The 108,482-nt window shown below is 48.8% G+C and overlaps 3 protein-coding genes and 1 long non-coding RNA gene across 9 annotated transcripts; 3 read left to right on the top strand and 1 right to left on the bottom strand.

Moving 5' to 3' along the window:
• Positions 1 to 2,859: 2,859 nt before the first annotated feature.
• Positions 2,860 to 11,439, top strand: LOC144162260 (uncharacterized). 6 transcript variants are annotated; one of them, XR_013320634.1, is made up of 4 exons: positions 2,860 to 3,265; positions 5,099 to 5,219; positions 5,292 to 5,711; positions 11,247 to 11,439. XR_013320634.1 is itself a non-coding variant. In XM_077692737.1 (4 exons), the coding sequence occupies exons 1-4, from the start codon at positions 3,208 to 3,210 to the stop codon at positions 11,257 to 11,259; spliced, it is 366 nt and encodes a 121-aa protein (XP_077548863.1). In that variant the 5' UTR covers positions 2,860 to 3,207; the 3' UTR covers positions 11,260 to 11,439. The 6 variants fall into 6 exon arrangements, 5 of the variants coding, with proteins under 5 accessions (XP_077548863.1, XP_077548862.1, XP_077548864.1 ...); XM_077692737.1 differs by having other exon boundaries at positions 5,292 to 5,465; XM_077692736.1 differs by having other exon boundaries at positions 5,137 to 5,219.
• Positions 11,440 to 18,906: 7,467 nt separating this feature from the next.
• LOC144161837 (uncharacterized) lies at positions 18,907 to 19,623 on the bottom strand. The gene is made up of 3 exons (XR_013320501.1): positions 19,569 to 19,623; positions 19,423 to 19,481; positions 18,907 to 19,324 (listed from the first exon to the last, which is right to left on the bottom strand). It is a non-coding gene; the product is annotated as an uncharacterized LOC144161837 (long non-coding RNA).
• A 3,154-nt stretch (positions 19,624 to 22,777) lies between these two features.
• On the top strand, positions 22,778 to 68,760 carry LOC144162216 (phospholipid-transporting ATPase ABCA3-like). Its single transcript, XM_077692681.1, has 10 exons — positions 22,778 to 23,038; positions 30,635 to 30,865; positions 37,293 to 37,577; positions 46,449 to 46,680; positions 51,050 to 51,238; positions 59,967 to 60,148; positions 61,535 to 61,657; positions 63,272 to 63,386; positions 65,549 to 65,703; positions 68,305 to 68,760. Exons 1-10 carry the CDS (start codon positions 22,778 to 22,780, stop codon positions 68,488 to 68,490), a joined length of 1,959 nt encoding a protein of 652 aa, XP_077548807.1. The 3' UTR covers positions 68,491 to 68,760.
• Positions 68,761 to 73,370: 4,610 nt separating this feature from the next.
• On the top strand, positions 73,371 to 107,974 carry LOC144162217 (phospholipid-transporting ATPase ABCA3-like). Its single transcript, XM_077692682.1, has 13 exons — positions 73,371 to 73,424; positions 78,318 to 78,788; positions 83,144 to 83,486; positions 89,226 to 89,756; positions 91,468 to 91,593; positions 92,684 to 92,941; positions 96,534 to 96,733; positions 98,344 to 98,562; positions 100,738 to 100,932; positions 101,247 to 101,368; positions 103,231 to 103,404; positions 104,465 to 104,687; positions 107,789 to 107,974. Exons 1-13 carry the CDS (start codon positions 73,371 to 73,373, stop codon positions 107,972 to 107,974), a joined length of 3,102 nt encoding a protein of 1,033 aa, XP_077548808.1.
• Positions 107,975 to 108,482: the final 508 nt, after the last annotated feature.

Consider the following 108,482-nt stretch of genomic DNA (forward strand, 5'->3'; position numbering starts at 1 on the left):
CCTGGTCGTCAGTGTCAGGCCTGGTAAAGAGAAGGGATACTTAGGAAGTAATAAAGAAGGATGTAGAAGGAAGGCAGGAAAGTTAACGCCGCTAGAGTCTAGTGAGTTAGGTTTTCTATAACAGCATGAAGGCGCGGAGACCGCTTTTATGATGGAGGCGAAAAGCAGAATCGCCCGTGTGTACGAGATTTCGGCGCACGTTAAAGGTCCCCAGGTGGTCAAAATTAATCCGGAGCCCTCCACTACGGCGCGCCTCAGCATATGCGTTGCGTCGGCGTGTTAAACACTACAGTCGAGCATGGAACCTACACGTTAATGACCCGCACTAAATTCGGGCTCATTGCTAGGCCCTGAGGCACATGTGGCCGCATGGCAGGCCCGTTTCGATGGCAGGCCCGTTTCGATGGCAGGCCCGTTTTGATGTTCGCGCAAGCGCTCATTGAGGCATCGCCCCGTTCGCCCGATGTACTTTCTTTCGCACTTCAAAGAAACGCAATACACGACCGCGAACATCGAAACTCCCTCAAGGGCACGCCCACGTCACATTTATCATCGCATTGTAAGAATTGCGGATTCTATCCCTTGTTTAATGGTACTACTGCTTTAATGACTCACAAAGATAGGAGAACAAGGGAGATAGTTGAAGCCTTTTATATAAAAAATAATTCAGATGATTGTATTAATTGTTGCCCTCTTCCTTTTGTCCTTGTTTCTTGCGCGCAGTTTCACCACTATGAATATGTATAGAAAAAGTTTCTCCCATCCTTTTATGTTAATAAAATTTGCAATAAGGTTTCTTTTTTTCACCCTGCAATAGCATGTTTCTGTAAAGAGAATGTTTGTCTGCCCAGCGAGTTTGTTTATTTCACAAAATGTTTGGCGGCAATTTATTTTTCCTCCACGCGTTTCATGGTTCTCTGATGAGCAAAACTTGCTTAGACAACTTCTTTTAACATACTTCAATCCTCTTGTTTGCATCCCCTCTCCCAACCGTACAGCACACGGCCTCCTTGCTCGAATAAAAACTTCAATCAGTCAATAATGCTCATGGCGCCGGTAACACTTTTAGAGCGAGTGCTTTTCCGTTCAAGTCATTCCTGTGACTGCCCCATATTACTGCTTCGCAAATTGTCCTATTGATTGATTGATTGATTGATTGATTGATTGTAGGGTTTAACGCGCCGACGCAACGCAGGTGATGCGGCGCGCCGTACCGGGCTCCGGATTAATTTTGACCACCTGGGGATCTTTAACGTGCGCCGAAATCTCGTACACACGGGCGTTTTGCTTTTCGCCTCCATCAAAAAAGCGCCCGCCGCGGCCGGGAATCGAACCCGTGACCTCGTGCTCAGCAGCGCAACGCCTTAGACACTGAGCCACCGCGCTGGGGTTCACAAATTATCCGCATACGGTCTATCCAGTGAGTTCTGTCATTGGTTCGGCAGTTATGCGTGGTCCAGCGGTAGCGCGTCGGGTTCCGCGTGTCTGTCACTCGACCAGGAGCGGCCGAAGGGCCTCTGGGAACGCGCACACGTGTTCGTGAATGCGCTACGAAATTAATACAGCAAGGAGGGAAAAAAATGCTCGGAAACACAAAAGAGGAAGGGTCCAACGTCCTGAAGTTTCGCGAAGTTTTGGGGGAGCAATCCAAGGAACAAAAGGAGACAAACCTGCCCGGGCGACCCGTTCCGGGAACCGAGGGGTCTCGTGCGGGGAACTGGTTGCCTCCCTCGAAGTCCCCCTCCCCACCCGCCTTCCTTCTCCTTCCTTCCTTTGCTGGTTCTTGGTTCTGGGTGGCGGTAAAAACAGAAACTGATTGTAACTTAGCGGCTACTTTCATACAGTTTGTCTTACATTGACAAATCATTTGTAGTCCCTGAACATGATGCACTTTCGCTACTGCCACTTCCACCGAAGATTACATGGGTCGCTTTTAACACTTTTGGTCACTTCGAAACAGACGGCATAAACTCTTTCATGGCTTTAGTTGACAGAATGGCTACATGCGACCGACAAAAATCGCGAAGGCTGCTCGGATTCTCGCCGTATGGCCCGGCCATGCGCATTAGTCGGATGCATGTATGCCACAAACTGGGTTCCTTCCCCGTACGGCGGCTGCTGTGAACATGCGCAGCTGTGAGCGGCTGCTGCGAACAGAAAACAAAAGAAAGCTGCGTCCCTGGATACACTTCGCAAATTTCTCAAGCGCGTGAACATGGAAGGCGGACTTTCTGTGAACAGGCTGTGCTAAAAACGTTCCTGGCTGTTATGTGTTTAATGCAAGTGTTAGTCCTCAATAAGTTCAGAACGGAATAACTCGATCTACAGGGAAACTCGTAGCAACAGTCCCCCGTCCACTCAGCAGGGCCGGAGCTAAAAATTAGGCGCAAAAAGGAAAGCACTAATATCCATTTTTTTACGTCTTCTTGCTGTCGTTGACTTGTGAGTACATTCCCTTGCACGGCGTAGTTACGGCAGGAAATCTTGCTCGCAGGTAGAGGTAAGCTTAACAACCACGTGCGGATTTTGTAAAGGGCATTAGCACTCTTCAATTGCAAGGAAAACATACATCCATTAATTGTAGTGCAACACCGTACGCACAAATAGCCGGTATATCGTGCTTACCTTGGCTAGACGGCCAACGCCGCTGCAACGCGCCGTCCAAGCAGAGACTGCGTCCACCCGACGACCGCGCGTTGAGGAGTCCGAAAACACCACAAGACAGGCAAAAGAAACGCAGGGAAGGCAGACAAAACGTGGAGGGGTGAGCCGCTCAACTAGCGCCGCAGGTGCCGGGCACAGAGGAGGAGGTAGTGAGCGGCAGTGAGAGGCGCCGAGCCGAGCTGCTCGCCCACATCCGTATAGGGGGAGAAATGGCTGGAAACGCTGATTGGTCAATGTGTGTGACGTCATTAAAATATGCATGACGTCATTATTTTTTTGGCGCTAGATTTGTTTGTTTAGTTGTTGTTTCTCCCCAGAAATTTTTCCCTAGTCTTTGGTAAAGCGCTAGAATGCCTCCCTAGTCTGCCTAGTCCCCGCGCTTGGCCAAAATGGCGGAAAGCTCTTGCTTTTCAAGCGGGCTTCTTTGTGTTGAGATTGCAGAAGTTAGCTACTGAAGGGAAAATGTGTTAAAGACATGCATATACCTTAAAATTCGACCGATGCAATCGTCGCTTTCACGCAAGAAGAATCTGGTTATTCATCATGGTGTGGTGTGTTGAGTTTCAGCACACTGTAGATGCCACTGCCCGCAGTAAAAAAGGTGAGGCATCCATGTGCTCTGTTATTAGTGCTCGGTTATTTTTATTTTGTTTTACTTGTTGTTTACTTCTTCTTGTTTACTTTAAACATTCCTTTTACGTGAACTTTTGGGTCCGGTTGTTTTTCTTTTGCAGAAGGTGCACGCTCCACGTGCGTCATTCCATGAACTCAGTGTGTTCAGGGGAAAAAAAAAGGGAGATAAAACAAGTTTTGACGACAGATTTGTTCGTGGAGCGATCGCATTGTATTCCATATTTTTCCTGCGTGGCGTGTGCAGGTATTGTTGCGCCTGTGCACTGAAATGACGACCGTCCCTGTGGAAATGACGATCACCCCCTTTGTCCACCCTGTTCAGAGCCTCAACCTTAGCAGCAAGGCGTACTTTCTAATAACATTTCGAGACCGCTTCCAACATTCCACAAATAATAAGCTTAAGCGCTTGCCTATCGTGAAATTCCTGATAGCAGATTGAAATGTTGTGTTGACATGGACAGTGCATGCTTTAACGGTGGCGTGAATCACGAAAAATGGGTTTAGATTGCGATGTGGTGTGGCTCGCAGCGCAAGTGTGAAGGCCCGTTCGCACTTGCGACTGGAGCGATAGAAGCGACGCGATTGCTGTCCGCGGCGACAAAAATTGGTCGAGACCAAACGAACAAGGAAAGCGGCAGAAATCTCGTCGCTTCTACCGCTCCAGTCGCAAGTGCACTTGCGACTGGAAAGAAACATATGTAGGTCATGTAATTGTCCTGTATTTCCCATGAAATACTCTGTGTTTGATGCCTAATAAAATAAGCTGTATCCAAAAGCTGAACCTAATCTTCGGGGGCTTACAGCGAATGTATGACACGCTTCTATTTTTGTGCGCCTTCGGAAAACCCTGTTGCAGTAGATGATTACTTGTGGCTTCGCCGGAATGTTTTTTGTTGTTTTATACTCACAGAGCCTGCCTGACAGTACATCTGCCAGGTGGTAAGTGCGAGGCTCCTACAAAATAAGGCAAGAGCAACTCGCAAGCCTTGCCTAATTACCTGGCATAGCACAAAACTTGATATGGCTGTGGCTATTCTCATTGCATCCGTGATAATCCCTTGTATAAATTTTTCGCGGCAGTTGTTTCTCGTTAGCCGACTGGGACCGCATGACAACCTGCCAGTAAATTTCTTTTGAACCCACTGTTCCGGCATCCATGAAAATTCCTTTTTAAAATTTCAGTCGGCTCCCGTTTGCTGTCTACAGAGATGTTTTTTCCACCAGCAAGACAGATAGATCTGCGCTGCTTTATGCACAAGCGATAAAACTATATGTTTCAATGGAGCCAGGCATACATCGCATTTTGTGATAATGTGCTCAGGCAAGCCGAACAACAATGTGCATAGTGAAACTAGTAAGGCTTGAGCCTGGAGATTAGCTATGTTATGGCTAGCAAGAAATGAGCAACCGCGGGTAAATGTAACAAAAACGTTTTCAAGGAGGGACTTGCAATAATTTATGTGCACTCCGCCATTATTGCTGCTCACGAACTTCATGCCCCCATGGGTGCAGCACTAACGTATCTGGTAATACTTCAGGGTCTTGGGCATCTTGCTGTCAATCTTTACATCACGCTTTTTCACTCCTGTGATAGTTCTAGTGTCTCTCTTCCAAAGCTGCACGTGGTTTGCAGCGCGGTATGCAGACATTTTTGCCATGAGCTCATCAAATGTGGCAACCAATGGAAAGTACCTCGTGGCCAGTTTCCTTCATTCCTTGCGATGGAGCACGTTGGTTGTGGCATCAGTCCTTAATTGAGGTGGTGTGGTGGAGCAATGAACGAGTGCTGGTGGATGTGCAGCTACTGCAGAGGAGGCCTCCCCCTTTGGCGCGCTGCAGCCAGTCAATGTGGCCCAGGGCCTGCTGCTCTACCGCCATCCCGATTGTCCACACCCCTGCCTTGGCCAGCGACTTCTGGCACTGTGAGCTCCAAAGCAAGCACAGGCGCCTTTGCGGTAGTCACCCTCCAACTGCCACCAATTTGGTTTCGGCAGGGTGACCAGCGGCAGCGCACACATCAGCAGCCCTACAGCCAAAGGCTGTCTGTTGGGAGCAGCCACAGTCTTGGGCGGCCACCTTACTCACAGCCGAGGTGGCCATCCGGTCCTGGCACGGAGCTGCTTGGCGGCCTGGCAGAAGCCATCTCGGTGGTCCAGCATGAGCCCCAGGTAGCGCACCCTGGTCTTCCACCCGAGCTGCTCGCTGTCGATTTGCAGGCATGTGACCCTGCAGCAGGCCTGGGTGTCCCAGTGAACAAGCATCGCCTCCATCTCGGTGCCCGACAGCTGCAGGCTGACATTGGCGAGCTTGGCCCGCACTGCATCCGGGGGTGCCTGCAGCTGCAGAACGACGCCTCGGCAGCCCGCCATGGGGCCTAGTGCCTACAGGGCCGCGGCGGCGGCGTACACAGACAGGTACACCCTGTGCGCCCTTCTACTGATAGTGCCACTGATAGTGCCACTGTGACCATGTTGAAGAGTGAGGGGCTGACGACTGTGCCCTACAGGGTGCCCACATCCACTGGTTGAGGCACCGACAGGGCGTTGCCTACCTGCCTTTGTGCCATGAGGCCCGTCACGAACGCCTCGACGGAGCCCCGCAGCTTGTCCACAATGCCGGCCTCCTTTATGGCCAGGGAGATGAGACAGGGTGCTGGAGGTTGTTGAAGGCACCCTTTATTCCCCCCCCCCCCCCCCCCCCCCTTCCTGATAGAAAAAAAAAGTGCGGAAGTTTGCAAGCGCCCTTAACCCTTTGAGGGTCGAATTTTTTTGAAAAGAACTTTCCCTGGTGGTCAAATTAGTTTACTGCGGATTTGGAATGGACAAAATGTCTAAAGTCATGATTAAATGGTAAAAAATTATCAGGAACAGTATTTTGGGGTCAGCATCACTTAGAACTGAAAAATGTTCAATAGTATTTCAGAGTGTGGTATTCCTTGAAACACGGGTCTATGCACAGTGCCTTATCGAAGTCTGCACACATACAGCGCATGTCCGAAAATGAGCTGTCTTCTTCCGAAGAAAGGCTGTCTTCCAATTCAGACTCGGTGAAAGGAGTAAACTCAGAGTCAGAAGAGTCATCGCGGTCGGTGTCATCAGAGCGGGCAGTTCGTTGGGCCATATCGCCGCTTTGCCGTGCGTCTGAAGAACTCGAAGGCAACCCAGTAAACGAGGAGAGCGAGAATAACTCATGCGCGCCGGTGATAAACAAGCTAATAGCTGCGCCAATATAGATAGAAATCAACTTCCGCCGCCCCCACAATGGAGTCTCCGATTAGGTTACTTCAGTTTCAAGCAAGGAGGGCAATAATACCTAGTGAGCATGGGTAATAAACAAGATAAGAGCAGCGCCAATATAGATCGAAATCAACTTCCGCCGCCCCTGATAGCGAGCGTCGATCAAGTTTCGCGCGCCTCCGATGCGATCACGTGGCGAAACTGAAACCACAAAACGCGTTAACACGTAGAGACGCCGTAACGCGCCGAAGCCAGAGAGTTCTGTTTTTCACTGCAAGAAGGTAGCACAATCAAATTTCAAACACTTCTTGTAAGTCCCAGGTGGTGGCAGCACCTCCCAGGGAGCATGCATCGTTAATATGGTGCGAAATTTCAAACGGATGCTCGAAATCGTACCCGTACGGCAAAGACCTTGCGGGACGGAAAACCGCCGCAGTACACGTACGGCAAAAACCCTCAAAGGGTTAAAGGCTATGAAGATAAAATACATGTTTGGTTCATTAAAAAGACTGCCTTGTCTCGATAACAATGATATCAGTCTTACAGTAAACTTCAAAGGAATTATCGATATATTAAATTAAACATTTGAAGCAATGGTGAATCCCCGCCCGCTTTCCGGCGGCGATTTCACTATGACAGCACAGGATCTTGTTGGATGATTAGTGCCCAATGACCTAAGTCATCGCCAAGGAACATGATTGCGCGATTTTAGAGGGGCCTTCATTGATCTTATCATTTGATCTTATCACGCGCAAGAACAGCGCTGTTAAGGGCGAAAATTACATGAACCTGGCAATATTAGTCCACACGCAAAGCGGAATAATTCAGCCATCGGCATTTGTTAAGTCATGCCAGTTTAAATTTGCGCTCCTGTTTTGAGTCTCATCGGGGCGGAGAACATTTCTGCACAACCCAAATGTAGAGTCTGCTGTAATGAGCTTGGTGTTCTCAAATAGTTGCATTCCTAGCGGTCACGTTTTCAATGCTTCGTGCATAAATGCCCTATAATTTGCCTGAAGGCGTGTACTATCAAGTTATACCTTTTCTGGAGCAGCCACCCCCTTTAGTTACCACTCCCAGATGAGGTAGAGCAAGTCACTGCAAAGTTCGCCATTCGAACTTTATATTTAGCAAGAAAAAATAATAACGCAAATACGGCGATGTCTGACCATACTCTTGCGGGTAGGCATGTTCTGTGCAAGCTGAGCAAAATATTGTTACGTTTTGAATTTTGTCGTGAGATCTGATGAAAGAGTTATAATGCGGTCCTACCATTTTGGTTTCAAACTTTAATGAAAGGACATACTTTTTTAGCTGACGCGTGCGCTGCCATTTTTCAGCCGAGTACACACTGCCGGTTTTAAAGCTAAACGATAAAAAAAGTATTTGCAGTTCATGAGCATGGGCGGCTCTGGAATGTATAGGGCGCACAGAAGTTTTGTAGTTTTCGTTGCAGACGCGGGAAATGAAAATTATGTTTAAAATCTTCTTGGTCCACCAGAAAACGAAAGATTGGGCAGCTGTGCAGAGCCAGCATGACCTTCGGGCATGGTGCGATGCCCGAAACAAGTCAGCATTTTGTTTCCCGGAGTGCACCAAGAAAACATGCGTATTGGCATGGCCCCGTATACAGAAAGACCAAAGACTACCATGCTTTAGCATGAAGCGGACAGTAATGACGCAGTTAAACTATTTCCTTGGTTGACAGCGACCGTGCTGTTCAAACTAAAGCATGGTTTCAGGTTACGACAGGATAGATTGGCTAAAAATTGCAAAGTTGTTTACCGTGATAATTCCTTGGTTATTTCGGTTACTTAAGAAATGCCAGCAAGAGCTCGCGTCCAGGGGCCAGGAGCTATTGAACTCATATGGGACTTGTGAATAGGGTTCCACCCCGTCTGACGCCTGCGAGCGTCACCTGAAATGGGCTCAGCGAAAGTTGTGTCTCTCTCTCTCTCTCTCTCTTCTTTGCCACCAGTACGAAAGTCCTTCACTTGCGCTGCGCACACTGCTATGGTTTTAAAATTGGGTGTAGCAGTGGATTGCAGCCAGAACAAATATATATTTCATTCTTCATGTACTGATGCTACGCTGTCCCGATACACTCTGAGTAATCCTCTCCAACTTCGTGCATAATAAAATATTTGGGCCTTTACAGGAGTTGAATTTACATTTTCTCTCATTAAAAGTCACCTATCCGCTCCACCGTGGGTGCTTTCAATTACCAATTCAAACGCAAATACTGCATTCGGAATAAAACAAGATAGATATTTTTTAGCTCGGAGACACAAGGTACTGTGGCATCGTGTAAATATTACGAAGTGAATATTTAAATATCAAAGAATGCATAATTGATCTGCACCGCACAACTTAACGTACAATGCAACCTCCATCGTCAAAAGACATCAGTGATCATGTAAGCATTAGTCACTGGAAGAAACTTACTATTCGATATCGCCGTTGTGACTCCGGCCCCTGAATATACACTGCTCTGGGTAGCCGCCGTCCAGGGAAAAAGCGGTCGTGGACGCAACGGAGGTGCTTTAGTTGTGATAGAGGTCGAATATGGCCATCTGATCGTTGTTACTGTCGCGACGCCGTCTGCCTGTGGCAGGGCTGGTGACCGTCGTGCCTTCACATTTAGGATAAAGTCTGGAACTGGCTCGGGGAGCCGCAGCACGCCCTTTTTGTCGACCCGCTGTTTTGCAGTTTCCTAGGTTAGGGGAGAATACCGCCGAACAAATCTGCCTAATCGCGGGGGTGAAATTGACTGTCGCAACATCGCCGTCGGAAGGGGACAACACTCAGCGCGCGCAATCTGAGCCCACTCCAACAAAACTCTCCAGGCCTCGACAGAAATGTGAAAAAGGAAGAATGAAGGGCTGACGCGAGAAAGAGGGGCGTACCTTGCGGTGTGTCTCAATCGCAAAGGCCCTCTGCCCGCGCACGGCATTCATTCAGCTAAACTGCACGTTTCACCCATTACTTAGCCCATCGCATTCTTCAGTTACCTTGCACGAGTCTTGAATGTGTGCCCACGGCCGTTTGATCTCCCCCTTTCTAGGAGAGGGAGCGGCCGTGATCAGCCACTGCCGCTTGCACATTGTTCTGCTTAACATACAAAGATCGTCTGTTCCCTTTCGGGCCTGCATTGTACCAGTCTTCAACCATCAATGGCCGGCGGTCCCTCTTTTTTTCCGCCGCGAGTTAGTGCGGACCGTGGTGCAGACCACTCCATGCTTCCCCGGACGAGTCAATCTCCTCTGCTGAGAACAACTCAGCCGGCCAATTATTCTCGGTCTTGCCGCATGTCTCGCACAAAGGGATACAACGCATGCCTTTGGCGTCCCGTGCGCTGAGCTTACCCGAAGGCGCCGTCGCTTTTGGGGCTGCACCCCTCCGAAATCATCCCTCAGCGGTTCGCACCCCTCAGGCGCTTCGTTTTGTCACGGCCGGACTCGGCTCCCTTCCATGCGAGTGGCATTTTCGTAGCATTTCGTGGAAAGTGCCATTAGTGGCACTTTCGAAAAATATGCCGCTTTGTTCACACGCGACGTACCAGGCATACAGGCAGCATGGCGATGGCCGGAAAAATTTCGGGGGGGGGGCTGAAGCCCGGTCAGCCCTCCCCCCCTGGCTACGCCACTGCATCAAGTAGCACGAGGGCTGCCACCTGCCTGGTAGTCTGGGTGTGCTCTAGCTCTCATTACGTTGGCAATGGAGTTCATCGCAGCCTGGTGCTGCCGGAAGCCTGTGAGCTGCTCTGAGATGTACATGTACTCCTTGGTTCTCCAATTTCGTGTGCCTGCTGCCAAAAACTTTTGCCCTTGCAACAGCACTACGATTGGACTCGGCTTATCCACATCAAGTTGGTTTTTATCATTCTGAGTGCTTACCGGAGTAACTTCTTGCACAAGAAGTTATTACAGTAAATCCCACCTTGAAAGCTTTTTTATTGTATGGCTTTACGTGTGGTTGCTCATATTTTACTAGCTGTAGCATAGCCAACCGTAACATATCCAGAGGGGTGAGCTGGGCAAGTTGGTATGTGTCATCTTAACAACAGCACGAAAAAGACTGGGACGAACGAAGCAGACAAGTCGAGTGATGATTCACAACTAGTTTTTTGTGGAATGTGCACTAAACATAAACGTTGGCATCAACAGAAGAAAAGAGATGGAACACATTCCACTCGAACGTACTTCCTTGCCCTTTTCCCCCCGCCCCCCTCACATGACAAACACTGGTAAATCCTTTTACTTGACACACATGATACTTCAGCTATGGACCACTGCCGAGCTGATAACAGAGTTGAGGAACATCAAGTTCAATGCCGCACTTGTGTTTGGCGGCATGTACTGGTTAAGAAGGCGAACTCTGTCACAAAGTACTGGCGATGTAACACAATCGCCTCCCAGTTTTCAAATGTTACACGCTTCGATTATCTCTCGGCCTGTCTGCCTGGCACGTCTGGAAAGAAGTACACAAATGGGTTCCACCGTTGGTGTGCATCGTATACACGACTACCGAGCTCTTCTTACAGAAGGTGCTCTATGGGTCCACAATAGTACTGCATGAAACCTGCCCTGTTTCAGTGCCTTTTGTAGCAAAATGCCTTAGCAACCCATGCTGTTTCCTTGTCAATGAATGATAAGCTTGTCATTACAGAACACTTGTGGGTACCCTGTATTTTGTTTCCTTTCAACATTACAGGTTTGCAGCATGACGGGAAGGAGTGCAGAGACGCCTATGCTGCGATTGCTGGCGTTGTGCAAACAAGGGTACAATGAACTATTGACTGCAAGAGGATGGCACTGCCTAAAGTTATTCTTTGTTAGAGTATAAATAAATTTCAAGGTCTGAACCCAATACCCATGTACCCTCAATAATAAAGTGTACCTCAATAATAAAGTGTGTCCACATCTTTTGACAGCTGTGTCTGTTTACTTTTCATGCAAACCTGCGACCACTGAATATGTAGCCATGCATGCAAGCAAAAAAGAAAAATACACTGAAAATGACTGGCTAAAAGACGCATCCCGTTCCCATCAGGTGCAATTTTCAGTGCACTACCACTTCTAAACGTGCCGACTTCTGTTAATCATTTCAGTTTGCACCATGCTATAAATGGCTGATGATACATGTGTTTAAGCGAAGTCCTGGGAACAAATAGAATTCTTTTATTCAATTTACAATTTCCTGTCGGCCTGAGTGGGAAAAAAATGCAAACCAACTGATTGGTTAGCAAAAAACCTGCGGTGTCCTTGGACGTATCCAACTGAAGAATGGTGTGCCACAAATGGGAAACTTCAAACAGAATTTTTTGCTTTTGAACACTGAAAAGCATTATTGACAAATGGATTAAGTGAAAGTAACTTAAAACCTCGGCAGCAAAAATACGAACCTATTTTAGGAAAGATCGTCAACACATGGTCAGAAGTAGAGTTCATCGAAGAGTACAATTTCCCAGCATCCACTATGGCATTCCCTGTAGCCATTTCTAGTTTCAGCGTGTAAAACTACCTTGGCTTTTTTATCCGAAGACGGCAATCACATTTTTGCACACAATGGAAGATCAGGGCAGTGCATACTTGCATATGAAATGAGTGAGTATATATACTGTTCTCTTCATGCCTGACCAGAAGAAAAGTGCAATTTGCTTGACTTCAAAGTAGGGGCTTTAGTCTGAAATATCCTGATGAGTGGAAGCTGAATTGTCACACAATTATAGTTCAGTGCAGCGTCGCAGAAGAGTTTAGGTTGTCGAGAAAAATTGGAAGCTCATCACTGCTGATTGAGGGCCATCTTTCAGGGAAACTTGCACAAATATTATGCGCTTCGTATCGTCTAAAGTCGCACTAGTGTTTTCCTAGTTTCGCTATGCTGCTGCATTCTTCAGAAATAACACTTCCCTGCAGAAACGTCTTGCTGTCATTGAGAATACCCCCATGATGGTGGTTATGGCCATCCTAAGAGATTGTAAGAATTTTTAATGGAAACTCTGCGGCGTACCATTTTCTTAGGGACTTTACAAGGCAAATTATAAATTATGCCTTCTATATCAAGCAAATGCGTACTCGGAATATGTACAGATGCTGTGAGTAGCCGTACTGGGAAATGTATGAAAATAAAATATATAAGGCATATTTTATGACTGCAGTTTTATAGCACATTCACCATGACTGGCTTCATAGGTCATGATCTCAATGTATATTTTACATCTGTGCAAAAGGAACGTAGTGCACTGATCAAAAATACTGTGTGAAGTAACACACTTAAAATCAATTGTAACTCAGTTAAAAGGTCTCTTCGATTTGGCTTGCACTGGCTGCACTAGTTCCGAAAAGTGCCGCAGCGGTGCCGGCCGGTGTCGCGCGCGTGCAGCGCCGGTTCAAGTAACTCACTTAAAATCAACTCTACAGTTTACTTATATGTTCAAGGCAGTAAACCCCTGAGTTTATGTTCGGTTGATTGATCAGTTAATGGACTAACTGAAAGAAACTGAAAGTAACTCAGCAAAAAAGTGCGAACCTATTTTAGCAAAAGCATAATGCATCATGGTCAACAGTACAGTTGTCATCCAATACTGCGATATCTCTAGCACTTTACTGTGGCATGCCTCATAGCCTGTACCTGGCTTCATCGCATAAAACTCCCTTAGTTTGATCCCAAGACTGCGGTCACATTTTCATACGCGTTACCTGATAGTGCATGTCATCATACGTGAACATGTATTCATGTATTACGTACCTCAAATAAATGGTGTCTAAATAAGTAAACCTCTAAATAAAAGCAAAATATTGCAATAACTGTAGCATTGTTTAAATGTAATCTGGTAGCTTTCGCGGCACAGAGCACCTGTATCAGTTCCCTGTGAAGAGGGAAGCAATTTATGTTATTACATGTCTTATTTTTGGTAACACAGGGGGTTTGGTGCCTCTCGGTTTGCCTCCCCCCTCCAAACTTTTTTTACTCACATCCATAGGTGACAGTGATCGATTTGCTGTGGTGAGAGACCCAGGTGGTTCCCTCCATAGAGCAGCAGCATTTGCACATAGCTGCCCTTGTCTGTAAATTAGCAAATTGAATCGTGGTGCTTTTAATCAAACTTATCTTACAAGGATTATAATATAGTCCTCCTTGCTATAAATTGTTTGCATAGTTTTTCGTATGTATTGCTGACATCAGTGGGATAAACAGGATGAGGTATACCAATCAATTACACATCCACAAAGCACACAGATTGTGCCTTAAACTGAATTAGCTTATAAAATATCTAGCGAGAAGCATATATAGCACACTTTTTAAGTTGAAACTTCCTAATTAATCCACTCATGTTCAAACATAACGCCGAATGCAGGCTATGCATCTTTAAGCTAGCTCTTACCGTTTAGCATTTACACTTTATTTTTATCTGAGTAGAACATTTTGGAGCTTTCTTTTTGCTGCAGTTGTATTGTGCACTTGAGCCCCACGATGTGCATCATGGGACGAACTCTCGTATCATGATTTTAAGGGATATATATCCATGCATGTACGTTGGTAACTGAGGTATGTTTTGAAATGCTGATGTTTTGCCATCTGGCCCTTTTATCACGTTTTAATAGCGGTCGGTAGTACGGCTCATCTTTCGCCCCAAAAAAAGAAGAATTATGCATAACTGGGGCTTATTTTGCTGAGGCAATCGAATAAAATACAAAGCAAACACGTGCGCGCTCCGTGCTTGTTAACGAAAAGTCGGAAATGCTGATGAAAAGTGTCGTGTCAGCTCATAGGAACCTCAAAACTTGGAAAGCGATGTGCAGAGCACGCTTGACGCTCCTTTGGGGTGGGATGTATGCAGAAACGGAAATGTTATTATTCATTTTTTTGCGTTAGGCTTAAAACACGTGTGTTTACTCAGCGCCCCCAGTACCAGAGGCGATAGTTTATTTCTTCATCTAATAGCTAGGAATGAAGGCGGTATTCTGTACACTGGTTATACCTATCGAAATTACGATGCACGGCGACCAATGAAGGTCATCAGCTTCAAAATGAGTCAAGAAAGTAAACTGAACAAAGCAAACTCGATCATCCTGTCCAGACGCTTTTTGAATTTGTAAAAAGCTTGCATTGCACACCGCTAAGACGAGGAAGGACGGGGGGAGGCTAGGTTGGTGAGTTACAGTGTCATTATTAATACATTATAAGCGTCGCGAGCGATGAGCGAGCGATAGCTTCCGATCGATGCATTCGTGCACGAAGCGAAGCCGACTTTCTGGAAATCGGTGGGAGCGGTGGTTGTTGTATGCTACCAACTGTCCCTGTTCTCGGTTCATTCATGTCCAAACTATTTAGGAGTCACCGGCTCTCCTTTCATCTAAAAATGGCTCCGTCTGGGAGTCCACGCACCAGGTCAAACAAGCATCTGAACGATGTGGGTCCAAATTGGAACGAGTTTTGTTTTAAATGGTCCCAGCAGATAGATTTTGCTGGGGGATAACAGGCCTGACCACTTAATTTTACAAATATTTGCTTTGGGAATTGTCATGCTCAGACAAAGCAGCCTAACTTTTTTACCAGCATTGTTAGCATATTTACATTTTCCCATTTTCATTAGAAGTAATTCCAAACACTGTTATTACATTTAAAGTTCCAGCCAGTTTGAGTTCAAACAGAAGGCACCGTTGCAGCACTTACACAATAGGCAATTAAACAGCATTTGCGCACCTTGATTGTACTGTTAAACTTGCTCCACTTTCGTCAGAGTTTTTTTTTTTTTATTGTGAATGATGCGGTTCCACAGCTGCAACCACTTGTGAAGGACCATGTCTTGGGCCATAACAATTGTATGATGAACTAGGTAGTAAAGATAAGAAATTGTAATGTACAAAGGATAAAAAAAGGCAGGAAGTTAAGAAACATCTATAGTTGGTCTGAGGTATATACTACTACTCATTAACTTGGGGATCATAATTGAAGAGCAGGATCATGATGCTACTCTCATTTAATGAACAGTGGTGTTTAACAATGATTTATCGTGTGATGAGTGGGATTCCCTTCTCAGCATCAAATAGGAAGAATCTGAGCCAGTTGTTGCATGTTGAATCTACGACAGTCAGCTTGAAGACTCAGACAAAAGGAGAAAAAACAGCCGTGCACGGTGTTGCATGGTGCATATCATCCCTTCATTTCCTTGCCTTGTGTTTGTTATTCGAGGCTGACCATTGCAGAGTTGTACTGCTCCTCATGATGGACTTAGCATGTTACCCAACTCCTTGCTAGTATGATCAAGGAAGGAATTGAGGAGCAGGATCTTGCTTTTTGTGGTAGACAATGGTGCTTCGTCTTGTTCCTCACTTATGTGAAGAGTGGAATTCTCTTGATATTGCTCATCGGTAGTGTGAAGAACAGAATGAGCAGAGAGATCATGACCCTTCTCTTATGAGGCACAGAGATCATTCGGTGTGGAGTGCAATACTCATGTAAAGAATGGGATGATCCCCCTTCTGATTTGGTACCAAGAGATACATGCAGATGCAGAGGCATAAATTTAACCTTTTGATAAGTACGATACCCAGAAATGCTTCAGCATCACAAGAGAAAAGAAAAAAACAGCCTAAAGTTGTGCATGCTGCATTGAGACTAGGCATTTCAGCCTCTTCGACTGTTTCAGCTCTCGATAGCTGTGTGAGAAGGCGTTGTTTTTTTAACCGGCAAACGATTCCACGGGGGAAGTTCCAGAATCAGCTGTATTGACTTGAAAGGATGTGAAAAACAGATGGGAAGATTCCTGTCTACGTGGCCAAAACTGGATTTCCTTTCACTTCTGTACTTGTTCATCCCTATACGGTGAAAGGGAGCCAAGCAAGAAAGCCATTCATTGATGTATTAAGGGGTGCGTGACCCTTCTCGTAGACAGCAGTCATGGACAAAGTCTCCTCACAGTTCAAGATTCAGAAAGAAAAGAAATGCACATAAAATGCATGTTCAATAACTTGAGGAAGAAAGCATCACATACTTGTGACATGAACAAAAATTAGAAGTCAATGTGCCTTCTCGTAATTCCTGTTCCCTCACTTTCACTCCTATAAAATAAAGTTTTGATTTGATAATTGAACTCAAGAAGCTCTAGTCAAAGAGCGTATATAGGTGTTTTACAGCGCATATGTTGTATGTTTTATTGTCTGAGCACACCTAGAAGCAAACATCCAGCTTCAGTACTGCTTTCACGCTTGAAGGCACAGTTGACTCCCAATAATACAAAGTCCACAGGGACCACAATTCAATTGAACAAAATGCACCTGAACAGCATTGTCATTAGTCCGCAACTCGTTCACTTTTTCATTTCGTTCAGAATCTTGACTTTTGTTGTGAAGTCGAGCTTATATGTCATGGGTTGTCGTGATAGTGCAGACTTATCGCTAAAATCAAAGCCTCAAATGTTCACCTAACTGCTCACACAGTGCTGTGAGAAACAAATAAGGTTGAGGGCCTCACAAGAGATGTGAACATTGGCGCGAGTCTGAACTAGCCTGCTGCTTTATCAACAGTGCACTACCTTAGTTGTGATGGCACTGACATCAGTAGAGAACAATTAGGGCGCTGTTTCAACACTTGAAAATGGTTTTTTATCGAGAAATAACAGTCACCTTGATGTTTCTATTCAATATAACTTCCAATTAACTAATATAATGGGTTCTAGCTTCAAATTATCAAGCAATTTCTTCCGTTGAATTGCATGTAAAATTGCCGGAACCAGCACATTACTTCCAATTAAGTGACTTCAAGTTATTGAGAGCCTACTGTACTGTCAGTGACAAGATATGTCAGCCTGGGCGTTCTGTATCTCCCAAAACTCCTTTTACTTGTTCAATAATTACAGCAGAACTGGAGCATTGTGTTTCAGTATGCATCAACATTATCTTTGTTAAAAGTACCATCCAACAGCAGGCAGTGCTCAACCGTGAATGTTCAAGAAAGCCAATTTGCGATACCGCAAAAATTTCCATTGATTTGATTGATTGAAGGGTTTAATGCGCCGACGCAACACAGGCGATGAGGCATGCCGTAGTGAAGGGCTCCGGATTAATTTTGACCACCTGGGGATTTTGAACGTGCGCCGAAATCTCGTGCACACGGGCATTTTTGCTTTTTGCCTCCATCAGAAAAGCGGCGGCGGCGGCCGGGAATCGAACCCATGACCTCGTGCTCAGCTGCGCAACGCCTTAGCCACTGCGGCGGGTAAATTTCCATTGATGCTTAGCATTCACTTCTTATCGCATTTGGACAGTGGAGCCAGTGAATGTGCCAGGTTGGCCTTTTCGGAGTGTGCAAGATAACATTAATCTGCCCTTGTTGGGGCACGGTGCCTGGCAATGTGCCAGCAGGAATGAAAACACAACACATGAAGGAGGGTGTCTACTACTCAGTGTTAAAAACTAATGACAACAAAAAAGAGGTGTGAGGTTATAGGGCCAGATGCAAGCATTTTGGCTAGAAATGCTCCTCTGCAGTTATTAGCATACTCAGTCATGCATCGTTGTATCTGATGGCAGGTCATTTAATGGCAAGCTTCCCAAAAAGACTCGTTATAACACGAAGCTTGCAAATTATATGTCAAACAGTGCTATGAAACATTGCCAATTCTGCATTCATCACAGATGGCTAAATTAACTTCAAGGATTTGTGTTTAAGTCGTCAATGCAACAACCACATGCTATGAGCTTGTGTGGCATGCGCTTTGCACGATCAGGTACGTGTTGCGACTGAAGTACCGCTAGGTTGTGCACCAAGATAATGTTTTAGGTTCGACATGTTCAATGAAAACCTCTTATTAAACAAGAAAAGAATTTAATTAAAAGGGGGGGGGGGACACCACAGGGACTAGGTGAAGTTGCAAGCCACCAACAAGTGATTGCATTATTGCAGTGGGGCATCTGGTTTCATTTGATAGCTCTGCCATAATGCTAGCATGAAGTTCACACGATAACAGCATGCCTGCCTCCATCCTTCTGTGTCAGAATAAAGTGCAGCTGGTATTATTTTTCCTTGACATGTTTATCCCATATAGAGCTGGCCGGGGGCCATGGGATAGAAACGGAAGCGCAATAGCTAGTTTGTTGACAAGATTAAATTAGGCAAAAAAAAAAACCATTGCAGCAGCTCATAAGTTTTTGCGGGAGTGAACTGCCTCTTTTGACGGTCATAATGATATGTGGAACATATAAACGCCCAGTGGGGCTCATCATACCACGAAGGAAAGACCACAGATAAGCACTTGACAGATTTATTGTTCTCAAGTACACCAAACAAGCAAACACAAAAATTCATTCCGACTCTTATTATGGTAATTCTCGTGATACGCAATTATTTTTACTCGACGGACAAAAGGCAGATTTTTGTTCTGTGAACGCGTCAAAAGGAGGTGCCACTTTACGTATATCACCGGCTTTTAGCTGCCTGCTACCTAGCTTGAAATTGTTGCAGATTTTCTTCAGGTCCAAATTTTGCCACGCTGGACGACAACACAGCAGAATTTTCTGTGGTCACGCCAAACAAAAGTGCCACTTTGCCTAAATCGCCAGTTTTCAGCCTGCTTTCCAGAATTTTGTTGCGCGTAATACCAGTTGCTGGGGTGATAGCCGTACTCCAGGTGGCACCTTGAAAGAGAAGGAAAGCAATAAAACAAAAACAATATTGTGTACACACAGGACAGTTTCCAGCAGCGCGGGCTGCTGTGTGGCTTAACTTGGTTTTCGGACTTTTGCGGTCCTTTGCTGGGGCTGCTCAGGGAACGCCACGTGCTATACCTTGAAAAGAAAATTATCACCGCCACCAGCTCCACGCAAAAAAAAAAAACTTCGTTCACAATGCCATGGTCAGTTTGCAGCAGCATAGCGTGCCTTACCTTGGTTTTTAGATTTTTGCGGTCCCCTGAGGCCGCCGATGGAACGCCACGTGCTACACCTAGAAAAGAACAAAAGATCACCGCCACCAGGTCCACGCACAACGTCCATTTTTAAGCAGATCGTTGCTGCGCAGGCTTTACTTTACCTCCGTCCTTGCGGCTCAGGCTCAGCGCGCGAAAACCATCACGGCGTGCCATGGGGACGTGGCACGTTTTGCTGCAGCTGAAAAAAAAAAAAAAAAAAGGCAAAACACATGAAAGCAAAACCCTTTCGACGGGAATATGTACTGCTTACCTTGAGATTGTAGTGCGTTTTCGGCAGAACCATAATTTCGTTCCGATGGGCTTTCGCGCCAAAAAGGGGGGACTGGCGAGCGGCGCGTCGTGCACCTGCTGCAGCTGAAAAAAAAAAATAATAAGAAAGGGGGCAAAACCCTTTTGCCGAGAATATATACTGCTTACCTTGAGATTGTTGTGCGTTTCCTGCAGAACCACGATTTCGTTCCGACGGGCGATGACAAAGCAATTTTCGCGCCAAAAAGTGGGCACCGGCGAGCAGCACGTCGTGCACCCGCCCGCCGCAAGCACCGGAGCCGAATGAACAGGCAGGTTCGGCCGGTCGGACGCGGCCGCAGCGCGGTGGCGCCGCCGTACGGCCAGGGACCTTTCTGGGGACCTTTTTTGGTTCCCTAGGCACCCTGGGTCGCCTAGGGAGACGGATCGCCTTCTTGAGCGTTGATTTCTGTTAACCAATCAGCGTTTCCAGCCGTTCCTCCCCTTATACGCTACCGCTCGCCCTCGCAAGCATAGCCAGTGTTGTCCATCTAAGGCGAATATTTTTCAGAAAAAGAAAATTTTCCAAGCCTCCACAGCGATACCGTCGTAACAACGCTGGCAAAGTGCAAATGTTTTCGTACATATATATACTCGTTGAATTCGATGTTTTTGCCTTGCCGATTGCGTTGGAACACCGCCGCTTACATATTTGTCCGCCGAGTTTCTCTCTAATACGCAGAGTGATGCCTGCTTTAGGCAGCGCAGTAAGTGAAAGTATCTCCCTCAGTTTCTTTTATTATAAGTAAACATCGACGAGAAATTCTCAGTACGTTTATTCATTTGAGATGTATTTTATCTGGCACTTCAGATATGCTTTACGTGAATCTTACAATTCAGCAACTGAAGCAGCGCCTGTAGTGTACTCGAAATGTATTTCGGCAAAGCTTTATGAATACATTTAAAATGTATTTTCAATAGGTATTTTTCATGCATTGAGAGTGTATCTCTACATGTTCGTTCCAGAAACGTAAAAGGCATTTGAAATGTATTTCGAATATATTCGGAGTATATTTCCATGTTTCAGCACACTTTTAAAGTATACTCAGAGTGCTGCTCTAAATGTAGTTAGGTAAGTGTATTTTTATAATATTTACAGTGCATTTACACCATCATCGTTTGGCGGGAAGAAATACATTTTCAATATATTCTGAATGCCTTAAGCGCACATTCGTGAGGTTCAGTGCATTTTTAATCTATTTGGAGGGTACTTAAAAGCACTGTATTTTTCCCGCATTTTTAATAATGTATTTGGAATATTTACTAAAAATTGAGAAAATGCAATTTTTAATGCACTTAAAATACATCTACAAATACAAAGCATATTTGAAGTGCACTTCAAGCGTACTCGTACGTATTTCAAACGTATTACTTTTCGCTAAGGGATGGGAGCTCTCTACCACATCACTGTAGAAAGGTCCTACACCCCTACGTAACCAGCACTCCCCTACATTACCACACAGCAGTGCGTGGTTACTACTTACAACTACTACTTACTTACTTACTTACTTACTTACTGTATACTTAAAAAGATGCGTCTGCCGAATGATCAGCTGCTCGTTAAGTCTAAAACAAAATAAAGGTGAACGCGCAGAATGTGTGTGTGATTACTAAAACGTCCATTCCTTGATTTCGCTCCGCACGTATACACGACAGTTAAGCGTCCCCTCCCCACTCCCCCATGTCTTGCGAACTATCAGAGCATTTGGCGTCCAGTTGGTCTGGTGCGTACTACCTTGCGTAAGTTTAGAGAACCGTCTTTGGCATCTCCGAAGCTGCACTGGGTTTTTGTATTCCCGTACGAGCTGTTGTTTCTTCCAGACTTGGCTGACCATTTATTTTTCCCTGGTTCCATTAACTTTCCTTAGTCGTTGCTATTGTTATATACTGATGGTTGCTGATTGAATGAGGGACACCGGACAACTCACAAGTTGGGTTTTAACAGGCCGCCATCGTGTGTGTCTCTGCCGACGCTAGGCCTGTCTTTATTGACAAAAGAACCGGCACCCAGAGGGCGCTAGTGATGATACATATATAACAGCTATAAGGCGTGAGTGGGCACATATTTAACGAACCACAGCCTTGGAATATAGTTTACATTTCCGCGTGGCTTATATTCCCATAAAAGGCCCAAGTTGTTGTCAGGTATTAGGTAATCACTTCCCCGAAACACATTTTTCTACGACGTATATATTCGAAACGAGGCCGCATTCGTTGTCTGCGCTGCAAAACGAAAACAACCTCTCTCTGTGCCAGTATCAGGTCTAATCGAGGCGTCAATAGAATTACCTTGTGCCTGACGTATTCGGAGGTGGAAGTGGTGATATGCTGCTGCCGTCGCCGACGCCCATATAAGGGCGGCCTAGAAGCGCGCAGAACCGCGTCCCCGGATGGCTCTTGTTGGCGTTCGAGCACTCCACCAAGACGCAGCAGCTCTTTTTTGATGTGCCGTAAACGTACAATTTGACTGCAGGCATCACTATAACAATAGTTGCTTAAGGAGCGGAAAGGCAAAAGGAAGCGAGTGAACCAAAACACTGCATGAGCCCCTATCAGCCACGCAGCGCTCCTCCCGTAAGAGCCGCGGAGAAGCGGCGGCAGGCGGCGCAGCGATCGCCAAGCTCGATGCGTTTAGATTGGTTCTATTAATAGGGCTGGTATTAGAAGCCCCCATCGACATCTCAGAGCCACAGATGCGGTAGAGCTGGTGTTGGTAGCAAGAGCCGTCAAAATAGCCGTGGGCATAAAGCAGCAAGCAAGCACCCTCGCGGACGTTTGTGCACCGGCTGCCGTAAAAATGTCGGGGGCAGCAAAACTAAGCATGCCCGCGGGATACGCCAGCGGCTAACATCATGCCGCTTAAAAAAACATTGAGTAGCTCCACTGTGTTCTACAGGGTTCGCGCTGCAGTGTTCCGCATCGGCCAAAACTTTAACTCGAGCTAATTCCTCTACTGGGATACCGCGCACTGCGTACGGCAGGGGATTGCTGTTGCCCTCCGCCGTACATCCCCGTTGCCAAGATGGGCGGTTCGCTGAGGCAGCTGTACATCATCCTGTGGAAGGACGTGTACGTCAACCAGATCCGGCGCAACTTCGTGTGGACCCTGCTGGAGCTGGCCCTGGCCGTCATCGCCATGTACGGCATCGGCAGGGACGGACTCGAGGAGCACTTCGGGGACCCCGTGCCGGCGCAGGTCTTCCCCCGGGTGCAGCCGCTCCAGCTGTGGGAGCACAGGGCCTCCAAGATACTCTACGCCCCCGACGTGCCCCTGCTCAGGGAGGTGAGCTGTTACGCGGAGAGGCCGCCTCATTGCCACCGCGTGATCCGTGTAACTCGCTGTAAGGCTTAGCAGGGTTAAAGGAACCGTGGAGACAAAATACAGGTATGGTTCGTTAAAGACGGCTTTGTACGATTACAATGATACGAATTTTAAGGCGAAAACCTTGTGCCACGTTCCCCATATGAAAAGTGCCGTGGCTGTTGTTGTAATTGTCAGGTCAGGAAAACTGGGGCCGTAGTAAAGAATAAATAAAGAACAATCGTGTGACACAATGGGGCTTGAACCCGAGCCTGCACAGTAGTAGCCAGTGCTGTACCAACTGTGCTATCTCCGAACGTTGGCACCGTATAACTCAAGTTGCTTCTTGCTTCGTGGGACGTACACATTGGGGGAAGGGGGGTGGGGTTGGCGAGGAATTTGGAGCTTTGAGGGGCAACGTGCCCGCTCGACAAAATTCAGAGAACTATGAATTGGAAACGTTAACGTTGAACAGTGCGGGCCGAGTGACACCTGGCAGTGACGGCACGTGAGTAGAATAGGCGCCCACCAGCCGTGCGGAAGCCTGAGTCCGGGCATACTAAACGCGGCATGTGCCGGTCTGCTTGTTGACATAATTAACGCCGTAAACGCCAACACGAAAGCGAAGAATGATGCACATACACGGCGCTTCAGGGAAGAAGCCGGTCGAGTAATTCGCCCCAAAAGACAAGGAAACGAAGGCGAAAAAAGAGACGCAAGTGCGATGTAGTAGCAAGAAGTAGTTAATGAGTATCGCCAGGCCTTCGCCTTCGAAGCACGGAAGCCGACTTGCAGGGCCCCGAGGAATCTTTATGGTATCCGCCGTGCCCATTTGAGTGAACAAGAGCAGCGAAGCAGGCCAGGCCAATTTTTCTGCTCAACATGCTTCCTAATCCTGTTCACAGAACAGCCTCCTGATGATGCTGATGTGTCCCCGAGTGGCGTCCAGTTGCATAACTCTACGTGTTGAAACATAATAGCTATGCAGCCGCTTACTACCACGTGATCTGTTTAACTTGCCACAAGGCTTAGAGGGTTAACTAGGGTTAACAGCCAGGGCTAAGAAATGCTGGGGTTAACACTTTTGCATAAGAAAACTGCGCTATTAATCAGGCAAGAAACTCGGATTGTAGAAATTTTACTCCAAATTAAGCGTATAAAGTGGAATTTGGCAGGTCGTGTGATGCGAATGGCAGGCGACCAGCAGGCCAATTTAATGGAATGGATACTGAGAGAGGGTAAATGAATCATGGAAGACAAAACACCCGATGGATCGAGTGAAAAAACGAGAAAATAATGTGGGGGCACAGAATGAACTCGGAAATCGTGCGACAGGAGTTGTTGGATACCTCTGGAACACGTATTCGTCCTGCGGTGCACACGAATTCTGGGTCGTGACTGATGATGATGATGATGATGATACTGAAGGCTCAGCACAACACGCAATGCTGCAGCACACGAGCTATCTGGGCGTATACTGCAGTGTACGCAGAGTGCTTTATACTATGCGATCTACCCATGGCCAGTCCAGCAAAGGCAACCAGCTAGTTGGTCTCAAACGAAAGTCTGACCTTCCCACAGCCATTTTAGCGTTAATTTGGTGCTGAAAGGTGCTTTAATTGCTCAGAAACCGCTAATCAAACGCTGATAAAACCTCATAAGAGTTGAAGCTTTACTTTGAGAGTATAGAGGGCAGCGCGATGAACGGGACGAAGCGAAGACGAGACAAACTTTACGAGCGCTTTACAACACAAGACAAAGCGCTTGTGTTTGTCTCGTCTGCTTGTGTTTGTCTTGTGCTGCCCTCTACTCTCAAGGCTGATAAAACGTGACGCAAACAGCGGCTGCGTCACGACAAATTAGAAGCAAGAGAGGCAGCGATGATGTATAGCGGTATAGACACAACCGAATACAAAGCCAGCGCGTTCCGGGCGGTTTGGTCAGTTTCGGAAGTCGTGCTTTCCCAAACTCCCACGTCCTTTGCTGTTCTGGACGACTAAGCAAAATGTTTCTTCATGGTATCCGTGATCAGTATTGACGCTTTGTTGAAGAAAAAAATTCACGCATCTCCCCGAAGTGAATCATGACGAGTGGGCGAAGCACTGTGGATCGTTTAAATCACCCGTGGCATTACCCACTCGCGCATATAAATGAGTGACAACGCGTGTGCATGGTATATACAATTCCAATCCAATCCAATCCAATCTAAGGCTCCTCGCGCATGCGCAACACTGTGTACACGGACGCCAAGCCCCGGACAAAGCGAGGTCCTAAGGTGCTTCGCCCCTAAAACATCTCGTCCTTCTGAGGCCTCGCGAAGGCTGAATCAAACCAAACGCTCGTGCGCAGCTCGCACGCTTCGTCGAAAAGCGGTACCGCCGCCGCAAGTACTAGAGTTCCTGTATATAGCTCCCCTAGGGGAGCAGAGTTGCGCGTCCATCCGCCATCTTGAGTTCCAAGTCGTGCGGGAAAGCTACCCTTCTCGCATGTAGGCCGCCGCGTCAGCGGCGAGGAGGAGTGGCGAGGAGCGGCCGAACAAAAAAAAAATTACACCATCTTCCACGTGGGAACCCTGAGGGGATGCAAAGCCGTGGAGTAGTAGCGTGTTAATTGGTTGTTAGAGTAAAGACACGTGTAGTAGCGTATTAAATGCCTTCTTTATTTATCGAGTAGTGGGGAACGTTTTGCGGCTTCTCGTTCTCGAAGCGAGGAATCCGCTGTTCGACGCTGGCATTTCGAAGCGTTGTCACGTTGCCGAACGCCATCTGGATCAGTTACTCGCCGCTGGCGTTGCAAAGCGGCTTCTCGTTCTCGAAGCGAGGAATCCGCTGCTCGACGCTGCCGTTTACGTTCGGCGTCGCAAGCTCTCCTCTGTGCAGCCTTGTCTTCGGAGGTGCTCGCGGTTCTGACAGTGTGCTGGCTGGCGCTAGTTGAAGGAGTGCCAGCCAGTTCGCTGACGGAATCGTTGGCGTCCATTTCCAGTCATCGAACGGCGCAGTACCGAAGAAGCAACTGAGTTGAGCGCGGACGGGTTTATTTGCAGAGCAGAGGGAGTGGAGAGTAGGAGCAGCGCGCATGCGCGTGACTGGACAGCTGGTGTGCAGAGGGGAGAGGAGGAGCAGCGCGCACAGGTGGTGTGGAGAGGAGAGGTGCGGACGCCGGACGACGGAGGGTCGACTAAGAGATGCTTTGCATCTAAAACTGGCACACGATGCTCGGCTGCTTATCAGTTGAGCCGCCGCCGCTGCCGCCGCTTCCACAACCGCCAATGCTCAGTTGAGCAGAACTGATTGAATACGGGGTCTTGTGCGCAGCATTGTAAGCGGGCATTCCTGTCGAACCGGAACCGGCGGCATGTGGCAATCAGACGCGCAACTCTTGCGCTATGCGATATACAGGAACTCTACCCAGTACGGACGAGTAGCGCCATCCAGCGGCAGCCAAGAAAGACGTTGCGCACGCTACACGTCTTAACCACTTCCGGTTCAAGTTGCGCGGTATTGGCGGTGAGATCTTTGAGTGGCGCCCCCTGGCTCTGACGTCGGCTTAGGGATTCGCGCGGCTGTCGTCTGCTACACTCCGCTTGTGAGGGGCAACAGTGCCTGGGCTAGAAATCGCCCGCTTCGTTGCTGTAGTGCGTTAAAAAGCGTATTTCTAGCGACTCAGTCATTTTGCCAGCTTCTGACGCATCTGAATAATTTGAAGCTGTATCCCCCACAAGTTCGCAACACACGAAGAGATAGAGAACAACTTTCTTCAGAGTATCGGTCCAAGCAGAGTGCGTACCAAGCAGCGGCCTCTACACGCTCATCGCACAGCAGGAAATAAAGCGGCTTTCTTCTCTTTCTTTCGTTGTTGTCTTGTATCGGATTATTGTTTCTTGCTTTTTTTTTTCTGCCCAACGCATTAATTTTTCTGCGCCGTCACCAACTTCTTATTAGGCGGTTTCGGGATGTTTGGGAGCCTCACAAAGGTCGTGTGGATATTTCCTTCATTTTGTATGGCATACATTCCCTTCTTCACAAATTGGCTTTCATTACGGCTGCGTGCAAGAAGGTGCATATCCGCAGCGTGCTTTGTTTATTCACATGCAAATACAATGAGAAGGTTTGTGCTACGCCACCGCGATCGCGCCCTAAACAACGTGGTCCACAGTACTCGAAGGCGGCTTTTGTGCTCCGAATTTCTATCGTAATTATATCGTTATCATAACGAACTGACTCTCAACTCGAACAATGATGACATGATTACGGTGTTCAAGGCATGATATACTCACTAACTAACGTAATAAATAAATACCTGCATATATTACAAGACTCGAAACCGAAGAAGAATTCCAAGTAGCTCTTTATTGCTTTTCAATCCTTCCAGGCGCGAAGAACAAATCCTATTCTACTCGGGATGGCGTTCTATGATTTGAAGAAAATTACTTTTACTCTCTTGTCCTGGACTGAGGACCCGGCCCACTAACCAGATCGATTTAATTGTTAAACAAAGTTTTCCCCTCCTCCCCTTACTCCTCCTCCTCCTCTTGAGTGCAGTTTTCCTATAACGCATATCCGAATATCGGGAAGATATGGCTGTGCAAAATGTTCCGAAATATCCCTCCAGGTCTTAACAAACATATATGTGTTACTGTAAATTTAACGAAGACGTGACTCGTTTTGCTCAATAAACCTCCATACTGGTTAGATGCCTGGTATAGAATCAGCACGCGCGTATATACACACTGGGTTATTTGGAACTCAACATACAGTTTTTGCAGTCTATAGTGCATGTCGGCAAACTTTCATGCCTTGACAACGTAAAGTGATGTGACAAAACGCGTTCTAGCATTCGGCAAGGTTGCAAAAACTATTTTACCTTACATATGATTACCGGGAATCGTGATGCCTTCTGCCAAAGCAGACAGCCCTGAAGGCCTAGAATTTGTTTTGGGCTTCCATTTTCGCTGTTGTCGGTTATGGAATGGGGTGGCGCCGGCAATGTTTCTCCCGTAGCGGTATCCAAAATTATACTTTAATTGACACCATGAGCTAGTGTATGCGATTTTAAGCCTATTATTATGATAAAAAGTTACCCACACGCCAATTCTGGTGCGGACAAGCATCAGACGTTGACCGAGCGCAAACAAACAGCAGGGAGAGCGAACCTGAGTGAAGCAGACGACAAATGCGAGAATCCCTAAGCTGACGTCACGGAGGCGCGCTTCGCAGCGCCGCCTGTGTTCGCGCTCACCGCCAATAGCCGGGGGCGGCGACACCTGTCTTCACGTTTTCGCTATTTTCTGCCTTACTTTAAAGAAAGCTACGCGTAAGAGTGGTATATTCGTGTTCTCAGCTAATCTATAATCTAGAGGAACTTCTATTTTGACTTCAGTGTCTTTTTAAGTCCGCCGAGAAGGGAATCCTGAACTCGTTTTATGCACAAAACAGTGCATCAGTAAACAAAACACACCTCGGCAGTGGCTGCGTACCTTTTTGAACCAAGGCGCTTTAGAACGATAACGTAATTACGATAGCCACAGCAACGTTTGGACATCAGGCGATCCAAATTCAACCACAACCAAGTTTCCATGGAGCAACGTACCTTGACCTTGGCAGCGGAAGTGCCGCATTGGTGTCCACATTGACAGCAGCGCCAAAATCCGCTGCAGGTATTGTGTGAGGCTCTTCGGTTCGCTCAGACCATATCTGCGTTCAGTACGGGCAACGAATCGCGACATAACTGCAGTCACCACAGCACACAAAATACGCTCAAGGATTGCAAGTAGATACTCGTGTTCACCACTGAGGCTGGCAGTGGCCTATGTGTACGCCATCTCGGGTGGGTTGTTTAGCAAGTGTGTCTATCCCTAGCCAGGCTTCGAATTCCTGCTAAACTGGAGGCTCGAAAAAAATTGGCGCAGCTTAGAGTAGTGGTGCAAGGCTCTTCTGGAGAAACAACAGCTGGCGCGCCCCTCTCCCTTCGTCGGAGACCCGGCTGTTGTACCTGACCTGTATTTCCGAATTTGCCGCTGAAAGTTCTCCGTGACTGGTAGGCCCGGATCGTTTTGTCCGCCGGTTTTCACATCTCTCCCAAAGAGGACAGTGTTGGCACGCGCTAGAACCGCCGGCAACCGGCTTCGTGAACTCGGCGTCTGTAGCGCGAACTCGGCGTCTGTGCTCCCTACTTCAGTCGTGAACGCTCGTGAACTGGCGAGAAAAGCACGCGAGAGATCACGCCACGAACGCTGGGCAGAGTGAAGGTCGAACTGGCCGACGCGGGGTGCTCCGTGCGACCCGCACGCTCACGTGCGCTGGGTATTTTAAAGGCGATAGTCTTCCTTGGGCTACTTAAACGCCGAGATTTTGGTCTGTCTGTATGTCTGTCTGTGACTCGATTCAGCCACCCGGCCAAAGTGAAACGGAGACCGCGCAATAGTCTTATATACCCACAGCCAAATCTAAACGTCTAAGACCGGTGTCAATGTTCATACTTGTCAACATTGCTGAACAAGAACAAGTCATTACGCAAACATAAGGCAGAAAATCAATACATGAGTAATATTTGCAGTGTTCCTTTATTTAAAAAAAAAATCACGGATGCTTGGATTTTGTGATAGCTAGCAAATTAAATAGTACATCAACTGCAGAAGACCGTCGCCTGCTGTTGCCCGCGCTACCTGGCGGCATTTAAAAAATCAAACGGCGACAGCAACGAAAGCTTCCACTAGATATGTTTCACGTTCCGCTTGTAACGCTAGTGGAGCAGGGCATCGGTGTTCTATAATTGTTATAGTAGGGTGCCTCGATTCACGCGCGTCACCGCCGTACGGCAGCGCTGGCATCGCGGCACCCGACTTGTAGCAGTGGAACGCGGTAAATTTAAATTGACTTGAGCAAACCTCGAGCGTGTCATCTTGGGATCGGAATGAGACGGGGAAGGAACAACATGAGAGGTGACCGGGAAAGAGAAGAGATTGCTTTACTTGGCAGGGGTTCCAGTTGACTATCGTCTTTCGGCGACATTTGCAACGAAAGGAGCAGAAATGACGCGGCCATTTCTTTTAGTATTTTTAACACGAAAGTGTTTTATTCCGGAATTCACGAAGATTTCACATGCGTCACATTCGTCACGGAAGTGACGCCAGTACAACGGAGCGAGCGGCCTGTACAGGGTGCACCCCTGCACAGAGGGTCTTCTAGAGGGAAAGCAACCTTTAGTACTAAAGAGTACGTTATACTTCGGGTTATTCGTTTTCGGGTTTTATATTTTAACACGAAAGTGTTTTATGTCGGGATACACCAAGATTTCGCTGACGTCATATCCGTCACGGAAATGACGCCAGTACACCTTTGCCGAAGCGACCCCGCCAGCAGGACGTCGCTCGCTAAGCATGCCCACATGACAGCCGCTGACCCGGAAATCATGCTCAGCTGCAGATTTCGCTGCACATGTCACTTTCGTGTTTTACCGATCCCTATGACAGAGGAATCAACCAGTTTTTTTTTTTTTTTTTTTGTGGTGACCTTCGACGGCAGAAGTAAAAACTTAAACAGCTCTGCCGTTAAAACCGCGGGGTCGGCGGTTGCGCAGGTGATGCGCGGGGTGAGAGAAGACCTGACGATCCACAGCGCCGAGCCCGTGTCCAGCGCGGCTGTCCTGAACGAGCTGCTGGAGAGCGGCGTCGAGGCGCCCTTCGCAGTCGGCGTCGCCTTCGACCACGACAACCTCAGCGCACAGGGCCTGCCCAACGTGCTGCGCTATCGCATCCGCTTCCAGAGCGGGAAGTTCGACATTCACCTGCGGTACCGCCACAAACTGGAGGTACGGCTGTAGACTTCGGCCGTGCAGTGGGGTACAAGTCAATCATGACACTTTGCCAGGAAAACAGACGAATCGCGTGTGCCGAATGTTAGGTGCACGGGCTGATTATTTGTAAAAAATAGAATAGAGAAGATAGAATAGATCATAGCAATTGTCACGGCTGGCCTCGTCCTTATTGCACAGCGCAATATGCCTTTCGATCTAGTACCTCCTAACTATGTAAAAAGATGCTGTAACACCACTAACCACAGCGTACCTTTCACACGAAAGTGTTTTATGCCAGGGTACACAAACCTTACCGACGTCATATCCATCCCGGAACTGACATCCCCAGAGAAAGTTCTACTGGAGTGGCGGCGCCCACTGAGCCGTGAAGTCATGCCCGGAGACCTGTACGAACGCGCCGAATGTCCTTCCCTCTAACATCTTCATTCAGATGGTGCTGCCGTCTAGGAGAGGTTAACCGAAGTAGTGCGTCATGACGCGAATGAGCGCCCATAGTTGGCGCCTCGATAGGACAGCGTATAGCAGCGGAAGCTGCTGTGTTTATCCGCCCGCCGGCTATGTGGAACGCCGCTCAGCTTGTGGAACGCCGCCGCCGCGTTCCAGGAGGACGTCGCTCGCCAAGCGCACCCACAAGACTGCTGCCGACCCGCAAATCATGCTGCTTTCGCTGTAGCGGACCGTGACTTCACCAAACGATTCGCTGACAACCCGTTCGGTTTCGTTCGCACGGCTTGGGAGCGCCTCGGGTTTCAATCGGATTTACGCAATGCTCCGGCGCGTGGAATCCAGTGTCTAAGGTTGATGCATCTGACGGTGTCATACCGACGAAATATAAATAGCGCTGTGCAATTTGATATCGAAGTACAATGAACATTCAAATGCTCCTGTCAAAGGCACATTTCGGTTTTGTGTTAGACCGATTCCTATGCAAAAAGGACCAACCACATTTTTTTCACCTAAATGCACAATCTTGTTATGCTAAGAACGATGACTTGCATGCTCTTTTCGCCTCTCTTTGTTTTTGTTTTGACATAATCATGTTAACCGAAACATGGTATCAAAGTGATCATGATGTATTTAAATGTTCCGGATACAGCACTAATTTTTTAACAGCCGCTCAAAAGAGGTGAAGGGGTACTATTAATTGCGAAAAAATCCCTAAAATGTGATATGGCAGCCGATTTTTACTCAGATGACTAATGACTTTGAAGCCTTGACTGGCACATGTGACCGCAACGTTTTCGCCGTTGCGATCACCCCCCAAGAGAAAACATGTCTGCTTTTTTTTTTCATTCCTTGATTTTTTACTGAGTTGGGTAATGGATAGTGGCTGCAACGTGTCTATTGGTGGCGATATAAATATACACATGCTAAGTTCATCGCCTGCACATCATGAACTCTAACCATTCTTGAAACAAATGCTTGCACTAACACAAATATTTCGCCAATTCGGATTCAACCCAGTTCTTCAACTTTGCTCGATGTGTTCATCACAAACATTTTATTTATTTACTGATAATGCAATCCCCATTAAAGGGATTTTAGCAATGTGGTTACAGACATAATTTTTTTATAATGTTGGCACTGTAGAATACATACAAGAAAAAAAAAAGCAAATACAACAGCAAGATATAAATAATCAGGTAAAATTTGCTGCGAACAGCAATAAGGACGGCTCCATGACTTGGTTATTAGTTAGTTCATTCCACTGAGTTATGGTACGAAGGAAAAAGTAACATTTGAAGCATGTATTTCGTGACCGAAAAGGGGTTATTGTCAGTTGGTGCCTTTGGCGGGTGGCGTATCCAGATGAAAACGAAATAATATCGCAAACATCAAGCTTGTAACGCCCTTTAATTAATTGGTAAAGAAATTTTAGTCTATTAAACGATTTCTTTCAGTAAGTGAAGGCTCATTGGCACGATGTAAGAGTTCTGTTATAGAGGTGCGTCCAAAGCTGTTAAAGATAAAGCGAACTGCCTTTTTCTACACGTTTTCCAATTTAGTGTGTTAGTTTTAGTGAAGGGGTCCCAAACAATCACCCCACATTCTAACATTGGGTGAATGATAGTTTTGTACACTAGAGTCCACACCGCGGAATGAGAATGTTTTAAAGCTCTTCGAGGAAAAAATAGTTTGCGGTTAGGGTTACTAATTACGGAGTCAATATGTCTAGTCCAGTTAAGGTCATTGGTAATCCAAAGGCCATGATACTTGATTTAGTTACCTCAGAAAGGGTGAAGCTTGCGGTGGAATAATTAAATAGTAAGGGTTTTTTCTTGTGGGTTATTCGCATAAATACTGTTTTATCAAAGTTAATTGACATCTGCCATAAATCACACAACTCAACAATTTTATTAAAGGCACTATTTCAAACGTTTTGATCAGTCACATTAGATATCTCAGAATATATGACACAGTCATCAGCGTACAACTTGATTTTAACAGGAACTTCATTCCCAATATCATTGATAAAAATGGGAAACAAAAGGGGTCCCAGGACAGTACCCTGTGGAACACCAGAGTCAACGGTTGCCTCTTCTGAACAGTATTAGTTAAAAACAACAAATTGGTTACGGTTTATCAGGGAACGACAGAGGGGCGAAAGCTGCGTTTCGAGATGCAGGCAATGTTGCCAGGGGTGCAAATCGAAGCGCGTCACGGCAGCATGCCCCTGCGTTGAGGGTCCCGTGGCTCGCACGCCACCGCTTGAACGCGTTACTGTAGAATCGAGCCTGTAGCCAGTGCGGGCTTGTAAAAGGGGAAGCAATTGGAATGACAAGGAGGAAATTCCGATGCTGGTGGACAAAACGAGCGACAGGCAGCCGATGTCGTTGTCGAAACGAGCAAACGTGACACACTGAGACGGTAACAGGCAGCACGGTGAGCACGGCGTGCGAGGAACGTGCGAGAGACGCCGCGTTGCGGACTTCTGAAGCCGGAGCAGGAGGTGAGCGTGGGGCCGGGACTCAAGTTCGCGAGGAAGAGGAACCGGCTGCTCACGCATGATGATGATAGTGGTTTTGGTGGTGGTGGGATTGTTTTATTTGTAATCAAAACAAGAAAAAAAGGCTGCCTACCAAAGCCACAGGGCTTGAGGGGCAGAGCCTGGCAATCACTGAAACCAAACACACTGGCAAAGTAGTACATGGCAAAACAAGAGCAGATTAGAGAACAAATTTACGCAATCAAAGTGTACATGGCAAATACAAACAATGGGGGAAGCTGGCAGTGCATTTAGTATCGATTTTAGAGCAAAGATTCTTCTCCGCTAAACTTTTTCAGGTCATTTGATCGCGTCGCGAGTGCCCTTAAAGGGGCCATGCAAAGAAAACACAAGTTTGGTTCATTCGAAAAATTGCCTCATTAGAATCATACCGACACCACTTTTAACGTAAACTTCGCTCAAATAAGCTACATAGTTAGGAAAAAAAGGACTGGCCATGCCGCACACTAGCTCATTTCCCGCAACAGAACCCATGATGTCATATGTGGTAGATCTGCGATTGGCTGAGGCCTGCAAAAGCAAACGCAAATTATGCAGGGCTTATAAGCTTACCGAACGACCTATTCGCGCTTGAATGTAGGGCACATTCTTTTAATAGCAGTAAGAATTGTGGGGCGAACATTAAAGTTACGAACAAACACGTAAGCACCAAAGCAGTAAGTGTGACACTTTGCCGGCTGACATTAACACAGCCGTTAGATGCTCTGGACTTCTTAAACACTGACCAACTGACACAAGCGGTTCGGTAGCTTACGTGACCATGTTTGTCGAGTCATGGCGTAAGTTTTAGAAAGCGTTTAGTATGAACCGTAATAAAAATACGCAGGTGTAGAATCCCGGCCAGAACCAAAATGCGAACACGGCACTTCAGCAGTATTGCAGTGCCTTCAATGGAAGTGGGTGATAAACAAGATAATCAAATGGGTGCCTGTGAGGCACCCTATTGGTCTCAGGCTATATATAGTTTTAAGGCCCTGCTCATAAGACGTCACTGTCTACGTCACGAAATGCACGATTTAGAGGGATGATGATGAACAAACATTTAGCGGGAGAATTGAAATCTTGACTTAAAATATTTAATTTCTCAGCGAATAAAGCATCGTTTGCTGCCGAACAAGCGCTTATGGCCCTATAAAACACTAAATCTTTGGAGTAAAACAAACTTGTATTTTGTCTGCATGGCCCTTTAAAGGGACAGACAACTGATTTTTGTTGAGTATATGTTCTCTCGCACAAATGAAAGGGCATCCCTTAAAGCACCATAACGAGAAACGGTTGAGCTGATACCGCCCTAACACTTTTTAAATTGAAATTTTTAGATACTCGAGCCGTACCTGTTCTCCCAAAAATAATGCTGGCAACCATGACATACAGTAGCCCGCCAACATACTTTTGTCTGTATGCGAGATGAAAAGCGATATTTCAAAACTTGTCCGCAGCTAAAAAGTGTGAATCGCAGGCTTTCTTATTCCTTTGTGTGTGTGTTTTTTTAATTTTAGTTTGCACGAACGCGTCATCTGTTGGGATTGACAATAGGTAGAATTTGGCTTCACTTTGTGGAAATCGGCAGTTCCATTCTCCCCGGGCGCGTCCTTTTTTTTAAGCTGACGTTGGCGTACTTGGAAGCTGAAATCGAATATTTCGGCACAAGAAACGCCCCTGACTCAGGCAGCATCGTCAAACTTTCTTCACTGGGTCTGTTTACTGAACGCTGCCGTTGACTCTGGGCCTGGAGGCTCAATTAGCCGCACTGAGAGAGCACCCAAAGGCGACGGGCAGCGTGTCTTAAAAATTTTCAAAATAATGTCCAAAAATACATGAGCAGTCTTAGTAGCTGCTAAGTGTTCAGGTCACGTGACTGGTACATATATTGTATTGTCAAGTTTCTACACTACGAACCGCCACCCTTCCGATTTCAGAAAGTTTGGTGGCACGTAAAAATTATTTTCGCCAATTTATTTTTAAAATCCTTGTGGTTACCGGGCTATTACAAACGCTGGCTTTAATATGAGCTAGAGAACATATACGGGACAAAATATTAGCAGTAGCTTAGCTCGGCTCTGCCAGGATATACGTATCGTGAGCTAAGGTTCAGCTGGTTAATCTTAGCTTTCCTGGTTGTCTAGTATTAGCTTGATTATCATGCTTACTGCTGCTTCAATGACACACACAGGGTATACGCATTATGGGACACATGTATAATTATCAAGCGGCTCCGGCGGAGCGTCACCAATCGCTTCAGAGTTAAGCATGGTTCCACAGACGCATGCAGGTGTTGCTGCGACGCACGAGCCATAGGTTCCACACCCGGCCACCCCTCGCATGATCAAGTGGACCGGGCCGCCCCGTGCGGAACGGAGGCCGGCGAAGACGCTGGGCGCGTGGGGTGTGTGATAGACGCCGGGCAGCGAGCGACGTTCTGTGCGCCGTGTGACGTCTCTGCTCCCCGCGCACGCGCAGCACGGCTCTCCAGGAGCAACGCGAAACGGCTCAACCTCGGCCAGTGTAGCTCACGCTGCAAAAATTTCCCCGCATTTCCCCGAGGGGAAGAATGTGAAAGTGCGAATGCAGGAGTTGAATTTGCGCGGTTCGGTAATGTTCGCGAAAGAGAGATCACACACACACACACACACACAACTACAAAGAAAGAAAGATGCATTTATTCACAGACACCTATTTGTGTTGTCGTTGTACTTGATTGCTAGAGCGGATCTCAGCTTTGAAATTTCGTGTCAGTACTCCTTTAAGCGGGTGCATTAGCCCTTCTCACGCCCGATTCCTGGCCAATCCCCCACGTGGGTATGTGCCATGCACAGACACCTATTTGTGTTGTCGTTGTACTTGATTGCTAGAGCGGGTCTCAGCTTTGAAATTTCGTGTCAGTACTCCTTTAAGCGGGTGCATTAGCCCTTCTCACGCCCGATTCTTGGCCAATCGCCCTAAGTGGGTATGTGGTGCGGACGGACGGACGGCGGTGGACGCGTGATTCAGGGTCGCTTAAGAAGTGCATTCGCACTTAAAATAGGTGGTCCGTCCCTTTAAGCCGCCGGCGCGCAGCTCCGCCTTTCTGTCGGGTCGCTTCGGTTGCTCGGAGCGTCTCGGCTGAGGCGCCACGTGACTAGGAGAGGGTGAAACGGCTGCTTAGCCGGCGCTTGGTTTCGCAGTCTCGCCATGCGTGGCGCCGGCTGGGCTGTCTGAGCGCATCCTTCAGCGCAAGCGAACGGCTGCATCCAATTAGCCAGGCGGGGAAATCTCAAAGGCAAACTTTCCCGAAACGCTGTGTGCATAGTTTTCGCTTTCGCCCGCGATAATTAGGTGTGGAAAAGTTAAACCCGAGCCATTTTTTTGTCCCGGTTCCCTTTCAAGTTCGTCCTCTGTCTTGATTCGTCGGTTACACCGTCCATGTCTGCGCAGCTGCCGGGTCCCAAGAACGTGTACAGCTCGGACGAGATGAGCGCCCTGCTGCCGCTGCAGTACTCGGTGGAGCGCCACCTGCTGCACCGGCTGTCGGTGGCCAAGTTCGGCCCGTCCGAAGAGCCGGCGCAGCTGCAGCTGCAGCGCTTCCCTTACCCGGCTTTCTACCCCGAGGGCTTCAACACCACGTTTAGCCACTTCGTGTTCCACTTCGGCGTTGGCTTCCTCCTGCCCTTCGCCTCCGTCGTCGTCAAGATCACCGGCGAGAAGTGCTCCGGCATGCGCGTACGTCCTCTTCTACACTCTGCATTAACAGCTAGCCTAATCTTAACTCAACATACCTTACTTAACCTTACCCCGTCTTGAGTTACCTAACTTTGCTTTCCTTATCGCACCTTACACAACTCACCTAACTTAACCTAACCTTACATCACGTCACCTTACCTTGCCATACGTTACCTTACCCTACCTCACCCTGCCTTACCTTACCGGAACCTTGCCTTGCGTTACCTTACTTTGCCTTCATTAGCCTACCTTACCTATCCCAATTTAACTTAACCTGACCTTGCATCACGTTACCTTACTCTACCTCACCCTGCCTTACCTTACCCTAACCTTGAATTACCTTACATTACCTTGCCTTACGTGACCCTACCCCACCTCACCCTGCCTTACCTTACCCCATTTTACCTAATCACGCGCACCATTCAATGCTCGCACCTTGGAAACGTGGCTTCCTTTTAGGGGCGAAGCCCCTTAGGTGCTGGGACTGTTGGCGTCTCATGTCGTCGTCGTCGTCGTAATCGCCGTTCGTCTCATGTAGTCATGGTACTAAAACACTAGGAAATTCGTTTACGCCTCGCGCTAAAATGTAACGCGCACTAAAAAAAAAACACCGGGACACTCGTTTACGCCTCGCGCTAGAAAGCTTCGTGCTTCAAAGGCAAGATACTTTTACAGCAAAGCTGTATACCTTTACCCCCCCAACAATTTCATCTCCATTGGCAAAAACGCCAAGGCGCAAAGAATACTTATACACTGCATGCTTCGCCCCTCAGCAGGTTCCACGTTAGTAGAGATTGGCCGGTATTTTTTGAATGCCTGGCCCCCGGGGTACCAGTTTTGAACAAACATCGTCCGAGGATCAACGGAGCAACAGAAGGGCTTGTTCGCAATAAGACAAGTTGAATGCAATGAGTTGACCACGGGAATGCGATAGGAAACACGGAGGCAAACCCGGCTATATCGCGTGAGAAAGGACTGCACCGGATTGGCCACAGGTCAGTCTACATCATTCTAGCTTGATCTCGGAGTAACGATCTCATAAGTTTGTGTTTCGTGTTAAGTTCCAGCCACCGCATAATAAACTCAACATGTTCGCGACGAACGCGGTTTTCTCTTATAAGAGGGGTGCGCACTAGTGACAAAGCATAATCTAACACGGGCAATCTGCAGAGAGAAATGTTGCGCTTCTAGCTAAAACAAAGTATGTATAAGAAGGAGACTCCTTTTGAAGAGTTGAAACGAGGGCTTCCCAAAATTGGATTGCGTACTAGTGTGCAGGCATGGTGGCCGAGACTATCATTGTTAAATGTGTGACAGATTTCGGGTGCCGAGGATAAGTTAACGGATTCGTCGACAGTGTTGCCCTCCTCGACTCCATTGTTCGCAGGTGACTAACACGAGGGAAGACAGAACGTGCTTGCGTTTCACTTGTATGACCGGCGTATTTGAGAAATACGAATTTCAACACAGGGGGCTTCTCACGCAAGGCGGAAAACAAAGCGAAAATTTCCATGCCTTTTTTTGCTGGTATTTCTTCTGGTGACAGGTCAGTGGCATGCGTTTAAGTTCCAGTCGCTTGTAAATCCCCTACGCCCATTCCTACGTCAAGGTAAGCGGCAAAAGAAAACGTACCGCCAATACAAGCTGCAAGGACGTATTGAGAAGTTGTTTCAAGATGGTCGAGAAAGAATAGTTTTTGTTTAGACAACGTACTGTTGCATACTGGGAGGCATGCCCGAGCCGAGCTCCGTCGCCTCCGACATGCGTGTGGTAGCGTGGTGAAGCGAGCGGCCAGCCAATGTTGCTGCTTCGAAGAAGACCCGAAGCCCAAGGCAAACGTAACTTGTTTACTTCATGGCCAGATATGGGCCGAAGCCAGCCAAGAGAAATGCCCGACGGGCGAGGTTACTGTACATGGCTCCATGGCTCGATCAGAGTGACAGCATTAATTTACTGCTCAAACAGGAATGAACTACAGCGCTTGGGGTGGTCTTATTTTTACACAAAGCACTAACGGTCAAACAAGCGTTCACTCTAGATTGTGCACACGACACGAACGGCACACACGCACACAACACTATTTCCAGAGTTTGTGAGCGGTCGGTAGTAGCGGCGCACGCTGAGTCCGAGAGAGGGGAGAGAGGAGGTCTCTGCAACAGCTTCCACGTCCTTCGGACAAGTCTCTGCGTGTTGCGTCGGTCGCCACTGAAGTTTGAGTCACGCTAATAGCGAGGCGCCAGCGATCCATACATGTAGCGACGCGTTTGAATCAGTCGGCTGCAAGCGTGAGTCACCGACCGGGGGAAGGGGGAGGGGGGTCCTGCTTGAACGGCGCACGTAGTGCAGGCTTCGCCACACAGCCCAGGAGTGTTGCACGAAGCCCAAAGCACTGCGGCACGCTGATTCGTAACAGTACTGAACGTGAGTGGCGTTTTGTAGCGTGAGCTACACTGGCCGAGGTTGAGCCGTTTCACGTGGCTCCTGGAGAGCCGTTCTGCGCGTGCGCGAGGAGCAGAGACGTCAAACGGCGCGCAGAACGTCGCTCGCTGCCCGGCGTCTCTCACACACCCCACACGCCCAGCGTCTTCGCCTACCTCCGTTCCGCACGTGGCGGCCCGGTCTACTTGATGATCATGCGAGGGGTGGCCGGGTGTGGAACCTATGCCTCGTGCGTCGCAGAAACACCGGCGTGCGCCTGTGGAACCAGCTTACCTCTGGGGCGATTGGTGACGCTGCGCCGGAGCCGCTTGATATACATGTCACGTAATGCGTATACTCTGTGTGTGTCATTGAAGCAGCAGTAAGCATGATAATCAAGCTAATCCTACACGACCAGCAAAGCTAAGAATAACCAGCTGAAGCTTAGCTCACGCCACGTATATCCTGGCATAGCCGAGCTAAGCTACTGCTAATTTTTTGCTGTTGGTTTAAACGGCTCGATGGGCATTATATGCAAGAATTTATGTATGCACCACGAAATAGATGAACTGAAAATCTTTGACTATTTTTTTTATTTTTGTGCAAGTGAATAATTCTACAAATTGTGAAAATACTTAATTCTGGCTCGCGCTGCAGTCGCGCTTACGGAGAAGCACCGCAGACGTGCTCATTGCAGCGCAACTTGACAAGCCTAAGTTGAGCCAACTCTATCCGAAGTAGACAGAGCCAGACATTACACACCTCGCGCATTGCCGGTTTCAGACCAACGATTTAACGCCAACTGTGCGACCCGTTTGAGTCTCGAGACACCGATGCGACAGTGGAAGCATTTTACTATACGGAATAGAGCAAATCTACAAGACTACTGTAAGACGTGGGGAGTGATGCACGGGCAGGATAATTATTCACGAAATACAGCGAAAAGTTCCCATACAGGAAGGGCTTGAGTCAAGGAGGCACTAGAGCTCTCCAAAAAATGTTTACAGCCTATTTAGCTTGAAGGAACCTGGAATGAAAGAAGTTTGAACTAAGGAACCTTGAATGAGGGGAAGTCCAGAATACGCGTGAAAAGAGAATACTTGACCGACATGACATTTGTGGACACCTTGTTACAGAATAGGGAAAACTTAATGTGGCTGCAATTAGAACGCTTCGTAATAAGATTAAAAATTAACAAAAAAAAGAAAGTAATGTTTAAAAAAACACGTAGAAATTAAGCCTCACATTTAGCGTACGAAATTTTCAAGACTCGGATTACTATAACTACATTAATGAGAAATTCGGCGTATAATTACAACGGCCTAAGGGGACGCACATTCGACAAGCACATTCAAACAGTATACCTCCATCACTCAAAAGGTATGTCTACAACGAATGTGTACTGCCAGTGGTGACTTATGAGCAAGAAACTTGGCGCCTTACTATAGGTGTCTTGAAGGAAGTCTTAAGCACGGTGTAGGAATATTCCTACACCGTAGTCTTAAGTCAGCCCAAAGAGCAGTAGAAGAAAGGAAGGTGGCAAGAAGGCTAAGAACGAGCATCCGGCTAAAGGCTTTGGAAGTATAAGTGACCGGTAAAAAGCGGGAAGGCTCTTGGGTACGTCGCCTGCTCCCTCCACTTCCCTCCTGTACGCCGGCGGCTTTCACGCGCGTGTGGGCGTGTTATTTGTTTCCACCGAAATAAAAAACGCTCTTTCATCGCGCATTTAGTGAATAACAACGATTAATCCTACTAGGGGCTGCTCTGAAAGGCAAGCACTCTGTGACAAATAAACAACACACACACATGCGCGTGAAAGCCGCCGACTTACAGGAGGCCATGAGAGATCTCTAACCGGAAGTGGAGGGAGCAGAGGGATCAGACGACGTACCCATGATGCGCCTTTACCGGTCACTTATCGGAAGTTCGGGGGGGGGGGGGAGGGGGGGCAAGACGATCGAATATTATTATTATTATTATTATTAGATGCCCCGCATCTCATTCGCCCGCCTTGTCCCTCCATCCGGCGTCGGCGTCGTTGTTGTCGGCGTCCGCCCCTCCCCCATTCTCCTCGCCGCGCCAGCTTCGCTCTCCGCCGCTCACCCTCTCTCCTCTCCGATAGCGAACACTCTCTCGCGAGGGGCATTGGATTGGATTGGATTCGATTGGCTTGGCTTGGCTTGGATTGGATTGGATTAAAGTGGATTGTGTTGGATTGTGTTTCGTCATAGCCGCGGCAGACGCACTGGCGCCGGCGCATTACCTCACCGTTATGCGCGCTATAAAACGCGGTACCTGCGCCGCTCCGCTCCATCGTTCCATCGCCGTTCCGCCGCTGTCCAACGCTGCAACGTGAACCCCTATGCGTCGCATCTACACAGGGGTTCCCGCGATGGGAGGTGGTAGTTTTTATTATTCTCATTATTATTATTATTATTATTATTATTATTATTATTATTATTATTATTATTATTATTATTATTATTAACGTGTACCTAGAAACCAGGGTGCGTTTTTCCTCGGCGTTTGACATGGACAGGTTCTTTGCAGAGGTCGACCCTGCCGTTTGCAAATGAACCTTGAACCAAACGCAATTTATTTTAAGCAACAGCCCTTTATCGGCTTTATACATCCTACGTTATGTAATACATGGCGTTATTATTTGTAATGCTAGGGGAGAGCAATCCTATAGTATACCTGGAACTCTAACTGCATTGCAAGCGCCTTTACACGTGATACAATCGGCACTGCGAATAAAATTATGGAAAGGAAATGAAAAAAAAAAGCAGTCCTCTTTTTATTTTAAAGCCGCGATTTCTCTAATCGTGCCTAGACCGGCAAGGGGGGGGGGGGGGTACGGAGGCTGAGCCCCTTTTTTTTTGGTGGAAGGGGAAGCTCAAGATCCCCGGACCCCCCCTCCCCCCTGCCTCCTCTGGATTCCCTGAGCATCATTCCATATGGAAAACATCACTGCTTAAATTAAGAGGGACTGGACTTGGTCTGGGCATGCAATGAGGAGCAGTGACAACCGTTGGACCATTATGGTAACAGATTGGATGCCAAGAAACGGGACTAGAAGTAGGAAGGGACCGATTATTCGGAGGAGAAATGAAATCAGAAAATTTGGAGAGAAACAACGGACTTGGGCATCGCGAGAGATAAATTGCCGGAAAAAAAATCCCGGGTCACCTTCACTAACGTGAAACCTGGGGAGGGGCGAAGCATGCAGTGTATAAGTGTACTCTTGGATTCTTGGCGTTTTTGCCAGCGGAGATCAAACCGTTGGAAGGTAGAGGTATACAGCTTTGCATGCTGTAAAATTGTATTGTCTTTGAAGCACAAAGGTTTCTAGCGCGAAGCGTAAATGAGTGTCCCAGTGTTTTCTTTCTTAGTACGCGTTACGAAGCGCTCCTGCGTGAGGCGTAAACGAGTGCCCAGGTGTTTTTAATCTTGGACTACTTAAACGCAGAAATTTTGGTCTGACTGTCTGTCTCTCTGTCTGTGAGACTCCATTCAGCTACTCGGCTAAAGAGAAATAAAATCTGCGCAATAGTCTTATACACTCACAGCCAAATCTAAACATCTAAATCCAGTGTCAGTGTTCATACTTCACAATATTGTTGAACGAGAACAAGACATTACGCAAATATGAGGCAGAAAATCATTATATGAGTGATATCCGCAGTGTTCCTTTATTAAAAAATTCATGGATCCTTGGTTTTTGCGATAGAAAATGAAATACTACATCAACGCCAGAAAACCGTCACCTGCTGTTGCCAGCGCTACCTCCTGGCAGCATTTAAGAAACCAAACAGTTATAGCAACGAAAGGTTCCACTAGGTGGGATCCACCATAGTTTCTTACAATATACACTAGAGAGGAATTTGGCGCTAGCGTCTATGCGGCTCACATCAAGGCTGTCTGGGTCGTCGTGGACCGCCATTAGATCATGCGCTCACCTAAGTTTTATCATTGGCTTGGATTGAAACGTTTTATTAACCGCAAATTTAAACAAAGTACCACAGAAACGCGAAGAATAGTGCGCAATTATGTAAGTGGAAAATAAAACAGGCTGTTTTAAACGTTTGTGCCTGCTATTTTGCAGGCCAAGGTGGTGGTCACGAACAATGTTAACATTTGGGGGGAAAACTCATTAGAGACTCTTATTTAATTTTACCATTATTTCAAATAGCAAGTTGTTTGAAGAGTTTGGAATTTTTTTTGAGCGTGCCTAATGAAAACGTCGCCTTTGTGGTGAACCGGTGCGCCGACCGTCAGCAACAATTCGACAAGAAAAAAGAAAACGTCGCGTTAAACAGTCGTGGACGAAGACAAGATAGGACCGATACAGGCACCCCTATCTGTCGCATGTTGTCTTCATGGAGGAAAGTTGTCTTCGTCGAAGTACGTTTTGTTTCTTTTTTTCGTCAGCTACAACTTTCGCGATATTACCCGCTCAGTCATACGTCCTTCGGATACGGCATGACCAACGTCAGGTGCGATCACGCACTGCCCGCCTTTTCACCGAACACGGCTACCACAGAACAGGGAGGATTACGGCTTTCTCGTAGCTCGTAGACGTGTTTATGCATAGTGGAAAAAGCAAATCCCCCAAACCGCTTCAGAATCCAATTGCCATGCCAAGCCCAAGCCAACAAGGGGGGTCTTCCCATAAACCCCCCCGACGACATGGACTACCAGGCGCAGTTTTCTCTCTAGTATACTTACTAAGAAACTCTATGGGATCCATGTTCCGAGTGGGACGCTCGTGAGTCGTGGTGTTGGGCAACGTGGTTCTATAAAAGTTGTCGTAGGGTGCCTCACATCACGCGCGTCTCTGCCGTATACGGCAGCACTGGCATCGACACACCCGACTTGGAGCAGCGGAACGCGGTAAATTTAAATTGACTTGAGCAAACCTCTAGCGTGTTATCTTGGTAGGAACAAGACTGGAGAGGAACAGCATGAGAGGTGAGCGGGAAAGAGAAGGGATTCCTTTACTTGGCAGGGGCACCAGTCGACTATCGTCTTTCGGCTACATTTGCAACGAAAGGAGGAGATAAGCGGGCAATTTTTTAAAGACGCGTTACATAATAGCGCGAGGCGTAAACGAGTTTCCCGTTGTTTTAGTATCGTGCCTGCATGAGACGAACCACAATTACGACCACAGGGGACGCCAACAGCCTCAGCCCCTAAAGGGCTTCTCCCCTAAAGGGCTTCACCCCTAAAACGTGGGAGAGGCCTTCTTCCTGCGGTGGTTACAAACAGGATGACCATGATGGTGGTGGTGGAACGGCTGCAGCCTGCAAGATGAAAACACGGAGCTCCTAGTCGCACGCGTTTGAACCCTCCAAGAATTGATCGCCCTCCAAGACCGCGAGCACGTGAAAAACACTTCTCTCATTGAGAAAGTTGGCCCGCACTCGAGCAGCGTTAATGGCAGGCTGCGAACTTTCTCCCCTTCCACAGCCACCTCCCATTTTGAGGCCATGGTGCCATACTTCTACCAATAAAGTCTCCTAATGGAACTTGTATTTATGATTTAAAGGACACTCACAAGCTCTGATGGCTCTCCTGCTACGCCTAAAAACGTTTCAAGGTTTCTACGAACCTTTTTACCACAACGTACTGGTTGGACAATTCCGCTGGCTTTATGTACGTCTGGTTCGTTATGTGTCGTACCCTGTTTTTGCAATTGTACGGACTTGCGAGCTGAAATCGGCTTCCAAAAGCGCCGGAAAAAAAAATTCTCCCAGGTTTCACTAAGATGTGCTCCGCATATAAAGATTTTCGAGAAAAATTCTGGCCGAACATCAGGAGACTGTGTCCTCCCGCAAGGAACTGTGGGACTGTTTGTTTCCCTACACCGTCCTTGAGTTTGCTGCGAAATAAACCGTTTTGGCGAATTGCACCCACGGTCCGTCTCACTCGAAGATCTCGCGACACCACCGAAGGCCCACAGATCCTGCCGCTAACCTCACATATACATGTGTTTTATGTTCACATAGCGAAAAACGGATACAACCAACTCATTTACGTTCCCCTCCTTTTGAAGCGCGACATTTCTGAGGCTTTCTATATTCAAAAGGAGGCAGTTAACTGTATCAGTAAGCCTTCCATCGCTCTGACGGCAAAAGAGCTGGATTTTTTGCAAGGCCGCATGCGCGGGATGTAATTTGGTTGTGTGGGTCGTACGCTTTTAAGATTGTGGACGGTTTTATCTCTTTTGTTTGTTTTTATCACTTGCAAGGTCTATCATCCTTGTCTGTTGGCATTTTCATATATTACGTGTTTCTTGTGTAAACTTTTCAGTTGAAGTCCAGCGAGTGTCCCGTCTGCTTCTTTCCTCGTCCCTGTCTGTTTTTTCGCTGGTAATATGCATCTAAGTCTACACCAACTAGCCCAACTTTCAGCCTTAGCTCGATCTATATGCCGTGCGAATAAATCGCGCAGGAGCTGCTGAGCATCGCGGGCACGAGCGAGCTGGTGTACTGGGGCAGCAACTTCCTGAGCTCGTCCTTCCGGACGGCGCTGCTGAGCTGCGTGTGCATGCTCTTCCTGTTCGTGTTCGGCGCCAACCCGGCGCTCGGCTACTCCGACCCGCTGCTCGTGTTCGTCGTGCTGCTCAACTTCTGCAGCCTCACCACCCTGCACGCCATGTTCGTCTCCGTGCTGCTCACCAGCAGTGAGTCTCCGGCGCTCAGCCTCGCTCCCTCGCTTTTAGCACGAAAGTGTTTTATTCCAGGATACACAGATTTCGCTGACGTCATATCCGTCACGGAAATGACATCAGTACAACGAAGCAAGCGGCCTGTAAAGGGTGCACCCCTGCACACAGGGTCTCCTTGCGGGGAAGTAACCTTTAGTACTAAAGAGTACGTTATACATAGGGTTGTTCGTTTTTTGGGAGTTATATTTTAACACGAAAGGGTTTTATGCCGGGATATACCAAGATTTCACTGACGTCATATCCGTCACGGAAATTACGTCAGTACACCTTTGCCGAAGTGACCCGCCAGCAGGACGTCACTTGTCAAGCACACCCACAAGACAGCCGCCGACCCGCAAATCATGCTCATCTGCAGATTTCGCTGCACATTTCACTTTCGTGTGTTACCGATTCCTATGACAGAGAAATCAACCACATTTTTTTCAAATTACGCGCGCCCACGCTTCCGAGAGAACGAATCCTCTTTTCTCCTCTCGCCCTGCTGTAAAAACGGGTCTCGACGGAAGGGGTTCCGTTCTCCCCAAAACCGCTGCCCTCTGAATTCAGCGGAAGGAGTTCCGTAAAAAAAAAGTGCTTGTGTAGCGAATACGGGAGGAACCGGTTTTTGGAGAACGGAACCCCTTCCGACGAGACCCGTTTTTGCAGCATGGCGAGAGGAGAAAACCGGTTCCAGGCGACAACAGCGGCGTGTTCGCATGCCCTGCCGAAAGCAGCGTCTAAGGGAGTTGTTGTTTCACGTCTTCAATCACTTGATTTGCCCATAAGGGCTTCTGCGAAATCTAAAAAAAAGACGACAAAAAATAAGGGCAGGAAACCGAGGTACTGCAGCCAGCGGAAAGGCTCACCCACGGCGCCAATTCCCATTGCGGAAGTTGACGGGCAGCGTAGCAAATTCGGAACACACTTAGTCTCAACAACCATAGGTGCGAGCCTGTGTCGAAAACCCCTACCTTCATGCTTGTGCGCTGCAGCGTTGTCTGCAATGAAGGGGGGACATATGAAAATGGAGTCGATGCTGACGTGGTGTGCGCCCGGATAGTGGCGAGAATTAAGAGGCTGCCTGTTGTAGCATCGGGTAGGTTGCCAGGGGCTGACGGACAGTTGTCGCTTTCGTGGTGCAACAGGTGGCCCGAATTATTTGTGTATACTTAAACTCACAAGTTTACGGATACACTGTTGGAGGTGCGCTTGTCGGACTCTTTCCGAGTTTAGTCGCTGCCATTCACGAAGCCCGAAAGAACTACGGGGTGCAGATCTTTTTCCTGCGATGTGAGGATGAGTGAGCAAACTTTCTCTTCGAGTTGGGCGGGCGAGTTACGACGAGTGTAATATTGCCGAGTGTACGATGTCGTCAAACGTCCATATCTCGACCTTTTCGTCGTCGCCCTTTTTCCTTCGCCCTTGTACCTTAGTCTTTTCTTCTCTTGGTTACTATGACCCTTCACCAATCGTACTTATTTGGCCTAGATTGAGGACTAACGTTTGGCGACCTTAACGTTAAGCCTAACGGTGATCCGAGCAAGGTCAGACTCATCATCATCATCACCAGCCCATCTACGCCCACTGCAGGGAACAGGCCTCTTCCATAAATCTCCAATTATCCCGGTCCTGTGATAGCTACGACCAATTTATCCCCGCAAACTTCTGGATCTCATCTACCCATCTAACTTTCTGCCGCCCCCTGCAACGGTTTACTTCTCAAGGGATCCACTGTGTTAACCTTAATGACCAAAGGGTATCTTGCCGTCGCACTACATGCCCTGCCCACATCCATTTCTTCTTCTTAATTTCTACTAATATGTCTTTAACACCAGGTTGCTCCCTGACCCACTCCGCTCTCTTCTTGTCCCTTAATGTTACACCTATCATTTTCCGCTCCATTGCCCGCTGAGTCGTTCTCAATTTATGTAGAACCCTCTTAGCGAGCCTCCAAGTTTCTGCCCCGTAGGTGAGTTCCGTTAAGATGGAACTGTCATACACTTTCTTCTTCAGGGACAAGGGTAGGCTGCTATTCATTATCTGAGAATGCCTGCCGAATGCACTCCACCCCATACTTACCCGCCTTCTAATTATCTCTGCCTCATGGTTGAGGTTCGGGGTCACAACTTGGCCCAAGTAGATATATTCGTTTACCGCTTCCACTGCGTCTCCACCTAACCAACACTGCTGCACCCTCCCGAGGTTATTCAGCATTACTATAGTTTTCTGCATATTAATTTTCAGGCCCACGGTTCTACTCCGTTCGCCCAGTGCGGTAAGCATGATTTGCAATTCGTCCTTCGATTTACTTAGCAAGGCAACGTCATCAGCAAATCTGAGGTTACTCAGGTATTCTCCATTAACCCTTACTCCCACCTGTTCCCAATCCAACGTTCCGAATACTACTTGTAAACAAGCTGTGAATAGCATTGGAGAGATTGCCTCTCCTTGTCTGACGCCCTTCCTTAAAGGTATTTTACTGCTCTCCTTAAGGAGGATGACGGTAGCCATGGACCCACTGTAACTATCCTCCAGTATTCTTACACACTGCTCAGACTCATTGTACGTCAAGCTGCCAGTAGCGGTTGACGGCGTTGGGCTTGCTGAAGCATTTTTTATGTATATAAAAAAAGAATTCTCAAAGCTGTATTAGTTGCCCGTCCATATTTGTACTGTATTGCGATGTGGCTTGTCGGGACAATTCTTAAATCTGTGATTATGGGCCCATGTGATGTATACTTCATGACGATAAGTGCGCACCCGCTCTTATATATGTTTTCACTGTAATAAAAAAAATATTGTTGTTTGTCAGCACTGGTGTTACTTCCTTTCTGTGTCCAGTTTTCTTCGCGCTGTTAACCCATGGACGTGGAATTAAACCTGGATGTAAGAAAGTTGACAAAAGCTCGCAATTTTTTGTTACGTGCAGGTTTCGAGTTAAGGCTCGCGTAAGTGAAGCAGAAACAAAGCCAAAATGCTAGACATCAGTTTAAATGAACTCATCCTTCGTGGAATTATTTCAGAGTGAGAAACTGCGTGATTTGGGCCTGCTGCTTTCGCACGAGCTTAAGCACTACACTTTCGCACGAGCTTAAGCACTCCCAAGAAGCAAGGTTACTTGGCCCCGTAATAACATACGTAGCTTGAGTATAACTTTTGCCCTTTTGCACTTTTCGGTGGCTTAACGCGTTTCAAGAACCATATGTGTGTGTGTGTGTGTGGGAGGGGGAGGGGGGCGCCTTTTGCCAACTTGATGCTCTTTAGCGCACTCAAAATTGTTGAGAGGGTGTTGACCGGGATAGTTTACTCTACTCCGCATTCTTTTCTCGCCGGCGGAGACGACTTTTAAAATTGCGAGCTTGTCTTTACTCGTCACCGACGAACCGATACCGCAGATAGCGGTGGAGGCGCGTGACACCGACAGGACGGCCTAGCACCGCAAAATATGTCTCCAACCGAAACCGCACTGTCACGTCCAAACGCGCGGTAGTTTGCGGTACAGGAGAAAAATAAAAGCGAACTGTAGTTACTTTTCCTGCCTAGTTTGGTGCCATGCTACACATGCAAAACCAGAAGTGCATGATAACGTTAGCCACGGGATGGCGCTAGCCGCTCCGTTCATCACCGTCAGGACGAATTTCGTTTTTAGGCGATGTACACGTTTTCGTTGCTGCTCGCTTCTTACAGTAGTGGTAGTATTCGCTCAATTGGTCGATTTCGCTGGCCTGTTTTTTCACTAACAGTACAGCAAACAATGGCTGGTCAGCTTGCAGACTTCGTTATATATCAAGGTCACCCGCCGCAACGTTTCGTTACATAGTGGTTGCGAACGCCTGACCTCCAACTGGGAATAGAAAAAACTTCGTTAAATCCAGAAATTCATTACACAGAGGTTCGTTAGATGCAGCATCAATTGTATAACGTCAGGCTGCCGCATAATACACCCCTTCTCCGCCTCACCCACCTCCCTCCGGCCCACTGCCGCACAGCAGTTCCGCTGGTTGTATTTCGATCTTTTCCATCCTAACCTGACACCGTCCAGCAGAGACCTTCAGCTCATTACTTCAACTCATTCACAGAAGTGTGCATTGACTGATGTTTCGTTCATCCAACCCTAACGTCATACCCCTTTTTCGGGACATTTGAGATGCACCGTAAACGTGTGTTCCGCTTGAAATAACGCGCGTAATCAGGCTACTCCAGCGTTCCAAATGACCTTGATAAGCGCACCGTTCTTCTACCGTGAGCAGAAATCTGCCCGGAGCATTGAACAGATGACCGTTCAGATGCATTCCAGCGGTTATTTGGGGCCTTCAGTTTGCGCACTTTTCCGTCACCATCGCAGGCCGGCTGTCGATCGTGTTCTCGATGATCTACTGGATCTGCAGCATCGCCTTCCCGTACCTGATGCTGCAAAACCCGCTCGGCCGAGGCTACTACCTCCGCAGCCGGACATCGAAGATCGTCACGTCGCTCTCGCCAGGCATGGGCCTTCACTGGGCCTTCATGGTCATCGAACGCTTCGAGAGATTCCGTAAGCACAGCCTATCTGCATCCGGGATTGTTCTGTCGCAAGGATGATATACGACTGGCGCTTCTAATAGGTTAGCCCGCAAGAGCCATCGCGGACCGATGGCTCGTGGGCAGCAGTTTGAGATATATAATGGGCAGTTTGAGATATAAAATGTCCGCTGCTCTTAGACGCCCGCACGAGCCATCGCGGACCGATGGCTCGTGGGCAGCAGTTTGAGATATATTTGTGGGCAGCAGTTTGAGATATATAATGACCGCTGCTTTTAGACGAAGTGGCCTACATGCGCTTAAAAAGATGCTCTGTAACTGTTTCACTTCGGAACACAGCCCGAGGGATGCGGCCCCACAAGACCGTAGATAAGACAACTTCGCATGCTTATGTTCACGTGTTACACCCGTTCTCTATTGCATCCAGTGGCTCTTGGCAATGTATGCGTCGTAGGGGCGTAGCCGGGGAGAGGGGGCACAAAGAGCCCACCCACCCCCCTTCTTCCCCCCTAAATATTTCATGCCAGGTTGGCGCCCGGTTCAAGCCGCTGAAGAAGCTGAAGCAGAGTGTCGAACCTGAAGTTTTTCGGGTTCGGTTCGGGGTAGGGTTCAAGCCTTTCGGTTTCGGTTCCGCGTTCGGTTCCGGAACAGCATTCCGTTCCGGTTCGAACCGGTTCAAACGGGTTCGGAGGAAAAAAAAAAGCAGGCGTGTTTTTTTTTCTGTTAATATTTTGTGCTTGCTTTTTGTTACCCTATCAAGTCGGTATAAAAACAGTCATAATGTAGGTTTCTTTGTGCGAATGGTTTGTCTTGGCCAAACTAAAGCGACCCTGCGACACTTTTTTCAACTTATCCCTAAATCTTGAATGCTTGCAGAAAGTAGCTGACCAACACATCCAGTCCTTATTAGATAAGGGGTTCGCAAAGTGTCTCAGCCAAACATTACTACTCTGTCCCCAGCAGATAACGTAGAAACTTGAATAAAATATTTCTTCTCTTTTTCCCGGTCTTGGCGTTGTTCTAGCGCTGGAATGACGTCATTACAGCGGTGTAGCGGCTATGTGCCGGCCTGCCTTAAGTTGCAGCAAAGAACGAATTTGATAGACAGTTCAAAAAGAAAGCCACACAAGCGAAGCAGAAACGGGAGGTGTATTGACAACGGAACAAATCACGCAACTCTGCTCTGTGCTGGCAATAGCTATAGCTTTCGCAGTGCTTCCTGATGCGCAAAGAGTGAAAGCGTTTATCGAAAGTGTTGGAGTTAATTGCACAATCTACTGCAAATTTTTTTATTGCTAGGTCAACTTTTACAACATTAACTGAAGCGAAATGAAAGGTTCGCTGGGACACTTCAGGCTGCTTATTTGTATACGAATGTGAAATCATTAACTCTGTATGGAAGCAAGTTTATTTTATTAATTCTGTTTCGTTAATTTCTCACAATTTTATTTTATTTTCTTCTTGGCTCATAACACTACAGTTTTATACACCGCAGTTGTTTTCTTGAGGAAAAAAAAATGGCGGACGATTACAATATCCGCTAATGCGAAATTTGAGTGCAGCGCGTCTTCTCGGCGACGGCGCATTGCTGCTGTGTCTCAGGAAGTGATCGCGTAATCAGCAAATGCACGACGGCGTGCGGTATACCCTGTCGTTATCTCGTAAGGCGCCTTCGCCGTGGAGAACGTCTCGCGCGGTCTCATATTCCGTCCTCCCCCCCCCCCCCCCCCCCCCCCCTCATTTTCGTCATACTTTCATCCGTCGCTGTTCTGCTCGCTCTATCTTCGGTGGCGTCTTTGTTTTCTCGATTACAACGAGGCCGACGCTGAGGGAGCGGGCTACAGAATGGAACCACAGGAACCACAGGAGCGGGCGCTTAAGGGCTGCGCTCTACGTAGCCGCCGCTTTGCCGCCCTGTGATCCACTTCCTTCGCCGACCAGTGACGGGCCTCACATCCTCTCCAAATAATGCATCTTTGCCACAGTCTTCTGAGAGGCAAACGTGTAGCCTTGTAGCCAGTGGGCAGCGCCCCGGTCCCTCCAGCGCCTCCCCCCCTGGGTGCATCCTCGCCAGAATCTTCTGGCAATGGCCAACCTCTCTGCAGGCTGCCTATTGCCCCGTACAACTATGCAGACGACCCGTCGGTCCACAATCATTTTTTGGTACCCTCGAGTGTCGCCGTGGTGCGGCATTCTCCGTCTCCGCCTCCCACCCCTCCGGGCGGCTCGTGACTTGCCGCCCCTCGTCCCCAAATAATTCATATCCTCACCGGAATCTTCTGCCTAGCAGGCAGGCAGGCGGGCGGTCGGGAAGGTAGTTTACTGGTAAGCGGGCAGTCTTTTTGGCGGGCAGAAGAGCCGGCGCCCGCCATCTTTTTTTTTTTGATCCATCAAATGTCTACGCACGCACGCGCGCACGCTCCCCTGTTTTCGCACAATGAGGTTGTTGTTGTTGTAGTAGTCCTTTATTATTCGAGGGAAAGCCATGCGGCCAAAATAGGGGTAGGGGAAGGAGGGGAAGGGAGGAGTAGCCCAGTTAAAAAGATGTTGCGTCCATGAAGACGGCACAAGGGTTCCCTTCAGACCGCGGAGGTCAGGCTAAAGTGAAGATCTACCATTAGGGCATTTGCACGACCGCAGTAGGCCCCAGTCTACACCAATCTTGACAGACCACTTTCTACGCCGAACAGCCCAAGGGCTGTGATAAAATTTGGATCTTCAAATGGAGGATCATCTTCTGAGGCATCGGGAGGCATAGCATTGGTGAGGATAGGCCGGCACAGTGAAAACACGGAGCAGCGCCAGGTTACGTGCAGTCACGGTTGGCGAATACGGTCATCCGGAAGTGGGGACAGTGAGGAGGTGAAGACCCCGTTGCGTAAATCCATTTTCTAGTGATGTGGACCAATCAATAAATTGGTTGGTCTGCTACGTTTTTCACGTACCCTTAGTTTCAACGGCGCTTTAGCTTTAACATGAAATCATTAGCAGTGCTAAAAGTCGAAAACAGTCCGATCTCGCGCGCGCAGGAGCGCAAAACCCTGTTCACTCAGTCAAACGCCATGTAGATGTCTGTACATAGTTTCTTTATTCGTCCTCATCATCATCATCGCCAGCATATCTACGCCCACTGCGGGGCAAAGGCCTCTCCTATTATTCTCCAATTACCCCGGTCCTGTGCTACCTGCGACTACTTATCCCCGCAAACTTCTTGATCTCATCTGCCCATCTAACTTTCTGCCGCCCCCTGCAACGCTTGCCTTCTCTAGGGATCCACTCTGTTACCCTTAATTACCAACGGTTATCTTGCCTTCGCATTACATGCCCTGCCCACGTCCATTTCTTCTTCTTAATTTCTACTAATATGTCCTTAACACGCGTTTGTTCCCTGACCCACTCCGCTCTCTTCTTGTCCCTTAATGTTACACCTATCATCTTCCGTTCCATTGCCCGCTGAGTCGTTCTCAATTTAAGTTGAACCCTCTTAGTGAGCCCCCAAGTTTCTGCCCCGTAGGTGAGTACCGATAAGATGCAGCTGTCATGCACTTTCTTCTTCAGGGACAATGGTAGGCTGCCATTCATCATCTTAGAATGTATGCCGTATGCACTCCACCCCATTCTTATCCTTCTAATTATCTCTGCCTCATGGGTGGGATCCGGGGTCACAACTTGGCCTAAGTAGATATATTCGCTTACCACTTCCACTGCCTCGCCACCTATCTCAAACCACTGTGCTGTCCCGACTTTATTGATCATTACTTCGGTTTTCTGCATATTATTTTCAGGCCCACGGTTCTACTGTGTTTGTCCAGTGTGGAAAGCATGCTTTGCAATTCGTCCCCGAGTTACTTAGGGTCCTACTCTTCGTCTTAGGGTCAGAGTTCTTCGTCCTACTCTGCCCCAACTCCGGACCAACGGACGCCATCACTGGTCACGCTACCAGATCCGCAACAGACCACAGTAAAATAAGATACCTAAGGACGAAGACGCACGTTCGCTTGCTTCACTGCCGTATTATACGAATGTGCCCCAAGTACAGTCGAGTGCAATTTGAAAGTTATCGCGGAAGCACAACTTATTCAAACTTTCGCAGATCATTCCTGCCAATTTCGTTATCGTCGGTGTATATAAAAAGCAGCAAAGTCTGTGCTTGATCACAACGAATGTAAAGTATAAACAGAGGATGGCAAGTCAGTCGTGGGGGCCATTGTTGTAGCATGGAACAGCCCACAAGGGAGAGAAAAGTGCGAAATCTTGATTTTCATGGTTCCAAAAAGAACCGCTAGGCCCCTGACACGCTCGGCCGGTCGATGCTCGTGCGATAACATTCAAATCGTGCTGAACAGAACTTCGCAGGTGTATAGAAAAATTATTCGTACCTTTCCTAACGGAAAATATATAGAAGTTGTTGCTGAGCGAGTTGAGTCATCGTTGAAGGCTCATCGTTGAATTAAAAGAAAACGTGGCGATAAACAGACGTGGACGAAAGCAACATACGACAGACACAGGCGCCAAAGACTGTCTTTAACGCCTGCGTCTGTCGTATCTTGTTTTCGTCAACGTCTGTTCAGCGCCACGTTTTTTTTCGCTCAAAAATAACCTGTGGTTGATTCCTCTGTCATAGGAATCAGTAAAACACGAAAATGAAAGGTGCAGCGAAATCTGCAGCTGAGCATGATTTGCGGGTCGGCGTCTGTCTTGTGGGTGTGCTTGGCGAGCGACGTCCTGCTGGCGGGTCGGCAAAGGTGTACTGGCGTCATTTCCGTGACGGATATGACGTCAGTGAAATACTGAGGTATCGCGGCATACAACGCGTTCGTGTTAAAAAATAAAACCTGAAAAGGGACAATCCTAAGTATAACGTACTGATGATGATGATGATGATTTCTATTGGTTTCCCTTTTGTATCGGGGTGATGACATGTCATCTTACCAAAAAGGACTAATATACCTATGTTTTACACTTTTGGTTCAATACTAGCGCTGCTTAGGGCAGGCACAAAAAGCTTATTATGCTTTTTTTTTCTGTTACAGGTGGTAACTGTCCTAGGCAATATTCCCCTCTCTGCTTTTTGTCCACCAGCATTCTAATCTTCTTTTCGTCCCCTCGACAGCCTTGAAGTTAACTTCCTCTGTGATACCCTTAAATCCTAGGGCTTCTGAAAGCCCAATATTCCCTTCATGTAGATTTGGATGAATACCCTCACATTCTAACACGATGTGCCGCATAGTTTCTGTTTCTTTTCCGCAGACCACGCATACCCCATAATTTTGTGAATACTTCCCTACAAAACTCTTAGTTCGCAGGCAACCTGCTCTAGCCTCAAAAAGCAAAGCACTGCCCTGGGAATTATCGTAGAAATTTTCCTTTCTGATGTTGATCTTCTCAGCCCTGTACATCTCTAACGACGTTTTAGCTTCCATTTTTTCCCTCCATTTATTCGTTTCAATCTGCCTTGCCTCTTTTAAGTGCGATGCACTTTATAAGCGACCCTGAATCCGCCGTCCGCCTTGCTCCTCCTCCTCTCCCCTAGCAACGGCGCGAGGAGCGGAGAGGAGCGTCTGTAGCAACGGCGCAGCGACGTCACACCCCGCGTGACCCGCGCGCGCTCCGCCTCCCGCGCCGTGGCTGCGCGCGCCCGCGCCGGCTCCCGCACCGCTCCTCGCGCCGTGACGTCACACTCCCACGTGACCGCGCGCTGGCGCCTTTGCGTCTGCTCCCCCTCTCCTCGCGCCGTGACGTCACATGCTCTGCAGCTGGCGCGCCTCTCCCCCCGTTAGGTTTGCACTCACCCTCGGCGCGCGCCTCTCCCCTCGCCTGACAGCTCCCCCTCGCCGGTACTGCGCCTCTCAAGGCGATGGCAGAATTACTACGCCGTGTACTCTCGGCGCAAGAAATGCATTCGCACTTCCTCATGATTCCCTTCCGGGAGGTGGGGGCAATTTTTTTTGGTTACCTTGGCTGTTTTGGATTCCCCACTGTTCTTTCCGTATTTCATCGATAGCCTTCTAGTCTTTCTTAACCACTGCGTGTCCACGCTTTTCAAGTATAGGTACCTAAAAACCTTAGCTGCCCACCGTCGTTGATCCATTGCCCTCAACTTCATCTCAAAGGAATATTTTACTCTGAGCTTCTCTAACTTCAAACGACGCCCAGCCCATATCTCCCTGAACTGCTTCGTTAGTTGTTTTTCCATGCGCGCCTTAGGCCAAACGTCCTAGCGTTCTCTGGTTGACTTCAAGGCCTGATAGAACGTCTGATTTTAAGCAGAGTACAGCTTAGAGTACTTTAGAGTACTATTTAGTACTAAAGGTTGCTTCCCCGCAAGAAGACCCTATGTGCAGGGGTGCATCCTTTACAGGCCGCTTGCTTCGTTGTACTGGCGTCACTTCCATGACCGATATGATTTCAGCGAAATCTTCGTGTATCCGGGAATAAAACCCTGTCGTGTTAAAAATGAACCACACGATTCTTGATGGTAAACACGCAATGCGCAACGAACGACAACTGAGGCCTTCGTTGCCTGTTGGCCTCCATTTTCGCTTGACGAATTTCGGGGTACGCTCGCCGCTCACGAGCGGGCTCACGCACGATTACGCTCACGAGGGCATGCGCGCATAACCGCCTGTCTTCGGCCGAAAGAATCACCCGCGGCCTACCTATTCACCTGCGTAATCATCGTCCTCTAAGCTCCATAAGATGGGTTCTACTGTTAGCGTTTAGTATACACACATCACACGTTCAAGTCGGTTGTTTCAATCTCCGTTTCAAAAAGCTGGCTAAGCTTGCACTACGTCGCGCAACGCTGGAACCATATATCGAAGCTGCAGGATTTCTTTCTACGTGAGCACTGAAGGAGACGTTACCACGCATTTGAAAAAGCTGAAAAAACATGTGAGTGAGTTAGAAGCATATGTCGTCACTTTGCGCTGTGTTAGTAGTAGTCATCGTCATATACATCGATATCGTCGTGTCCCTCATGCCAAGCACTACATGCGCAGTAGCGCTTGAAGACAGCTGGGGCGCAGCGGCGGCGCGTATGTGCACGACGCATGCGCGGCTTTCCTGGAGTCGCGTCGAGGTTCCGTGGAGTAGGTGTTGCGCCAGCTGTGGCGTTCTTGGTTGCTGGGCAACGCGAGCCGCTCCTCGGAGTTTTCGCCTGCTTTTTTTTTTTTTTTTTGCTAGAGCCATTGCGCCAGCCGCGTACTATCGGTGGTCGCCACAAGGCACGCGCTCATGATAACTAGGCATTTCCTTGGTATTTTTCACACGTTACGCGCCACCCATTACGGCCAGCAACAACAGCCCCACTGCGGAAACAAGGCGAAAGAGGCCTTGCCTTCCTACCTCCCCCTCTTGTGGTACAGCACCCTCCAATCCCCCTCCCCTTTCACCCGAAAAAAATTCCTGGCTACGCCACTGCGTTAAGGTCCATTTGTGGAGTTTGAAATGCTGGGTGGAGAACTCCGCGCGTGGAATTTCGACCCACCATTTCCCATTTGTAACGCGCGAGTCAGAGTAAGTTAGAAACATGTGAGGTTCGTGAGAACCCATTTGAGAGCCATTGCTCGCTTAACTGAAACTTCAAGTCAACCGTTTGTGCACAAATGCGTGAGTATTTTGGCATTAAGTTCCCCACTAATGTTAAACTTTGTAAGTGTCCTTTCTTATGCTTGGCAGTTCCATCAGTAAAGTTAAAAGAGAGAAAAAAAAAGCGCGTATGTGCACACTTGGATGCAAATGTTGTCGAAAGACGACAGTCTTCTGACGCCCTCTGACACGTAAATGCCTCCCTCCCCTCCCCCGCCCTTCTCTCACGCTCTTTCCCTCCCGTGTCGCCCTTCCCCACGTATAGCATGGAGGAGATTCGCTATAGTCAATTCAATTTTCGCGCGTTCCAGTGCTCGCGCGCCATCTATTGTAATTTTTCATTACTACTAAACTTAAAACGCCACCGCGTGGTCCAGGCTCCTCGCTTGCCCTCTTCGTATTTTGGGGTCAAAATATTGTTTTCAACGCGTGTTCATAGCTATTGCAAATATGCACCAAACGTTTAAATTCTAGTTTTGTATTGATGTTTCGCTTCAAATATGCCTAATTTACTTTTGCTCAACAATGTTGAAAAGTACTAGGTATGTTTCCGGATTAGTTGGTTTGAAAAGCCTTTGCCATTGTAAAATTCTCATTTGAGAATTTTTATTTTTTGGCCGGATGGGTGATCCGAGGGACACATACTAACATACAGACAAACCAAATTTTTCGGGCTTAAGTAGGTTAAGAGAGACTATCGTCTATAAAAGTGTCTATATTTTGGCTACAGCCTAATACCAAGACAGTTTTAACCCGAAAAGGCCCTGCGCGAGATTTACTGAAGTACTAAATCTTTCGCTAGAAACTTCATTCTGCTACCTTCACCACAGCATAGCTATGCTTTTGATGGAGTTCTCCGTACGCGGAAGTGCAACTTCTTAAAAAATTCAATTTTTGGGCGCTTAACGCATCGAAATTACACCTGGGCCATGAGGCGAGAAGTGGAGGGCTCCGGATTAATTTTCACCACCTGGGGATCAATCTTGTCACAATGGCATCTTCGCGTTTCGCCTCCATCAGAAAAGCCGTCACCACGGCCGGGAACGAACCCGCTTTCTTGTACTCAGCAGCACAACGCCTTAGACACTGAGCCACCGCGGCTGGTGACCTGTTACTGGTTCGATCCAATCTTTTCCTGGGCGCCTACGCAGTCGGTGGCGTGAATTGGGGCAACATGTACGACTCTTCGGTGACGTTGGACAACGTGAGTCTGTCGGACCTGATGATGGTGAACGTCTGCACCTGCTTTCTCATGGTGTTCCTCATCTGGTACGCGGACAACATCATCCCCTGGGGCCCTGGCATCCACAAACCGCCCTGGTTCCCTTTTCTGGTACGCTGGTCAAGGTCCAAGACTCAAGCTCGACAAAAAAGTTCTCTCCGTCTAAACAAAAAAGGGAACAGCTTTTAGCGCTTAAGTAAGGTCTTGTGAGAACATGCGGCACTGTGAAGTGCTAAGAAGTACGCAATTTACACTAAATAAAGGGTGATTCTGCGATGCTTAACGCTTAAAGGAGCCATGAAGATAAAATACAAGTTTGGTTGCTTAGAATTACTGCTTTGTTCTGATAAGAATGATACCAATTTTATCGCGAACTTCGAAAAAACAATAGAGATATTAAAGAAAACGTGTGAAGCAGTGGCAACTCCAGAGTCACTCTCCGGCCTCTCTTCTACGACGTCACAGAATCTTGTTTGTGTGATTGGCTGCCGGCGAACTAACCTATCCTATCGCTAAGTCACATGACTGGGTGATTGTAGTGGGGCCTTAGTTCCTGTTTGATCGCATCACTTGACTGCTAATGGTCAGTTAACACACTGAAAATTGTCTGTACTGCTGGCCCATATGACGTCACCGCGGCCCATAACACGTCGCTGCAACTCGAAATTTTAAAGTTTTCCAGTACTTCTGGGGTTTTTTTCGGTTAAAGAAGGGATTTCGTTGCCGCAATTGAGCTCAGTGAGGTAATGAATCCCTTTTCTTTCAAATTAAACCAGGCTGAATTTTGTGTTCATGGCCTCTTTAAGGGTTACAATGCCCCGACGGCGCATATATAACAGGGTTTTACAAACAGCGCCTGTGTTTAACAGCTGATATTTTACGTTACCGGTTCGAAGTATTCTGCAAACAGTTGATTACCTTTGTGTTCTTTTTTATAAACTACTGATTACCATACTTCATTTGGCGTATTACTATACTATAGCTCCGCGACAAATCAGCATCATAGGAGTATGAAAGCTCTGCTTTTCTCACTGCCCGTGCCATCGTGAATGTTCCAGCGATCACGCACGCAGCCCTGTTTGCGTTGCAAGTGCGTACTAACCACCATTAAGCCTTAAATATTATATCTGTAATGAATACGTCATTTCACGCCGAAAAAAACCGTAGAGACGTATGAGGTATAGAGTGCTCACTCTTCCGAACAAAAACAAAAAAGTCGCGTGATGTCACCATGGTCCCTTCAAGTGACGGCTTTTCATGGTGCAAACGAACGTTGTGTGCCAAATAAAGTGTCCAGAATAATACCTTTTTGTATATTTTTATGGGCGTAGATTAGGCACGCGCTGCAGGCTATGTATAGAAGAAAGCTTAGTTTTGTTTGAAATGAGCCCTTGAAAGATCCAGATTTTGTGCAGACTTGATCACAGATTCCGTCTACACTCGTTAATGACTGAAGTCGTATAGATTGAGCACGCTTGTTCGTTTCTGGTGCCGTAGAAAAGCTACTGGATTCCCGAACCTGCGAAGACTGCGAAGACCCGGTCGGATGCAGACCCAAGTCTGTTCGAGGCGGAGCCCGAAGATCTCAATCCAGCCATTGAAGTTACAAGCCTCAAAAAGGTAGACACAAGTGACCCTGGACCACGCAGTTATTTCCGAGTGCCGAAAGCACGAATCGAAAAAAGCTGCGAAAATTTTGATATTTGAAACAAATAACTGGTGTTCGGACCGTATTATAGTTACGTAATGACGCCATCAACTCGATGTCTGCCAGAGCCGTGACAAATAGCGCGACATACTAGGTTACATACTACCGTGACATCCTAGAAATAGCTTTTTTGCTACGATCGAGTGCAGCTTTTGAAGCGAAAGCTGTCATGATGGGATTGATGGTGTCCTGTCAGAAAAGTAATGCATTTCCCATCTCTGGACACACGGCGCATGCGCAAACCGGGTTTCCGTTGTGTCAAAACGGTTGCTTAAAAGCCGCGAAAATGGAACGCTTCTAGATGAGACAATGTGCGCATCAAGCATTAAGGAGAAGTACAATCATAGGCGTGCGCACAGGAGAGGTAGGGGGGGGGCGGCAGCCCCCCCCCCCCCTAATCATCTGAAGGGGGACCCCAAATTTCCCCCATGCCTTGCCGATGTAACACATGAAAGCAAAAATTTCTGCTCAGAAATATTTTCCATGTGTTGCAATTCCATCGCATTGAAATAGTAGTAGTAGTAGCACCTTTATTGGTAAGGAGGGCCAAAGGCCGGTTTAGGGAAGAGGAAGGGCGGAGTAGGGGAGTGGAATGCAGCGTCTTTTACAGGGACGTGGCAGCTTGCAGGGACCAGAGTCGACCCCAGCTACACTGCCCGTGCTAGGCCACTTTTGATAGCAAACAGCCCTATTTTGTGCATTAGAGGTTTCTCCATAGTATGATAGTCTTCTGGGGTGCTTGTGGGCGCGTGGAAAGACGTGATGATGTCTGAGCGATGTTGCGAGTAGGAGGAGGAATCCCGAAGGAGATGGTTGAGGTCTGAATATGTGAGGGTATTGCAGAATGTACATTTGAGAGGCAGATTGGGTGAGAGCCATTTTCAGATTATGTGCGGGGTGTAGGCGGCATTTGCTAGGAGCTTGTTGAGAAATATCTCACCGGCTCGTGGCAGGGGAGGAATGCCGGTTAAGTACCCTTGTGGGATGGCAGCGATGTAGCGGTTCCTCTTGTCGCGTTTATGTCGAAGTAACTACAGGGAAGGACGTAGCGGTGACGGAGTCGGCGTGCAGGGAACCAGCGGAGGTGTGATACGGCTCTCCTGTGAAATTTTATAACCATCCCTCTTTGCACTGCGTTCGGACCGCTAGGCCTTCAGTAGGAAGAGGTCGGGAGTTGCTGTAAGGGGGAGAGGGGGGGCGCAGCGGTAAGACTTTTCCCCTTCTAATCGATAACTCTGCACACGTCTATTAGTACAATAGTATGCCCTTATCTCATAAAACAAGTGTATCGGAATGCATTTAGATCGTTTGTAGATGATAGTGCGCAAAACATCGTCACATTTCTTCCTTTGAGATTTGGGTGTTTGAAGGTTTAACGATCGATTGGACGCACTTTCAGCGAAGGTTGGACGCACCTTTGATGTGAGAAAGCTTTCGAGCTCCTCTAAACTTTTGTTAAGGGGAGATGGTAAAGTTTTTTTGCAAGTAATCGTTCCGTGCCTTAGCCAACGCCCCTGTCTATGCAGTTGTATCGGAACTTCCTCCTGCAACACATAAACCTCAAGATTTTCCGCCATCAAATCACGGTTTTAATGGGACCGAGCGGCTCCGGAAAATCGACGATGATCAAGATGGTGACAGGTGAGGCCGCTTGGGCGAAGTTGGCGCTAGCATTACTATACGACCCCCTATGCTACTTATATGCAGTGATATACGGCAATAGAAAAATCTCGAGTCCGTCATGAGCTGCGATACGAAATTACAATGCAGCTATGGTGATAATTAGCCTTAATTGACGCATTTATCGATATTTCAGATCGTAAATATAAACCATAGTTCCCAAGAAAAGAACAAAAATCGGCTCCAATCCACCCTGTGAAGGTGGTTGGAAAGCAAAGCTGTGGACGACCCACCCAACAATTCCACGTGCGACGTCACTTGAATTCACAGAAGTGGCCGTATAAAGAGTGAAACCAGAGATCTTGCCAGCCGTTACCTGGGATTCGCGGGCGCGCCGTCCCGAACGCAGCAGCGTCGGCCACGGCCGGGCTCGCGCGGCGGATGCCGCCGCTGTAGCCCGGCCGTGCGTCGGAAGAAAACGGCGAGGAGCGTCATTCGAAGGGTGAGACAGCGGAACCCAGCCATCCTGATGTGCTAGCTCGGGGCTACGCCACCGCGCGACACAAGCGCAGATACCGAAACAATCCGGCATGTGAGCTTAGTGATTCCCATTTATACAGATTTAAACTGAATAGTTTCGCAAGTTTGAGAATTGCGAGAAAGGTGACAGAACTTTTACAATCGGTGCTTATCAGAACCAGTTGCTCCATTCGTCTTTTTGTAATACTGGTTAAAACACAACCGAATTTGTATTCAGCAATTTAGAAAACGCAATCCCATTAGTGACAAGCAGTGCGCAAAAGGTGGTGCTTCTCTAGCGGCCAGATGTCTGTATGTGGTCTCTACATTTGGTTTTTCCGCCTTGCAAGCCAATCCTTAACGTATCTTTGCCGTACCCGCACTTAATTCCGTCGGGTCCGGGTTACCCAGGAAGTGCTGCCGAACAAGTTAATCAAGCCGTGCGAAGTAAGCGCGCCATGGACGCGAAGCTGCGCCAAATTAGGCCCTACACCATCACTAAAGCAGACTACAAAGCCGACGGAATGGTCCCGCCGACGCGCCCGCGGGGTGAGCACGGGGAACGCTGGGTGATAGCGCCCTATCGCCGCGCCATCTACACTGTGCTCCGTGATTGAAAAGCGCCCTCCGCCTCCCCAGCCGCGTTGGGAGTAGTCCCGCAAGCCAGGAAAGAACCGTTGGCATGCTATAGGTAGAAAGCTTCGCTTTAAAATGCACATTTTCCCTTCGAAGATAACTGGCTCTTTCTACAGTGGCGGAATTGTGATGGTGAAGATGAAATTAGTTGCAATGCTTGTAGAAAATTAGTGTGAAGAGCCCATTTTTTCTATTTTCTGCTGCAACATTTATCTGGCTTGGGCTGACTCTACTATGACGTGTAAGCAGGACCGTGTACAACGTTATCCTCTATGTAAAGGAGGAAGGCTGCACCGAGCCGTTTCATCGGTTACTCGGGACCATGCAGGCCGCACCAGTCGGAGGTGGCCAAATTGACGCGAAAGAACTTGTGCGCGCAGTGGTGGTTGAATGTCCTCTCAAAGGAATACGTGTTGTTGGCCTGGGTAGTAAAGATTTAAAACGCCGGAAAACGTTGCTGGTTAAGGCTCATATGGAGGGCTTGTACAATGTCCTCTTAAAGGGACTCTGCAATATAAGCGCTTTCACTGTTTCCTTCGCGTCTGGAAGCATGCACTGCGAAAGCTATAGTTATCGCCAGCACGGAGCGCCACTGTGTGATTTGCTCGTCGCAGAAGATATGCCTACCGTTTCCGCTTTGCTTTTGTGGCACTCCTTTTAAAGTGGCTATCGAATGCGATCATTGCTGCAACCGAAGGAAAGGCGGCCAATGCACCGCTACACCGCTGTAACGACATAATTCGAGCGCTCTGAGAACACCAAGACCGGGAAAGAGAGAGTTTTCTCGTGCAAGTTTCTAAGTTATCTGATGGGCACAGAACAGTAATTTTTGGCGGGAGTGCTTTTTGACCGCTTATTCTAAGTACTGGATGTGTTTGTTGACTACGTTCTGAAAGAATTTAGGGTTTAGAAAAAGTTTAAGAAAGAGTTGCAGGGTCCCTTTAGAGAAATATCTGTTGTTGGGCTAGGTATAGACTAATCGCTGGCCTATACACGTTTAACCATTGCTCGGTCGGCGGCAAATGCAGGTCTGGTGCACCCTACGAGCGGCAAGATAATCGTGGACAACTACGACGTTGTGATGCACACCGATGAGGCCCGTGAGCGCATATCGTACTGCCCCGCGGACAACGTGCTCTTCGAAGAGCTCACCGTCGAGGAGCACCTTCTCTTCTTCGCCATGGTACGTTCTCCAAGTATTTTGTACCACGCGACGCCGAGCACACTGTCTATCACTTTAGAGCGAAGCTGTTACTGGTTAGGATTCAACGCATTTTTTTTTTTTTTGCGTTTGCCAAAACGCATGTTTCTAATCTGCTGCAAATTCGTTTGTTTCTATGCAAAAGCTTTTACGTTTCGGCACTTGGATGTGCATATTGAATAGAAGATGAGTATACACTTTCAGGCAGATAAAGGTTTCTCGGTGAAGAGTTCCTGCTGCGCGATTTACGCGTGCACCTCCCTCTTTTTGTTGACGTTTCGTGCGCTTCTGTGTCTTGATTCCATCGGTTCGTCGGGGCGGGAGTACTCAGGGCAAGTTGCCATTCTACACTTCGAGTTTTACTTTCCGTCTGTCGTTGCCAAGAAGGAACCGCATATTGCTCATACAGCTTCGCTGGTCCTTCAACAGAGTGGAATGGCTCATTTCTTTTTTTTAAATGCTGGACGCATTGGAACACTTAGTGCGGCTTTTGTTGCCACGTCTAAGGCGCGTGTGCGTGCGTCCGTGCGTGGGCCTGTTATGCAGCGTCTGGTATGTCTTCGTCTGTGTTTTGTAGCAGAAGCTACACTAGCAGAGGTTGAGCAGTTTCGCGTGGACCTTGAAGGGCCGTGCTGAGCAAGCGCGAGGAGCATTGTATTGGATTAGATTGGATTGGATTGGATTGGAATAAATTGGATTGGATTGAACTGGATTGGAAATCCAATCCAATCGGAGTACGGCTGTGTAGAGAATTGGGTCTGCACATTCGCCGGTCTGCGCATTCCAGAGGAGTGCCGTCATAGCCGCGGCAGACGCAGTGGCGCCGGCACGTGCCCAGCTGTGCGCCTCCGTTGTGCAGTAGCCAAGTCTGACGCTGCACCGGAGCCGCTTGATAGCCGTTTCGCGTGGCTCCTGGAGAGCCGTGCTGCGCATGCGCGAGGAGCATTGACTGGACTGGACTGGGTTGTATTGGATTGGAAATCGTTTTAGCAGCAGTAAGCATGATTATCAGCTAATCCTAGACAACATGGAAACCTAAGAATAACCAGCTGAACCTTAGGTCACGCTACGTATATCCTGGCATGGCCGAGCTAAGCCCCTGCTAACTTTTTGTCCCTCGTCTTGTTCTGCGCTTCGACACGTCGTTACATACCGCCCAAACCACTACTCTGCTGTAAATGTCTGGAAGTCTTTTAAATGCGATGGTATTGTAGGGATGATTTTGTGCATATCCTTTACTGTCGATGTGCACTCCGTTCTGTATAGTGCACAAGTTTCCTGCATTCCGCTTCCCATTTCGTTGTTGGCGCTGCCAACGGAAATGGCTTCAATCAAGGCCGAAGCAGCAGGACAGGCCACGTCCCTTCCTTCGCCAGAATCCTCCTCCTAGAGGCGGAGGGATATGTGGGAGAGGAAATGGAACCAGCCCTCGTTAATCGGCCCTACTGCTCTTTACGTATAAGTATCTACAGGGTCACCCAAAGGGTCAAGTGTCGTGCCCACAACGAATGTTTTGCCTTCTGTCTTTTAAAGGAGCCAAGAAAGACAAGGTGCATCAAAAAGACTGCTTTCTCCCAATAACAATGGTACCAATATCATTGCAATCTTCGAACAAATAACGGAGATATTAAAGAAAGCAGGTGAAGCAGTGGCGACTCCCTAGCTACTTTCCGGCAACTTTTCTATGACGTCACAGATGCTTGTTTGTTCAATTGGCTGCCGGCGAACTAACCCATCGCTAAGACACATGACTGCACGATTGTAGAAGGGCCTCTTGTTCTGTTTAATCGCGTCACTTGAGTGCTAACGTTCATTTAACACACTTAAAATCGCTCCTTCTCGCTCCATATGATCGCTCCATATGACGTCATTCCTGTCCATAACACGTCCCTGTAGCGCGAAATTTGAAAGTTTTTTTTTCTGCTAAAAAACTCTTTTCGTGGCTGGAATGGAGTTGAGTGAGGTATTACAGCTAGTTATTTCAAATCAAACGAAGTTGTATTTTGTCTTCATGGCCGCTTTGAACCTAGTTTCATACTAATGTGTACTAGAGGGAGATCTGGGGCCACCGTCTAGGTGAACCGCGCTTCAGAGAGCGTTCCATCATGTACTGGACAGGCACGTTCCACTTGTCCTTGGCATGGCTCGCGAACAGGCTGGAAAGTTGCCTCAGGCTGGAAAGTTGCCTCTGGCTGCAAAAAAAGCAACAATATTACTGTGAAAGACTAGTTAGACAGACAATCTAACAATATAGTAAAAGACAATCTAGTTAGGTATTATAAAATGCAGCTGCAATAAAATGTATTTGCCAATGATTATTTAGAAGCTTAAAAAGAGAGAAAATAGTTACTTTTTGTTAATTCTGGCTTTGAGACGAAAAAGAAGCCTTGTGACCAGCCAAGCCAAGTAGGCGAGGAAAATCGCTAGCAGCAATGGTGGCGCCCACGACCACCTGCGATTGCAGCGCCAGATATCCCTCTAGTACACATTAGTGGGAAACTATATGCCTTTGAAGGCTATTTTGCAGCACGACCAATCCGCACACCTACAAGCCACACCCCCTTGTTAACTGTTCTCGCGCAGTTGAAGGGATTGGGCACCAGCAAGATTCGGCCGGAGATCAAAATGCTGCTCACCGACATGGAGATGTCCAACTACCTGAGCTGCATGCCTTCCACGCTGTCCGATGGCACCAAGCGCCTGCTCTGCGTCGCCATCACGCTCCTGGTAGGGGCCAAGGTGGGCACGGTGCATCACACGCCGCCATAGACACTGCCCAGCGACGCTGCGTGCGGTGGCGCCGGAATCGCAAGCGGCCAACGTAGGCAAAGCAGCACTTGCAACAACAGCGCAGTTAACAGACGGCCTGAATTTCGGAATAGGTCTCCGACCTCTCCACGCAACGGTGCTGCCTTGCCTTTTGTCGAGTTGTGTTTTGCAAGAAATATGTCATCTAACGCTGCTTCTTGTCACCGTAAACGTGGTCACTGATAAAAACGGTGCGACATCGGAAGTGGCATATCTTCGGCAGAACTTTGAACCTGCACAAAATATGGTTCTGGTTTGTACTGGACTGTCCACGTGCTTAGAACGCAATGCTTCCGCCGTGGCGGTGCCAGGTTCGTAGAATAGTGGACTAAGGTAGAAAGCTGGGCCAGTTGGTTCATAGTCTTTGGTTGGAACCAGTGTTTAAGACGCTACACAAGAGAATACAGACACGGACGGCACTGAACTTACAACTGATTTATTGGAGACTGATTGATTGTGGGGTTTAACGCGGCGACGCAGCGCAGGCAATGAGGAGCGCCGTAGTGGAGGGCTCCTTTTCACCACCTGGGGATCTTTAACGTGCGCCGAAATCTCGTGCACAAGGGCGTTTTTGCTTTTCGCCTCCATCAGAAAAGCGGCCGCCGCGGCCGGGTATCGAACCCGCGACCTTGTGCTCAGCCGCGCTACGCCTTAGCCACTGAGCCACCGCGGCGGGTGGTTTATTGAAGACAAACTCCCCTAGCTAAATACAAAATTTCCTTCGCTATCGCATGCGCAGAAAAGCCACACCCTTACGCAACAAGGAAGCAAGCAAGGCGCAAAACCCAATCCTACAAGTGTTGCAGTCCACAGATTACCAGAGAGAGTTCACTGACACATTTTTCACTTTGTTTGTATATCAATAATGCTTCGATAATCACCCGCTCCTGCTTTGTCGCACCACGCCCCATTATGGACACGCTTTTCAGATCCGGGCTGCAACGGCATTGGCGCACATGTTCCGCCAAGTTGCTGCCCCTACCATTGTTGAGGCACGTGCGGTGTTCACGAATTCGTTCATTAATACACCGGCCCGTTCGGCCGATGCACACCTTCTTGCAGGACAAAGGAATCGAATATATGACAGTGTCTGCGCAGTCAACGAATCTTGTTCGATGCTGCGTTTTGCAGGACATTTTTTGGGGGGCTGCTTGTGTATACGAGCACACAAGCCCGAAAGCTTGCGCAGGGCAGAAAACACCATTTTTACACCATGTTTTTGGGCTACCCTTTTCATGTTGTGAGAAATTGCGTGGAAATAGGGCATGACTTGCACCTTGCAGCGTTCATTTCCCGGGGATTCAGAATTTTCGGGGGGCTGTTTTAACTTCCCGGACAAGGTTTCGGCCACTGCATGCAAAATTGTCTCAGGAAACCCTGCTCTGAGAAGGCGCTCGACGTGCTGGCGAAAGCTTTGTTCCATCGTGCGGCAACAGCTCTTTTTTTTTAACGCGTTAGAAAATCACATGTTGGCAATGCTGCGTTCTACCAATTTCGAATGAGCGGAGGCAAATGGTAAAAGACCTTTCTTTGAGCGGGGTTCATACATCCAACACAGATGTTCGTCAATGCAAAAAGTGAGTCTCAAATCCAGAAACCTAATGGTGTTGTCCGGGGGTATCTCTCGCGTGAAATTTAGTTGCTTGGAGCAGTTTTTAAAAACGGTCATGATGTTATCAGCCACATGTAAAAGCACGTCATTAGCAATCAAATTTAAAATTATCAATAAATCGTCAACATATCTAAAAATTCTAATCACTCGTGTATCGTAAAGGGCTTCTTAGAGCATGCGGTCAAACTTGGCTAAAATGACATGACATAAAACCGGAGTAAGGCAAGAACCTATACAGATGCCTTTCTTTTGTACGAACAAGGAATCACCGTATTTCACTACTGTAGGGGAGAGATATATGTTTAAAAGTTCAAGAAAGGTCTCCGTTGATAAGCGCAGCCATTTTGGAAGGCAACCACCCCACAAGTATCTATAAGTTCACGCACTGCCACGAAAAGTTCGTTGTGGGGAATTGAGTAAAACAAGTGTTCGATATCGACCGAGAATGCTGCGTTGCCTCCAGCCAGTCCTTCAGTTAAAACTTCAACCATCCTCAGAGAGCTCTTCACTGAAAAGGGGTCAACGGGTTCCAGCAGTCCAAGTGAGCGTTTCAGGAAGTTCCCTATCAGCTTTTGCCCGCACCCTTCTGACACAATTGCCCTGAACGGGCCATCCGGTTTGTGAGTCTTGCCAGCAAAGAACACTTGAAGGACGTTTTCCTGGCTTTTCCTAACTTCTTCCTCTGGGTTGGATAGGTTCTGTTTGTTTAAAAGTTCGAGGGCTTTTGCTTTTGCCTTCTGCAACTTTACACTGACAGGCCTGAAATGTTTACGCATCGCCTCAGAGGCTTTTTCAGAAAATGAGGCAGATGGCAGCACGACGAACCCACCTTCTTTGTCGGCTTGTACAAGGCTGAGCCGATGGCCTTGGAAGGGCTTTACCACAGGTTCTAAATCCAGTCTGTGTCCGCGCCTTTTGTTCCAAGTCTTGCTCCGAAGTTCAGCATCGAGCCCGAAGCCAAGAAGCCTCAGCTTCTGGGGATTGTACACTGCGTGGCCGACAAGGTATACACTACCAAGAAAAAGCAGCGTATGTATCAGAAGGTGTGGACTGCCTGACACCTGACACTTCCAAGCGCGATGCCAGGGGGGAGGGGGGGGGAGGGAAGGCGGGGGCGGTGTTAGCAACTGCGGTCGAAGTAACGATCACAGCGCAGGTGTAGGCACTCCTGCGATTACGTCGCTATCGGTTGCTGTGGAAATAGTGGCGACTCAAAAACTATGGTCATTCTTGCTGTAAACTTAGTTTGTTCGTGTTTTTAGGAACACGAAAATGATTAATAAGTCCACTACACAACATGACGCAAGATATGAGAGATAACACTACCACCGGGGCGACTGCGGTAAAAAAAAAAAAGCGGTCGCCTTCCCGCCCTCTGAAAGTGGATGTGCCGCGAAGATGATTGATGTACAGTCGGAATAAATTTGAAGGTGATCGCTCGGGTGGCAAATAAACAAGCAGCAGCGCCATGCATGTTACGACTTGTATCAGGGTTGTATCATGCAAGAGCCAATGAGGGAAAGAAGGCACTGCTACCTGTATATCCAAAGTTCTGAAAACAGCCGCTGTGTAAGCGAAAAGGCCCGCTAATCGATGCTCTCGTGATCACCCTCAAATTGATCCCGACTGTATACCGCTACAAATGGTGATGGAGGAGGGTATAAAATGTTTCTCGTCGTCTCGGGGGGGGCTTGTCACTTGCGCTCGGCTATAGTGTCACTATACGAGAAAAGCCTCTTGTTTTTCTGTGCCGCCACAATAACCATCGGTCACTTCGCATTACGTGACATTTTTTGCACTGCGACGGTTCATAAGCCCCCGCAATTTTTTTGTTAATGAATTTTCTCCCTGCTCTTCGGCTGCGCGCAGGGAGGATGACGTCGTTCCGAATGTGAATCAAAGATAGCGTCTGTAACAGCATTTCAGCAACAGAAGTGTGACCAAAGATGTCTTTTTGCTGTATCTTCGGTAGTGTTAACAAACGACCCGGTCGGAGTTAACGGCGACGCCGTATAGATGCGGCAATCTCGCAACACTGATAAACGCAAAAATGACCGTCGTTGCTGACTTGCGTGCCCTAGTGGCGTTACTTTGCGTGCCCTAGTGGCGTTACTAGGGACCCAGAAAAGCCTTTTGTAAAAGTTACAAAATGCCTTTATTGTCGCGTAGTACCAATATAGCGATGCAATGCCGTTGGAATTATTGATCTACACTCAGTATTAGCTGCGCCAGAAGCAATTAAGTGCACCTCTCCCCCCTTGCCGATCGATTCATCCTCCCTCTCTGCTTCTTTCAAAGCAGCTGGAAACACTGGGAATAGCCATGTGACATCGCGACGCTCGACTTCCGTTCTCCGCTAGCTACATTCCTGTGCCTAGGCACGCGTCATTCGCTGCAGACCCGCCTTTGCCTCGGGACCGCGCAGGAAGGAGGAAGAGCTGCCGGAAGCCAATGGCAGTGACGTTGCCGGCGACCGACGATCGGCCGAATCAGGGGGGCGCCTCGCCGTTGCGTCAGCCTCAGTCGGTGTTGCGTCAGCCGCGGTCGGCTCGCTGCGGGGGCGCGCTCATCGGCTGAGAAGGCGATCTTCAAAAATTGTTTACAAATTATCCGTGCAACGTATGGGGCTCACATTTGGCTAAAAAATCCCCCGTTATGTGTTCTACCACCTGAATGCATTTGATTGCCACCTTCACAAAGCTTTTCTGGGTCCCTTTAATACCTTATTTACTGACACTACGTGCGGCTTTTCTGAAGGCAGAGACTGAGTACTCCCTAGCCTAGCGCATGCGCTCGGCTTCTTGGGAAATAACTGCTCTATTTAGTGACTAGTACTGCCTAGCCTTGAAAGATAATCTGCAAACACAATCTTTACCGGGAATACATGGTGTGTGTGTGTGTGTGTGCGTGTGGGGGGGAGGGAGTCTCATTGCTCACAGGCGCCTTATCATCCATAATGCGATTTCGATGCTTTTGTGGTTTCCTTAAACGAATTCTGATATCTAGCTGTACGCCTGATTAGCCTCACGCATGCGCCCGGCGTCTTAGGCCTTGATTTTCGCCTTGATTAGGCCTTGATTGATTAGGCCTTGATTAGCTTCATTTTCGGCTTCCGCTGCGCTCCCCGCTCTCCCCTAGAAATAAGGAGGCAAGTACATTTGGTGGGGTTGAGTTGCAGCTTAGCCGTGCGAGTACATTTTGACACTTGCTCAAGGGTCTCATTGGCAAGATGCTCGATGGCCCACCGCGCCTTACCATTGACTACAACGACCGTGTCGTCAGTGTAAGCTTGCAGGTGCACATCCGGCGATACAGGAAGGCAGAGTAGGTCGTGGATCACAATATTCCACAGTAGGGGACTGAGCGGCGAGCCTTGCGGGCCGCCTCTCTCGGTTTGCGCCCGCACGCACCCAGCATAACCGTTGTAATGAACCACCCTGTGGTGTAAAAATGACTGGAGCAGGCTATAAATGTTCGAAGGGCACCCGTGTGTTCGCAGAACGTTCAGCAAATACGGGTGCCATATAGAATCAAATGCCCCCTTGAAATCCAAAGATATAAGGAGGACCAATGATCCTTCGTCACGCCAAACCTGAAGGCGCGAGCGTAGAGTATGCAGCGCCGAGGTGGTACTTTGGCCTTGTCCAAGCCGTACTGGTTCATGTGTGGCAGACCCGACTCGTGTAGAAAGAAGTAAAGGCGTCCATTGAGCATGCGCTCTAGAAGCTTGCCAAGCAAGGACGATATACAGATGGTCCTGTATGATGAAGGATCATCTGGAGGCCGGTTTCGCTTTAGCAGAAACGTCACCCTCGCCTCCTTGCACACTGACGGAAAATGACCAAGACTGAGGCACGCATTGAATAAGGTAAGCAGAAATGGAGCTCGTCCGACAAGGAGGGTCAACATATTACCGGTTATGCCGTCGGGTCCAGGAGCTGATTTGAGATTTATATTTCGAGCAGCTGATCGAAGTTCATGCCAGGTGAAAGCATAGTCTTGAGATGTCTAAACGTACGGAACTTGTACAATCAGTGTTCTCAAAGCTCGATGAGTGACAGTGTCATGTCGGTGGTCGTCAGCTGGCAAAAGAGTTCGAAATAGCAGGGCTGCAGATTCCAAAGTGGAGGAGGTAGTTGAATCGTTGGGAGAGCGGAGAGGGGGCAACACGGAAGGTGAAGTGAACTTTTGAAACGCAATTTTGAAAGGGACGCCAAATAAGTTCTTCTGGGATGTTGTGGTGAATTTTCTTCTAACAACTTCATTCTTGGCTTCCTCAATGTGACGCCTGTACTGACCTAGCGATCTGTAATAGCGGAATCTGAGGTCTGCACGAAGTAGTGGATGACGACACGCTGGATACTTGTGGCGCAAGGATCTCACGAACGACCGTTCCCTCGCCAGATCATCCGACCACCATGCATTGCCCTTGAATGGTTTAGGAACACTTTCGAATCTCTTCCGCAGTCGGGCTATTTTTTCATGAAATGTGTTGACGGTGTCTTACAACTTCTGTGGAGATTCGATGCTGTTGAAAGGCACTGTTTCAAACCAAGGATCCTGGACAAGATCCTCGACCAGACGCGACTCAGAAGCATTCGTCAGCCGCTTCCTTCGTGCAACGGGGGCCTCTTCCATGCCAAAGACAACGTAACGGTGGTCCGAAAGCGTCGGAGTGTCCTGAACTTCCCAGAAAACTCTGGACGACAAAGCCGTTCCACTCGCCAAAGTGACGTCGATCCACGTTTGCAAATATTCGGTGGCAAAAGTCGGAAGGGAGTCCGGGTCATTCAAAATTTTAAGTTGACGAGAATGAACAAACTGCGACAACTGCTGTCCTCTCGCATTCAATACATCACCCCCCAAAGGGGGTTTCTAGCATTAAAATCACCAGCAAAGTCCACCCTGTCAGCGTTGTTGCTGTCCAAAAGGGAACCAACGGAAGAAAGAATATGGTCTAGAGCCACAGATGGCGCAGCGTACACTCCTATATAAAGAGTATTGACAGGTTAGGCACGTTTAAAGTGAGGGCGATCACGAAAGGTGACACGTGAATGGGAAACAGGTCCAAAGATACATTTCGGGAAACAACCATGCAACGCGCCGCGTTTGGGCATGGTGAAATTTAAACCACCGAGGTGGAATGCCTGGCACAGTCCCTCCCCAAACATACGGGTCGCAAACCACCGCGAAGTCAGTGATTGTTCAGTTGCAGCACGAGTATGGTCAAGGTTTGCTTGAAGAAAACGTAGTGATGCCAGTTCTGAGGTGAAACTAAGTTGAGCCGGTAATTTGGTAAGCGTGCAGAGTGTCCTCGCAAATGGTTTTGGAGCGAAGTCTTGCAATGCGAGCAGTCAAGACTTGGCAGCACGGCGCATTAAATGTGTGGTTGAAACGCTCTTTTCCAGAGGCACGACACTCCCGGCACACCACGTTGTTCTTATTTTCTAGGTTGCAAGCATCTGCCGTGTGCTCTGCGCAATACGGACAGCTCACATTTTCACTTGGGCATCGGGTTGCAACATGGCCGTAAGAGCCGCATTTCTGGCAGGCCGCAACGTAGAAATTCTCGTTAATGGTGCAGGATGTCCAGCCTATCAAGAGTCGGTCCTGGTCTTTGAGTACATTGTATACCGATGGTGAGACCTCAATTATGTGCACATTGTTGCGAGCACGATCCCTGAAGTAGGTCCGATGACGGAAGCCCTCCTCAGGAATGTCCAGGTTGTTGCGCGCGTTTATGTTAGCCCGCAAGATTCCAGGAACAATGCTGGGGTTGACGCCAGAAATCTTGAATTGCGGAAGGCGACGTGGAGGCCGGGTAACCCTGAGTGCAGGTTTAATTTGTGCATTTGAAGAAATCGCCTTTTCTAGATTGTCGATTGACTCGCGGTCGGCCGAGACAACAGTGAGACCCGAGCGAGATGGAATGAGCTTCACCTGTTTAACCCCTACCCCCAAGGGGTCGTTACCGAATGTTGATTTCAGCAATGTTATGGTGTCAGGACCTGCATTTGCTGAAGGATGAATCGGGGTCAGGAAAAGGACATGGTTGGGCTTGTTTGCATAGGACATGTACGGCTGCGAACTATATGAGCCAGAACATTGAGGTGCGGTGGGAGCGGACTGCGGAGCTGTGAAGTGGGCAGAGTTAGTCTGTAGTCTGTGTGGCGTGGCCAGGGCCCTGTAGGATTTCCACAAATGTTGGCTGACTGGCCTGAGGTGGCGCCACGCCATCCATCAGGAGCGGAATATGAATCCTGGTGGCGCCTAACTTCGGACACCTGCTTGCGTAGTTCTTCAATGCACCCTTCGGACCGAGAAAGATCAATCTGCAAGCCAACAACCGTGGCTTGCATAGCAAAAAACAAGCCCATCACCTTCTCTCACACAACTACCGGCACCTTGTAATGATTGTCCGAGAGGCAACTCAAAAGCTCCTTCCCAATTTGCGCGGTGTCCCGAGCGTCTGCGGCCATCAAATCTTCATTTGCCCGCGGTAGGCGGTGTTGAGAGCTACCACGGGGATTTTCCACGTTATCTTGATGCGGATAATGAGGGAGATCGTCCGTGGTTGAGGGAATGATCCGAGCTATGACTGCTGAGTCCTTCTGCTGGTGTCTCGTTACATTCCTCAGCGTGAGCAGAAGTTTGGGATAACGCAGATCGAAGCGTTTCCTGGCGCAGAGTCCTTGTTGCTCGATTGAAGGGCTCCATCACTGGCCAACTGTATAGCGCCTTAGCTACGGTTCTCCTATTCTAAAACTCCCCATTACCCCAAATCATTAACAATGGGCTTCGCCTCGTACACTGCAGCCTCGTTTTCTGTGAGCCGTCGTGAGTTTCGAAGTTGATGCTAGAGAAAGGCAGGCTCACTGTAAACAGACAAAAACCCACGTTGCAATTATAAATTCCTACGCCGAAGTCCTAATGAAAACTAAGTACAGCCATGTCTAAACCCGCTAGAAGGCGTCCAAAACTCGCGTTCATTAAGGTAATTTCAGGAACAAGTCGCGAAAAGTAAACTTACCAGCCGTTCAGAATACAGGCTACGGCAGTGATTGTTAAAACCCGGCATAGCTAGAAAAATTCTGCAGAAATTCAGATAATTATCTACTAATGCGCAGCATTTTTATGCCGCTTGTCTTAATTGTGAGCTCTTTCCAGCCAATTTTTTTTTGCTTTTTCTAAATCCTGTCAAAATAGCGGCCGCTGCAAAAGAACTTGTTACCGATAGTGACGGCAATGCCTTCGCGCTATTTATAAAATTCAGGGTTAGATTTCTTTGGTAAAAAATAAAAAAATCGCAAGAAAAAAATTCTACACACGCATGCGCACATAAACTTTTCACTCCACTCCTCACTTAAAGGAGCCATGAAGACAAAATACAAGTTGGGTTTATTAGAAAGACTGCTTAGTCCTGATAACAACGATACCAATGCCATCGCAATCTTCGAACAAATAACGGAGATATTAAAGATAACGTGTGAAGCAGTCGCGACCCCCTAGCCAATTTCCCGCAACTTTTCTATGACGTCACGGAACCTTGTTTGTGCGATTGGCGGCCGCCTAACTGACCTGTCGCGACGACACATGACTGGACGTCTGTAATGGGGCCTCTAGTTCTATTTGACTGCATCACTTGAAGGCTAACGTGCAGTTATCGCACTAAAAATTATGTTTGATTGTTGGCCCGTATGACGTCATTCTTGCTCATAACACGTCACTGTGGCGCAAAATTTGAAAGTTTTTAAATACTTCTTGCTTTTTTTCGTTAAAAAACATCTTTTGTGGCTGTAATGGAGCTGAGTGAGATACTGAATCCTAGTTCTTTCAAATTAAACGAAGTTGTATTTTCTCTTCATGGCTCCTTTAAAGTGAGGAGACAAAGGCTTCATTTTAATGTGGTGGGTTCTGGTCATGCTCATCCTCATTTCTAATAAGCTCCATCATGATCGCATTCCTCGGGATGACAATTAAGCGTTTCTTGTCACACTGCCCACTCATTCGGCATCGAACCGGAACTGCGCTTCTCATGAACACCGTATGACGGGTCCTGATGGTGACAATGCACGTGCGGACAATCTTTTTTGTGAGAGCTATGGATGCCTTATGTCCTATAATAGAAAAGCATCTCCTCCGTATACGAGCCCCCTCTGCTGCCTGCTTCGCGCAGTGCAAGATCATGATCCTGGACGAGCCGACGGCCTCCATGGACCCGCACAGCCGGCGCGAGGTGTGGGAGCTGCTGCTCAAGGCGCGCCGGCACTGCTGCATCGTGCTCACCACGGCGAACCTGTACGAGGCGGACGTGCTGGCCGACAAGATCGCCATCATGAACAGGGGCCTGCTCTGGTGCTGCGGGTCGCCCGGGTTCCTGCGACAGCGCTTCAGCACCGGCTATCACGTCCGCATCGTCAAACAGCCCGGCTGCGACGTGGCCGCCATCGAGGCGCTCTTTCGCCGCCACGTCCCGCGCACGACCGTCAAGCAGAACACCAACCTCGCCGTGGAGTACGCGATCGGCGCCAACCCGGGAAACCGCCGCCTCACGGCCATGTTCAAGGAGCTGGAGCGAGAGCGCCACAACCTCAAGATTGGGCCCATGAGCGTCGCCATGGCCTCGCTCGAGGATGTGCTGGACAAGGTGCTGCCCTTTCGTCTCCGGTGGGGTTTTAAGTGCTTAAAACGTACAGGGGCACCCTTGCCCCTTTCCTGGTAGATGTCCGGTCTAGCCATGTAGTCGAAGAAGTGCCTCAATACCAAGTGAGGATTTTAATGGAGGAATTCCCATCCCAGAAGATAGCGGGGTATACCGTCTGCGCCACGGCACCCGTTTTTCGTTATTATGTAGCTCATTTGAGCGGAATTTACGTGAAAAGTGGTGTCAGTATGATTCTAACGAGGCAATCTTTAGAATGAACCAAACTTGTGTTTTGGCTGCGTGGCCCGTTTAAGCGAGTTAAACTAGTTGGTGAAGCACCGCGGTGTAAGGGGCACTAAAGAACAGCTAGGAGGAAGGACAAACGCTGAGCGGACAAACGCTGAACGGAAGTTTCGTTCTAGTAGGAATATTACCATTAACTATGATCATTTTGGATAATATTCCCTGTCAGGGTTGATCTTAACACAGAAAGGAAATAAGGCGTAGGGTCAGTATATTGGCTCGGTGCTCATTCGGCAAGCTCAGTGAAGTAATCGTCTGTGGGTTACGCTCTGTCACTGATCAGAATAGCTTGTAGACAGCATGTACTTCTGGGCTAAATCATTTGGCAGAATTGGTGTCCGATCACCTTTAAATAAAGCTTGAAGCAGGCTGATAGGTTCAACTTAAAGGGGCCATTAAAAGAAGACAACTTACAAGTTGGGTACATTAAAAAGGCTGTTTTGCCCTGACAACAAAAATGCAAATTTTATAGCAAACCTCAAACAAATTATCGAGGTACTAAAGAAAACGTATTCAACGCTGGTGACTCCCCAACCACTTTGTGGCGATTATTCTATAGCAGTCACGGAATCTTATTTGTGTGATTTGTGGCTACCGAACAAGCCACCGCCAAAAAAATGGCTGCGGATTAGCTCAGCTATAACTCTAGATATGCAAAGCAAAAGCTTGGCTTAACCTGCTTGAGTCTTGGTTTCTCTTGGTTAACCTTTGATGTAGCTGCATTGCCGACCACGGCTCGAACCCATTCGGTCCCGTGTAACGCTCACAGGAGGAGGCCGGGCGAACGCGGCGTTCATTCGTGGCGAACGCGCCGTTCCTCTTCGCCGTGCGCGAGACGAGTCACGTAGCCCGAGGCGACCCAGCGGCGCATGCACGGGAGGCTGCGGGGTTGGTCGGCTGCCGATCCGCCGCTCATATGAGCAGAACGACTGAAAACGAGGCCTTGTGCGCAGCGCCGAAAGCGGGCTCGGCGAATCGCGCGATGCGCTTGGAGAGGTGTGTCGCCAGGGGTGCGTCTCGGGTCCAAAGGTTAACTTGCGCATCCTACGCGAAACCGCTGGGAGAAAGTAGTAAAGCTTTGCTTTAAAACATGGCTGGGAGAGTTTAGTGAGGCCTGTAGTTCCGTTTGATCTCACCACTTGAATGCGAACACGCAGTTAGCACACTGATAAAGTTGTTCTTATATTACGTTTTATTGCATTAATATTGGGAAAATATAAAAAACATTTAAGTATTTCTTGTGTTCGTGGTTAAGGACGCCGTTCGTGGCTGGTAAGGAGCTGACTGAGCTACCAAGGTCTAGTCATTTAAAACTGAGCACAGTTGCGTTTCGTCTTCATGACCCCTTTACGGGTGTGAGTGCCAAAGGACAAACGCGTCTAGAAGGCATTTTATCTCAAACAAGCAAAAAATTTAACGGGGCACGTAAGTCCGTTTACTTGCTTCACAGGCGAAAGCTTTCCATAAGAGTCATTCAATGCTTTAGCATTGAAGGACTCTGGTTATACCTAGGAAGTGTTACTTCGTTACTGCTACATCGTGTTCGATTTTTTTCTGCGCTTCTCGCTTCTTTGGTTGGTTGGCTGTGGCTTTCGTGGGAGGAAAAGGAAAGGAATTGCACTGGGGATATTTTTGAGCTCGGCAGGGAGCTCACCTGCCTGCAACCCAGTGCGGGGTGGGCAAGTAGAGGGGGAGTGAAAGGATAAAGTAGAGAGAGAGAAAGGTATAAATAGAGGATAAGGAATAAGAGATAGGGTTATTAGTCCGGGCAGATCAGTCAGACACTGCAGTCCGGGCTACAGCCGCTGCGTGATGCCAGTCGTCTCCAGGTAGTGGAGCGGATGTACGAAGGCGGATGGGTTGCTGCAGATGTACGGATGGGTTGCTGCAGGGCTCTTCGTCCATCTGTCTTTTGGCGCGAACTACTTCGAAAATCTAAGTGCCCACACATTACGCCCCAGCTTTTTCAGAAACACAGTTCCCCATGGCTGGGGTGCACCTGTCCTACTCGTGTGCCGTCAAGTTCACCTGTCACGCCATATTACGCCATTCTTGTTCCGCCTGTAGCAACGTTCTGTGTGACTTGGTGGTAATGCAGTCGGCTCATACTCTGGAAACCCGGGTTCGGTTCCGACATGAATCATGTTTTATACTTTTTAAAGCAGCGGCCTCATTTGCAGTACCGTTCAACAACAGCGGTTTTTAGCACAAAGGGGCACTTACGGCTTTCGCCTAAAGCACAACCGGCAAAGGGTCTACCACCGAAACAACAATATGTTTAGTGGATGTGAAAAGTATAGGGAAAGGTATACGGCAGTATAGGGAAATTATAGTATAGGGAAATTCGATAAAAAAAGGTATAGGGGAAAAGTATAGGGAAATTCGGTGGGCGGTTCAGAGACGAAAAACTCGGATGATGCAGCGGGATCGAAGCTGTGGGAGAGTTTAGTGTGAGGCCTGTCTTTGACCTGAAGCAGACAACGGCAGGGCGATGCCAACTACGGCATTTAAAGACTTCTGAGGTGGTTGTGAATGATTGCGCCACAAAGCGACATCCAGTTTTCAGTGCCAAGTCCCGGTTTACAGCACGATGAACTGGTCACTTTACCCACACTGCTCTCTCGTTGGCAGGTTAGCCAGGATCCCACTTTCCAATCGCGAACCGGACGCGAACACGCACCAGCGACCGCCGATCCCGATGCCGTCTACAAGCCCAAACTCCACGTACAACAGTCCAGCAACCGCCAACTAGCCGGACTACTCAGGAAGCGCTTTTGCATGTGGAGCAGGGACTGGCAACCACCCGTCGTAAGTACATGTGAGGTCGCCGTAACGACGCACGACTAACACGTCAAACATTTTCACTCTTGAGCGGAGGGTACCGTAAGAAAAAGAGAGCAGTGCCGACACAATTTGCATAAACGCAACATGATGATGATGACATACAAATGGGCGAATCATCTACTCTGTGCGAATAGGAGTGGCGACGCTGTTAGTTCCATTATTAGTGCCAGTGGCCAAGTGGAGTTGGGAATGAGACAGCCTTCTGCCTAATTCGCCATTGACTCTCGTCTAACGCCTCGGCACCTATTAACGGTCCCTTAAAGGCAAACCTTTAGCCTACACTTCCTTCTACTAGTTGAAAGTAACCCTCTTTTTACAGTTCTTTTGTGTGTCACTTTAATATGGGCTTGTTATATTTTTTAAATAAGGGATGTCGCTCAGGTTCCTGTACCGACGCTTAGCAAGCGTTCCAGTTAACGTGATAATAAACGCACTGGGTAATTCCAACGTGCACTAGGTTAGCTCACTTACCAATGTCGTTAGCGATTTTAATAAGTGCAGCCACGTGGCGAATGCTGCACCACACAAGGGAGAAATGCTTGCTTCCTGCCTCGCACTGCCAGTCATCCCAACGTACGCACTGCACTTGGTGGGTACAACGTGTGCATTAGGTTAGTTTAGGCTTAACAATATCGCTAGCGATCTTGATAGTAAATGCACTTACAGGCCGAAAACGGATACACGGGCAACAGGTGCTTGATTCGCGCCTGGCACCACAAGTAATTCTGACGCACGCCCTGCACTGGCTGGTTCAAATGGGCGTTAGGTTAGCTTAGGCTTATCAAAATAGCGAGCTGGATCATATGCCCAAGCACATGGCGAGAAGGGAACCACACAGGCGAGAGGCGATAGTTAAGCGCCTGGCGCCACCAGTCACCACTGTACACGCGCTGCACTGGGCCAAGCGAGGTGAGGCTTAGCAAGATCGTTTGCGAGCTTGCTAAGCCTAACCACGTGCTAAGCCTAACCAAGGCAACCGCGTGGTGAAGACGGAACCACACAGGCAAGATGAGGCAGCTACGATCAGACATCCCGATGCACGTAAAGCACTCTGGGTGATTCAAACGTGCGTTAGGTTTGGTTCGGCTCGCTAGCCAGCTTTCTCATAAACGCAGCCACATGGCGAATGTGGAACCATACAGGGGAGAGGCGATTGTGTCGCGCCATGGCACCATTCGTTCCCCCTCCCCCCACCTCCCCGATGCGCGCAGGTGCGCTGGGTGGTTCCCGTGTCCGTACTTCTACTGTCGGCCGGTCTGCGGCAGGCGTTCACCACGGCGGGCCTCGATTCGAACAGATTCTACCAGGACCGGCTGCTGTACGACTCCAAGCGGCTGAATGTGCATTCGCCGCTCGGCTTCATCACCGCCAAGCGGAACGGCGACCCGGTGATGCAGCACCTGAAGGCGCTGTTCGCCGAGGAGAACATACGGCTGACCCCGATCAGCGCCGAACACACCAGCGCCCGCCTGCTCGACTTCGCCGACGACGACCCCAAGACGTACAACTACCAGCTCCTCTTCGGCGCCATCTTCAACGGAGACTCCGCGGTTGGTGCTCGCGTGCTGCTTATCCGTTAATTGTGCCACTTGCGGAGGCAGTGGCTGCGGAACTTTGAAGGGACCCTGCAACACTGCCGATAAGGGCTTTCCCTCTTTCCTGCGCACTGCTAAAGCTATATTTATCGCCTGCATGGCACGGCACTGCGTGATTTTCTCCTGGCAGCATAGATGCGCCTTCCGTTCATGCTTTGCTTTTGTGGCTTTCTTTTTAAAGTGACTATCAATATGTTCTTTGCTGCCCCTGAAGTAAATCCGGGCAATAGCTGCTACCCCGCCATAATGATGCAATTCAAGCGGTCGAAGAACGCAGGAGCGGGAAATAGAGAAAAATCTTTTGAGCAACTTTCTGAGTTACCTGAAGGGCATTAGAAGTAATTTTTGGCTGAGGAATTTGTAGCCTGTTATTCTAAGTACTGAGTGTATTTGTTACTACGTTTTGACAGCATTCGAATATTAAGAAAGTCAATAAAGGTGTTGCAGGGTCCCTTTAAAAATCTTTGCACTTCCACCATCACCGCGAGATCTGCCTACAGGTGGCGACAGCGTTGCCGAAGGGTAGCGGGTGAACGTACGGTGTGAGCCCGCGGTGCACGTCTCTCTCTCGGGTTATGAGCGCGTGAAATGCGTACAACAGTGCTACGCTATTGTTCAGCTTCTCAATGTACTGCACGGAAGTGTTAAGAAGCTTGAATTAATACGCTGAACAAGGAAAAATCTTGAAATAATCTCCGAAATACGAAATACCCGGCGCGGTGGCTCAGTGGCTAATGCGGTAACCACACGCACGCGCTTGCGCGCTCGATTCCAAGCGCTCAGGCGCCGTTGCGCCATCTCGCGACGGCCGTAGACCGCACGCGAAATGAAGGGCGTCGCGTTCTCGAAGGTCTGGCGTGGCCAGATATTCGGCGCGCTCTCCTGCGCGCCTACCGACAGGGACATATCAGAGCCGCCGCTAGACGCGCTTCCATTTCCCGGGCCGGGCAGCGGCGGCAGCGGCGGCAGGTGAATCCGCCGGTGGCGGCAGACAACGTCGCTTCCGCTGCCCGTCCCCTCGTTGTGATAAATCCGCGCAGTTGCTTCGTTAGCCGCAACGGTTTCTTGAGTGTATGCGCTTCCTCCGTGTCATACCAGCAAAATACGCTATCAGCGAATAATAGAGTTTTAGCAGTTCGTCCGTTCTGTCGCGTACGTTGTTACCGGGTTAACCGGGACCCGTCTGCGCCTGCACGCCTGGAAGGGTGAGGAGGCACGGACATAGCGAAGGCAGGTCCGCGGTACTAATCCCCCTACCGCGACGAATGCCCAAGTGCCCTGACGGGTCCTGGTCAACCCGGTAACAACGTACACGACGGAACGGACGAACTGCTAAAACTCTCCCTCAGAGAGTTTTAGCAGTCCGTCTGTTCCGTTCTGTACGTAGTTATCGGGACGCGACTGCGCCTGCGCGCACTTAAGGGCGAGGAGGAAGGAAGAGGAGGCGCCCCCCACCGGGGGAATGCGCGGACATGGCGAAGGCCGGCCCGCGGAACTAATCCCCCTACCGCGACGAATGCCCAAGTGCCCTGACGGGTCCCGGTCAACCCGGTAACAACGTACACGACGGAACGGACGAACTGCTAAAACTATCCCTCAGAGAGTTTTAGCAGTCCGTCTGTTCCGTTCTGTACGTAGTTATCGGGACGCGACTGCGCCTGCGCGCACTTAAGGGCGAGGAGGAAGGAAGAGGAGGCGCCCCCCACCGGGGGAATGCGCGGACATGGCGAAGGCCGGCCCGCGGAACTAATCCCCCTACCGCGACGAATGCCCAAGTGCCCTGACGGGTCCCGGTCAACCCGGTAACAACGTACACGACGGAACGGACGAACTGCTAAAACTATCCCTCAGAGAGTTTTAGCAGTCCGTCTGTTCCGTTCTGTACGTAGTTATCGGGACGCGACTGCGCCTGCGCGCACTTAAGGGCGAGGAGGAAGGAAGAGGAGGCGCCCCCCACCGGGGGAATGCGCGGACATGGCGAAGGCCGGCCCGCGGAACTAATCCCCCTACCGCGACGAATGCCCAAGTGCCCTGACGGGTCCCGGTCAACCCGGTAACAACGTACACGACGGAACGGACGAACTGCTAAAACTATCCCTCAGAGAGTTTTAGCAGTCCGTCTGTTCCGTTCTGTACGTAGTTATCGGGACGCGACTGCGCCTGCGCGCACTTAAGGGCGAGGAGGAAGGAAGAGGAGGCGCCCCCCACCGGGGGAATGCGCGGACATGGCGAAGGCCGGCCCGCGGAACTAATCCCCCTACCGCGACGAATGCCCAAGTGCCCTGACGGGTCCCGGTCAACCCGGTAACAACGTACACGACGGAACGGACGAACTGCTAAAACTATCCCTCAGAGAGTTTTAGCAGTCCGTCTGTTCCGTTCTGTACGTAGTTATCGGGACGCGACTGCGCCTGCGCGCACTTAAGGGCGAGGAGGAAGGAAGAGGAGGCGCCCCCCACCGGGGGAATGCGCGGACATGGCGAAGGCCGGCCCGCGGAACTAATCCCCCTACCGCGACGAATGCCCAAGTGCCCTGACGGGTCCCGGTCAACCCGGTAACAACGTACACGACGGAACGGACGAACTGCTAAAACTATCCCTCAGAGAGTTTTAGCAGTCCGTCTGTTCCGTTCTGTACGTAGTTATCGGGACGCGACTGCGCCTGCGCGCACTTAAGGGCGAGGCGGAAGGAAGAGGAGGCGCCCCCCACCGGGGGAATGCGCGGACATGGCGAAGGCCGGCCCGCGGAACTAATCCCCCTACCGCGACGAATGCCCAAGTGCCCTGACGGGTCCCGGTCAACCCGGTAACAACGTACACGACGGAACGGACGAACTGCTAAAACTATCCCTCAGAGAGTTTTAGCAGTCCGTCTGTTCCGTTCTGTACGTAGTTATCGGGACGCGACTGCGCCTGCGCGCACTTAAGGGCGAGGAGGAAGGAAGAGGAGGCGCCCCCCACCGGGGGAATGCGCGGACATGGCGAAGGCCGGCCCGCGGAACTAATCCCCCTACTGCGACGAATGCCCAAGTGCCCTGACGGGTCCCGGTCAACCCGGTAACAACGTACACGACGGAACGGACGAACTGCTAAAACTATCCCTCAGAGAGTTTTAGCAGTCCGTCTGTTCCGTTCTGTACGTAGTTATCGGGACGCGACTGCGCCTGCGCGCACTTAAGGGCGAGGAGGAAGGAAGAGGAGGCGCCCCCCACCGGGGGAATGCGCGGACATGGCGAAGGCCGGCCCGCGGAACTAATCCCCCTACCGCGACGAATGCCCAAGTGCCCTGACGGGTCCCGGTCAACCCGGTAACAACGTACACGACGGAACGGACGAACTGCTAAAACTATCCCTCAGAGAATTTTAGCAGTCCGTCTGTTCCGTTCTGTACGTAGTTATCGGGACGCGACTGCGCCTGCGCGCACTTAAGGGCGAGGAGGAAGGAAGAGGAGGCGCCCCCCACCGGGGGAATGCGCGGACATGGCGAAGGCCGGCCCGCGGAACTAATCCCCCTACTGCGACGAATGCCCAAGGACCCAGGCGGGTCACGGTCAACCCGGTAACCACGGTAAAATGTGCTGTTGGTCTAGTCAATTGGTGCATTATGAATTACGAAAATTGCGCTAAATGGACAAAAAGAGGTAGGAAGACAGATGCGCATGCATTGTCTGTCTTACTTCCTCCGTTTGTCCATTTAGCGCAATTTTCGTAATTCATACGGTAATTACGCACACGACGGAACAGATGGACTGCTAAAACTCTCTAATAACGCACACGATCAAACTTCGTCAGCCCGTCAGCCGGAGGCAAACATGGCTCTCCGCCGTCGTCTGTGCCGGGCAAAGCGACGATGCAACTGTGTTTTAGTTCGAAGCTGGCATTAAAGGTAATGTTCTTCTGCTGTAAGATGAAAAGCCGACGTTTATGTGTGTTGCGATGACAGCAGTGTTGGGCGCTGTACGGTTGGGCCATGTCGACAAGGCGGTCTCGTCAAGAGCGGGGCAGACCACGCTCGCGCGCCTCCGTCGCCTCCGTGTGGGTGCCTCGCCCTCGTCACGCGCTTGTGCGCGTCCACATGAGAACGCATGTGGAATCGAGCGCGCGGGCGCGTGCGTGTGGTTGCCGCTTAAGGCGTTGCGCTGCTGATCACGAGGACGCGGGTTCGATTCCCGGCCGCGGCGGTCACTTTTCTGATGGGGGCGAAAAGCAAAAACGCCCGTGTGTACGAGATTTCGGCGCACGTTAAGATCCCAGGTGGTCAAAATTAACCCGGAGCCCTCCACTACGGCGCGCCTCATCGCCTGCATTGCGTCGGCGCGTTAAACCCTACAATCAATCAATCAAACCGAAAACGAAATATCAAAGTAACGCCGAGGAACTTGGGAAGTACGGCGTGACTTGTAGCAAGCAATTTATCATATATAGACGGCTTTTAACAATAAAAAAAAACGAAGATTAGTGCAAAATGCATTTCGCTCCTGAATCTCAGGGCACCTTAACCTCGAAGGAGTAGTGTCGGTTTCGTCCTCCGAAACTTTAACCGGGCTATGAGGCACGCCGTATTGGAGGGCATGGAATTAATTTCGACCACCTGGGGATCATTAACAAGAGGAGCACTCTTAATCGTGTATACGGCCGTGCTCTTGGTCGCAGCGTCCCAGGATCCCGGCATTCGAGAGGGAACGGTGCTGTTAAATTGCTAACATATCGTGGAGCGCAATAAAACGACACCCCCCCCAAAATGCACATCTGAAAACATCACAATACGTCTCTGGTGCAAAATATTCGCCATAAAGCGTGGAAAAATAAATCAGGCGAGGGGCGAATTCAATACCGTATTCAATGATTCCAACGCGCCCTGATTGCAACGCGCAGGTAAATTTATACTTATGAGAATTCGAGGAAACAACTTGAAGCCGATTTTACTGCGCAGATGTAGAAGACATGACACCACGCAATTGGCAGAAACATTTTATTTCACGTACGCAATGTGGCAACAAAATTCCTTCTGCTTCATAAAGTTGCTTATCCAGCTCCTGCTCAAAACCGGTCTCAAAACCGAAATCGGTCTCAAAACCAAAATCCGATTTCGATTTTGAGACCGATTGTATAGCGTGCCCGCAAACTTTAAGGTTACTTATAGCAAAAAAAAAAAAGTTTGCGGCTTGGCTCAGCTAACTTTGAATATGCAACGCAAAAGCTCGGCTTAATCTGGTTGAGTCTTGGTTTCGCTTGGTTAACCTTTGATGTAGCTGTATTTCCGACCACGGCTCAAAGCCGTTCTGTCCCGTGCAACACTCACAGAAGGAGGTCCGGCCTCGCTTTCATTCTCGGCGGACGCGGCCCAAGATGAGTCACATAGCCGAGAAGACCCAGCTACGAATGTGTGGGAGGCTGCGGTTTTGGTCGGCTGCCGATCAGCTGAGCGGCCGCTCCCGTCGCGGCCGCCGCCAATACGTGAGCAGAACGACTGAAAACGGGGTTTTGTGCGCAGCGCCGTCAGCGGGCTCTGCGAATCCCGCGATGCGCTTCGAGGGGGGTCTCGCCGGGGGTGCGTCTTCGGTCAAAAGGTAACCTTTGGCATCCTCCGCGAAACCGCTGGACGAAAGTAGTCAAGCTTTGCTTTAAAAAGGCGCACGTTAGAATCGTGCAAATACGGTTTTCAGCCGTGTTAACCGCCCCCACGGTCTCCCCAAAGTGAACGCTGACACGCCGCACGCGGAAACCACGCAGCCCACGCTGTGGTTCAACGGGCAGTGCCCGCACGCCGCCTCGCTGCTGGTCAACCTGTACCACACGGCACTGCTGCGCAACCTGACAGGCCAGCCGTCGGCGAGGATCATGCTCTACAACCATCCGTACAGCAACGACAGCGCCGCCAACAGGAGCCGGACCGGCGAGCCCAAGCCCGACATGCTGCAGCAGCTGCTGCAGGGCAGCCTGGCCTTCGACGGCCGCATCCTCTCGTCCGACGGACTCCTGGTGCAGGCGCTGTCGGGCATCTTCACTCCGCTGGCCCTGTGCTTCCACGCGGCCAGCTTTGTGGTGTTCCCGATCGCCGAGCGCTGCTCCAAGTTCAAGCACATGCAGATGATGACGGGCCTCTCCGGAGCCGTCTACTGGCTCAGCAACTTCATCTTCGACGTGACGCTCGCGGCCGCCTGCGCCGCCGTCTTCGTGCCGGCCATGTTGCTTGGCGACAAGAGCCTCGACGGCGCCGCGTACATAGGCGAGTGACCCCGCTGGAACGAGTAGTAATGTAACCACCCGGATGAAAGTTGCAGAGTAACCAAAGTTAATTTTCTTCTGAAATTTCTCAGCCGAAGCGGAATTGAACCTTCCTTCCGTTAGTACCCTAGTGTGAACTTGTTCTGGTTGTGGTTGAACGGGGCACGTCGTTCAACGCAAGGCTTTGTTACAAGAACACTCTCTCAAACTGTGCGAAGAGATAAGAATTGTTCGCCAGGTTCGCAGGGCACCGCATGTATACAATAGGTGACCGGTAAAAAGCGCAAAGGCTCATGGGTACATCGTCTGCTGTACCGCCACTTCCGGTTCGAGATCTCTCCTGCCCTCCCGTATACGCCTGCGTGCGCCGGCGGCTGTCAGGCGCGTTGTGCGTGTTGTTTATTTGTCATAGGGTGCTTACCTGTCAGATAAACCCCTAGTAGGGTCAATCGTTGTTATTTATAGAATTCCCGATGCATGAGCGTTTTTTTTCCACGGTCGAAACAGATAAACAACAAGCACATGCGCGCGTGAAAGCCGACGGCGTACGGGAGGCCAGGAGAGCTCCCGAATCGGAAGTGGCGGCTCTCCGCGGGAGAAAACAATGCACCCACGAGCCTTTGCGCTTTTTACCGGTAACCTATCAGTATTTCAGTTAAACACGTTTGAAGGAGGCGGCGTCACGAAATTTTGGGTACAAAGTTGCAATCTCTGCATGTCATAGAACGGCGCAAATTAGTGTATCCCGGAGGAAACAGCGCAACGTTTACACAGTCGGAAAGACACGATGCTGCAGAGGCACTTTTGTAAATTGCTTCATGAAATGATAGCGTCACTGTCGATGAGGAAAACCCAATGGGCATTCTTTTTGCTATTTTTTAAGCGTCTTCCCTCCCCCCCTTGATTTATCCGAGCGTTTGCTCAGCAGCTCTCATCATAACCCCACCGCTAAGTACTTCCAACCCACTGCACTCTTCAGCACTTTGCCCATAGCATCGTGTCCTTCCGTTCAAAGAATCGCACTGCATGCCTTTCTTATTGTCCCAAACCACATTTCAGAGCTCCCTACGCGACAAGAGCTGAGAACGAAGGACGGAGGAGCACGCGTGTTTCCTAATGATTGACCGTGTCGAATATTGCCAGCTAACCCTTGATGACAGCATTTAGTGTGCATGTCATTGTTCGCGCGCCAAAAAAAAAAAAAAATATTCGCTCACGTATGCTGTCGTTTCCCTTTCATAGTTGGGGTAACACACTCTATTCCCAGCGACACCGAATGGAAGGGCCCCTGAAACCAGTTAGGGCCAGTCAGCACGACAGGGACAGTTTGAAATACGTGCCATTTCGCCTACAAGATGGCGCAACCAGTCAACATTGTCTGAGGCATGGATGTGACGCGACAATCGAGTTCCTCCTCTTTCGTGCCGCCCATGCATGAGACCGCATTCAGTACTGTAGAGAATGTCAGTACTGTGAGAACTTCAGTACCGTAGAGAGAGAGAGAAGGAGAGAGAAACTTGTATTCCTGGCGAGGCTTAGTCCTAGCGAGTGTCCCTTAGGTGGGGAAGGCGCGCCAGGTAATCTTGAGCCCTAGTGGTGGTCAGGAGCTGTAGCTCGGGTGAGGAGCTCCCGGTCACCTCCAGCCACGTAGTGGGAGGGTTAGAGAATGTCGCCGGTCCTTTTTCGTTCTCAACACGTTCCAACGTCCGCAGGTATGCTGGCGTTGCTGTTCATAGCGCACGGGCTGGCCACGGTCCCTTTCAGCTACGTGGCGTCCACCTTGTTCAACGACAGCTCCTTTGGACTCTCCTTCATGGTCATCTTCATATTTTTTATCGGTACGCGCACACACCGTTCTTGGTCACTCCATTACTCGGTGATTACCGTAATTTCAGTCGGGAAGTGTATCGACCATAAGACCCACGCCTAAGCAGTGAAAATTACGTCTTACACACACAGCTTGTCGGTACTAGCGTAACAAGTTGGGACACTCAAAGTAAATCCGATTTTCCTCTTCCAGGACAGGATCTGGTCACCCTGGTGTCCCGACAGAACCATGGTCGCTTGTCGTGGCATTCGTTTCAGTGGCAATGGCTTGTCAGCTGGTGTTGCTCTCATTGTTTGTGGGAGAGATAAAAATAACGTAATCGCATACCAACCAGGCTGAGCTGGATACGTGCTGCAATACCATAGGAAACCTCCCTGGGATAAATAGCAAGCCTTCATCAGAGCAGGAGGTGACATGTACGGTGTAGTATTTGGCTGGAACCTGCCAATAATTCTTAATTTTGCAGTCGCGACGCAAGTGGGATGAATATACATATGTACAGTCTTTACTGAAATGTTGTAGGACACGGTGACCGTGTGCGAAGGAGGCATGCGGTCCAGTAAGGGGCGCTGCGGTTGCCGCTGTCAGCTGTCTGCGCGGCTAAACAGAGCGATGGGAACTTCGCTCGTAGTGTGGATGGCACGATAAAAGTGCAGCGCGCGGTCGATTTCTCAGCGTAGGCACTTTGCGCCGCAGTGTTGGCCACACTACGAAGGCAAGAGTGAAAATTCCCATAGCTCTGTTTAGCCGCGCAGACAGCCGACAGCGGTCACCGCATCGCACCTTAAGGGCCGCACGCCTGCTCCGGACACGGTCACCGTGGCCTACAACATTTCAGCAAAGACTGTACTATCGGCGTCAAATTAAGCGCGAACACGGAAATATGAACCTGAACGCACAATTAGCGCGATTTCTTTCCATGCAAGCCAAAATTACGCGTGGCTTGGGAAAAGTGGATTTCTAAATATACCAAATTCTACGAAGAGTATTTTTCGATTTTGCACGTTCTGATTCATATTTTCGTGTTCGCGTTTCATTTGTCGCCGATAGTACATCGTCGCTTACGTTTCTGCCGCCTCGACGGGCTATTGTGCGTGCAGGTCTGGTGGGCGCCCTGAAGACGGTGATCTTGCACTTCACGGAGACGGTGTCCGAGGCGCGGCTGCTGTGGGTGCTGCCCAAGGCGGTGGACATCCTGTTCCACAGCGTTCCCACCTTCGCGCTGACGCGCGGCATCGCCAAGCTGCTGCACCTCCGCCGGGAGAACGACATGTGCGAGGCCGGAGGGGAGTTCCTCGAGCACACGTGCCACAACGTCGACGTCTCGCACACGGTCTCCCTGCAGTACTGCTGCAACGGTAGGTCGGGGCACTTTAAACTGCTCAAGCTGAGCCCAATAACTGAATTCGGGAGGTCTGTTCCCTAAGGTGAAAGTTGTGCACTGTGGTTCGTGTTTGCATGTCCGCATGTCTTCTTATGCCGACTGCTGGCATGCGTCCAGTAGGGAAGTTTCGCAAAGCTATTTGCTAGCACAATACTAGCATGCGCCTGTTAACCTGTCTATTGGCCGGGCAGTTGCATCTCACTGTCGGGACAAGACAGAAACCTGACAGACAGCCCTGACAGACCTGTCGGGACCTGTGTGACTGGCCTGACCAGACAAGACAGACTGACCGGAAAGATTGGCCAGACAGACAATGACCAAACAGGCAGACACGTACCTACCGGACGGACAGACAGACCAAACATTTCGCGTTTAGGTAGCTGAAGGACAACCCTTATCCTAAATGACAAACTGGCCAGTGACGAATGAACCTGTGTGACCAAACGGCCTATCACGGTACCGCCGGGCACCCACCGGTTTCTTTAAAGGGTACAGGCGTCCCTGGTCGAGTGCAGGCCCTTGAAAGGGTATTTCACGTTTGGAAAGCTGCCTTTACCCTTGCGAGGGGCCCCTGACCCTTGTCCATGTGGCGGGGCCCCCGGCCATCATGCCGCGTTGCGCCATTGCCGGGGGTGAACGAGTCTGGCGGCATGTCCTGCCACAGGTGGTTGCGAGTTGAGCGTCCACCGTGGCTGTGGAAGGCACCATATGCATTCGTGTGCCTTGGTGGCGCCGGGAACCTACCGGTAAAATAGGTACAAGTGACTCCCCGGCCTGGCGCTCGGCTCTTGTGTGGGTCTACAACGCTTGGGAAGTTCACCCGGCTTGCGCGGGAAATCGCCCCTATGGAAAGGGGCGGCTTCAAAAATGCAGGTACTTTTTTTATCGCTTATAAAAACCCTTGCGGCGCGTGATAGGTGCAATAGACCAGCAGGGTTAGTCTTCCGTGTTAAGAGGTATTTTCCCTACATGCAACTTCTGAGTGGTATACCGAGTTGAAGATGCATACCCATTTTCGCGCTTAAAGGGTCTATTTTTCCGGAGCTTTGAAAATTAAAGTGGAAACTTGTCAAATAGAAATCACTGAAACAGAAGTATTTCTTAGGTGAAACAGCCACACGGGAAGTTTATGCGGTCTTTAAATAGACCTTATCAGGAAAATGCGATCTCAGCTCCTCTTCAATGCAGCATCTTTTGCTGGTTCCTTCGGGTTCTGTTGAAGATGTACCACTCCGTGCCTTTTTTAACAGCAGAGCTGTTTAGGCCAAGCTTTGTCCGTCCGTCGCACCAAAAAATCTCAAAGCCTCAAGAAAAAAAAATGTGGTTAGGAAGGTCTTTGGAATCGAACTCAAGGGCCTGAAACCTGCAACCTAACCATAGGTGGGCCACCCCAAAGGCCCGAGGGGTGTGCGGTTAGCAGCGGCGGGACGCAATAATATGTGCAGCTAATCGGAAAGAAAAGAAAAACGCTTATCGTGGTCAGAATCGAACCTGGGTCCCCCCCGCGTTATTAAACCGGCGTGCATCCGATCGAGCTATCATCGCATTCCGGGCGCATAGCATTTTACATGGTTCGTATAGTGCGGGCGTTGGCTTTGGACTCGGCCACTGGTTCTAGAGCGTGCTAACGTGGCCCACTTTGGGAGGGACGTGAAAGGCTGCGGACGAAACGATCCGGGCCTGCCAGTCATGGAGAACTTTAAGCGGCAAATTTGAAAATCCCTGTGAGGTGCAACGGCCCGGTATCTGACGAAGGGAAGGGGGGCCGCCAGCTGAACTGTTTCTCCAGCCTCGCGACCCTAGCGCAAGCTGCGCCAATTTTTTTTGAACAGGCTTGAGCTCAATGCCGCGAATGTCTGTGTGGGTTCGATCTCCCACTAAAAATGACTCCAGAACGGCCTAAACTAAGCCCCTATATTAAACTGTTGCAAAGAACCCCACACACACCTCAACCTTCGATCCAACAATTTCGTTTTAAGCACCGGTGAACCGATTGTCGATGCTGTACCACTCGCAAAAAAAAAAAAAAACGCTCTCATAAACGCCGAAAACGAGAATCCTGCAGAGACACGGCTAAAAAGCGCTTGGAGATGAAGACGAAAGATTAGGAGACACACGACGGCGCTAACGCCATCTCCTAATCTTTCCGACGAAGACGAAAGATTAGGAGACACACGACGACGCTAACGCCATCTCCTAATCTTTCGTCCCTATCTTCAAGCGCGTTTTAACTATGTACAAGATACAAGTAGTCCAACTGTCGATTCTACTTCAGTTCTTTCGCTTCACGCTTCAGTGCTTATTCACTTGACAGTCACATATCTATTTGTAGCCAATAAATTGCCGTATACGGCATTTTAGGGGCGAAGCTCCTTAGGGCGTGGGTCTGTCCATCATCGACGTATGTATGTAGCCACCTCTAGTTTAGTTCTTGGATTGTTTACTAGATGGCGTGGCTACCTCTAGTTTAGTTCTTGGATTGTTTACTAGATGGCGGGGAGCGTTGTAATAAAATCCGTTCGCTGTTGGCGCGCGCTCGGAGTCGCCCGATGGATAAGGCTGCAGATGTGCGAGCCCGCGAGGCAGAAGCGCTCCGTGAAGCTGCGCGACGCCGCCGCCAAGATCCTGCCGTACGAGAGCGGGAGGCCGAAGCGTGTCGTCTGGCTGCGCGACGACGCCGCCAAGATCCCAGCGTTCGAGGACGAGAGGCCCAAGCGTCGCGGCAACGGCGCGAGGACCCTGCCGTACGCGAAGCGGCACGGCTGCGGCGCGAAGAGGATCTCCAAAACGTCAGAGAACGGGAAGCGGCGAGAAAGCGCGCGTATCGGCAGGCAGACCCCGATGCAGTGAGAGCTCCTGAGGCGTCTGCAAAACGCATCAGGCGAGCTCAGCCCCAAGGTGCCGACGCGCGGTTTAAGCGAGACTTTACCGATGATTTCCCCTCAGGAGCTTCGCCCACTCATCATCATTCACCCCGTGGATATGCTGTGAATTTTTTTATGCGCGAGGCTCTTTTAATTTTTCCTGCCCGCGAGCGCACGTACGTGTGTGCGTGCCTCGCGGCGACCACCGAGTGTCCCCGCCGCACGTTTGTCCAGACAAGCATACCCACTTAGGGAGATTGGCCAAGATTTGACAAAAACAAACGAGCGTTCGCCGTAATTGTGGCAACACTAGGAACGAGAAAGACGCGTCATAGCATACGCCCTCCAAGGTGATGTCTGATGATCATCACTTCCAAAAAATGAAAGGAGCTCACACTTCCAGCAGCAATGATGTATGTAGTAAAGGTCTTTGTGGCAGCGAAGAAGAAGCAAATTGGCTGCAATCGTGAACTTAAACCGTTGTGATGGGCGTGAAGGTTGCGTACAACTTCGCTACCTTCAGGTCTTACGCGCGTGAGCTTCCTTCATTTTTTTTTTTTTTTTCGAATCTGACTCCACATTTTCAGCGAAGCAGGTGGACTCGTACGACGCCAATTTTGCTCTTCAAGGCGATTTGTCATCTTCGTACACGTCCATTTGTGCGGGGGCTAACGCATTCCTCGGCGTCCGCTAACCACGCAGCTCTCCCAACGACCAACGCCAACAGCACCGACGGAGGGAGCGAGGGTCGTCGGTCGTCGATGGTGCAACCGTTCGAGCTGTCTGGCACCGTGATGGTCGAGATTTACGTGATGCTCGTCGAGTCCGTCTTGCTGCTCGCCTACCTCGGTGTCATGGACGCGCCCGCATATGTGCGCATGCGCAAAAGGCTCTTGGCACCGGTGCGTCGTGGGCGCTGCATCATAGGCTCATGCTAGCTATAGACATCTCTCGCTAGTAGTAAGGGTGCGAGACCTCAAAAGCTACTAGCATGGTCTTAAAGTCCGTTATTAGATACCGTTATTGACGCACCATCATATAACCTAACACACTACGAGCATGTTGCTGCAGATTGAAGCTTTTGAAAGCGCCAAATTCGAGTTTTTCACATTTCTCGCATTTTTTTTAAATTGAAAGCGTATTGCTGTAAATTGAAACATTCATGCCCTAGTGTGAGACTTTTGAAAGAGCGAAATTCGAAAGTTTTCGACGCACCTTGCGTTGTTTCGATTAAAGAAACCTTTCCTTCTGATTGATTGATTGATTGTAGGGTTTAAAGGAGCCATGAAGACAAAATACAAGTTGGGTTTATTAGAAAGACTGCTTAGTCCCGATAACAATGATACCAATATCATCGAAATCTTCGAACAAATAACGGAGATATGAAAGAAAACGTGTGAAGCAGTCGCGACCCCCTAGCCAATTTCCCGCAACTTTTCTATGACGTCACGGAACCTTGTTTGTGCGATTGGCGGCCGCCTAACTGATCTGTCGCGACGACACATGACTGGACGTCTGTAATGAGGCCTCTAGTTCCATTTTACCGCATCACTTGAATGCTAACGTGCAGTTAACGCACTGAAAATTACGTTTTATTGTTGGCCCGTATGACGTCATTCTTGCTCATAACACGTCACTGTGGCGCAAAATTTAAATGTTTTTAAATAATTCTTGCTTTTTTTCGTTAAAAAAACATATTTTGTGGCTCTAATGGAGCTGAGGGAGATACTGAATCCTAGTTCTTTCGAACTAAACAAAGTTGCATTTTCTCTTCATGGCTCCTTTAACGCGCAGACGCAACGCAGGCGATGAGGCGCGCCGTCTTTCCTTCTGAAATAGAGCTCAGTGAGTTACCAAAACAAATTAGTTGTTTGTCCTCATAGCCCCTTTAAAGGAGCCATGAAGAGAAAATACAACTTCGTTTAATTTGAAAGAACTAGGATTCAGTATCTCGCTCAGCTCCATTACAGCCACAAAATATGTTTTTTTTAACGAAAAGAAAGCAAAAGTATTTAAAAACTTTCAAATTTTGCGCCACAGTGACGTGTTATGAGCAAGAATGACGTCATACGGGCCAACAATAAAACATAATTTTAGTGCGTTAACTGCACGTCGGCATTCAAGTGATGCGGTCAAATGGAACTAGAGGCCCCATTACAGACGTCGTCATGTGTCATCGCGACAGCTCAGTTTGGCGGCGGCCAATCGCACAAACAAGGTTCGGTGACGTCATAGAAAAGTTGCCGGAAATCAGCTAGGGGGTCGCGACTGCTTGACACGTTTTCTTCAATATCTCCATTATTTGTCTGAAGATTGCGATGATATTGGTATCATTGTTATCGGGACTAAGCACTCTTTCTAATAAACCAAACTTGTATTTTGTCTTCATGGCTCCTTTAAAACTTAATGGTAGGGTTAAGTGAGGACAAAACGGGACCAGGTGACAACGGATAGAAACGATTGCAGTGGGGCCCAACAGTCTGACGGTGGTCTTGACGCTGATTGCTCTCAGCTGCGCAAGAAAAAGAGCGGTACGCCGGAATGCCAGGCGAGTCCGCGGTTGTCCACGTCCCCGCTCGATTCGGACGTGAGTCGGGAGGCCGAGCTGGTGGAGAAGCTCTGCGAGGCGCCCATACCGGACGAGTACGCGCTCGTGGTGCGAAAGCTCTACAAGTCCTACGCGCAGTGCCGGGGCGTCCACAACGTCAGCTTCGCGCTCAAACGCAACCAGGTATACCAACGTCACTCTCTGGGGCGCATTTATTCTACTTGCCGGTTCTGGGCAGCCCGAGGGTAGTGTCCAGGAGTGCCGGTAGGAAGTCCAGCTGGGTGAAGTGAAACCGCATCTCTGCTAAGGCAACAGCAACGGGGCGAGAAATATATGGGGTAGGACAGGCATTTTTTTGCCTACTGTAGTCTTATTATAATCTGTTCCTTGCTTTACTCGTACTTTTTAGGCGTGCACTTTCATACGGTACTGGGGAGCGCCCAGCAGTCGGGACGTGTAACAGTGTAGCATGTTACAGTCGAACCTCGTTATAGCGAACACTGATATAGCGATTTATCGGATATAGCGAACTAAATGCGAAGTTTGTTTGGTCATGCTTCATTTCAATGACACCTATTCTTTTTATAACGAAATCGAAACCTCGAGAGCCGCGCGATTTCGGCTACAACGAAGAAATATTTGGTTTCCGCGAGGCGACAGGTATCATATTAAAAGCAAAATTTTGAAAAAGTGGGACAAAACAACCATTTTTTAGTAGCTCGAAAAACTGCAAGAGTAGAAAAGGCCATTTACTGTGTGGACACTGAAAAACTTCATTCCGCTCAGATTGTGAAAAGCCACCAGGCGAAAGCCACATCCTCCTTCGAGTAAATAAGAACGCAGGCCTGTTTTGCCGAACGAACTTTCTGTTGTAATTTCACGATCACACGTTCCGGTCTGCTTAGTTTGAAAACACCCCAACGAGGCAGATAAGGATTACCTCGTTTATAGCGGGTTCGAAGCCTCGAACAATGCGTTTTTTATCTAGAATTGTTGCGCGAGCCAGATTGCCGGTTTATTAGAGCCGATTTTTACATTTACGGTTAGAACGAATATCGGATATAACGAACTAATTTACTGCCCCGATACTACTTCGTCATAACGAGGTTCGACTCTACTTAGATTGCCGGCGATGCGAACTATGGCGAACTCAGTTCACGGTAGCCACTGTAGCGTCAAAGGTGTCCCTACCCCACACCGAGCCTGCACTCAGTGTAACCAGTGAAGGCTAAAAATAGCCCTGGTGGTGGCGGTGGCAAAATTTTAACTCAAGTGAAAAGAGATTCGCACTCGAAAGCGGTAGAGTCCCTCGATAATACAAGGCTACTGCGGCGGCTCCACCCACTAAGGCAAGACCGCCCGGAACTCTAGCCGTAGTGAGTACACGCTACCTGTATGTAGCACATTCGAATCCCATGGTTAGTTTGGAACAACGCCGGAATTAACTCCGCTGCAGCAGGTGTCTAATCAGACTCTATACGTTGTAATACAGACTCCATACACGCGCTTTAACGACGAGATACATTGTAATACAGACTCAATACACGCGCTTTAACGGCGAGATTTACAGGTTGGGCAGTAGGAAACATCTATCGAGTGTGCGAACCGAAACCTTAAATGTGCTAGGACAATTTAGCTAATTCTCTAATTCTGTCTAATTCTGTCTAATTCTCTCTAATTCTCTATTTCTAATTTTCCCATCCAGCTGCCTGAACGAGTTGAGAATAATTTCTCCCAGATGCGCACGAGCAATATGTTTACCAGGATGCGTTGCTGGTATAGTTATTAGAATGAATTTTAAAACAGGTTAAGGCGCTGAGGGTGAACAAAAAGGAAGTTGTCTCTTCTGGAGAAGAGAGTTCACAAAAGGAGACCACTGGCGACTCTCCTGTCTATTCTTGTGAACTTCTACTTTAGTGTGAACTTACACAACCATTCCAAAGAAAACTACCGTCACTTCCCAAAGAAAGTTAAGAGAAGCGCGAACGTTTCGTCCAAAGCGAGGAAAATGCGTCCAATCGGTCTTCAAACCATCAAAGGCCCAAATCGCAAACGAGGAACCCCGATTTTTTCGCGCACTAAGTAAACTCATCTACGATCGATCTAATTGTATAGCTATACGCGGCTTGTGAGATTACGGTATACTATTGTACTCGTTCTTAATGATCGATGCGTGTATTGTCACATCTACAACCGCTCATTTTTCGCGATTTCCAAGTAACCGCTTTGACAGGATGGGAGCCCGGTTTAACGCACGCGTCGTGTGTCCAGAGATCTTATAAGAGCTTTTCGGTCGCCCAATCGGTCGCACTGAGCAAGCTTCCGCCTTAATTAGAAAGCGATGCGGCGTGTGCGCAGTGCCTGGGAATCATCGGCGTGGCGGGGGCGGGCAAGACCGAGCTGATGCACCTGCTGACCGGGTTCTCGGAGCCCTCCTCGGGAAGCGCGCACCTGGGCTCGCTCACGCTGTCCGGCAACGCCAAGCAGTACATCTCCAGGCTGGGGTACTGCCCAGAAACTCTCGGACTGCCCGAATACCTGACCGGCCGTGAGGTACGCGAGCGAGAAGCGTGGACTCTGCAAACAGGCTTCTTTATTACCGGAGAGTTGTTGCATTATCTCGGAGTGTAAGCATGATGTACTCGTACGCATGCAGTTTAAGTTCACTCTGCGAATGACAGGGATGACCCTGCAAGAATCTTTTCTCCGGTTGCAACAGCACGGTATTCATGGCTTAAGATGACTCGAAGGCCTCTTGAAATGCGATTGACCTTCTAGTGATGACCCTAAAAACAGGAGTCATTGAACCAGCGATGCATGCATGATGCACGATGTTGACTTAGTAGCATGCGCATGACGCGTTGCAGGTCTTGGAGCTCTTCTGCGTCCTGCGTGGCTTCACGCCCAGCGACACAGCGTCCATTGTGAAGAACGTGCTGAGCTTAATGGACCTCTCCGGCGTCGCCAATGATGTCACCAGAAACTACACGTAAGAGCGCAGTAAACATGGCGTGGCACGCGTCCCCGTACGGAGCTGACGTTAAAGCGGTTGTTCACATGTGCTTGGAAAGTCGACCTTTACATGCGCCTGAAGGGATGACAGTGACTCAGTATACGTGTGCGCAGCCCGCGAGCACAACTAACCATAAAACGAATCAGGATCGGCACGTGTTCTTTGTACGCGCCTGTACATGGAGGTGCCCAGAAACATTTGTGCGTGAAAACAGATTTGTTCGCAGAGATTTGTTCGGCCGTCTGAGTCCCCGCGTACACGCTCATATAAGCGCATATATAACGATGAATAGTATTTCAGCGGGTGCTGTCGTTCCAAGTGCGCTAGGAGTCAACTCCATATCGTGCAGATAACCCTTCCTCATGGTAGTATTACAGTAGCCTACCGTTTTTTCGGACACCAGAAATTCGGACTTCCTGGATATGCCGGGCTTTCCTGAGGAACCGCAAGTGGTCCCATAGGAACAATGTATATGAACAACGGATATTTCGGACAACACAAGGCCAAATGTTCGACTTTTTCGTACAAAATTTTCCGCGACAGAGACACGGCGCGACTCCAGGACGACGCCATTTTGAATCCTAAGCCGCCTATAGCTAGCTTCGGATTGGATGGGGATTGTCTTGACTCCCGCCGGGTCACAAACTTTTATCTCGGAGGCCATAATTTTGCATATAATCTGCGGCGGAAGCAAATTTCAAAAGCCGGAAACGGTCCTACATGGCCATTTCATTTAAACACCTCTTTTTTTAGTCTTCAGGTGACGCTGACTATAGGCAACATCATCATCAGGTTTGTCCTGTGTTGCGCGTCGTGCACGTTGTTCTTTTACTTGGTCGATAGCCATTGTGGTGACATGTGGTCCACGTGGTTCACCCCATCGCCTGTGCACTGTGCGTACCATCGCAGATATTATGATGTTTACGAAGAAAATGTGACGCTTGCAGAAATGCAAGCAGACGTCCTCTCACGGAGGAATTTAAGTCAAGGAACCACTCGCTAGTTCTTCAGCCCTTTTTAGATGAAATAAACTTCGTTTTTACGGCTCGAGGATTTTTCGGACTGCTCTTGCATTCGGACTATTTCTCGTTCCCCTCCAGGTCCTAAAAAACCGGTCGGCTACCGTTAGCATGGGGGTGGGAAGAGAGGTAAAAGACAGCCTTAATGCGAGAGCATCAAATGGCCTATTGAGCTGGAAAGCTGGCGTTGGCTTCAGCGGAGGCGGCGGAAGCCGTGAAAAGGCTCCTAAGCGACCTTTCCGGAAAGCGTTCCATTGCGCGAGGCCTCCCATAGCGAGAGCTTAACCTCAACAGTAGCGAAATGTCCACGCCAGTAGACGCTGATGAAGAGAAAGTTTAACAACGGGCCGAACCAGCGAACACGCAGGCAATGAAATTCCTTATCATCGCCAACTCTACCGTTACGCGGCACCAGCAACGAGAAGCGGCGCAACGCGTAGAATGCAGATCGAAGCCATTCGAAAGCGTCGGGGCGGAAGGAGGTGTCGAAGCAAAGCGTTTCAAGCTGCAAGAGGACGAAGCCTCCTGACAACGCGACGCGGAAACCAAGACTCTCATACACTTACATGGACATTCGCATTCACTACCCATAAAAAGTGCATAGGTTTCCTCGGACTTTTTTACACCTCTCGTTGGCCATTTGAGGGAACTGTTTAAAGGGACCCTATAATATTTCCACGGCCACTCGTTGACGAGCGAATGGCGTGTACCTGTAAAAACCATGACATGGTTTTTTGGGGCGTTGTCAGTATGGAACCCTGGAGGGGGATCGTCGTTTGGTTGGCCTCGGCGTAGTCACCGCGTCCCTCTTTCGCGCAGCCCCGGCGACAAGCGCAAGGCGTGCATCGCGCTGGCCATCGCGGGCCTGCCCAGCGTCATTCTGCTCGACGAGCCGGGCACAGGCGTCGACGTCTCGTCGCGGGCCCAGATACGCCGTAGCCTGGCCACCGTACGCGAGATGACCGACTGCGCAATCTTGCTCACCTCCAACAGGTATGACCATTGAATAAATAAATAAATAAATAAATAAATAAATAAATAAATAAATAAATAAATACATAAAATTTTTAAGAATGGACATGTTGTTAAAGCGTTGAGAAAAGCCCGGTTTGTATTTCGTTTCGTTTTTCGCACTGCCATGATAGTAGTTCGCGTCGCGTCTGACAGATGGCGCCACCAGTCCACGGCGCGCGCGCCGCTCGTGGGACCTTGCTCTCGGTGGTTGCACTCAATCTCTGCAAGAGGTAGCGTCAACATCCCCCTCGCGAGGGGCACGATCAAATGCAGAGCATTTCCGGGGGCGCACGACGTTAAGTAGTTTGCGTTACGTTAATGTTGTTGCACTTGTGGCAACTGCTGACGAGAGAGCGCTCGTCAGTAGTAATTTGAATGGGTCAAGGATATAAGGCGCGTCCGTAGCCTCCCATTCTGTGTCGGCTTTGTGGCGCAGTGGGTTAAGCACCATGTACATTGCGTTCCGCCCGCAGGGTCGTGGGATCGAAACCTGGCGCCGGATGGTACTTTTTTTTATATATAGTAGGGAGGGGTGCGGTGCGGACTACGGACGCCAACGCGGGTGACATCGTGAGTTACTGAAATGCTCTGCATTTAATAAATAAATAAATAAATAAATAAATACATAAATAACGTCAATCGCGACCGTGCATATATGTGTACGTAGACAGCCCTGCATACCGCAAAAGGAAACATATGCTGAATCTAACCTTACTTCATGAAGAAAGTAAAATTCGGCTTCCAAAGTTCCGACGTGCGGTTTTGAGAGATGTCCGCTGAGGTAGGTGACCGCTTACTTGAGTTGTTCGACGGTTAGAAGCATGCACACACGCGGCTATTGTTTCGCATTTGCACGAAATAAAGATGCACGCCATAACCCACGCATTACGCGAGTTTATAACGCGCTCGTTCAGCGCTGTGAGTGCGATTGCCCGGCGTTAAAGGAGCTATTGAAAGGAGAGTGCCACTTACGTTCCAGTGGCACTTCCGGTCCCACCGTGAAAGGAGTTACAAAATGGCGCCCTTTCGTCATTGTCAGCATGCAGAAGTGCGAGATCCTGTGCGACCGCATCGCCATCCTGCTGTCTGGCCAGCTGGAGTGCATCGGGAGCCTGGACGAGCTGCGGAGCAAGTTCGGCCGGGGCTACACCATCACCATCAAGCTGCGCCAGGAGACCTTCGACGACTCCGAGTTCCAGGAGGACCTCACCAACGACATGAAGAACGAGTTCCGCAGTTGCCAGCTGGACTACTCCTTCCAGGCACGCTGGCTGCTGCTGCACACTTTTACCACTTCTTCGGCACACAACACAAACTTTAAATTGGCGCCGATAAACATTTAAAGCTGTACACGCAGGAAGGCGCCTCCGTATCTTCGTGAAGTGAACCACGTCAGGCCGGCATCTGCATCCGCAAAGAATATTCGTTATTTGAAAAGGCAAAAATTTAAACGTACATACATATTTCCGAGTCACCAAAAAAAATTTGGTGCCTTGCAGTTTTTAACTGTATATATCCGGTAGAACTGAACAGTAGCTTTGCAAGCCTGAGCTAGACGCAAGGACAGTGCTCATTTTTTGAAATAATAGTTATTCAGTCTCTGTTCTGAAGTGCGTTGTACCACTGCCACGAGGCAAATTTAGTGGCATTCCCATCGAATGTCGTTCGTTCAAAATGACATTTGTTTGCTGCCACCCGAGAGAAAATGCGATGACATTCGATCAAAATGTCACCGTTTTCTCAGCATACATTTTCCAAGTGTTTGAACACATACCTACTCGAAATGTACTTCAGTAATTCTTAAAATCGTTTTTTTTTTTCTGTGTACCTTTTATCTTTTGATTGTATACTTATTCTTTCAGCATTTAACTTCAGATTTCTGGCTCTTTCTAAACTGATGATTGCTTAGAATTTTGTGGGTTATTGTAGTATCACCTGATTTCTTGACGTTCCCAATCTGACTACACATTTTGATTGGCATTCCTTGATTATTCGTCTAGTATTGTATACTTTCTGATTTTTGTGCCTCAAACTCGCGCAAAAATACAAAATGTTATTATGGAAAAGAATTAATTTTTACCCTGACTTGATAATGGTTTTAATTACTTTGTGCGCATTCCGTTCTGCCATTACAGTAACTTTGTCTTGAGTATTTAGAGCCAGGAGGTCCCCCTGACAGTTCTGACTTCGGGACCTCCTTCTGTACTAACATCAATTACGCATTTTGTAAAGCAAACATGTATTGAATAAGCCTTGAAACCTTGAAAATGACATTAGGGACCGAATGAGCTTGCGGGACCCATTCGACTTCGTTCTGCCAGCAAATGTATAATCTCGACAACAGAGACTGGGTGGGGAGGCCCACCCAAAACAGGTTTAAGGCGTCAGTAGCGTCATATTTTTACGTGCGTATAATTTGCAGTCTTTATTTATTCATATGAAACAAGCCGGATGGTGTTGTAAAATATAAAACTGCTATACTCGGTTACAACTTAAGGACGGCAATGATGGCTATTGGTTTCCCCTTTGTAGCGGGGTGATGACATGTCATCTTACCAAAAAGGACTAATATACCTATGTTTTATACTATTGGTTTAATACTAGCGCTGCTTAGGGCAGGCACAAAAAGCTTATTAGACACAAAATACTTTTTTTTTTCTGTTACAAGTGGTAACTGGCCTAGGCACAGCGGCAACTTCCGTTGCCGCTGTGCTTTATTGCCGCAGCCGGATGTAACTCCGCGCGGCGGAAGTAGTGCGTTACTGGGAATATTTTGAACATGGCATGAGCCGTTTTCATGATTTTTTGGACTTGTTGTGCTTATAAACTACTGCAGCGACGACAGACTACGTGAGAAAAGGCAGACGATATCACGCATTCATAGCACTCTCAAAACGCGCGCGCCCGCTGACATCCGGGTCCGTCGCTTCGGCGGAGTGATACTGTACATGAGCTATTGCCGTTCCTAACTTGTCCCCGAGTATAGTCTCGCGGCCAGGCCAGCCTCAGCCAGTGCGGTGGGCGCCGTGCATTAGGACAGTGCGTCCTTAAAGTGTCTAAAGTGCATTCAAAAGTGCAGTAAAGGTGTTCAAGCTCTTTTTGCTCAGTTTTAGCAAATATTGAAGCGCTTACTAAAATATTATCTGAACGGAAGTTTTTACCCGTCGCAACCGCCATCATTTGCAAATGACATTAATTTTGGCCGTGTAGCAGCGTGTCAAGAAAATCTCGTTAAGTCGAACGAATGACATTCGCTGGGAATGACATTAAATTTGTTGTGTGACAGGAGTGTTATTTGACTTAAAAACTAGCAATAATCGAAGCCCCATCTTTCAAAGCGCCGAACTTAATGGAAACGAAAAACACTAAAATATGCTAGGCGTAGAATTTCTCATAGAATACTCTCTTGCTTTATTAGTGTAAAGCATCAGATGGTATCTTTTTAGAAAGAGCTTCGAATTAGGGGCGAAGTGACATCACGATCAAGTCAAAGGCCACTGATTGAATAGTTGAGTTTATTCGTAGGCTTGTAGCCAGTGTTTAGTGCACATAGTAGGGGCAACTGTTCTATATTTGCTACACTTTAATTGTAGTTTATCAGAGTTAAGCTATTTTAGCATGTTGCTCAGGTTTTTTAGTTGCTTCGTGCGACCTGTTGAACTACTTGCGCAGTCTGAAGCGCACTGGGTGTCTTTTACTAAAAAAAAAGCTTTGCAGAACCCCACTTTTTACTACGCTCACCACAGACTTGCCGTAGACAACGTGAACATACCGTTTGAGATTCCACAAGTAGCTCCTGAAGAACTGCATAGCCAGCGCGCAAAATACATAGAGGAATGTTTTTTCTTTGTTTTAAAGAAACCCTGCAACACTTTCGATAAGCGCTTTCACTATTTCCTTCGTGTCTTGAACCACTGCGAAAGCTATAGTTATCGCCAGCAAGCAGCGGCAGTGTGTGATTTGCTCGTCGCACAAAATACGCCTTCCATTTCTGCTTTGTTTTTGTGTCTTTTTTTTTCAAGTTGCTGTCGAAAAGCGTTCATTGCTGCAACTGAAGGAAAACCGGCCAACAGCCGCTACATGGCCTTAGTGACGTAATTCGAGCCGTCGAAGAACGTCAAGACCGGAAAAGAAAGAAAAATCTTTTGAGCGAGTTTACAAGGTATCTGATGGGCATAGGGCAGTAATTTTTGGATGCGGTACCTTGGGACCCCCTAATCTAAGTACTGGGTGTGTTGGGTGACTACGTTCTGCAAGCATTTAGGATTTCAAAAAAAAAAAAACGGTGAAAAAAAGTGTTTCAGGGCCCCTTTAAGGGAGCGTGTAGCAATGTGCGCCTCCTTTTGGAATGCGCTCCACGCAGGGCGTGCTGGAGTATAGGATCGCCACGACCTACACCACGTGGGGCGAAATGTTCTCCAAGATGGCGATCATTCAAAAGAAGTACCGCTTCAAGGAGTTCTACGTGTGTGACACCACCCTGGAGCAGATCTTCGTTAGCTACGCCCGCAAACAAACAAGTTGCACCAAGTCTTTGGCGGCCCCCTGAACCGTGGGCCACTTATAACCGGCCTTTCCACCAATTGCGGGGCGGCCTCCAGGTTTTTCCGCCACTTCCCGCTGCGCCCACGGGATGCAGCGAACTCTTTATGCGCATTACCTAGGCCGTTTACATACTTAGCGCACAACCGTGTAAATGTTGTATATAATCGATAATCGCCCGTACCACTACTTGTTCAATTTATGTGATTTTCATCGAATTCTTAGGACTGCCGCGACATAATGATTAGATAAATGTGCATGTATATAATCGAAACCAGTGTCATCGTACATATTGACCCCACAGCCGTGCACATGTTGTGTATAGTGGACATGTACACGGCAGTTGTATATATGTATACATGTTGTATATATGTCGTACACATAGCCGCCCTTTTTTTTTACCCGTTCAATTTATTTCCGTCGAAATGAGTTTTACAGGGACCCAGAAAAGCTTTGTGAAGGTGGCAATCAAATGCATTCAGGCGGTAGAACACATAACGGGGGATTTTTGAGCC

The sequence above is a fragment of the Haemaphysalis longicornis genome, unplaced genomic scaffold (assembly GCF_048455015.1).
Source record: "Haemaphysalis longicornis isolate Haplotype H1 unplaced genomic scaffold, Haemaphysalis longicornis Haplotype H1 scaffold_12, whole genome shotgun sequence".
Classification (NCBI taxonomy): domain Eukaryota; kingdom Metazoa; phylum Arthropoda; class Arachnida; order Ixodida; family Ixodidae; genus Haemaphysalis; species Haemaphysalis longicornis.

What these genes read in the sequence shown, in the direction of transcription:
- LOC144162216 (XM_077692681.1), top strand. Translation starts at nt 22,778, where the DNA reads ATGGGCGGTTCGCTGAGGCAGCTGTACATCATCCTGTGGAAGGACGTG. An exon ending in GGTACCGCCACAAACTGGAG is followed by an intron (nt 30,866 to 37,292) that starts GTACGGCTGTAG and finishes ATGTCTGCGCAG; the next exon opens with CTGCCGGGTCCCAAGAACGT. An exon ending in CGAACGCTTCGAGAGATTCC is followed by an intron (nt 51,239 to 59,966) that starts GTAAGCACAGCC and finishes GCGCCTACGCAG; the next exon opens with TCGGTGGCGTGAATTGGGGC.
- LOC144162260 (XM_077692734.1), top strand. Translation starts at nt 3,208, where the DNA reads ATGGTGTGGTGTGTTGAGTTTCAGCACACTGTAGATGCCACTGCCCGC. An exon ending in CACTGCCCGCAGTAAAAAAG is followed by an intron (nt 3,266 to 5,136) that starts GTGAGGCATCCA and finishes GGCGCGCTGCAG; the next exon opens with CCAGTCAATGTGGCCCAGGG.
- LOC144162217 (XM_077692682.1), top strand. Translation starts at nt 73,371, where the DNA reads ATGCTCGATGGCCCACCGCGCCTTACCATTGACTACAACGACCGTGTC. An exon ending in ATCTTGCTCACCTCCAACAG is followed by an intron (nt 103,405 to 104,464) that starts GTATGACCATTG and finishes CGTCATTGTCAG; the next exon opens with CATGCAGAAGTGCGAGATCC. An exon ending in AGCTGGACTACTCCTTCCAG is followed by an intron (nt 104,688 to 107,788) that starts GCACGCTGGCTG and finishes CGCTCCACGCAG; the next exon opens with GGCGTGCTGGAGTATAGGAT.